At 42.6% G+C, this 118,854-nt stretch overlaps 1 protein-coding gene across 1 annotated transcript; it reads right to left on the minus strand.

The window, feature by feature from the left end:
- Positions 1 to 26,846: 26,846 nt before the first annotated feature.
- Positions 26,847 to 116,093, minus strand: lpp (LIM domain containing preferred translocation partner in lipoma; the record flags this gene model as incomplete). The annotated part of the gene is made up of 9 exons (XM_083647905.1): positions 26,847 to 27,034; positions 30,399 to 30,519; positions 31,819 to 31,997; positions 49,276 to 49,445; positions 62,655 to 62,760; positions 77,607 to 78,203; positions 98,232 to 98,354; positions 101,934 to 102,034; positions 115,898 to 116,093. 9 exons carry the CDS (start codon positions 116,091 to 116,093, stop codon positions 26,906 to 26,908), a joined length of 1,722 nt encoding a protein of 573 aa, XP_083504031.1. The 3' UTR covers positions 26,847 to 26,905.
- Positions 116,094 to 118,854: the final 2,761 nt, after the last annotated feature.

Here is a 118,854-nt window from a genome sequence, read left to right on the forward strand (position 1 = left end):
ACAGCCAACATTAAACAACCTGACAGAAAATATACCATTTTATGATGAATGCAGAAGTTCCCATCAGTCTAGCTTATTCATCTCACCAGTCACGTAAACACTTGCGAATAGAAATCCATCTATGTCGACATGTCTTTCAGAGTTGCTCTCTTTCTTTTTGCCAGCATGATTCTGTCTCAGCTTTCTCCCATCACATCTGACTGTGAAATAGACAAGCCCTCCTGTCAGATGTCATTACCAGTCCAAGCTGCTTGTCTTGGCTGTTTCTCTGTCATACTGTACCATGTCACCCTGGACAGTGACTGGCAGATTTTTTTTTGATACCTGGTCCTAACAGGAGGGTGAAAGCCAATTTGAGGGGGGGAATGAAAGATGGCAAATACTTCATCTGCTCTGTCTACTGCTGTGTAGGTGCCTTTGAGCAAGGCATTTATGATTTGACAAGCTCCTGCAGGCCTGGTTCTATGGGCTCATTTTTTGTAGCAGGCTCATTTTTACAGCTAGAGCAAAACCCACATCAGCCGTCTGTCGGGAAGTTGCCAAAATAACGCTCAAAATTTAGGCAACATTTTGGCAAGGCAAAAACTGGCATGGCCATCTTCAAAGGGGTCCCTTGACCTCTCACCTCAAGATATCTGAATGAGAATGGGTTCTATGGGTACCCACGAGTCTCCCCTATACAGACATGCCCACTTTAGTCTAACATCATGCAGTTTTTGTCAAAAAAAGAAAAACAAACACAACGTATTTTGCATGCAGTATTAAGTCAAGTCAAGTTTATTTGTATAGCACATTTCATACACAGAGGCAATTCAAAGTGCTTCACATACAATGGTTGACAGGAAAATAAAAGAAAAGAAGAGAGTAAAATGGACATTTAAAAGCATCACAACAAAACTTAAAAAAGAAAAAGAAAAAAAAAAGAGTATAATAAGTGCATTAAGCAACTTCATTAAGCACATAAAATGGTTGACAGGAAAATAAACGAAAAGAAGAAATAAAATGGACATTTAAAAGCATCACAACAAAACTTAAAAAAAAAAGAGTATAAAAAGTGCAATAAGCAACAGGCGCAGCAGTTGCAGAAAGAGCTAAAACTTATAGAGGACTCATTGGGTTTGCATAGTAGCTGTCAGCAGTTAAAAGCGATGGTAAACATAAAAGTCTTTAGTCTATTTTTAAAAGTAAGTAAGGTTGGGGCAGATCTGAGGTCTTCAGGCAATTTGTTCCAGCTAGCAGAAGCATAGTGGGTAAATGCAGCCTTCCCGTGATTTGATTTGATCCTAGGGACAGTTAATAAGCTGGACTATTAGGCTAAATGTATTATTTTTGCCTATTCCATTTGTATTATAGTGGGGTCCCTAAACAGTCTTGGAATTGCATAAATTTGGTATAAATGGAAGGCTTAGACTCTTGTGGATTCAATGAGCCCAGCCAATATTACATGGCCCATGCTATACACTCTTTTCACGTTTTCTTTTCCACAAAATATTCTTCATTCTACAGCAACTCCTTTTCTCCGAAGGGTCTTGGGTTTTGCTTTTTACACATTATTAGATGGGAGCTTAACGAAGGTGAGTAATACTGCCAGGTTTTCCTGGAAACACACGTCTCTGTCACTATTATTGGATGGGTGGAGGTATTTTGGCTCATCGGCTGATGTGAGTTTTGCTCATAGACACCCTGCCTCTTTGGTGTGCTGAGAGCAGTGACCTTTTTTCCCTCTCTTGGTACCAGATGGCTTTACATGTTTCCCCCCGGTGTTAAGGTGTCACCTACCTCTGGGAATCTGAATTACATAACAAATTCAGTCACTCCATAACGCCAAGAGCTCTGCTGCAAAACACGCTATACAAACTGTCAACATCGTCTCCAAGCGTCAGCAACCGTTCACCTTAATCGTTGAGTTGGCAGTTAAGGGGTAAAATGAGCCATATACTTTTCTTTATGTTGTTGATGTTTATGATTCTTTTGTCTTTGGTTTGCCTGAGGTGAATCAGCCATTCAGGAATCAAACAATGCTTCACCTCTAGTTACGCAAGTACATGACTGCTGGAAGAAGTTCACATATTGTCATGCAATGCCTGTAGGAATACAGTGCATTTTCTGCTCTGCTGCAAGATGGCTTTCTGCTCCAGTGACATTCCGCTTGCCCGCTTGTTGGGGCAGTGCACAGCCTCGTGTGATTTACTGAGCTTGATTACAAGACGAGCACTAACTCACTGCTTCCCTGCCATCATTAACAGAGTATAATCCTCAAATAGGACTGCCTCATTTGTACTGTTCATTTCCTTGATTCCTTAGCTTTCCCTAATTGTACATTAAAGGAGAACTTCACAGAAAAACCACACTTATCCGAAAACTGTAGACAGTTTTGTAGGCAATGCATGCATGCATGCATTTAGTTTGACCGTTATTGAGAGTTGATTTGAGTTAAACTGTGGACCAGTGATGTCACTCATGCACAAATGCTATCACTGGTCCACAACTTAACTCAAATGAACTCTCAATAATAACTGTCAAACTAAATGAATGCTTGCAAAACTGTTTACAGTTTTCGGATATGTGTGAGATCATGTGCAAAATAAATCAGCATTGTTTTTCGGTGAAGTTTTCCTTTAAATAATGTTTTTTCTCTGCAGCTCACAGGGCCCACTTACATACTATGCTCAAGGCCCGTAGGCGCAGCGCGAGCGTGGCTTCAGCGCAGCGTGGCAGCGGTATGTGTGAACGCTCTCATCTGTTAACAAGGACGCCTAAATTTTAGGCGTTGCTTAGGCGTTGCTTAAAGCGTCGCTCTAGGCGTGTGTGTGAACGTGCAGCTAGACTGCAGGCCTATGCTTAAGGCCCTAGACTGTAGGCCTATGCTTAAGGCCCTAGACCAGGGATGTCAGAGATACGGCCCACGGGCCGGAGGTTTCATCCGGCCCGCGAGATGTTTTGGAATATAAAAAAAAAAAAAATGGAAATTATTATTATTATTAAATTCGCACCCCATTATCATGAACTACGTGTGGCTAATAAGCAAGCTAAGAGTTCATTCATAAGTTAATTAACCTGCACTACAAGGAAGTATGTCAGTAGGTCATCAGGTGTAAACAAAGCCGCCATGATGCCACGCTGGAATTGAATCGCGCATTCGGCTACCTACCAAAAAACAAAGGAATCAACAAGATGCTGTCGAAAAAGAGAAAGGTTGACACGGAATGCAGGCAGTTTCAAGAGAAATGGAAAGAGCAGTATTTCTTTTGTGAAGTAAATGGGTAAATGAGTCGAATTGATTTTAGTAAAAAAAAAAATCCGGCCCCCATGAGGTCTCAGTTGAACAAATCCGGCCCTCTACCTAATATGAGTCTGACACCCCTGCCCTAGACTGTATGCCTATGGTTAAGGCCCTAGACTGCAGTTCTATGCTTAAGGCCCTAGACTGCAGGCCTATGCTTAAGGCCCTAGACTGCAGGCGTATGCTTAAGGCCCTATACTGTAGGCCTATGCTTAAGGCCCTAGACTGTAGGCCTATGCTTAAGGCCCTAGACTGCAGGCCTATGCTTAAGGCCCTAGACTGTAGGCCTATGCTTAAGGCCCTATACTGTAGGCCTATGCTTAAGGCCCTAGACTGTAGGCCTATGCTTAAGGCCCTAGACTGTAGGCCTATGCTTAAGGCCCTAGACTGCAGGCCTATGCTTAAGGCCCTAGACTGTATGCCTATGCTTAAGGCCCTAAGGCCCTAGACTGTAGGCCTATGCTTAAGGCCCTAGACTGTAGGCCTATGCTTAAGGCCCTAGACTGTAGGCCTATGCTTAAGGCCCTATACTGTAGGCCTATGCTTAAGGCCCTAGACTGCAGGCCTAGGCCCTAGACTGTAGGCCTATGCTTAAGGCCCTAGACTGTCAGCCTATGCTTAAGGCCCTAGACTGTAGGCCTATGCTTAAGGCCCTAGACTGTAGGCCTATGCTTAAGGCCCTATACTGTAGGCCTATGCTTAAGGCCCTATACTGTAGGCCTATGCTTAAGGCCCTAGACTGTAGGCCTATGCTTAAGGCCCTAGACTGTAGGCCTATGCTTAAGGCTGTGAGGATGATTTGTGCCGTATGCCTCCGTGTCTCCATCACATCACCGGCCACAGTGGCACCTCTGACGGAGAAGGCAGCAAACACTTCCTTTTCAAGTGTTTTCTTTGGAGCGAAAGACAATATGAGAGAGAAACAGAAAGTGAGAGGAAATTACAACAAGGTAGCCATGCGAGCGCCGGGACTTGCGGATGATGAAACAGAAGTTCACTTGAGAACAGACAGCCAAACAAATCTGACAAGTCCCCAGTTAATCATAGACCATCCATGAGGCAAAGGCCGCTCCCCCTCACTTCAAGCCCTCACGCAGGCTGTCATCCCCACAGGAAGGCCACGTTTAAACCAGATAAATAGTTCACCCCATTTACCAGCAAGTTGAACACCTTGATTACCTGCATATTTGTTCAAGCTGGGTGATGCTTCATCCATAAAGATGGGCTTGGTTCCAGCCTTAAAACTTGTTATATAAGGATTTTTCTAAATGTCTATGGAGAAAATGAATGGGAAACTCTCTTCCGGGGCAAGAGATGTCACGTGACTGTTGCTCTATGGCTAAAAGCAGCATCACCTTAATGTTTTTGTTCAGCTTGTTCTGCTTGCTTCTGTTTGTGGAACAGCTAAAAGAGAAGAACCGGAGGATCTGAGGGGCATTCCTGGTTCATGAACCAAGAGCATTTCTGAGACGTAGTCTGGTACAAGGCCATGGCATGTAGTGCCTTATAAACTAATATAATACAATCATTTAAAAATCAATATGAAAACAGGTAACCAGTGTTTAAAATAGGCATATTGTGTGCTTGTGTTTTGAAGGCTGTGCATTGCTGTGGTTTCTCCATTGCTCTTTATTCATGTTTTGAAAGATCTGGGCTAAAGGCTGGCGCTGCCTGTAAGGAGAGTCTGGGTGAATGTGGCTTGTGTAAGCAGAGTCTCAGTGAGTGTGTTTGTCTGTGGCAAGGAGAAGAACTTGATTTTGTGGCTTTTACCTGGACTGACACATTATGAGCCCAAGCCTCCTAACTGTGCATTTGCCCCTGTCAGCTGATTGGTTCATTAGCAGCCCCGACCCATGAAAGGCCCAAAGAAGTGGAGGGTAGACAGAGTGTACAAGTCCACCCAGAGGTCTGCTCTGCTCTGCTGCCTTTTCATTGGGGGCAATATGGGAGTTTTCGTGGTTGATCTAAACCCTCCCAGGTCGACTGATGATGTACAGTATCAAAAGCAACCAAAAAGGGGACAAACAAAATCTACCCCAAAGGTCACTGTGAAAACTAGTCGGACTGTGATATGTTTCCTTATGTCTTATCATTTTTACAACTTCAAAATTCCATACAGTTGCAGTAGTCCATTTATGCGGTCTTTACCGATCTGCTAAATCCATATTACTGAGAAATCGCAACGAATGAACGGCTTTGCAATAATAAAGAAATCCCGAATTCAACATTTTAATCCAAAGTGAGCTACGAGTCACCTAATAGAAGCCGATGATAAGTGTGAAATCCTGGACAACTCCCCTGACACCTCCGTGTAGATCTGAATGCAGACAGTCGTGCTCTGAAGTGCTGCGCTTTCATGGCAGAAAAAAAGAGGCCTGCTCCTATGGCAACAGAAAATCAGTTAAATGAAGACAAACAGAAGGCCTCTGAACCTCCACCTACGCGTGTACTAAAAAACACAACCTCCTTACACAGATCCATCAACGTGCTAACTTTGTGGATTCGCTGAATGCTAATGGCTGGTGGCACGCACTGCTTAAATAGGTCACGGCTGGGAATAATTGTATTAACCGCTGTAAATATAAATAAACAGGCAAGCCGAAGAAAAGTAATGGTTTGTCAACTATGCAGAAGCTTTCTTAGAAAATGGTGGAGATGTCCTGAGGGAGGCACTCACTGTCACGGTTTACCTTTTTGTAAAAACTGCCGTCTGCTGAGGAAAGGCAATTATGAGTCGAGAGACGATACAGGCATATAGTGATGGCAAAAAATGTATTTCTTTGAGACATTGAAAGAGTTTAAACCTGATAACATTCTTCAGAAAATGAGCAGTGCTCATATGCTCATATCGGACTAACACAGATAACATGTCTCTTTCGTCTTAGCTATTCTACATTCCTTCACAGCTGTGACCCACTGCACACTATGCATAAAATAACCATTGAGTGTCCTTGAATTCAGATCAATAAAGAGTGGGACATTCGGGATATAAGCAGGAGAAATATGAAAGGAAAGGCAAACTGCAGAAAGTTCTTCAGTGTCAGTGGTGCAGGCCTGTTCTTTAGTGCGAGTGGTGCAGACCTGTTCTTCAGTGTGAGTGGTGCAGGCCTGTTCTTCAGTGTCAGTGGTGCTGACCTGTTCTTCAGTGTCAGTGGTGCAGACCTGTTCTTCAGTGCGAGTGGTGGTGCAGACCTGTTCTTCAGTGCGAGTGGTGCAGACCTGTTCTTCAGTGCGAGTGGTGCAGACCTGTCCTTTAGTGCGAGTGGTGCAGACCTGTTCTTCAGTGCGAGTGGTGCAGACCCGTTCACTCTCTCTATGTTTGGCATAGAGAGAGTTCTAGTCTACAGTGTATGAATGTCATGACTGGGTCCAAGACGCAATGCCAAGAACAAGCTGTTCTCGAAGCGGCCCACAAATATGTCTAGCCGAACCTTTTACAATGAAAACAGCAGGAACCTGATCAATTATTCAACAGGCCACAAGTGAATCCAGCTGGTCACATAAACACGTGTGCGCACCAATTACTGTTAAGACATTTTAATCAAATCCAGTGTGTTCTTCCCAAATATCAGATGGGTGCTGAAGCTGCTACTAGCAGCAGAGTAAACAGACTCTTATTTCCTGGTTTCATCTCAAACTAATCCCCTTGCTCTTCTATCTTGGGAGCTCCATTTACTAGACAGCAGTCTGCCGGTCAAGCTGCTCTCCGCTGGCTGGCGTGTGCAAGGTATTCTTTAAATGTTTGAACAGATGGCTCCCAAGAAGTCTGGAGGTAAAAATAAAAACGTGTGCGTGAGGCTTGAGAGTACAAAATGCCATCTATTCTTCATCCCTTATCTCCTCTGGGATCCCTGCCTGGGGGCTGATGGTTTTGGAAGCAACACAGACGTGGCCAAGAACAACAGCCAAATCGTAATATACGGTATAATTTTGAGGTCCTCTCTACAATATGAGAGCATTCCACTGTAAGCACAGTGTTGTTGGTGCAAATTCTGCCGGGAAAATAAATCTGAATTGCATTCTAAAGTTCCATACTCTGAACTGAAAAGAACGAAAAAGACTGAAATATTTATCCGTTACTTAAAACGAGATTGCAGCAGTGTTCACTGAGCATCGGCTATGTTTTATGTCATCTTCTAATTCTAGATGAGAAGACAACCACATGCATAGTAATGGATGATAGTAATGCACACTTAACACTGTAGTGTTTTCAGTGGAGCTCCTCACAGGCCCTCACAGCATCACTACAGGCATGTGAAGACATTACTATCTGTGCTGGAGGACCAGACCCCCCTCCCATAATCCACAATCATCAGGCTGCCGGAAATCTACCCCGGAGAAAGACTTTTGACAGAAAGCAAACAGAGATCTCTCTAGCTTTTTGAATGTCTGCCTGGGGAACATACAAGATGAAGACACAGTGTGAAGGCTGCCATGTATAAAACATGAGGAGAAGAATGTAATGAAAGGTGAGCGCTGAGCACAGCCAGGCTTCAGAGAGCCGTTTAAATAGAAAGTACATGTCTGATTTATGACCTCTTCACCTTTTAACCTGAACATCTTAAGCTGTTATATTTCAAACAAGTCAAAAGAGAATTCAATTGGCCGCTCAGCTCATCTGGATCCTTTCTTTGTTCTCTCTCTCTTTTTTTGCAGTTTTTCTCCCATTTTCTCTCCAATTGTACTTGGCCAATTCCGTGTCCCGGTCATTGCTCCACCCCATCTGCTGAGCTGATCAGTTGTAGACTCGCATATGCTTCTGCTTCCTCCGATCCATGTGTAATCGCCAGCCACTTCTTTTCACCTGACAGCGAGGAGTTTCACCAGCAGGACGTAGCGCGTAGGAGGATCACGCTATCCCCCCCAGTTCCCCTCCCCCCGAACAGTCGCCCTGACCGTCCAGAGGAGGCACTAGTGCAGCGACCAGGACCAGGGGGTCTAGGGGGTGGCCAAATCTGATTGTGCCAGGTGCCACCCCAAAATCCTGAGCTATGGCTGGCTGATGGCCATGTTATAGGCGGGGCCATCAAGCCAGTTCATTTCCTTTCCCAAAAGTACGCTCCTTACAGGGCCACATGTGAAAAATTAAGTGCACATTTCTCAGATTAAAGTCAGAATTCTGAATCGGAATTCAGAATTTTGACCCTACATCCTTCCTAAATCCCGCACACAGTGCCAGCTTTGCTTTAGTCTGTGCCCCACCACGGCCACCCCAGTAAAAATGGCCTAGACGTGCCACTGACCAAGACTCATAGCCCACCGGCTTCCCACCCACAGACCGTCTGACCAAGCCGGAAGGAATTGAACCCGGGTCTCCGTGGTGGTAGGCGAGTGCTTTTAAGTACACTACCCAGACAGCCCTCTTCCTTTCCTCTCTCAACCTCAAACAAGATATTTTAGCTCGGATTCTTTCAACAATGCACCCAAAATGAAACCTACAGTAAGTCTGGCTATTAACCGGTTGATAACATTTCTAGGTGCAAGGAATGCCCAGCAGAGACACCTGCTTCCATTCACTGTCAATGCAGCGGCTGCACAGTCTTTGTTCTGTGTGATTCTAGTTTTAGGATCAAGTTTTCCCATTAACTATTTCTGAGAGCAAGAGCGGGGCGTTGTACTGTACATGCATTGTTGGAATTCCACGTTAAACCCTTTGCCACTCAATGGATATGAGATAAGAGAGCTGACAGTTACATAGGAAAACACATTACTATTTCAGCTGGCAGCGCTGCTTCCGTGCTGTTCTGCAACCATTTCGAGTCATCCCTTATTCTTGCTCTTAATTGTTAATGATTTCTTCAAATGCGAGCTGGTACCGTCGACAGAAGGTGCCACATTCCAAGATGTAAATCTGAGCTTAATCCCCAATTTAGGTTTCCACCAGCAGTCTGCAGGAATATTGTGAGAATGGGAGCGTGCCCAGAGCCTGAGAGTGTGCTGTCTACCATGCAAACCTCAACCACATACTAGATCTTCAAATGACTTTCAGCATGTAGTTCTGAATCATTTAGCAGTGAGATGGGGAGCATGCGAAACACGCATGGCCAGTGAGAGATGAGAAGGCTTATGCCAAAAACACGGAAGCCAAGACAGCCTCCAAAAGGCCTTATTAAAACTTAGACGGAATTCTCATGTTGCTCTAATCAGTGGAAACACACACAGACCTTCTGAACCCCAATAATAATCTTTAACAAGAAAAAAAGTCTGGTAGAACAACAAAGGCCAATAATTATCTTGCCCATGTTTCAGAAACTGAGAGTAGATAGATACAGCGCACAGATTGATATTAACATGTCTATAATTATGTGTGTGTGTGTGTGTGTGTGGGGGGGGGGGGTCCAGAAATCTATGTATATTTAGCAATAGATAAACTGATAGACTGTGATAAATGTGAACTACAAAGAAAACAGTCAGTCCTTGAAAGTTTCATAATCTCTCACACACACACACACACACACACACACACACACACACACACACACACACACACACACACACACACACACACACACACACACACACACACACACACACACACACACACACACACACACACACACACACACTTTTGCAGAACACTAGAATCAGGGCTTTAGTGCTGTCAGCCTACTTGGTCATCTAAAGTTTTTAGATGACCAAGTAGGCTGACAGTGTGCACATTTCTTCAGTTACTCGTGCCACAATAGCAGACGCTTAGAAAAGTCAACAAACTCATGGGACATGCAGGAGTGTTGTGGGAAATTGACAGGGGGAATTTATTGTAACATTGATGCTATTGATTTTCATCACAGTAACACCTGCAGGATGCAAAGAGCAGTGCGGTTCCTAACCTATCAGCTGGTGAGAACACCTTCTTCACTATAATGACCTCCAATAAGGACAGTCAAAGAAGCATGGGTTGCTAAGAGACTGTTGCTGAAGGAGCCCAAGAAAGGCGGGCCTTTAGAGCAGGACAAGGTATGAAAATGAAAATTATGTGGCACATTGTTCATCAGTCATTCATCAGGGTTTTACATACAGTATTGTAACATCACACAATCAAATTGGTTATTTTTCACTGAAAACCATTTATTGTTGACATGTTATGCAGATTCAAGCAAGATTCACATTCAAGTCAGTAGTTTGATGCTAAAAGCTTGATTCCATTGACCAGAAAATGGGTATGAATTTTGACGTGTGAGCCAGGAGCAGCTTATCAGTATGACATAAATGTGCCAGGGTCTGGTGTTTTGGGGAACAAGTAGGCCAAGGTCATTTTTCAGTTTTTTACAGATTATGAAAGTGCAGAGTGTAAGCTTTCAAATGGTGTGTCATATTGAAAACTGAAAATACTTCCTACTAATAGCAACATTCAGAGAAAATCGCCATGAAAGTTGAACAAGCTTGGTTTGCCCTGAACAAGCTTAGCTTGCTGACCAATTGTAAGTATAGTGACCCTAAAACTGTTGTTTGTTATATTGAGTGTGTTCTTCAACATCTAAACCTTTTTATCTCGATTTGTGCAATTTGACAGTTGCCTATAATACTTGTTACTCCTTTGACCAGAACGTCACAAATTTGAATGAGCAAAAACTGTAAGTTTGTGATTGTTTTTCAAGTAGGCTAGACAAGAAAGGCAACCATGCTGAGACATGGTTCTCTTTGAAAAGGCGAGAGAGTTGCCATCATCTTTCATCAGTCTGTTAGCTGCTGGGATCCACAGACGTGTCAGTTGTGCCCTGCAGAGAGTACAGAGTGAGAGTCTGGCCATATCCACGTGAGCATTTTCAAATCAGGTCGCTTACCTGTCTCAGTGACAAATAGGCTACTGATGCGAGAAGCACATGCCTCTGGTCTGGGACTGCTAGTGAGCGAGTGCCACAGTCTTGCCTAGTAGAACTGATGTGTTCATGAGAGAAAGAATTTAGTAAACCTTCCTTCTCACTCTCAGATGGATTTCTTGTTGTATTGAGCCTATAATAAGAATGCAAAGTCTGTCTGTGAGTGGGTGAGCAGAATTGTGTCTGGCCACAGCTGTGTCAGTTTATGTGTGATCGCTCTAAGTCTTTCAGGAAGTGTAAAGAGCACACCTGCGGGTGACCTAACGGAGCCGGATTTTTGAATTAGGTAAGGGCCGACTAAATGGGCAAAAATGGCTAATTAGTGGCCCCAAATTAGTCAATGCAGGTTCAGCACCATGGAGAGCTCCATTTGTTAGCTACTGATGGAGCTCACCTGAGAGCACAGCTGGGCTGAGTTGCAATCAGCCAGGGAAGTGAAAAAGAGAAGTGATTTTGAAAACCAAAATCACACGGTATCAGCCAATGATTGATTCTGTTTAAGTACACTCATCCTGTCACAGAGGATTTTTCTCCAGTGTGTTTTATAAAATTGTATCTAATTTAATCCACTCTGTGCAGTGAATTGACTCAGTCATGACACTACACAACCTGAGCAGTGAATTGACTCAGTCATGACACTACACAACCTGAGCAGTGAATTGACTCAGTCATGACACGACACAACCTGAGCAGTGAATTGACTCAGTCATGACACTACACAACCTGAGCAGTGAATTGACTCAGTCATGACACGACACAACCTGTGCAGTGAATTGACCCAGTCATGACACGACACAACCTGAGCAGTGAATTGACTCAGTCATGACACTACACAACCTGAGCAGTGAATTGACTCAGTCATGACACGACACAACCTGAGCAGTGAATTGACTCAGTCATGACACTACACAACCTGAGCAGTGAATTGACTCAGTCATGACACGACACAACCTGTGCAGTGAATTGACTCAGTCATGACACGACACAACCTGTGCAGTGAATTGACTCAGTCATGACACTACACAACCTGTGCAGTGAATTGACTCAGTCATGACACTACACAACCTGAGCAGTGAATTGACTCAGTCATGACACTACACAACCTGAGCAGTGAATTGACTCAGTCATGACACTACACAACCTGTGCAGTGAATTGACTCAGTCATGACACTACACAACCTGTGCAGTGAATTGACTCAGTCATGACACTACACAACCTGTGACATTCAACTGTTTACACACAAATGTTTGCGTGGTAATCCACAAAATCCTCTCCAATCCCCTTAATCAGCGCTGGTTGATCCTGAACAAAACACAGTTTGTCTAAATGACTCAGAAGCATTGGATATAGCGTGCAGTGCACTGCAGACCTCAGCCTGAGTGAACTGCTGACGAAAAGAAAAGAGAAGAGCTCATTGTTTGAGTTTTATCATTAACCATCAATCATGACTGGACCTTTGGGACCAACTGGCTTGTAGATATAAAACAAGATTAGACTGTAATATGCAGGCTAATGGTTTCACTCTGTTTAATATTGTTATGTAGAGTTTAATCATGTGAACTGCAACAGTGCATTACATTCAGTTACAACATGAGCACATAGGATGATGTTGAGCTGTGCTTAATTATAAATTTCTTATGAAAGATATGCAATTAGGAAAAGTTGTGTTTTATTTATTTATTAAACCTTTATTTAATTTAACCAGATAAAAACAATTGACATAAAATCTCTTTTGTGACCTGGCCAAGAAGGCACCAACGTTAAATGTCGGCTTATATACGTTGCATGTAAGAAACAAAACAATAATACAAACAACCATACAATAAAAAGAGTAAAGCAAAGGCTACACATTAGTGTATATTCCAAAATTGCAATCAAGGCCCTCTGCAAATTCATTTAACATGCATCGAAAGAAAATCCTACATGAATGACCTAATAAACTGAATGAAAATGTGTCAAATGCAGCAATACTAAGGAAATAATCTGTTTAAACCATAGAGTAGTCCTAGAAATATTCGCCCTCTGTCAACAGAACATCTAGAACTTTACATGGATTTAACCATGTCTAAATGGGTTACTGTTCCCTGGGTGCCATGGAGGTTTTGCTGCAGTGTGGCCTGGCTCAGAGCAGAGCACTGTGTTCAATGACAGACACATTTTAACATTAAGGTGACCAGATTTCTTAAATGAAAATCAGGGACATTAAAATATTCAATATTACTATGAAATCAAAAAGGGGGACGATTCCGGTTTGATGTGTTTTGACCATGGTAACTGTTGTATGCTACTGTAATAAACTATGCTGCAAGCCGACTGAGCCCGCTGCAGCCTCTGAAAGACAGTAATGTCGGCCACGGATGAGGACTAGAAAATCGGGGACATTTTCGGGGACAGCTCCAGCCAGGGACAGGTCACCAAAAACGGGACTGTCCCTGGAAATCGGGGATGTATTTAACATGTCAATATAAATCCATTCAGAAAGTGTAACTATAGTAGGCTACTTCAGCAGCTTTGTAAAAGAAGGTGAGAACAGCAGGTGAACTCTGTGGTGGAGCAGAGGTGGAGAAGTTGGGGCATCAGAACTCTCTTAATTCCAGCCAAAAAGGAGGAGTTGGATGAGTTTCGAGTGTCTTTGAGGAAAACAGTGATGGGAGGGAGGGGCGACAAGTTTGAGCTGAATAATTTATCACAGATGTTTCCACTGCCTTTGTTCTCGATCCAAAGGATCCAGGTTTTAAGCTTTAATAGCATTTGTGGCTGGACTTAGTGTGTGTGATCAAATCATTCTCAGTCCTGGGATTAATAAATAAGTATTCTTTCCTCCTTTCTTTTCAGCAATGTAAGTTATTCAGGCCACATGAGTAGGCCTATGCCCCATTTCCTTCTACCCTTCACCGTCTGATTTGAATATTACAAAAATATATAGATGTGTCTCGGGTATTTCAATGACTACAGTACATGCTCAACAAAGTTATTCAATCATTCATTGTTTTCAACATTTACTTTGGTAAAAGTTCACATTATTGAGACTGTAAAATATTACACTTGTTAATTCTTAATCTGTAACCGCCGTCTTGCAAGATTCCTTTGTTGAGCGCAGCATAGTGAGTCTTTCACAGCTATTGGTTGAAACAAGATATCATGCAATATGCCTGCTATCATGAGAGTCACAGGTTCGAGCCCCCGTGTTACCTTCGGCTTGGTCCACACAGGCACAATTGGCCGTGTCTGCGGATGGGAAGCCATATTAGGGATATGTGTCCTGGTTGCACTAGCGCCTCTTGGTTGGGACACTTGGGTCAGAAATAGAAACTCCATATACTGTAAATCCAATATCCACACACACACACACACACACACACACACACACACACACACACACACACACACACACACACACACACACACACACACATATATACACATACATACATACATACACATATATATTATATACATACATATAGAGCAATCTTTATGCATGATGCCAATTAGGCTATATGTTTTTTCCCCCAGCCCATTTACAGTAGATGCAAACTGACAGCAGCTGCAGATGAAGTAGTTGATAACAATCTGAGACTGGATATATAGTTGATATAGCTAATTAAAAGCAAATAAAAATACATTCGCTTGGGATCTGGTATGTGAGATAACTTTGGAAATTAATGTAATCTGTGTTCAAGTGTGGTTATCACATGGGAGATATGTCAAGAGAGCAATTGAGATGCATAAGTGAAGCCGTACCCAAAGTTATCAAGAGCTATTTCATCATCCAGGGATAAGAGTGGGACTCTGTGATGTCTGGACTTTCTAAATCTATTTGAATCTGGGCAGAATTTAGGTCCACCAAGTGCAGATTCATGACCCGCTTATGATCCAACACAAAGAAAGATGCTAGATGGCTTCAATGAAAGGAAAAGTTCTCTGCATTTTACAAAAAATATCAGTTTGCCAGTTTATACTGTCAGTATACGACAAACGGGTGCTAACATTCAGGTTTGTGAAGAAATATTTGAACTACTGCCTTAATTGGCTGAATATCATTTGAAGTATCATTGATGTATTGTGCAATGCTTTTCAGCCATTGTACTTTAACTGTTTATTATACCACTTTCAATACGTATGTGAACCCTAGCAACTGTCAAGGAAACTAGAAGGTTTTCATTTGGCACTCACAGATATATCCTCAGCTGGCTTAATCAGTCGGCTTGCCTTAGTGTGAGAATGGAAGTTCACATTGAAACACAAGGTTTTGCATTAAATCCATTGATGAATCTCTGCCTCTTACCCTTCGGTCAAAAGGTGACAGCTCAAAGAGCGTTTTAAATCATGAGAACTGCTTTACCTTTCAGTGTAGTGGGAGAGACGCACCTACACTAAGTCGCTAAAGTCTGTGGATTTATCTGGATCTGAAAGTTTTCCCTGCATTGCATATAAATCAGCCATCATTTGGTCAGACACAGTGGTTTTGCTGTGAGCTTGACAGTCAGAGTGTGGCAGGCGGGGAGAGGGGTGGGTTGGTTAAGATGTGGAGAGAGAGGTCATCTGATCAGACACGATCCCTATTAACTTCACAATGGATATGACCTGTGAATAAAATGGATAGGTCCAGCCCAAGTCACGTTCAAAACAACTCTCATACCTGTGCTTCAAATGGATGGTTTTGATTTTGGCTTAAACCATTGTTGTGCTGCATACAGTACTGTTCCTTGGCAGAACAATTACATTTGAAGCTATTGAAGCTATTATTGATTATTGGTGGGTTTCTATCATTGCAGCAATTACAATGTGTGAAATTTCAAGATTCAACTTTCAACTCACTCGTCGAAATTTGCCTCCGTGTGTATTTGTAATACTTTGGACAGAAGAGTCACAAATACACTGCTACAAATTTATTTGTATTGTATAAATCACTGATGATCACATCACATCACTGATCAAATCACATCACTGATGATGTCACAATGTGAAGGCATAAAATATCGCTGTAGTGCCCCCGTGGGCGTCCCCCCCCCCCCCCCATCCCCCGCACCAGATTAATTCCAGCCCCCTGAAAAGTGTTTTGTCAAATTTTGGAGGTGATCGGAGCAACGGTGTGCCTTGCAACTCCAAACAGATAAATTGTAGTATTAGGATTACTGTTAATTTATGAATCTCTGCCAGACTGGGCTACGCTTGAAGTCTTTCTATGATAAGCTGTGTCGGTATGTCCAATGTACTTCCACAGTTGCAGTTGCTTCTTACATAAATGATGATCAAATGGCATAATGGCCCAGATTTCAGTTGTACAAGCGAACCTCTTTGTTGAATAACCTATGTGACAGCAGTTACTCAGCCTCTTTACACTCAGGACAGCCGCTCTCATTTGATGAATGACACTCAAGCACGGCTCCAGGATTTTTTCTAAGGGGGGGCAGACTTGGGGAAGTCTAGACCAATATGTGGGGGTGCTAAGAAAATAGTCGATTTTCATGACTTCAGAGTTACTTTATAATGAAGTCCCCCCTCCCCCACACACACAAATAAAACCAGATATGGCACACAGCACATTAGCACATTCAAAATACATGTAGTTTTTAAATGAATTTGGCCAAAGAATATAAAAAATATATAGCTATAATACTACAAGTGACCACAAGGCAATGACGAAAACTTTCACATGCAAAGCTTTAGGCATGAGGAGTGATTGGTTAGGTTTAGGCCTGCAGAGTGATGATTGGTTGGGTTTAGGCATGAGGAGTGATGATTGGTTAGGTTAATATCAGGGTAAGAAAAAGTCCACAATGGAAATAAGCCTTTTGATTGATTGGTTGACTTTATTAATGGAAATAGAGACAATAAAAGATCCAAGGGGTAGCATAAAGTGTAAACACTTATTTCCATGGTCCCTGATGTTTTATTGTGTTCTCTTGTGTTCTCAACCTTGATAATGTTTTAAATGTATGTACGGTATTCCTACTGGGCAGTTATATACGGTACGCATCTTTTTATCAATCATCAAATAAATTCAATCAATCAATCAAGAATGGCTGGTTATTAACTTTACATATTTGTTTATTTAAAAATAAAAAAGATACTAAAATGCTTGAGGGGGCTTAACTGGGGCTTGGCAGATTTGTGAGGGGGCTATAGCCCCCCCTTGCCCCGGTGTAGCGGCGTCCCTGACACTTAAACAGAACATGAGAGGAAGTGTGTTGAAGCCATAGACGGATTATGAGACAAACAGCCCATGACCACATGGTGAGCAATTCAAGGTTTGCAGCATACCAAAAAGTTGAGATATTTGTATCTCAGGTCGCCATGGTTATGGTCACTTGAAAGAAGCTGGAATAGAACTACAAAACAACAGGCTTTGAGTATCAATCTCAGAAGTATTTATAACAATACAGCACTTTCTGGTCAACCAGATGAAATGGGTCTCAGTCAGGGCAGGGACACCTCTTCTCCACCCTGAAATGACGAGCATCACAACTGGATACATTACATGGACCAGTGTTGGGCAGTAAAGTAAAGTAATGCATTACTGTAATTGTATTACTTTCACAGTAATTAGTAATGTAAGGGATTACAATTTCCAAAAAAGTGATTACTGTATATTACTGTACAGTTACTAACTAATCCAAGTAACTTCAAGTTACTGCATTACTTTCTCCAGTGCTGGCACAGCGCTAAAACGAAGTGTGGAGATCGGTCTGGCTATGCGAGACACTACTGCTTGTCAGAACGCAATTCGTTTTTGTCTTCGGTAGGCAAATAAATAAAAAGTATGCAGTTTGGCTGATTGTTGACACTCCGTTCTATAAGGAGCTGGCTAAACAGGTTGTGTAGCTATTCTTTTCTCTTTTTTTGGAAAGTTGGGTAGAGAAAGTAATATAGTAATGTAACAAGAAACTAATCACATTTCATACCAAGCAATAAGTAAAGTAATTGTATTACTTTTTAAAGAAGTACCGTAATACGTAACTAATTACATGTCCTGAGTAACTTGCCCATCACTGCATAGGACACAGCAGAGGAAATTAATGAGAGCACTTTGCCTGTGACCTCGTGCATGACTACGACTGACTGTGTGAGATCATATCATGGAGTGGACAGGAGGACTACAGTGTTCATTTAGTATCTCTTCAAGGGAGTCAAATCTATTGAGTGTAGCATGGGCCGTTAGTGCCAGACAGTTGGGAGACAGCTGGGGAAAAGGCTTTGAAGACACCTAGAAGCTCAGCTGGAACTCCGTCTCAGTCAGACGATCCATCCAGTGTGCGGCCAAGTATCACACTGTTCATGGCTCTTCCTGCATGTTTGATGTGGAGCATGAGCTATGACCTCAGTGCTTGTGTCAGACTCACTTTGCTCCAGGAATATCCTGGAGAGACCAAAGAAAAACAAACCGTTCAAGCCAGTTGTAGCCCTTTGAGTCAAATTCAGAGACATATAAATGCACTTATGAACAAATAATAGGGGCTTGCATATTACTTGCGTAAGACCGGCGTTAATATTGAAAGTGCTGCGTTCCTGCAGTGAATAAGGACTGGGCTGTCAGTATGAAACGGGGCCACGACTGCCAAAGATATTAATGAGAGCGGCTGATAGAAATGAATGGAAAACTTGTCTTTGTCGTTAGCACTCTTCACATGGTTGATTCACAGCCTGACAAAGTTAATAGTTGAGCCAGTTTCTTCGTGTGAGTCATTGGAAGTCTTCCTGGTGTTGTTTTGGATTCCAGGTGATGTGTGGTGCTGGACATAAATACACATTACAGAGGCACAGGCATTGGGAAAAATGTGTTGTCAATTTACAAGCATGTCCACCACAAGTGAAAACGGCACTTTTCTTGGAGACTTTAATTTTGAAATCGGCTACGTGCAATCAAGTTACATAAATGTTACATTCATGGATAATGAGGCTGTTAAAAATGTTGATTGTTCATTCATGTGTCATGAGATGAGATATGCATACTGTTCAGTGTGTAAAGAAATAACCCTTTATAAAGAACAAGTGCAAACCTTTAAGCCCGCGGCGCAATGGTGCGCCCCCCCCCCCCCCTGCTTGCCCCCCTCACCACCACCCATATAGTCCCTCCCCCTACCCACGTCTCACTCCTGACTCCCTACCTTCCTATCCCTAGCTACGGCCACTTTCACCCTCTAAATGCACAAAACGTCCATGGGTGAGTGACTGACTGAGTGTTCTGACTTTTCCATCTTCTGACCCAGGTGGGGCCTGCTGGCCCAGCGCCGTGGGAAAAAAGTCAGCTCCTGAACAGTCTGTCATACAGAGTAAAGTTCGGACAAAGCTCAGTGCAGCAGTTGGTCAAGGTCAGAGGGCGAAGTCACAAACCATAGGCTATACAGTAGTCTCAATATTGTCAGTTCAAAGGCCTATTTTGCGTGCCAGCCCTGTCTCTCTCCCAATTTTACTTTTTCTCTCTACTGTATAGCAGCAACTATGTTAAAAATTCCTCAAAAAGTTTAAATGGAGAGTAAATGACAATTAACACAATCTAGACACCGTGAATCAGAGATGATTGGGAAGCTTGAGCTCGACAGGCGTCTGGGCCGGTCCGGGCTTGCTTATAGTTGTAGAACCAGAAATGCACTAATAATGATGTTGAGCTCTAACGCAGCGTGAGCACTGAGCAGTGTCTGAGAGCGATCCAGTCTGAGTTCTACCGAGGCAACACTGACTCATGATTACATCACTGCCTTTAGCCAACTCAAGGACGCGCAAAAAAAAATCAATGCTCTTGATGCAAATGCACAGCGGGAATTCACTTTAAAGTATTAAGCTCAGAGCAATGCAACGTCGGCCCATATTGTAATGCTATGTAAATCTGACCATATGACAGCTTCATTTAAATTGGAGTGCGCAAGATTATGCATGATAGTGACCTATTTTACTCCCTCGTGCTCGTCTGCTTGCTGGTAAATAATTCAGGCCGTAATTCTGTGTATTAGAACAAGACATTCAAAAATGCCAAAGCAGGCCCCCAGAGACTTTAGGCTGGGATTTTATGCAGAGGAAGAAATTGGAAGGTGCATGATGTTGGCTGGAGGGCCCATCACTCATCAATCTGTTTGTAAACACCAGAGTTATGTGCAGTAAAGCAAGTCCCCGGCTGAACCGCTGGAGGGGTTCTATCTCTCTCTCAGACACACTCATACGCCGATGCAGTCACACACTGTCACACACACACACGCACGCACACATGCACACACAGAGAGAGAGAGAGAGAGAGCATTATCCTCCAGTAGATTTAGAGGAAGAAGAAAATACATTACTAGAAATCTCCACATTGCTGGCATGCCAAAATCTTCAGTTTACTACCAGAGAAAATAGGAGGTAAATATGTGCAAGCGCTGCTCTGCAATTCACAGTTTACGTCAGAGGCTGCACAGCAATAAAGCTACATTAATGTTGATGCTATCTGCTGTTGCATTTAGGCTACTTCACACATCAGGTCAGCTCAGCAGTGCAAATATTTCCCTCGGATTCCAAATTCAAATGACTTGTCAGCGAGTGCAGTGACCGTGAGAGTCTTCTCTTAGTTCTTAGTTTTGTCCACTGGGGATCACTTTGCCCACTTTTACATTTTGGATTGCTGTTTCAATTTAGCAATCTGCAGAGAGGAAATGAAATGCTCAGTAACTTACTGCTGAGTTGCAGCACACAAGTAAAGATGACAAATGGAACGGATTAAATCAAGCGGGTCTTAGAAGGCGACAGTAAAAAAAAAAGACTTTCAGGCGGCCCTTAAATTATTCTAACAACTCCATCAAGCTGATCCCAGCAGTAAGCATACTTCATAGTTGAGTGCATTTGCTGATGGTGTCCACACAAAAAGGGGAGACTGCGCACTGTGCCTCAATGTAATTAGACCGTTGTCCCAGATGTGAGCTCAATAGACTATTGCAAGTGTTGGATTTCTATTAACCAGTTGATTCCAATTTGTCTTAAGGGGCAGTGGGGACTCACAGCATGACACAGGAGGAAATGAATTGGAGCTGCGTAAGCACAGGGTGTCTGCTTGTACTGAGGAGCGTTTAAATCACTCTGGAAGAGATTGAAGTAGCCCTGGGTTAGTTCGTTGTGGGGAGGGGGGAAAAAATCACTTTAATCTGCAGGTACTCGGCTCAGGAGGTCAGTGTGAGGTCACTGCAGAGCACGGGGAGAAGAGACTGAGAAAGAGCTCATTACTTGGGAAATCTGCCAAAGGGCGATGTTAACTGGCAGCAGGGGATGGGGCTGTCCTGCGCTGAGGCGGGGCGGGTGTGAGCTGGGTAAGAAAGAGAGGCGATTGCCCTTTTCTCTCATATCCTAGAATAAAATTGCCTAGGCAGGCGGTGTCTGTCTGTCACTATTTGCATCATGTTTTGTGTCACAAACGTGACATCGTGCCGACCGATACTGATATCGATGCAGATATCAATACTGATATCTATACCTCGGTATCGATACCGATATGGAATCAATATCTGTATCGATACCCGATACTGCGTGGTATCGGTCGGCCGGGGCCTTACACACAGACCTTACACAAAACACAATACCGGGCAGGAGTCCCACCAAACTAGATTTGAAGGATGCGTAGCGGCCTGATAATAGTTACCCTAAAACCACCGACAGCACTGCATAAGACTGAAAGCAGACAAGGCCAAAGAGACTTGATGCTATTGCAAAGCTTTTATTGAAGGAAGGGGAAACCAACACTTGACTAAATGGCCCTTCCAAAGATCAAGAACAGATGAGACGAGGTGGTTGACTTTAGCAGCAGAGGGCCACGCTCTTTAAGGTGAGTTCACACTCAACACCTTTTGAGACACCACGACTGCAAGCTAAAGCACCATACCTGACACAAACATCTCATATTTGGACTTAGGAGTTGGCCTATCAATGGCAACAAAGGAATCCTCTTTGTCTACTTTGGTAAAAACAAGTAAACAAGGCAAAATCATTGAGTGAGGCATGCTGACATATGTTGAAATGGTATAGTGATTCAATACTGGTTAGCCAAAGGCACTTTTACAACGATAGGTAAAACAAAGACAGTAGACAACACAAATACAACTAACATGAACAAATCATGAAAAGATCTTTACTTTATACTTTAAGCCTCAAGCTCAGATTTATGTAAATTAAACAAACAGACATGTGTGAAGCTATTTATTTCCATACATACACTATTTGGGTGGTCTATATGAATACTGTAAGTAGAAGATTTAAAACACAGTTACTGTGGCACATCAATCTGAATCCAACAGTCTACAGCAGAGTTAACTCCATGTTCAAGGACCATATCAAGGGCAAACTTTGTAAAAAACAAACCACGTATTACTAAGCAATTTACAAGATGTGCTATATTATGAAATAGTTAATTTGACATGTTGACAAGACATTCACTAATATTAGTAAATTACTTATAAAACAATTAGTGTTGTCATGTTAACTACATTGGTTGACTCGTATCTCAGCACTCTGCGTTTTGATATATTGCATAACGCAATCAATGTTGAGTTGTTTTTCTATCGTCACGCCCTGTGTAATACAGTAGGATAAGTTGTTTCACAGACATGCGTGTTTTGATCAACTGCATAACATGTTATGTTTCTCTGATGTCCAAAGTTGACGGATTGTAACCCTGACATGCCACATGCATCTCTCTCTCTCACACACACACACACACACACACACACACACACACACACACACACACACACACACACGGTGTCAAAATATGCAGTAAATAACATTTGGAATCTATGGCTATATTATGCCTCACACAAAGGTATTTCATTTTTGATATTTGCTCAACAGCATATTTCTATTTTGGCAGCAATCTCATTATTGATAGTGATCTATGCAGATTCCTGGTTTAGTAGAGTCTCTTATGAAGCTTTTAACAGGTGCCTTTAATAACATCTATAGGACGGCATGGCAAAATAGCCTAGGGCTATAAATGCTGTGATACATGTGATCAGACATTAGCAAATGTTATATGCATCTGTCCCTATACAAATAAATAAATGAAATAAAATGAATGAAGATGGTGGGCTACATTTCTGCAATGCATCTGGACTACAGTATTATGCAGATGTAGAGCTGTTAAAAACACTGTCACTCAAAACATTTCCCCACACTGTCAGTGCTCAGACTCATTTCACTGTGATGTCACTGTGCAGCGGCCATGTGCCTGACAGCACGGTGAAGATTGCTTCTCGCACACTACTGTATATCACAATGACATGTTTTCTCTTCCTGCAGAGTAAGAGCCCAAAGCAGCACTGGAGATGGAGTTGTGAATAATGGATCCCACGCTGACGACAGTCAACTTGGAGACAATTGGCTCTGCAAAGTACCCGCATTAGAATTTTAAATTAGTATTACTGTACTACTGTTGTTCACATACTGTTTTTTTTCCTGACTTCACCCACCGCAGGCTTTAGAAATTGGTTTCCAGCTTCAATTTCAATCAGAACCATGGCCTACTAAGTCACTTTGACAGTTTTTGTGTGTTTTCATCACTGGATGTGAAATTCTAGGTGCACCTTTACCACCACTTTCCAATTACTGTAAGTACTGTAGGTGAGTAGACCCTGTTTGAACATGAGATGGTACCTCAGTCATTATCACTAGCAACACTAGCAGCCTAGCGATGCTACTCAAAATATATAAAATGCTATACATACATGCAGTAAGTTTGATGGTTTTTTTTTAACGTTTCTCATCAACCATTGGAAAAAAGATGACTCACTCTTGATTTCAAGGTATTTTGAGATGTCTGGGATTTATCACTGTTGAGCCATCATGTATGACACACTCAACAGACTGATTATCTATCAGAAATGTTTCTCAAGAAATGCAACTCTTATGATTAAGCAACATTTAATTGTACAACAATTTTGGAACTTGTTTTTCAATGTGTGTCCGTCTGCGAAGAAGGAGCTGATAAACTGTCGACATAGAGCCATGCACAATGATGCTGAGGACCGATTAATCCTAACCCAGGTCCTAAGAATGTGTTCTATAGGCTGTATAACTTCTTAGTCATCCAAATGTATAGCTTGACGCAAGTCAGCGGGTGTAGTTTGGTCCGACGGTACTTTACACTGTAAAAAGAGATGGACGGAGTGTGACATAGCAGGTGTAGGTTTGGTCTGACGGTACTTTACACTGTAAAAAGAGATGGACGCAGTGAGTGTGACGTCACCCAGTGGTTTATGAACTCTCATTTTGAAGCGTGTAGTTTGGTGTTTTGGCTGCTGCCATCGTGGTCCTCGCTCTGTTTGCATGAGACGGCACAAGACCGGCACAGGGCCAGGGAGCGCCTCCTGCTATTGGTCCGATAACTGCCAATCGTCAATCACGCCCAAAACATTGTCTGCTTTTATTGTCTATTTTACTCTAAATGGGTTGCAGCCAGCCTCAAGTGGCCATTCAAGGAACTGTAGTTTTTGATACTTCCACATTGGCCTCAATGCCAACATGCCAGACTGCCCCCTCGGTCTGTACATATGCCTGCCAAAGTGTTCGTACCATAGCGACCAGATAAAACGTATGCAACCAACCAGTGGTCCACCTATTTACCTTCAGCTCAGACACACAGTCAAATGTTCAGACTTTGTACTGTAGTCAGCAACTCTCGATTGACAATTTTTGTTATATTAAATACCCCCCCCCAGCTTGATGAAACAGTTCTCTCCGTTTTCATGTAGAAAAGCTGCCCTAGCAAAGGTCTTGTCAATGTCAAATTACTATTCACTCATAATTCATTAATGGGCTTATTAGCACAGCAAATTATAAAGTATAACTCTGTTCGGAACATTGCCACGGTCAACTTGATAACAAAGACTCTCTGCTGTAATTGGTCTAACATGCAGATAGATTACAATATTTTCTTGCCATTACTCAGTTTCTCTAAACCAAATAGCACTGAAAGACAATATTGCAATCCTTTTCTGCTTTGCATGGAAAGATTTAAGTAAAGAAAAATGCAATGATGCACTGTTTCTCCCTTACTTTGGTTCTATTATGATTTCACATATTATTACCAACAGTTGCAATTATTTGTTCTGTTCATAAGATATCCATCCACACGTAAGAGACTACTATAGCAGGGACGTGCAAAATATTGCATCTTGCATGGTGTGAATACACTGTTCTTGACAACTGCTGTTGCAATATTGCATCAAATTGTAGCCAACATTATGAGGAAAAAAGAAAGAAAGAAAAAAAGGCAAAAAGAATGGTCCATGATTCTTGAATGTACCAAATAATAAAGTAATTTGGGGGAAACTAACGGTCCCTTCTTTGCCTATCAACTCAAGGACATACACCTGAACATACACTGCATAATAAAAATAATAAAAGATGAGTGTCAATGGGTAAAATCAATACTGACATACAGCGTAGTGACATACAAAGTCACTACAGTACCAACAGCATGATACTTTTCTGACTAAAAGGTCATAAGGACACTTGAATCTGTACAGTTAAAATATTTCCTTATTCATAAAAATTCTGTATATCCTTATAAAGTGTCGATGCAATTAATATAAAACAATTGCATAGCCATCTCATATCCATTATCTCTGAGCGAGATTGCTTACAGTACAATCAATGATCTAATCTAATGCAATGGTAAATGGAGGGGGGGGGGTAAGTGATATGAGACCAAATAACAAATCTCAAGCCAATGGGTTCACTTATATGGAGAACATTATATTCACCAGTTCAAATACACTAATAAAAAAATATTTCCTTTGCCACAACAATGAGTGATTATACTCAAGTATGTGTATGGAATGTCATAATTATACTGTGGCCAACAGAGGAAGAAAAGTCCATCAGAGCTAATCCTATTGGAAGACACAGCGGTTGTATCAAAAAGGGAATTGCATTCAACAGCTGCCTATTGAGGATTTTGTCTTTTGACTTGCAGTTTCCGCATTCCCAATTAATAAAAGTATTCTCATATGATTACATATAAAATAACATTGTAAATGGCATTTTATGTTAAATTCTTTGGTGTTCAGTTATGGAGCACTCCGAGACGCTGTATTAATAACTTCACTAGGTGCCTCTCAGCTCTGTTGTGCAAGAATGAGCTTCAGTGTGTGCTTCTGCGTGTTTGCACATACATATATACATTTACATTGACTGACCTTGTGCACTGTATGTGTATATGCATGGAATGAACACTAAAGAATAAAATGAACAGCATTTCCTAAACAATATTACGCTTATAATCTTTCTAAATATCGCTAAAGCTACACTCTTACACATCCATTTTGACTTTGCCTCTTGGCTAGATGCTTCAAACGCATTGGCTGCTTAGATCAAGTCAAATGGCATTTTAGATGACGATAGTCAGTGAGAAGGCCACATCTGGGCCTTGTGTATGTAGATGCCATTAGAACCTTCCCTGGACCATACAGACTGAAGGTGTGATGAGATATCAGGACAGTGACTGATGATGCGCAGTGGCTCTGTTAACTGATGCAAGTGGATTATTAAGTTCACAAGAACACAGTCAAAACACAGACAGCCTCTGAAGCAACTTCTTCTGCTGTGATTGTACCGAGTTCCCCTCTACTGTACGTGCAGACATAATGCTGTCTCTTGTTATTGCAACTAATATACGTATGTATATATTTGTCTATGATGAGGAATGCATGCGTTTGTGTGCATGTTTGAGAGAGAGGGAGAGATAGAGAGAGGTACAGAGAGAGAGAGAGAGGGAGAGAGAGGGAGGGAGTGAGTGAGCGTGGGGTTAACACAGTGGAGGTGACCAGGCGCCGGGGGTGTTCAGAGGTCAGTGGTAGCCTTGGCGGTGAGGTCCTGGATGCGGCTGCTGTTACAGTTTTTGCAAAGGACATGGCCATCGAGAGGGTAGCAGCCCTGGTTGTCCCCCTCAGAGAGCAGAGAGCCACAGTCCTGCAGGACACAGACACTCTGTTAGACTATGTACACAAACACAGTCATTAAGCACGCTCATGGATCATGTGCAATTATATGCTCAGCGTGTTGACTTCCTAAACGAGACATTTACTGCCGTTTACAAACGACCATCCAAATGTCTCAGGGAGCTCTTCACAGAAAAGCCCTATGAGGCCATAGTTGTTTTTGTACTGGCTGAGAAGCCTGGGGGACCTGCCGCCCCGAAACTATTGCTAGGTTAGCTAATGTGACTTTTGATTGTCACACATAAACATACACAGACATACATGCACGCTAGTGATGCGCGGGCCGCAGTTATAACCGCGCTGACCGCGGATATCCCGCCCCGCGGGCGGGCCAGATCATAAAAATAAACATTCTGATTAATAGCGGATGGGTTGCGGGCGGTTGAAACGATGTATCATTAATGAGGAAAAATAATATTAATTACGTTCTCTAGTCTATGAACGTATTTTAAGCTACATTTTTCGTCAGGCACATTCTTAGTCGCCTATTGTAGATCCCCCAAAGGACCCACGGCTGTAAACCAAACAATAGCCATGTGCTAGGTCGCTAGGCTGCACTTTTCGTCCATATATGGTCAATGATGTCACCCTCAAAAAGGAGTCTCCGCTGAAGACGTGTTTGAAGAGAAGACGCGTTCGTATTTTCCCATACAATGAGGCAATCCAGTAAACTAAACTTAAAGCTATAGCGTTAGCCGAGTAAGCTACATGAGGGCAAGTGGTGGACTGGACATAATACAGCATGGAAGTTTATTTGGAGTCTTGGACTGCAGCGATCGCACCAACGGCAGCAGAAACCGTAAGTTCGCTCCTTTGATAGCGTTTATAGCGTTGGGTGCATGGCGGGCGCGGATCTATAAATAGTATGAAATAATTTGCGCGGATTTATGGCAGGCGGGTTCATGCATACACGCGGATTAGGATGGCATAAAAGCTCATCCGCGTATCTCTAATGCACGCACACACACACACACTTCTACATGCACATATACTGTACATGTACACTGACACAATCAGTCCAACACTTCACAATCACTCATATTCTTTCGCATAGTGACATCACGCTCTGTTTGAGGGTAACGAGTGGAAAACAATGCAAACAAGACAGTCGTAATGTACGGAAGCAGCCGAGTGCTCCAGCCAAATAGCGAGCATTTCTTCTTCCTACATCCTCCACATGATGAAACAGTCACGTGTGATTTGGAGGTCCCGTCTTCATTTGTCATGAGATGTGGTTGTTGCAGAGCCCTGCGCTACAGTACACCACTTCACCATGTTTTTTGCGCTAGAACCAAAAAGAGCAATATTTCAGAGTAGAGTACGTCTTGCTTTCTCAATGCAGACATTGCACCTCCAAGAGCCTGGCAGCCCCCAAATGCCTGTATGTGTGTCTCAAAGAATACGTATTGCTATGTCATTTGTTAATTGTGAGTGACATTGTGTTACACTAGAATGACACACACGTGCACGCTAACATTATGACGACATCTACTCATGTCTCCCTAGTGACAATATTCTCCTCTTGTTGAGCCCTGCAGCTGAACTAATCTGCTTTGCTTTCTGTTGACCTTTACGTCTGCACTCACACTGGCACAGCTCCCTGACAGTGTGACACGTTACCTGCTTATCACCTAACGAGCACAGCTCCCTGACAGTGTGACGCGTTACCTGCTTATCACCTAACGAGCACAGCTCCCTGACAGTGTGACACGTTACCTGCTTATCACCTAACGAGCACAGCTCCCTGACAGTGTGACACGTTACCTGCTTATCACCTAACGAGCACAGCTCCCTGACAGTGTGACACGTTACCTGCTTATCACCTAACGAGCACAGCTCCCTGACAGTGTGACGCGTTACCTGCTTATCACCTAAAGAGCACAGCTGCCTGACAGTGTGACACGTTACCTGCTTATCACCTAACGAGCACAGCTCCCTGACAGTGTGACACGTTACCTGTTTATCACCTAACGAGCACAGCTCCCTGACAGTGTGACGCGTTACCTGCTTATCACCTAACGAGCACAGCTCCCTGACAGTGTGACACGTTACCTGCTTATCACCTAACGAGCACAGCTCCCTGACAGTGTGACACGTTACCTGCTTATCACCTAACGAGCACAGCTCCCTGACAGTGTGACACGTTACCTGCTTATCACCTAAAGAGCACAGCTGCCTGACAGTGTGACACGTTACCTGCTTATCACCTAACGAGCACAGCTCCCTGACAGTGTGACACGTTACCTGCTTATCACCTAACGAGCACAGCTCCCTGACAGTGTGACACGTTACCTGTTTATCACCTAAAGAGCACAGCTGCCTGACAGTGTGACACGTTACCTGCTTATCACCTAACGAGCACAGCTCCCTGACAGTGTGACGCGTTACCTGCTTATCACCTAAAGAGCACAGCTCCCTGACAGTGTGACACGTTACCTGCTTATCACCTAAAGAGCACAGCTGCCTGACAGTGTGACATGTTACCTGTTTATCACCTAACGAGCACAGCTCCCTGACAGTGTGACACGTTACCTGCTTATCACCTAAAGAGCACAGCTCCCTGACAGTGTGACACGTTACCTGTTTATCACCTAACGAGCACAGCTCCCTGACAGTGTGACACGTTACCTGCTTATCACCTAACGAGCACAGCTCCCTGACAGTGGGACACGTTACCTGTTTATCACCTAACGAGCACAGCTCCCTGACAGTGTGACACGTTACCTGCTTATCACCTAACGAGCACAGCTCCCTGACAGTGTGACACGTTACCTGCTTATCACCTAACGAGCACAGCTCCCTGACAGTGTGACACGTTACCTGCTTATCACCTAAAGAGCACAGCTGCCTGACAGTGTGACACGTTACCTGCTTATCACCTAACGGGCACCTAACGAGCACAGCTCCCTGACAGTGTGACACGTTACCTGCTTATCACCTAACGAGCACAGCTCCCTGACAGTGTGACGCGTTACCTGCTTATCACCTAACGAGCACAGCTCCCTGACAGTGTGACACGTTACCTGCTTATCACCTAACGAGCACAGCTCCCTGACAGTGTGACACGTTACCTGCTTATCACCTAACGAGCGCCGTCTGACAGAGCGGTTACTATGTATTAGTCCATGAACTTTGCAGAGGAGAGATGCAGAGGTATTTTGAGCAGGTAAAAAGAGAGACAATTCACTCGCATCTCTCTGCAAAGGTGAACAGACAGACGGGCATATATGCCTCATGCCGTGCCATAATGGGCGACACCTTACGTTTCTCAGTGTTGTATCGCTACTTTTAGTTCAGAGCACCTTCCAGAGGAGAGAGGTGCACGGAGAACATACCTCACAGCGGTAGCACTGCACGTGGAAGTCACGGTCCAGGGCCACAATGCGAACGGTCTCCTCCTGGCCTGGTGCTGGCATTATAGGCTCAGAGCACACACAGCAGCGCGGGGCAAACTTCCTGTGAGACAAACAAAAAACAAAAAAATGTCAGAAATTCAAAAAATGTGCTCGGGCAGACGGGCACATACTGTGAAAAGGATGTGCGATCCAAACATCTGTCAATCCTCATTCATTTTGTTGGATTTTGGGAGTCCAGAAACAAGTTGAGAGTATGAGACAGTAAAGAAACAGTAAAGAATAATTGTGACAGCAGAGCAGTTTTTTAGTTGAAAACTCAACCATCAAGGTAGCCCTAAGAGCTACATTTACTCTTGTCTTAAATGTTTCAAATTAAGCAGAAAATATGACGGCTGAAAAATAGCTTGGGGCTCTATTAGTAGGCGTTGACAAAATCTCTCTATGTTCTGTATAGAAACTACCATTACTGGTCCTTAGAGTAATGAATGGAAGCCTGCGGAGCTCCAGTACTGAGCTGAGCTTGTGTTTTGTCATCTCACACACCTCCATCACATCAGCATCATCTCACACACCTCCATCACATCAGCATCATCTCACACACCTCCATCACATCAGAATCATCTCACACACCTCCATCACATCAGAATCATCTCACACACCTCCATCAGCATCATCTCACACGCCTCCACCGCATCAACATCCACCTGTGGGCTCTCTGCTACTTTATGGTTCCCCAGGGAGGGGAACCTGCTCTTGCTTTGGCTGGTTAAAAATATATATGCTCGCAGGGAGAGATTGAAACAGAGCCCGACGCCAAAATAAAATCTGTATTTACATGTATTCTCAATAAAGACTTTCAATATGCGAGTTTGTCTGACAAATGTTTTCCCGCCTTCAAGTCATTTGGGAAAGGCCTCAGAAAGTCTAACAATGGGCTCAATAAGGATATGAGCAGCACACAGAGGTTTCAGGTCCTGTCGGCTGACTGAAGGTGGGGTCGACACTTCTTCTATTGGTTGGCTTAATGAATTGCTGGGAAGCAGGAAGTGAGGGAGTCTCTGGCTTTGGGAAACCACAGGCACAGTACAGAGCAGCCCGGGCCAGACGCAGATGTTCCTCGACACAAAGGCCTGCGTAGTTGAGGTCACACTTGTCATGTGGAATTAAACAACAGCCCAGTGCAACGGCAAGCTGTTTACTTCTGTTTTCCTTCTGGTCACTGAGTGAAGTAACAGTTTGTCATAACAGTCACTGGTGAGATGCCTGTTATGTAACACAGTAAGTTAGTAACAGAATTGACTGTCAAATGCATGTGTACATTTGACAGTATAGCTGGCTTTTTAGCTAGCTGGCTGGTTGGGACGGCTTATAAAAGCTGAGGATAACCTAAACATCTTACTTGTGAAAGTCCTCGATGCAGTGGATGTGGTTGGCAGCATCCACAGTGAAAGGGATGCCATCCAGGCTGCGCTGGCAGACCACACAGGTGAAGCAGTGAGGGTGGTAGGCTTTCCCTGTGGCCCGCAGGATGCGCTCCATGATGGGCTTACTGCAGATGGTGCAAGTCTCAAGAGTGTTCTGTAGACGGGAAACACAAAAAACCCACAGACACCCACACAGTTACAACACGTGACCATGAAAAAACCCACAGACACCAACACAGTTACAACATGTGACTGTGAAAAAACTCACATACACCCACACAGTTACAACACGTGACCATGAAAAAACCCACAGACACCAACACAGTTACAACATGTGACTGTGAAAAAACTCACATACACCCACACAGTTACAACATGTGACCATGAAAAAACCCACAGACACCCACACAGTTACAACATGTGACTGTGAAAAAACCCACAGACACCCACACAGTTACAACATGTGACTGTGAAAAAACCCACAGACACCAACACAGTTACAACATGTGACTGTGAAAAAACCCACAGACACCCACACAGTTACAACATGTGACTGTGAAAAAACCCACAGACACCCACACAGTTACAACATGTGACTGTGAAAAAACCCACAGACACCCACACAGTTACAACATGTGACTGTGAAAAAACCCACAGACACCAACACAGTTACAACATGTGACCGTGAAGAAACCCACAGACACCCACACAGTTACATGTGACCGTGAAAAAACCCACAGACAACCACACAGTTACAACATGTGACTGTGAAAAAACCCACAGACACCCAACACAGTTACAACATGTGACTGTGAAAAAACCCACAGACACCCACACAGTTACAACATGTGACCGTGAAGAAACCCACAGACACCAACACAGTTACAACATGTGACCGTGAAGAAACCCACAGACACCCACACAGTTACAACATGTGACCGTGAAGAAACCCACAGACACGCACACAGTTACAACACGTGACCGTGAAGAAACCCACAGACACGCACACAGTTACAACATGTGACCATGAAAAAACCCACAGACAACCACACAGTTACAACATGTGACCGTGAAGAAACCCACAGACACCCACACAGTTACAACATGTGACTGTGAAAAAACCCACAGACACCCACACAGTTACAACATGTGACCGTGAAGAAACCCACAGACACCCACACAGTTACAACATGTGACTGTGAAAAAACCCACAGACACCCAACACAGTTACAACATGTGACTGTGAAAAAACCCACAGACACCCACACAGTTACAACATGTGACCGTGAAGAAACCCACAGACACCAACACAGTTACAACATGTGACCGTGAAGAAACCCACAGACACCCACACAGTTACAACATGTGACCGTGAAGAAACCCACAGACACGCACACAGTTACAACACGTGACCGTGAAGAAACCCACAGACACGCACACAGTTACAACATGTGACCATGAAAAAACCCACAGACAACCACACAGTTACAACATGTGACCGTGAAGAAACCCACAGACACCCACACAGTTACAACATGTGACTGTGAAAAAACCCACAGACACCCACACAGTTACAACATGTGACCATGAAAAAACCCACAGACACCCACACAGTTACAACATGTGACCGTGAAGAAACCCACAGACACCCACACAGTTACAACATGTGACTGTGAAAAAACCCACAGACACCCACACAGTTACAACATGTGACCGTGAACACAATGATTTTGATGATTCATTTTCAAAAGCCCTTGAAGTGCTTATTTGTGATTACAAACTGTCTAATTTCTAGCGTGTCTCGCACACTTTACGTGCTCGTGTGCTCGCCTGCTCAACTGTGCCTGCCTTATTATAGGTGTGTGAGATACAGATTTTCTGTGTGGTCTTATTTGACCCTGTATGTTCAGAGTTTATAATCTAAAAAAACACACACAAAAAACAAGTTTTTATCATGTTTTTTTCAGTTTTCTCCCCAATTGTACTTGGCCAATTTCCCCTGCTGTCCCGGTCATGGCTCCACCCCCTCTGCCGATCTGGGGAGAGCTGTAGACTAGCGCATGCTTCCTGCTTCGTTTCACTATAAGCTATTTCCCCAAGCCCAGCCCAGCCCCCCAACCGACCAGAGGAGGCGCTAGTGCAGCGACCAGTACACACCCTCATCCGGCTTCCCACCCGCAGACACGGCCAATGGCGCCTGTATAGACGGCACCCGACCAAGCCGGAGGTAACACGGGGGCTCGAACCTGCGACCCTCCTGTTGGTAGGCAGGGAATCTACCGCTGCACTACCCGGATGCACCAGAGTTTATAATGTTTAAAAATTCCTGTTGGCCTATGCGACAAATAAATCGATACTAAGGACCTTTAGCTAGGCTGTCCTGAAATGCCTCTGAAGCTGAAGGAATCTGATTAGCAGTTCTCTCGAAACACAAACATGGCCATTTCTCAACTGCCCTCAGCCACACTCCATCCTCCCATAAGCACGAGTGTGAGCAGTAAATATTTCCACTTTGTGATGACGGCAGGTTTTCTGCAGCCAGGCGACTGGGCAGCCGGCCCGCAGGGGGACGTGGCGGCCGCCTGCCTCTGACTTATCTGTGGCATCCCTCTTCTTAATATCTACTGGGAGACACCATTTGTTATTTCAATATTTCATAAATAACGATCGCCTCTCTAAACAGCAATGCAATTACAGGGGGATGGATATATCATGTGAGGGTGATCAATGTGGCTGTGTGCAAGCTGTTCAGGCATTTCCTGGATCTCTGTGTCTCTCTGCGCTCGGCTGGGCTAAGGAGTGCACGCTTCAGCTGTTGCCATTGGCTCCTGCTGTAGCATCAGTGTTTCCAAACACGGCTCAGGGTGTGTAGCAACACTGTGCCGCGTCAGCGACCGCCTCCCAGACGCGCCGCCGGGCCCTGCCGCTTAAAATGACACTTCAGTGAGCGCTCAGCCGGGGTAAACGCACGATCCACCCCCTGTCCAGCACTATGGCTGGAGAGCAGCACAGGCAGTGACATTTACAGTCTATATGCTAACGAGTGGACTGGCGTTCCGAGCTGGGGTTCGTTGCAGCCGTGGTGTAAACACGGACTGACATAATGCTGCATGTTGTCCGAGTGTCAGACACCACGCTCCTCCTCACCACACTGTCATGTGTCACAGGGCCATGGGGAGAGAGAGGGCAAAGAGATGAGAACAGCTGATCTATGACTTGGGGCAAGCTACTGTTAAAAGTGTTTTCTTTAAATGGCCATTTCTTCAAAGCACTCCTGGAGAGGCATTATTTCATGAAAAGCAATGTGTGCAGACAAGCTCCACTTTCAGATTTTTCCTCCAAGACGGTAATAGAAATACCGTAAACATTATTCCCAGGGCAACGTTTGTGTATAAACAATGTCCATATTGCAATCCTCCTCCATCCAGGAAGTGGAATAAAGCCCTTAATGAGCTTGCTGCACTGAGCCCTTGAGGTTTGCCTCTCTCACACACACACACACACACACACACACACACACACACACACACACACACACACACACACACACGGAGAGAGAGAGGAGAAAATATGTTTGCAACCTGAGAATCCCAACAAGGGACTTGGGCCAAAAGGTACTATAGTAGTACTATACTACTATACTAAAAGTTCTATAGCGCCCTGGACTCTTACTCATCTGTCTGCATTTCGACTTACTCACTCCTTCTCACCTGCCCTTCATATGGGAATACCTTGCCCTTGTTTAGCTTAACTAGAGCATGTGATTTCACAGCACACACTTCCTCCAGGCCGTTGTAATGAGTACAGTACTCAAAAGACAACATTTCGGTGTCTTTCTGATGGTAGAATTCTGTGACCCAATTTGTTCATTTTGACCAGCTTCTGTTATAGCTACATTACTTAAGTGTGAGCTGTTTTGGGCGCAGGTTGTATTTAGTATTCGGTAAAACTGAACATTTATTAGCTGTGTTACGCAAACACGAGTCGGATCTTAAAACAATCACAATTTCTTTAGACTTGTGGTTGGTTAACTTACAACCTCCAAAGATGGTTTAAAGTATTCTGCTTAAATCACTTGCTGTGCCCTCTCTGTGAGAGATCTAGGACCCTTGCAATCTGCCACTAGAGGGCTGTATATGTCTGTCGATGTCCGGGTTTTGCTCCCCCCCTGACTAAATGTGATTTATTCAAGCATATGTATTCCTTTTTTTCTCTCCCTCATACATTTCTCTAAGTGTTTGCCCAGAAGGCTAAACAAATGTCTAGGCAGATGAGCTAAAGTGAATTTAGGTCAGACAGACTTGCTGAACTGGGGTGAGTGGAGTGTGCTAAAAGTCAATTGTGGCCCCTTTTTTCATTGTAGGCTTTTACAATTTCCAAAGTGCTTCTGGTGATTTCTCAACACCAAACACATTGATTCCCGGCCGCGCAGTCCTTCCCGGCTTCCCCACCATTTAGCAACGCTTGACAGCTGTCTGTCAGAGTGAAGAGTGTGGCGGGTTTGACAGCTGTCTGTCAGAGTGAAGCGTGTAACGGCAAACAAAGCACAGAGCGTCCCGCACGCTCTCTGCTCTTTACATGGGACACAGGGCTGATCAACTGTCCGTCTGTGTTTTTGAGCGTGAACCACTGCTCCAAGTTTCGAGTGAAACAATGCTGTAGCGAAGATGTATTTTAGATGTCTGCAGGTTAAACAGTTCACATCCACAGTGGCATATTGCAAACTTTAAAGCTGTTCACTATCTCCTCCCACAGTATCAACACACATTTTACACCCATCTGTTCTTATTTCACACGGCCAAGTAGGACTGACAGGAGGGGGGTTTGAGCTCAGCTCAGTAAATACGTGCGCAATTTAATTGATGTCCTGGCGGCCTGGTGAACTCACCATGCTCACTCACAGTGGGCCAGGTTTGCAGATGATTTGATGCAGTCTGCGTCCAGACTCACACAGAATGTGCTGCTCTGTGCCCACGCCACGCTACGGGATTTAAATCAAGTGCACCCATATAATCAAGGAAGTCCCGTGACATCCAACAAGTGCTTATTCGAAAGATGAGCACTGCAGTTTCTTTTGCAGTGCAACAGTGAATCAGAGAGACTGACCTGGTCATGAACCATAAGTCACATAACTCAATCTCCCACTTCCTGAGGGCTTTTTTTGTTTTTTGACTAAAACGAACGTTGACGAGCAGCTCACAGAATTTATTTGGTCGTTTAATAAGACAATTCCACTTACTTCCACGTATGCCTGATAATAAGACAATTGAGCAGAGCAAATAATAGAAAGCATCTTTAGTTGTTGCCAAGATATCTACAGACTCAACGGTGATTTTGTAACGTTAATGGAGAAGTAATCTGAAATCAGGGAACTAAATAAAGGAGACAAGGGGACTAAATAAGGGTGAGGGAACAAGAGGGTAGTGCTTTTACTATTAGACAAATTCAACAATGCAGCTAATCTTTCTTTCAGTGTGAAAATTCTGTGGCACCTGCTGTCAGCATATCATTAGGCGGGCTTTTTAAGATGCGCTTAGCCCCTTAAACATCATCAGGATTCCTTAAGTGGACCATGAAGGACTTTTTTTTACTCATCCCCAATGTTCATCTATTTCTTTCCAAGGCTGTACTGCACCATTCGAGTTTCAGCTCACTTACAAGTCAGCATAAGAGTATTGAAGGATTCCACGCTGGACTTTGATTTCAAAGGTCAAATGTGAATCTATAAAACACTGACCAGTCTTCAGCTTATGTCTGCATGGGTATTCCATTCTTTCAAACACGTTAGGACGGAGCAGGGTTACACACAGTTACAGCTGACTTGGCATAAGTTTCTGCTCATACATATTTAATAAGCAGATTTGGCAAAACTGTCGCCAGGTCAATGTTTAGGGACATGTATACCCATGTCTAAGTCCATCTTCTCCAAGCAAGTGTTATATGTGAGAGCAACGACATTGTCACATTATGATATATAACTTACAAAGACAAGATGGAGATGTCAGCCTGATAAGCCACTAGATTCAAAGATGATCATTGTTGCCGGGGTTAAAAAAAATTGTTTTCCACGTTCTGAAGCCAAATCATACAGGTCTCGGCCAGAAATCTGCTACTTGTGAGGGAATTTTGGAGCCAATTGAAATCGTCACGCAGTTGCAAAGGAATTGTGGGAGCACCACCCCTCCTTGATCTCTGGTCTGTTCAGTACCATTAGCCTTTTTCACTTCCCACCCAATTCACCCATTTTGTGTCTAAAAGGCAGGAAGTATCACAGGTGCAAGCAGAACATTAATGAGGGTTTCCAACTTCTAATCCATTTAATAAACAAGTAAACATTTGGTGATCCAGCGTCGGGGCCCTCGTTACTGTTCTGCTAATGGAGGCTAGTAAAAGGCTAATGGAGGTGGAGACACATACACACACACACACACACACACACACACACACACACACACACACACACACACACACACACACACACACACACACACACACACACACTCTCACACACACACACACACACACACACACACACACACACACACGTAAAGCAGTGAGTTGTGTTCAGGCTGGTTGGGCTCTCTCCTCATCATCTCTCCTCATCCCGTGAAGGTTAACAAGTGAACAACCCCTTGCCGTTTCCCTAACTCTCGACACCCAGGAGGATCCCGTCCACGGCCGTTGACATTCAACTTTAATTTACATTTAATTTCATATCAGTAATTGCTTTCCAGTGACCACAAATCCCTGGCATTCAGCCTCTGTGCTGTGCGTCTGTCTTTGTAGTTGTTCACATGCTAAGCATTACAGTCGGAGCGTATTAAGAGGGACTTGACATGACTGTCCTTCATAAAACATGTTCTATAAATGAGTGAGACACCCACACAGATGTTCCTCACAGCGTGTGCCTGGGTCAAAACCTTGCTGTCTGGATGGAGATGATTGAGGTGTGTGAGTTGTTGTTTATGTGTGGGTGTCATGCAGGGGAGAGTGACTCTCTTAATGCTTTGGTAACTCCCAGCCTGTTGGATCCAGGGTGCAGTAGCCTTGAGAGCATCAGCTGTATAATTCACAGACTTCACAGAGCATTCGTGACAGTCATGTCATCTCTGTGCAGGCCAGGCAGCCATCAGGATGAGTGTGCAGAGGTCTGGTGTCTCTGACCTGGAACAGAGTGCAAGGTGCTGGTCCCCTGCTCGGCTCAGCTCGGCTGGAGAGTCTGTCTGTCTGTGTAATAAATTCACACCGGGTTATGGATGACCAGCGTGTGCCTGGAATGGGGTGGCATCTTGCCAGAACCTCCTATCTTGATTTGTTTTTTACATTTAGTTTATATCTCTGCCTGGACAGTTTATTACCAAGCTTGCCCCTGACTCAGCCGTAGCCCTGCAATCCTTTTTACCAGCAATGACTGCTAACTGGCCCTGCCTGTGTAGGTTTGTATTCAGCTCAGTTCAGAATCCAACATTTTGATATACTAACAAAATGGCACAAGTGTCAAACGAGAGTGAAATATGCAAACATAATCCTATACTCTGTGCCGCTGCTACATTTGTTCACACAGATGCATTCTATTATTTGAGCCGCATGATAACGTCAGGCTGAAGCCAACATAAAGGGACAAGGCTGGCGATCAGATCATGTCTTGCTCAGGCCGATCTTTGACCAATACAAGGTGGCAGTGAGGCACTGATCTCTCTCCAGCGCAGGCCTGCCTGCCTGCCTGCCTGCCTGCCTGCCTGCCTGCCTGCCTGCCTGTCTGCCTTAAATTCAGCTCCGCAGCAGAATGCGACCCCTCTGGACTTTGGGCAATGTCTCCTCCTCTGGTTACAGAGAGAAACTGACAAAGACCCAGGCAGCAGTACTCTCACACCGTGAGTTAGAGTGACATTGTGGTGGGTCAGCATCGGGTCACAGATATTTTTCTCCTGCCTGCTCCTGGGGGAACTAAAGGAGATGTGCTTAGACAAAAAAGCACAAGGAAGACGGACCTGGATTTATGGAGTCGCCTTCTTGACTCTTATCCAAACAGTGTATTCTAATAACAAGGCTCCATGCTATTCATTTCCATGCTTGTAATGGATAAGGCAGCTGCATATACTGTACTGTGGTGCAGGCCAGTAAGAAGAAATAATGACCTGCTTGAGTGTAGTGGGGTTCACACCCACTGTACAGGACAATTATACACACGCATAATTGTCCTGGCAAGTCTGGAGAAGTACGAAGACGTGAAATCCGATTCACGCAAGTGCTATCTAATTGGCTCACTCCTTTGAGGAATTAGACCGAGTTAATCATGTCTGAATATACAGAACTAAATTAGAACTCTGCAAGCTAATGCAGACAGCCATGAATATTTGATGACGGAGTCAGCAGAAAGCAGAGCCTGTGTGTGTGTGTGCTCATAAGCGCGCTTCAGACAACAAGTCAAACCTGCCAGCGCCACGCACTGTTGCACCGCGCGTGCACGGCCCCCCCCATGAACAGCAGCTACGCAGCGGCTCACAGACGTTTAGTTTATTAGGATCCCCATTAGCTGCAGCAACCGCTGTAGCTGTTCTCACTGACGTCCACAGCCACAACAGCTCGCTACAGCGCCACAACAATGAGCAGAATATAGGAAGGGGCGGGGGTGATCTCATCACTCTGGCTGCAAGCCTCTGGATCTGCCTACCTGGATATCCATCACACCCGACTGACAGGTGTGTGGGTGGTGCATGTAGTCATCTCTAATTATAACCACACCATTGTGAGGGAAGCAACACTATAATCGTTATCTTCCTGTATTCAGTGGCTGGCTGCACAGCGCATTGTTACAGCTGAGGATCTCAGGCTCTCTGGCTGTTATGTATTGTTTCCTAGATCCCCTCTGTCAATGACAGCGGAGGCTCTAGGGACGTTCTCAGGGGTCCCCCGTTCCTAAGTGGGAGAGGACAAGCGTGACAAGTTGTGCTGTCGAGGACATCCATCACCAGGAGCCCCCAATACAGCTGAGTCCCTCCTGTGCCACCATGGGAACATCCCGTCACCTGCTACAGTGTGGGATGATGGGGGTCAACTGACTTGTGAGGACACATTTGCACCAAAGTAAAATTCAGCGCACAGTATTGACACACAAAACAAGAGGACTAGAGAATCATGTTTTTTCCTCCCTAAAGTGAGTTTAGACACAATTTTGTAGGAATATAATTTATTTTACATCGCTTGAATCATAGAATTCAGGGCAAATTGTCATTCTTGGTGACTTCACTGGAACTATGGGAAGGTGATTATTTGTTAATCCACTAATGTGATGCAATGGATTGGAGCACTCGCTGATGCGCTATTATGGTCAACGGCTGGTGCTAAAGTTGGGTCTGCTTCTGAAAATGTATTTCACAAAAGATGGGTAGGCTAAGTCATCAAAGATATAGAGCTATGTGAACGGGTGACCAGCTAGCTAGACTAACATCAGTACTTTCCCAGACAGACAGCCATACTGACGGACAGACAGACAGACAGACAGACAGACAGACAGACTGACTGACTGACTGACTGACTGACTGACTGACTGACAGACAGACAGACAGACAGACAGCCAGACACACACACACAATGGGTAAAGCTCATCAGTCATACTGTCAATCATGATCTTTTCCTGGGGCCTGGCACGTCATGCTTTGCTGTGTGCAGCTCTTCCTTTACAATAGTAGAATGAGAAATCATTCGGAGAGCATAGCCAATGAGACCAAAAGCCATTTATTTTAAATAGCAGAGCTATAGTACAACACCAGATAATGAACATAATTACATTCAAGCAACTTGTCGTCCATGACCTTGGCGATCTGTGAAATTCTGTCAAAAGAGGCACAAGTAGATGAAGGTTTTTGTGTGGGCCAATCCCTATCTCTTTATTACTGCTCTTTCAATATAAAGGTTGTGTGGGCCAATCCCTATCTCTTTATTACGGCTCTTTCAATATAAAGGTTGTGCGTCTGCCATGACCCTGTGTTACTTACTGTTACAACTGTCTTATTAGCGTACACTTAAACTGCCCGCACTTTGGATCATCTCTATATTCAGTGGAAGTGGTTGGATATAGGAAAGTGGACATATGATTGTGGCTTCGACGGGGGAACTGAGCGCTATTTGCAAACCCATTTCGGTCCCATCTAACCAGATTGAAAGGATCTGTTTACCAGTGAATGACCTGAAGCGAAGGGCACCCAAAATGTCCACTTAAAATAAACTGGGCAACAACCTGGCTGTGGAAATGCCCAGAGCTTTGCAAGAAACAAGTAAAGCTAGGGCAGATATGGAGAACATAGAATAAATTCAAGAACGGAAAGCGTGGTACCCTCTGTAAGCAATTAACCCCAATGACACAGAATCCCATTGCCTAACTTCTTCAAAGAGCAGCTGGGCTATCAGCGAGATGAAGGGTCTCTGTTGCTCCCACCACTGTTAACGAGGGGATAATAATACTGTATGCTCTTCTCGTTAGGAGCAGACTTCCCGAAGTGAAAGGAGAGAGAAAATTACTCTTACATTTATATGACTACAAATTCAAATAGATGTGCTGGCTTCTAATTTATAATCTCCCTGATTGGAGGGAAAAAAAATCTATCTTGAACTCGTAAAGGTGGAATCACTGCTACTGCGCACTGTAATGACGTAACGGTTTGCGCCACCTTTTTTTGTTGCAAAGTTGTGAAAATGTATATTCTGTCTCACACATATCTCTACACTGCCTTGTGGCACTGGCAACACATATATCCATCCCTACCTTGAAAAGATGGAAATAAGACATGTGACATGAGAGTTTGCTAATGGAAGCTTGACCAAAGTGCAGAATGAAATAGCTTCTACATGACTTCCAGTCATAAAGAAGCCTGTGGTCCTAAATATTTATGTTGAGTGGGTAACACATGCCTAACTTGATGTTTTGATGGCAGATGCACAGTGGTCAGGAGTTGCAGGGAAGGAACAGTGAATGAACAGTTCATCGTTCATGATACATTATCAAAACATCAAATGCAGAATAATGGGTATTGTCACATTTCAAATATTCCAAAATAGATAAATTATAATAACTCCACACAGAGAGGCTATACTATAGGTAAGCAAACACATAATCAGGGGGGATTTTTCTTTTGGAAATTGTAATCCCTGGCTTACATGAATAGTTACTGGGGAAACTAATACAATTGCAGTAACATTGTTACTGCCCGACACTGCTCACTATAATCACATACTCTTATTATTATCAGTATTATTATTATTAATTACCCCCCCCCCCCCCCCCCTCTGATTTCCCCCCATTTTCTCCCCAATTGTACTTGGCAAATTTACTTGGCAAATTCCCCCCCCTGCCCTGGTCGCTGCTCCACCCTCTGCCGATCTGGGGAGAGCCGAATACTAGAACCATTCTTCCTCCGACACATGCACAGTTGCCAGCCGCTTCACCTGACAGCGGGGAGCTTCACCGGCAGGACGTAGTACGTGGGAGGACCACGCTATTCCCTTCCACCCCAAACAGGCGCCCCGACCGACCAGAGGAGGCGCTAGTGACCAGCGACCAGGACACATACCCTCAATCCGGCTTCCAATCCACAGACGCAGTCAATCGTGCCTGTATGGACGCCCGACCCAAGCCGGAGGTAACACGGGGGCGGGAACCTGCGACCCTTGTGTTGGTAGGCAGCGAATCTACCGCTACACTACCCGGATGCCACTATAATTATCTGAATGTCCTGGACAAATTGTCCCAAGTGAAAATGCAGTTAAAGTTTCAAAAGCGTCCTCTGCTTTAGCCTAAACTACTATATACACACCCAAGAACATTACACTAACCAACTGTAGCAACCAATCATAGCTGGACATCATCATAACACTGGCACACACATGATACTGTCTTTAGCTGGTGGACTGACAGCAGTAGCTGACACATCCCACACTCAGTGTCCTCTCAGCCTTACGAATGAAAGCACTTTGTCTCTAAAGTGGAGCACTCTGCCTGAATGTTTCACATCTCAAAGCGCCTCTCTCAGCACGCTTTGTCTGAGATTGCAATCCTTCTAGAAAGTACAGAAAAAGACGAAGGCGGCCTGAGCATTGAACTTTCTGCACCCTCTTACGTATTTTAAAGTTTAACTTCAAGATGACTGACTCAATTAGCAAAGGATTATGGTAGCAGACCGTATTTATGTTTTGATGCACAATTTTGGCCTAAGCCCAATAACTCAAGTAACCTGGTTTGTAAAGAGCATAACCTGAGATGTAAACACCCGACTCATTTCACCTTTGGTTTTGGCTGTGAACTGCCCTGAATAAGACTGGAGTACGGCCAATAATACTGTTACTCCCTGCATGTAAAAGTAGCTATTGTTGGATGGCTCTACTATCCGGCATTGTGTTATTTGCACATCCCCTGTGATTATTTTGCTCCAGTTAGCTCAAAACTTACAGAGAGCAATACTGTGAATTCAGAGAAAAACTTCTTGGAAACCAGTTGTTAAACACAGTGAGACTGCTGCGTCGCAGTATAAGGATGATGAACAGCTCCCTGGGTGTCGTTTCTATGCACTTTTGCACTCTTCAATCGTATTAGGTGTGTAAGTTAAACACGGAAGGGGGTCTGAGATAGGCTGCGGGACACCTCGGGCTATTGCTTTACATCAGGCAGGGGGGAAAAACGACGGTGGCCCGGCGCTGATGTCATATTAACACGATTACAAACCACTTCATGCAAAACGAGACATTAATTGAGCGACTGTAGAGTTTATCTCCATCACGCTGTATTCAAAGAGGCAGCGATAAGTCCTCTGTGGAGGCAAGCCAGGGAAGTGGAGAGGACAAAGGCTGATTGCTGCCCTGAAATTTGTGGGCCAGTGGTGTGACTGAGGTTGTGCGAGACAGATAGCAAGGTGTAGAATAAGGAAGTAGACTGGTAAAGATAACGTACGTGCGTGTGTGTGTGTGTGTGTGTGTGTGTGTGAGAGAGAGAGAGAGGGTGTGTGTGAGTTCCTGTACATTACTAAAAGGAATTGTAATATCTAGACAAACAGTTTGAATGGTGCAAATCACCCAGAGGAAGAGACGGAACTTGCTAATATAAGTGCCAGTATTGTTCCACAGAATATGTAAAGTCCTTGCCTAGATAAAGGACTTCTGATTACCTACTTTGATATATGCCGTAAACATTACTGGATGGCAATCACTGTGGCATACTAAACGTACTCCTGCAATTCCTGGCCATGGGATTAATATATTTGCATATTATATCATTAGATTTGACATGCAATCAGTTTTTTCGGACAGCTGCTGTACTGTACCTGTAAAACATACAGTGCACAAAAATCTTGCTCATGCCTAGAACCCATGGTGGTATAGATAAACATTACGAAAAGCAAGTCTCCACTAAGTTAATAATACTGATCATTTATTTACTAAATATATTGGCAGTCCATAAAAAATATAAATAAATAAACAAACAAATAAATAATACAATCATAAACTCTGTACAGTAAGTGTAGTTTTTCAAAGTATATCTGACTTAGTTAATATCAGCAAACATAATGTTTTGCATTCGTGTAGCCTACTGTATAATAACATTGAATGAAGGCTATCAATCTAGTAGTAAAAGTAATCAATAGAGAAGGTAAACCTTTCATGTAATCATTAAGGATTAATGTAGCAGTCACCATAAGCTCACTGTTCAATAAAGTTTCAAGTATGGGGTTTTTAATCGTATTTTATGGATGAAATCTGAATTTAGACTCTTGCAAGATGGAAAACAGGTGGCTATGAGTTTCTATCATTCCGTTTTGACTGTATAATAATGTGGCATATTTTGCAGTTAATTGTTACTATAGCAGCCAAATACTGACAAGATCAGAAAGGGAATTTAAAATGAATAAAAATAAACAAATAATACATTGTTGATTTTAATTTGCTCTTAGCGATTCCTAGACTGACTGACTTGGAGCCTAACTTTCACTGGGATGTGACATTTGTCTTCAGAGACTCAAGTCTGGCGTTCATTCTCTAATCGTACAGAGGCGTACGACCCCGAGGATGGGAATAAAAGAAGAAGAAATTACTTTCATTAAGAAATTCAGATTTCCCCCATCCTTTTGATCTTGTGCCAGAAGAACATTTATGCTGATGAAATGCATAAATAAAGTTCTTAAATTATCCCGCTCCTCTTTAGCGCATGTATCAAGAGTTGGAGAACTTCCAGACAAGACAACTACAATCACCGTGAGTGCCTCTGAAAAGAGATGATTTAGATGGCCTGCCACTGATTTAACGTCATGTAGCTCAGCTTTAAGACTTCACAAGAAAAGTGCATACCAAGCCATTTCTTGCAAATAAATGTGAAGGAACACGTGACTGTCCATATGTGTTAATATCTACAATAGGCAAGCCACAAGAATTAATAGTAGCCTACCAAAATTTGCAGTAGTTTGGCCACCTGCAAATTAACCTGAAACCGCCGCACGCATGACGCACCTTCACTAACGGTATCTGTTATTTACTGTTAAATCATTATTTAGTTGACTCAGGTTTTATTTGTTATTTATTTATTTATTGATTTACTATTTATTGATTTACTGTATTGTTAAATTTCTTCATGTATACAAAAAAAAGTCTTTAATGTTGTTGTTTTTTCACTTTAAATGAATAAAGTATCGGTTCAGGCACCGTTTAGGCACTGCTACCATTTCAAAAGTATTGTTTTAGCACCGGCATTGGAAAAATGTGAAACTATCCCCATCCCTAAGTATTGGTCAGTCTTGTAATTAATGTATTCACTTATCATAACAAAATAGTTTAAAATGATCACTTCTCTAAATATTTTTGATGCTCTCCCATCAGCGTCAATGAATCAGGAGTTCATGCAAATACTCAGTTGTGCATCACCTTTTTCATCATGGTCCTCATTCCCCAAGCCACAAAAACAGAAGCTCTAACCTTCTCATTGGGTCATACCTCCAAAGTCAAATCATTCTCTCTTCAAAAGCCCCTTATCTACAATCTGGGAAGTGGAACGTGTGCTAGGTAGGCAAATAACTACCTGACAACATTTGTTTTAGTGTGGCTCCTATCTGTCTCAGGGGGCCTGCAGGAAAACCCTGGTGATTTGCATATCCTGTAGATATGGAGCAAAGATATTAACACAGAGGCTAGGTTGTCACGGTTTGTCTGCTACAGTCAATGCTAAATTGTTAATGTTCTAAGTGACCAGCATGAATAAGTTATACAGCAATCCAAAATGACATCATCTGGATTTTCCAAAGTTCTGGTAAAGGAGTACTAAAAAAAAGGTCCCATGTTTTCGGCATTAAAAAGATCTAAAAAGAAAAAAAAATGCATCATAGTTGCATTCAAGATTCATATTTAGCTCTGTTAAATCTACAGGGCCAGGCATGATTCCCCCTGACACAGTGAAATTAGCACTCCTACTGCTACATTATACACTCTGAATTTAACTTTTCAAGAAGCACTGCCCCTCTTCAATGGAAACAGCTCTTCAATGGAAACAGGCAGTCTAATACAACTTCCCCCAAGACTGATGAACTGAGAGCAATATCTCAAACTGCTCAACTCTCAAAGCTGTGTGGGAACAGACTGCCTGAGAGACATTCGTCCCAAACTTGACCTCGACGTGAACAGACATTGCAAAAGCATTTGACTGGTGTGAACCGCAAAATCAGCAGCACATGGTCTACTTCCCACTTGGAGTGAGACCCAACTGACCCCATGCATCATCAACGAGTAGAGGCCTCCTATAGGCCCTTTCAGGTCTCTCCCCTCCACATCTTGCTTTTGAAGAACTCATTTCTGTATGTTTTAAATAAATAAAGTAATAAATAAATTAAATAAAATCCCCACCAAAAAGTTCAGTACCTGTGTTGTTTTTCTGCCTTTCAGTATCCCACATGGGACAATCATGTCTTCCTTGATTAACAGTGCTCTCATCAACTTCAACAAGCCTTGATCGCCACTATGTGGAGAACATGACTTTCGTCCAGACACTGACACCACAACTCCCTTGCAGCCCGCAACAAACCCTAAACCACATGAGGCAGCACCCCATCCTGCCCACAGATAATGCTCTTGAAAAATGTGACACCATCAAAATCTTAAGAGTGAACATATAAAAGTAACATGGAAAAGGGGACTGTTAAATTGAGAATATGCTCCAGTCAGCCAACAAGAAGCAGTTTATGATGAGACGTCTAAAAGAAAAGATTTGGCCTCGCTGTCAGGTCCAAAACCGCTCTCTATCTACCCCAGTGTAGAAATATGCAGGCCCAGTTTGGCAGCGTTGCCTCACTGGCCCACAGTCTGCACAGCTGGAGCGTATTCAAAAAAGAGCCTGTAGACTTCTCCTAGGCAGAGGGTACCAAGGATATATAAGGCTCTTTCAAGCCTTCAACCTTTGGACAGGAGGCGTACAACGCCATGCCAGAAGTCTTTTCAAATCCCCCTTTAGAGACCCGCTGCCCCCGCTGTGCAGAGACCAGTCAATCACTCAACTAGAAACACAAACTGCCAATCGCAAGATGCCATACCAAGCGCTGTCCTACACAGAAATATATATATTTTTTATATATACTGTATATACTGTACTATATGTATATTTTATTGGTTTGTCTTTTTAAATGTTACAGCACAGTGATACAGTGTTTCAACTGGCAGATGTCATCCGCAAAGCTTTGATGTCGCTGACAAGGCAATGAACTACCGTAGTTAGAATGATGACCAAATCAATGATTTTTCTAATGAAACAGGATGAAAAACAGGATATCCATGTGGTATTGCAAGACGACGTGTCCATCGTTCGTGACAATACTCTGCAAGCAAACATTTTCATATTTCGTAGTGTCGCAATATGGCACCGGGGAAACCGGCCACAGAGTTTTGTAAGAAGAAGCAAAAAGAAGTTCCTGAACTCAAAATAACCTGCACACCTTCCTGCATCTCACGGTCTCATTTCCTGTATTTCGTCAGGTTCTTGATTAAAAGGAATAAAGGAATAGAGAAGCAAATGGCTCATTTGTTATCTGATCCCCAAAGGGAATTAACACTATCTTACATTTTAACATGATTTTGACACTCATTAAATAAGTCAAATGCATTTAAGCTGTGCCTGTCTGCTTATCAGATGTACCCCCAGATAAAGTTATGGATCAGCATTCATCACACTGAATGTTCTGCATGTGAAAACAATGTTCCTCTAATCATCATCTAATTCACAGCAGACTAGGAGCGATATGAAAACCCTCTGTTATAAAAAGGTAGTCAACGCATTCCTGATCCCTTCTTAACGTGCAGTTTTGGAACATTGTCAATAACTCAAAGCTTCAATTTGGACCTTGCCTGAGAGTGTGTGTAGGTGAGGTGGTGACGCGAGAGGATGCAGGAGGGTGCCAGAGATGACTTACAATATAGCAGGGCTCACAGTAGGCCTTCTTCTCCACAGCGTAGAATGGCTTGCCACGCAGCTTGGTGCTGCAGGTCATGCAGACGAAGCAGTCGACATGGAAGACCTGGTCCATGGCGGTGCAGCCGGTGCCTTCACCCACCACATTTTCTCCACAGCTGGAGCAGCGGCCTGGGGAGGGGAGGGGAGGGAGAGGGGAGGGTGAGCCCGGGTTCACAAAATCCACACTTCTTTATGGTCAGACGGCAAAAGAATCTGTGAACTCTAAACCATCACATTCTGCAAGGCTACTGGCTCAAGTTACAGTAAAGACACTCGTCAAAATATCTTTCCAGCCACTAATTTAGTTTGGCTAAAGAGTGCAGGATAGCTGTGAGGTGTGACCGGGTGTGACACCACTTTCAGGCACTGCCAGCTCCTCTGCCGAGGACACTTAACTCCTCACCCTGATGAATGTATCCTTCTAGTGGAGGAAATCTCACTACAGCACTCAACCCATCCAGTTCAAAAGTGATGGGCCTCGCCACACTGATGCACGTTGCTAACTGATTTTTTCCCATCCGATCTGAATGAAAATATTCATCACAAAGAGACAGATCACATCTATAATCAACAATGATGAAATGAACTTGTTTTAGCTATGGCAGAGAAAACAGCCATGAAGAACACTCCAGGCAAAACTAAATCTCCCTATTCAGACTTTCAAGTCTCACTCTTTGGATAAAAAGCGGGTAATTATTTTTTTAATAGTTTTTATTGTCATTAAGAGGTGTGCGACTACTGTATATCTGTCATTAACATTGCTGACTATGATGTGCAATGTGATCACCTTGTGATATCTGAGCCATTTGAAGTTAAACGCTGCTTTTCCAAATGTCAGAGCTGCATGATCCTCATTTATATTTCAAAGACTGGATAAGGATGTATTAAATACTATAATTATGCCACATTAAAGAAACTATATACATCGCAAAAAGTGTGACATGGACGACATCTATTTCAAAAAGTCAGGCTTTTAATGATAAAAAGAAGAAAACTTTAGAAGCACAACTCAGTCTTTGTAATAGGGGCACAAGTGAACTGATATTGCGCCAGAAAGAGCCTGATTGCATTTTGCGGGACATGGCATTTGGATATCTTTAATTGACTTGGAGATATCTTTAATTGAGTTTAAGATGTCCTCAACTCAATGCAAGTTATCTTCAACCCAATTAATAACACTGTCAATTTAATTAGTGGTATCTTACAATAATACGCTTTAAAAAGATATCTGAGAATGCTTTATTTTTTTACACATCTGAGGACAGATGCAATCTGGCAAGGAAAGTATGATATATTTAATTAATTTAAGTTCACTTCTATGGATGATTTTTGTTCTTTTTCATTTTTTGCTTCATCTAAGGCTGATTCTGTGATGATTGACACTCTGTATGTACTGAATGGAGCAGTTCAAGCGTGTTACAGACAGAGGCGAGACACTAACCGGGGGAGATACAGTATCTGATGCTTGCATTTCCACAGTTCCACTTGCTGTTTTCATATCAAAATTCAAACGGGAGTGTAAAGCTGAATCCGTCTCAGGTATCAGCAGAACTTTCGGAAGTTATATGTTGTTGAGATCAAATACGTATCTGCTCGACTGCAAGGCTTGCTAATGGTATTCTAATCTTTGACAACTCCTATTATCTTATCACCAGCCTCATTGTCAACTGAGGAAAAAGTTGCTTTAAGAATGGCTGGATCCACAAATTAGCCGCTTACATTTCTAACTCCTTATTGGGACACTGGCATTTGTGACTTGCTGTAATCATGGGATTCATTGATCAAGGTGGCCAAGGACTGGCGGATTGTTTTTTATTTTGAAACATTCAACTAGTAACTTTGTAGCATTCCTATCATAGCAATACACTGCACATCCATTTAGCAATTGCTGTCATCCAAGGTGACTTATAGTGCAGACAAGTTTATAGAAAAACCTACTATCCGGTTTCATCTGTTCCCACAGCGCTATCCACACCTCAATTATGGCTGTGTTACCTACTGTACAGGGAGGCAGATTAAACAAACTAGTGAAGGCACGTCTCGGGGGACATGTGGGTGTCAGTGGAATCACAAGCAGGGTAATTACTTCAGAGAGCCAGAGGGAGAGGGAGGGGGGAGAGGGAGAGAGAGAGAGAGAGAGAGAGAGAGAGAGAGAGAGAGAGAGAGAGAGCATGCTGAGCCTGTTAGTGGCTTCAGATCACAGGCCATCTTCAGTGAGTGGATGAGAATGCCAAACATGTCCCACAGGGCTCCCACTTTAAATAGCGAGAAGGAAACCTCTCGGAAATCCTTTTTCCTTTTGGCGGTCTGTGATCGCAAGGGCCCTCAGGAGCTATTTGTGCGCCACAGTGTGTGTCGTACACACACACACACACACACACACACAGGCTCTCTTCACACCAGACATGCCACACATATTGACACGTATATACAGTACATACAGACATGTACATGTATGTATCACATATGCACACCCACAGACATGTCATGCCACCAATTGACCCACATGGCAATTCACATGATCATGCAACATCAGTCTAGCATCACTTGTCCTTGCGTGATCCTCCCACGTGCTACATCCTGCCAGTGAAACTCCTCCCACGCGCTACATCCTGCCAGTGAAACTCCTCCCACGCGCTACATCCTGCCAGTGAAACTCCTCCCACGCGCTACATCCTGCCAGTGAAACTCCTCTCACGCGCTACATCCTGCCAGTGAAACTCCTCCCACGCGCTACATCCTGCCAGTGAAACTCCTCCCACGTGCTACATCCTGCCAGTGAAACTCCTCCCACGCGCTACATCCTGCCAGTGAAACTCCTCCCACGCACTACATCCTGCCAGTGAAACTCCTCCCACGCACTACATCCTGCCAGTGAAACTCCTCCCACGCGCTACATCCTGCCAGTGAAACTCCTCCCACGTGCTACATCCTGCCAGTGAAACTCCTCCCATGCGCTACATCCTGCCAGTGAAACTCCTCCCACGCACTACATCCTGCCAGTGAAACTCCTCCCACGCGCTACATCCTGCCAGTGAAACTCCTCCCACGCGCTACATCCTGCCAGTGAAACTCCTCCCACGCGCTACATCCTGCCAGTGAAACTCCTCCCACGTGCTACAACCTGCCAGTGAAACTCCTCCCACGCGCTACATCCTGCCAGTGAAACTCCTCCCACGCGCTACATCCTGCCAGTGAAACTCCTCCCACGCGCTACATCCTGCCAGTGAAACTCCTCCCACGTGCTACAACCTGCCAGTGAAACTCCTCCCACGCGCTACATCCTGCCAGTGAAACTCCTCCCACGCGCTACATCCTGCCAGTGAAACTCCTCCCACGCGCTACATCCTGCCAGTGAAACTCCGCTGATGAATGCACATGTATCGGAGGGAGCATGAGCTAGTGTAACATTATCCCCGGATTGGGGTGGAGCAACGACGGGGACAGCAGAGGGAATTGGCAAAGTTCAACTGGGGAGAAAACTGGAGTCATCAGTGAGGCATTGTGACATCATTATTATTGACCAAAATCATCTTATGCCATCACTGATGATGTCATACTGTAGGCATTCATCAGTGATGCGAAGTTAAACAATTGTGCGCTGCGCATGCCAATAGAGCAAGCCGAGCTGCCGAGCACCCCTGGTCATGTGCTGGGGCTTTCTCTCAGCCAAACATCTTGCTTGGCGGGTGGCATTTAAACCTGCCTACCTGATATGTCTCTTTCTTTGCAGTAACAAGGACACGTCTATGGCTTCCCAAAGGGGATCTTTCAGAATTGTGTTTATTTATCAAGTTCTAACGTATAAATTATTTCCTGCGACGGGGTCAACGCCAAACACTCTTGTTTTATAATACTGTAATAAACATATCTGTCTTCTGTGCGTCACCTTTTGCATCTTCCCTGATTGAACTGTTCCTAAGGAATTAAAGAACACCAGACTCGGAGTACACAAGGTTTCATCCCAGGTCCGGACATTCTCACCCACAATGCATTTCAATCAATGTGCTTCATTGGGGATATGGAGGGCATACAGTACATTAAATAAGCATGGACAAAATGCACTCTACTATATTTCAGAAAATGTTTACAGCTTGCTTACGAATACTTTTCTAATAGATGATTACAAAATGTGTTCCAAAGCATACTTCCGCTATGATGTGGCACAGTGTGGGATATTAACATGACTCCACAAAGGGGGAGCCATGATTGTTTGAGAGGCTGTAACTTTCGTCTTCTTTGTTCCAAAGTCATAATAATATGATCATAGAGGGAAGTGCAGTGCCTTTCACAATGCTTCACATCAATAATTTCATGCAAGTGCTTCGGAAGTCAGGCTTCTGAATGTTGAGACACTACTTCAATTGACGTGTTGAATAATGCAGGACAGCAATTGAAGCAACATCATATTTACCCCTGTGGAAATGATCCCAAATACTTTCTAACTATTTCAGCTGGGCATAAAGGAATCATGAAAGGCCCCGGCGTTCCCCGGCGTTCCCCAGCGTCCCTTTGCGTTGGGAATGGAACCAGAGTCTTAATGTGAGAACTTCAAATAGTTCCTGTATAACCAATGCGATGGTGACAGAGCGGGAGGGGGGCGTTCATTTACACTTTACACACTTTCTTTCCTTTTATTCTTCAACCCTCAGAAGTGTCTCTTCTCCGTTACATCGAAAGTCATAAAAAGGAGGACTGAAGAGAAAATCTTTTTTTTGAAAGAAGCACATTCCCTGTGAGCTACGGAGGCTTAGAATGGTTAGACAATTTAATTGGATAAAAGGAGAAGATTAAAGAGGCCCTGACTCTGTTCCATAAATAATTGATTTCTAATGTATTTGTAGTGGCAGTGAGGCGCTGTTGTTTGGGAATGGGGGGTGCTGAGTGGCAGAACACTTCACATTTCCCTCAGTCTTTGCCTTCTTTGTTTTTCCACGCCGTGATATTGAAGCAGCATGAAAGGCGGAGAGGGAGCACACTCGCGGCTCAATTTGATCTTACATCGTCGCAAATCAAAGATGGTGCATGTAAAGAAGGATCGCAAGGAACTTTTTATCGTGCGAGGCCAAACTTTTCACACTATGTTACTAAAGAATACAACTCTGCTGGTGCAACCCTCGCAAACCCCCAAAAGGCAAATCCGAACAACTGTAGCTCGGATCCAAAAACTAATAAAAGTCAATTTTGGGACTTCAACTAAAGTTTTCTGCTTGGATTAAAATACGTGATAGATATGAATGATGGTCGAAACTCACAACACATTCAAGTAGTGGATATGTTATTTTTCAGTATCAGCTACACAACAATGCAAACATGAAGGAGAAAATACAAGACAAATTTGGCTACAACAAATGATCTTGCTCTCCTTCACAAGTATATTACTAGGCACTATTTGCAAACAAGTATTTTTCACCCTTAACGAAAGACAAAATACAACATTATTTAATTTATTGTGACATGTTTTTAAAGGGGGACCAAATAAAGTTAGAAATGTGTGGTAACTTTGTGGTAACGTTTACACATAGACAAACAATAGGTCACTTAGTGTTTAAGGTTGTTGTAGTCGAGTCCGAGTCCTGGACACATTTTCAGGACTCGTGAATTGTTGTTAATTGATAAACGCTGTTTTTTTGTAACAGGCCGTAATAATTTGCTATAAGATATTGAGAGCTATACTGTGCCGTGACATTAGGCAGGCACAAGTGTTCCACACCTACATGTGGATTCACGCTCATGTTCAGTAACTCCGGACTCAGACTGGAACACTGGGGACTTGGACTTGAGATATAGTGACTTGACTACAACACTGTTAACAGCAGAGAACAAGTCTATCTGAACACATTAGCAGTGTCACTGCCAGCTACTGAATTGCTCGAAGCCACAATTTGTGCACTGTTTCATCTCTTTGCCTTCGAGCTTAATCTACTTTGTTGCTTGAGATTGCCCTGCGTGCAGGCTGACAATGCTCTGGTCTTCAGTTGCCTTTGGATGACAAGAGGAAACTGCTGTCATCGCTGCATTTCAATCCCTGAATTCTTTCCTAACCTCTTCTTTCATCTCATTCCCAATGTCAGCAAACAGCGATGGGCAGAACTGCTGTGGCAAATGGTGGAGGATGGAGGATAGGCAAGCCTGTGCCACTAAGTGTTACTGCCCAGCCTATCAGGGCCCGGGGCAGCAACGTGTCCCAGCCTATCAGGGCCCGGGGCAGCAACGCGAGGGGGACGTAGTGTAGCTTACATGTTTCAGAAGCAGGTTAGCAGGAGCGACATGGATGGATGCCAGGGAGAGAGCAGGGCTAGTGAATGGGGTGGAAGAGAGAGAGAAGGGAAGGAAAGGATGAGTGTGCATGTGTTCAAACACGTATGTGTTCAAAAACGTATGTGTTCAAACACGTATGTGCTCAAACACGTATGTGCTCAAACACGTATGTGCTCAAACACGTATGTGTTCGCTGCTGCGCGTCTTATGTCTGCTTGTGTGCACACACACACACACACACACACACACACACACACACACACGAGTTCTTGTGAGTATGCCTGCTTTTATGTGCATGAATATTGCGGATGCCTACTCATTCCTCAGGTCAAACACAAATGAGATGTAGGGACGTGATTGGCCGGCAGCCTCAGCTGGGCTGGCACGCCAGCTGATCTTGCAAGCCTCAGTGGAGCTGTCTCCACGAGGCGGGACAGCGTGCGCCGAGCCTGGCGGGGGGAGGGAGGGGGGAGGGATCACCTCGCGTGAACCGCTGCCAAAAAGCGGGCCGCCGTCGCCGGGAAGAGAAGTCCCGCTGGCACGCTACATCCAGCTGAGTAACTAGAAAGCAGCATCCTCAGGTCAGCTGCAGTGCCGGGACAAGATCATTAGAAAATAAACTGGGAACGAGGCCCCATATTTACTACGGTGAGAAAAACTGCTTCATGTTGTGGGAAACTAGCCTAGCCTCCATGCCCAAAATAGGAACAAATATAATTAAGTATTGAAAATGGTATTAATGCTGACCCATGTGACCACTTAGAAACAAGTTGATGATATGGCAGAAAAACTGCTATGGTCTCATTCATAAAAATCACAGTTTTATACGTACACAGAATTATAGACAGTGCTTTATGGAGCTATTGAAATTTCACACAGAAAAGCTAGAGGAAAAATTGCTTTTGTAGTGTGTGTGTGTGTGTGCGTGTGTGCATGTGTGAATGTGTGTGAATGTGTGTGTGTGTGTGTGTGTGTGTGTGTGTGTGTGTGTGTGTGTGTGTGTGTGTGTGTGAAAATACTGTATATCCTCTTACAAACCTTCCTCCCCCATAAATGGCTAGGATGGCAGGCAGCTATGATGGACCCTCCATGGCTATGCTATTTTATAATGCAGCCTTTTGGGGTCATATAGTGTAATCCACTGTCGGTAGAATGATACATGGGCTTTAGTTGTCATGTCACCAGACTGCTTTATATGCTGGCCCCCTGCCCCTGGCTGATTGGTGACCTCCTTCCAGCAGCATTACACACAGCACAGGACGGCACAGCATAATAACAAAGAGCCTACACTTAGCTACTGTGATCGGAGGGAAATCCTCAAGTTGCCAGGGAGGAAACAAACTCTGCAAGCTAAAGTGCCTATGAACAGAGACTGCTTAATCCCATTCTGTGTCCGGGAGAGTAACGTTAATCTGAAGTTGGTTAACATTGAAGCGAACTGTGGTCATATGTAGGTAGAGTAAAACACCAAATGCAACTTTTTATTTTGAGGTTATTGTGGAATTTAACATTTACTGGTACACATAACATTATAGTATTGTATCACCATTGTGCCAAAAACAAGCATGGCGATGCAGTTTGCATCTCCTCCCCCTCTCCCTCTCCAAAATCTCTCTCTATCTGTTGACCTCGCTCTCTCTTTCTCTCTCTCGGCGGTCCACTCATCATCAAAGGACAAATATCTCTACTAGTATACTTAGAGAGCCGATTCCAGCGTGGCGCGGCACACAATTAAAGGGGATGAAAGAGGGGAATCTGATTGGTTGTGTGGATCTAATGCCCTAACCACACCTGTGCATAATATACCTACTTAATCCAGCCCATTTCACCCTTGCGTCCGCGCAAATGGGCAGGTGCGCGCTGCGGAGAATAGCACGATCTGGACACGCCCATACTGTAAGTGCACCAACACCCGGCGCTAATTGGCCAATGACACCACTGCGCCGAAATTCACAAAATACGGGCCTAGTAGTGCAAAGTCATAAAGTAGCTGGAACCAGTTCTATGTATTGAGAGAGATGACTGATCATAGGCAGTGGGAGATTGGGTGGGGGTTGTGTGCAGGTGCTGGGAAGGGGGGGGGGGGGGTCTTTCAAGGCAACAGAAAGGTTTTATTCTGACACACATCCCACTTGTTATGACATGTAGAGGCACATATAAAGGCAAACTCCTAAGAGGTTGCCGAGGGCGACCTGAAGAATAGACTGTCTTAGACAATGCACAAAGCTGCCTAAATCAAAACCCTATTAATATGATTGCCTTCAAGTGCAAGCTGTATGAACCTCAACGTTTCTGACCCCATTACCTTGCCTGATCTGTTCCGACTTCTCTGGCCTGTACTGCTACTGGAGCTACACAGCTATTTGTAACCCTTCCAAGATTCTTCATGAACATTTCATGTGAGGTGTCTTATAAATTATGAGGGCTCTTCCAGCTGACGTTATGAGGAAAAATGGCAAAGCCTCCCTTTTCTTCTCTAGCTCTTATAAAACAAAGACTAGCTCAAAACAGGAGGAAAGGCTTTTCCCGACAGCTCGGAGTTCTGCACAAAGTATGCCCCTAAGAATCCCTCCAATCATTTCCAATGACTATCTGTCTACAGTACCATCAGATAACATTACTAAAGGATGCATGCCACTGCTCAAAAATCTCTCTGGAAAATCATTCTGTATAAATGTTGATTGGATATTAAATTTCCATGTCTCAATTCTATACAGTAGAATACTGAATCTCTAGGATGACACGAGGGAATTCTCAACTCATTTTGGTATTAAAGAAAAAGCAGGAAAAAAGAAATATTCTCTGCATCAGAATGCACTATGCTTTGCAAGTATCATAATCACAAATTTTAAATAATGCAAAACATCTCGTCCTTTCAATGATTCAGCTTGATGTCCTGGTTTTGGATGAGAGAAATGTAGCGATGACAAAATGTTGTAAGTTCCTCTGAAGGCATCTGCACTGCAAGCTGAGTAGCTGTGTCTTATTAGATTTCCACAAACACAGTACACCTACGCACAACCTAAGTGGATTAAATATGACGGATGATGACATTTGGAGAAAAGGCTCTTTCAGATTCCTCAAATCTAATCTGGAACTCTAAATCAGGACTAATCAGTTGCTTTTCAAAGAAGCTTCAATCACAGGAAGAATTTCTGGCTTACAAACTGGGTTTCTCAAGAAAAGCCTCTCTTCTCCTCATTCCATGTGCCTATTTCCCCACAGAAAGTCTCATCAAAGACCTGGCCGGTCTAATTGCTGGTGTTTTATAAAATGTCCTGGAATTGTTATAAAAGAACAAAAAAAGTGCTGTAATTTATAGGCTATATGGACGGGGCTGTGTTGCAGTGAAAACTTTTCTTCTGACATCACAGAGCCAGAATGTAACGTTAATTCAATACAATTAACCCCCTCTGGACCAATGAAAACGTACAATAGCTGTTTGAGATGAGAAGCTCATCAAAGACATTAGGGACAAGCAAGAAAACTTTGTTATAGGAATACAATGATCCAGTCCAGTAGCGAGCCAGAGATCGCAGCCCCACTTTGATTCATCTAGTTAATTACTAGCCTTAGGGTTTTGACAAGTGCTAGCCCCCTCGTACCCCACTGAAAAAAGAAGAGGCTTGTATGCCATCAGATTCATTGTAATTACAAAAGTCTCACGCTCTGGGACTTGTTCTCCCATAACCCTGGATATACAGCGTGGAGCGGCTCTGACTAAAGCAATTTCTAACATTACTGTGGCGACTATATGTGCACTATTCAGCGGGGAGACACTGGGACTCTGTGGATTTGCAGTGAAGCTTGCGCCTGGACTTTCGCTTTCTGGTAATGAGTCTCTCCAGTCACCTCAGACTTTTGCTCTTGCCCTTATCCTCTTAGCCGTCTCTCTGCTGTCACCTTGTTTAACCACAAGATGACCCTCTTCTCTTAACCCCCCTCACTCCCATCACAGCCAGCCTGTCAGCTGAGCCACACGTTATGCCTAACTTGTTCTGGCTACCTCAGCTCACATATGACCCATTTATCCCATGTCCTTGTTTTAGCAGCCCTGAGCCAGGCCCTGAGCCATGGAGCCTTCTAGTTGGCAAACGCAATGAAACAACTGCATGTAGCCTATAGATGGTTTTAACTTGACAACAAAAACATTCAAAATTGAACCCCCACTCACTTCCTGTTGCAGTGTTTGCTGCAATGCTATGGACATAAAAGAAAAAAAAACATTCAAGTGCAGGACTGACCATTCCGTGAAAACCGTCTATACTGCTGAGCGGCAAAAACAAAAGTAACGATGTCGAGTGAATATTTCTGCAGTTTGCCGAATGCTGAGAAAAAGGAAGTGCTGTGGGGTTGCGCTCTGGTGAAAACCGTCTATAGCAGGACCCAGAGAGCATGCCGGGTCTTCATCACATACATTCACTCCAAACTGAGGCCAACAACACTCCTCTGGAAAATGACTACAGTATGCACTCTGCTTAAGACAGCAGATCCATTTGACCTACGTCTAATGTGAGCCAATTAAAGTCTTTACATCGGTGCACACCAACGCGAAGCTGACTATCCCTCAATACCAGTTAAATGCATCTCTCTGTAGCTATATTATGGCCTGTATAATACACCTACACATGCTATCGTAGCTTGGTGTGTGATTAAGGCCTGTATAATACACCTACACATGCTATCGTAGCTTGGTGTGTGATTAAGGCCTGTATAATACACCTACACATGCTATCGTGGCTTGGTGTGTGATTATGGCCTGTATAATACACCTACACATGCTATCATGGCTTGGTGTGTGATTATGGCCTGTATAATACACCTACACATGCTATCATGGCTTGGTGTGTGATTATGGCCTGTATAATACACCTACACATGCTATCGTGGCTTGGTGTGTGATTACAACCTGTATAATACACCTACACATGCTATCATGGCTTGGTGTGTGATTATGGCCTGTATAATACACCTACACATGCTATCGTGGCTTGGTGTGTGATTATGGCCTGTATAATACACCTACACATGCTATCGTAGCTTGGTGTGTGATTACGGCCTGTATAATACACCTACACATGCTATCGTGGCTTGGTGTGTGCTTACGACCTGTAAATACACCTACACATGCTATCGTGGCTTGGTGTGTGATTACGGCCTGTATAATACACCTACACATGCTATCGTGGCTTGGTGTGTGCTTACGACCTGTAAATACACCTACACATGCTATCGTAGCTTGGTGTGTGATTACGGCCTGTATAATACACCTACACATGCTATCGTGGCTTGGTGTGTGCTTACGGCCTGTATGGGCTGGGAACTCATTCCAGGGGCAAAGGGGCTTAGAGCGAGGGGTGAAATAAGCAATGAAATGTAAAGGCACAGAATCCTCGTCTTGTGAATCCCATTTTGTAAAATAGATTTAAAATTGTTATATTGTTGAATCCTGGCAACTATAATTCAATTATACTTCAAATCAGCAAAAAAATCTCAGGTCTTTGAAAAATGAGACAAATGTATAAAAAAAAACACTGCCGGACAATCAAACCCGAGATGGAGTGACATGACATGGATGGATCATCATGACATTGTAGTCAGCTCTCACTCTTATTAGACCCTGAGTCATGCCTTTTCCTTTGATCACACTGATATCGTCGTGGGCCGGCATCTCAGGCTGGTAGATGTGCTGCCCTGTCGGCACCGCTTCAACTAACCATGGAAATCATGGCTAAGAAAGAGCAGAAAATCACTAGGTTTCCTGGCATGCCTGTATCATATGCATCCTTATTGCAGTCAGCTAGCCTACAGTGTGCTAAATCTGTGGTTTTCAAATCTATTCTGTGAAAACCCTCTTCCCAAAAGCACTGCTCTTGTGACACAAAACTCATTTTGTGGGTCACTGGGTGGGCTAATCTAGTAAAATGTATGCCATTTCTATGCTATTAACCCACTATCTCACGTTGTTTTATTCAGCCGTCACTACCATGCTGCGCTGTGGCAAGATATTGTAACATAACATATAACCAGTCGCTTTGGATATCAATTTCCCAAGAGTAATTTAGGAATCCATTTGTTTCTTTCAACAACCTACATTTGGGTCCCAACCCCAGTCTCTGAAAATCACTGCTGCACAAAAGGTTGCAGTAAAAAGTGACAAGAGTGAATGCTTCTAATGAGATCAGACTACCAGCGCTAATGTTTACAGAGCTGTGTGTGTGTATGTGTGTGTGTGTGTGTGTGTGTGTGTGTGTGTGTGTGTGTGTGTGTGTGTGTGTGTGTGTGTGTGTGTGTGTGTGTGTGTGTGTGTGTGTGTGGATAGCCTTTCCCAGCATATTTTATACATATGGATCAAACTACTGTATAAGTTCTGGGCTCATTTTAGCTGCTTGGGCTACTCTCACCTATGGATGCTGCGGTGTGAAATGACTGTTGGCCTGTATTAGCTTAAAACAAACATACCTAAAATACAATATCAAGATTCTGTCCTCGTGGATTTATGTCATTTGGTCCTACTGACCAACTTCACAGTCCAATGCATACTCAATGTTTGCTCTGCCTATTTTTCTTTGACTGAACTAGCAAAAGCAGATATTAAGATTTGGACAATTTACACTATGGAAAAAGCTGCCATTCATCTGGTCCATTATTCCAGTTCACTGCTGTAGATCCGTGATTAACTAGCGAAACAATTAGTAGTGGAAATGCTGTAAAGGCTTAACAGATGTCTGCACTTAAAGGCCCACTTTGTTTATTTCATTGTATTAAATAATTATTTCTCGCTGTCATATTGATTTGCTGTATGTGACGGTTGAACAGTTTTTACTGTGTTTTGAAGCTCAAAAATAGTTTGTCTACACACACTTGTTTTAAATATTGGAGCAAAATGAACCTGTATTTTGGCGTACATTGGGATCAGAGAGAGATAATGCAAAGAGACAAGTGCTATGTGTATAGGAACCTGAAGAGAAAACCATATTAGTAAAATGCTCATGGATATCAACTGATATCAACAGTCAGCTGCTGGTGAGGTGCTTGCATCGTCAATCAAGGTGAATGAAAACTTATATTTCTTACCAAAATATTCCTCAGATGGAGGGTTGTCCATATCAAACAGCATCTTTTTGGTCAGGCGCTCCAGCTCGTCTTCAGGATGGGCCACAGGGTTGCTGGGGGCACCGCCCTGGGAAGCAGAACAGGAACGTAGTTGTCATTCACAAAGCCCACCAAGGCAATGAAGAGCAGCTCAGCAGACCCCACATTCATTATCGCCCCACTGATGAAGATCAGCACAGTGCTCGAGTCTTTTCAACATGTCTCCAGACGTGTGCACATCAATACCTGTGGCACAGCTGCTTCTTAAAACAAGCTGAAAACCTCTAGAACGTATTGCTGAACAAAAACGCGCACCTCCAACCTAAACATCCATAAAAAGCTGACATGGGCAAATTAGGGTGAAGCACTGCCTCAAGGTCACACACAATGCTATCTCTTTAATTAACATGCGACTGATGGTCTCTGCCCGGTCTGCGTTTTCCCCGTTGAGGGATCTGACCCTGGCTCTGGCCCCAGTGGCGTGCAACCCAGAAGGCCGGGACGTATGTCCTTCTGTGCAATCCAGCTACAGTCTGGGGAGAGAGCATCGTGACCCTGACTACTCTAATCCTTGGATTTGGAAAATAATAACACACAAGATAGGAAAACATTATAAAGAAAGGTTTCCCAGCTACATCTAAAGTATTTTACGTGTGGGAGTCAGATGGGCCAGGAGATGGTTATTGAGTGATACTATGAGCACAAAACAATGTTGGAGGTGAGCTGTGTTGAGGCCGAATCCCTCAGAGACTTTAGAAGGATGACATCACTCTGAAGATGCTGCTCCCTTCCTTTTCCTTATGAGCCTTTCCTTTCTCTCATCATGCGCTCTCTGTGTCTGTGCTGTGTGTCTGTGTGGGGCTGACGTGTTGTGTCTGTGCTGTGTATATGCGCTGTGTGTGTCTGTGCTGTGTGTCTGTGCTGTGTCTGTGCTGTGTGTCTGTGCTGTGTGGGGCTGATGTGTTGTGTCTGTGCTGTGTGTCTGTGCTATGTGTCTGTGCTGTATGTCTGTGCTGTGTGTCTGTGCTATGTGTCTGTGATGTGTGTCTGTGCTGTGTGGGGCTGATGTGTTGTGTCTGTGCTGTATGTCTGTGCTGTGTGTCTGTGCTGTGTGTCTGTGATGTGTGTCTGTGCTGTGTGGGGCTGATGTGTTGTGTCTGTGCTGTATGTTGCTGTATGCTGTATGATCTCCTTCACCGCCACTCCCCCACTCGCCGCCTCCGCTCTGCCGATGCCAACCTTCTCACCCCCATCACCAAGACCAAGTATCGAACCGTCGGAGACAGAGCCTTTGCCATTGCCGCCCCTACCCTCTGGAACTCCCTGCCCCCCAGCATCCGAAACTCTGACACCCTCTCCTCTTCTAAAAACCAAGTTAAATCCCATAATTATTATTATTATTTATTATTATGTCTGTGCTGTGTGTCTGTGTGGGGCTGACATGTTGTGTCTGTGTGGGACTGACGTGTTGTGTCTGACATTTTCTGCCAATCATTTTGCAGAGCCGGAGAACATGGCGGCTGCCCTCCCCTGAGCCCGGCTCGCAGTGTGATCCCCTCACAGGTGTGTGTCCTTTGCAGACGGCCCGCAGGCCGTGCTGCGTGCTGCACCTCGTTTTCACACTCAGCTGACCTTACCTCGATCTGGGACCGCCTGGATTTGCTACACCAGATTTGATTTTCAATATTGCAACACAGACCACGATCTGAGCTGACCTTTGAGCCGGGCGAGCTGGGAGCTGGTTAGTGACCAGTCTGCTTTTGTACTCATTTATCCATGGCTTACTCTGTCACATGAAGGAATCCCATTTGCCAATAGCACATTGATTGAACAGCTGTGGAGTCGTCAAAATGTTTGCATTATGTAGAGTGAAAGACCCTAATTACACATCCTGTCAAACAACGCCTCTGTTATTATTGACTGCTAGATTTGGATGTAATTAATATCACTCGTGTTAAATGTCAATCAAGGATTCAGCTATAATGGTAATCAAAGTTTCAACCACACTGTGTTTGTTTACATGGGACCAAGTTTGATCTTCTCATTTCAACACCACAGTAAAGACGGTAATGCAAATTTGTTTTGAGTCTGAATAGCATCCTACTAGAACGTGGAATGGTCTGCTGAGTTTATTCCTGGAGACAAGGAGACAGAGGAAATGCTGAGTTGTGCTTAGTGTCCACAGTCTATCAAGGAGCGTCCAGAGCTTTATGATGCATGCCTTTCTGCTGGGCATCTCGGCACGGCCCGGCTCAGGATGCGGCCGGCTGATAATGGAAGCCCAAACAGTAGGCCTCATTAACTGTGAGGGATCGACACATTGAACGTGCAAATCTTTCTGCCGTGCCAGAGCGCTCTCTAGAGAGCAGCTGGGCCCGGCCTCGTGCACCTCCTCAGCTACTCGAGCAGCGGGATCACATCACAGACGATTAGGAGGGAACACTCACTCAGCCGGTTACATGTTGCCCCGTTGTCGCGTCAAATTTATTTATTTATTTATTACACGATGGTCAAAGTATGTGTACCTGGTGAGGGGCTGCATTCTAATACAACGACCAAGGGTTGCACAAAATAATAAATAATAATAAAAAAAAAGTCTTTAAAATATTCAAACACCTGTAAAAATAAATAAAAATAAAAGTCTTTAAAATATTCAAACACCTCAAAGAAATGCTCTCCTTGTCAACATTCTACCCATTATGGCCCTGCCAGTGTTGTTAGTTTGAGAGAGTGAAGAGGTCGATTTAACACTGTTCATCTTAGCTCCACATCAAAAGCACATTGGAGCGGGAACGAAACGCTGCTATTACCAGAAACAGACTTTTGAGTTTAAGCTTCATTTCTACCTTATCCAGTCTTTGACACCCCGCAGCAATGCACTGCCAGAGAGTTTAAAGCACCTTGTTAGGGACTCTTTTGTGACAGCACAGAATAATTTTTCACATGAATAAGAGAGAGAAATTGCTTCCCTGCATGCTTTATGATTGTTTCGCAGTCTCTGTTCAGCTTTTCAGAGGTGACAATGGAACTATACAGCAGCTATACGTGCTGCAGATATGATTTTTCAGTTATGTCGAGCTCAATTCACTCAATTGTTTTCCTGTCCTTGGGGACACTCAGTAGCGGTTTCATTGAAGTCTGAGCTAAATTCAGTGGTGACTGTGCTAACAACTGTACCCATTTCCCACTGCTGTCCCAGTATGCTAAGGCTTATAGTTTCAGGTCATCTGCTTTTCAATGGCAGAAATCCTGTCAGTTGGAATACCCCCGAAAGAGATCTTGATGGGCCATCAAAAGCTATCAGTTTGTCAATTTTTTTTTTTTTAGAGCATTGTTAAATGCCACACTAAATCAAAACAAGAACATCTAGTAAGCACTGTTGTACGCTGCTGGATACAGCATGAGGAACAAAGGTGAACAGACAGTCTGGTATTAGCTGATCACTGCCCCACTGACTCTCTGAATAAAGCTGCAGTGCGCGCACCACCCAGCGTGGGATTGGCATTGTGTCAGAAGTGATGAGGTGAAGAGGAGGGGTGTGGGTGGAGGGGGGCTGGGGAGGAGGAGTGTGGGTGGAGGGGGGCTGGGGGGGGCGCTACGTGCTCTCACCTGGTGCCCTGACGGCACCGCGTGTCCTGCAAACAGCCCCGCCCCAGGCTCTGTCTGTCCTGCTTCAACCGCAGAGACAGAGGGTGAAGGGGAAAGACTGTTCTCAGCGTGTAAGATCTAACCTTTGTTACTGGAACAAAGAGATGCACTGAGAACAGGAAGAAGAACTATTTACATATCGTCCTCAGTGCTGCATCACTGAGCAAAGGGAAACGTACAAGCCAACGGGATCAACTGTGGCATGGAGAAGCACGCATCAATTTTGCTGGACAGAAAATAATAAAGCCTCACCAAAGTTCTATGTTAACACGGAAAGGGCTCAAAGGATTCAGAGATCTACTCCTACTCCAGAAATATTGACAGGCATTTGTCCGATAACTAAAAAATGTTTTCTTTTTTCTTTTATTTCTACACTAATTACCGTGCACATAAACTTCTGAGGAATGATGAATTTCCCCCAAGGGGATGAACAAAGTGATATCTTATCTTATGAGCCGTATCCTCAAGTGTAGGGCAAGAGTTAGTCTCTCATGAACATGTGCTTGTGTTTGACGATGAGGATGAGAGCTGCTGCAGAAACACTAGCAGCCTTTGAGCTGAAGCGTGAAGCAAAAGAAGTGCAGAGAGAAGTGCTGCTAAACAGACTAATCTGTCTCTAAAGCTGCACGCCTCTATCAGCTGTGTCACTTCCTGCACATGCAACATTGCACCTTAAACCAACCAAAGCCATTGTCTCTCTTTTTTTTTTACACAGTAGCTTAACGTTTCCTGCATGATCAGCACAAGCCGAAGAAAGAGATAATCACTCACAGACATATTTATCCAGGGTTTAAATGATGGTGGACTTTAAAATACAAATGCTCTTTACTGTCAATGCTTCAACACAGGCTTTTAAAAGAGGGCTTTACTCACAGTCTGACATGCTCTGGCTTTCTGTCCACCTAAATCACAACGGTCTTATTTCAAAGGGACATAGAGCCGGTTGTGGGAGAAACAGCTTATTAAAATAATGCTAATAACAATAGCAGCAAATGGATCGTTCCGTTTGTTTAGGTTCGTGTGGGATTAAAATTTTATTGGATTTGGATATCTAAAAAAAGGGGCATTTGTTGTCGCAACACTAAACGAGTGATTATAGCAGCTTAGGCCACTCAGTTTTACCAAAACAATGAATGGATTGCTGGGTCCGTCACACAGTCTTTTCAGTGTGTTTGCGTGCGTACGTGCGTGCGAGTGTATCTGTGGGTGGGTGTTTAACATAATTTCAGAATCTTTCCTCCTCTGCCCTGAGAGCACGAGACAACAGATTGTTTCAAAGCGATGAGGTCAAGAGAAAACTTTGAGAGCACGTCAGTAGTACTATGATTCATGAAGATTAACCACAGAGAGTTTAGAGTGACGGTATATCCCCTACAACACCACATGACATTATCAGCAGGTGCCACATTCAAAAGCAAGTGGGTGATCTGGGGAGAAGGAATGTTTAAAAAGTCTTTGTGGGACGTTTCATACGCCGTTTTCCTGCTAGGCTGCACATTAACACTTGTATAAGTCGTCCAGCTCCCTGCTGGTGAACCCAGTGCCTCTTGTTTTCTGTGACTGACCTCTTCACTCATACCGTTCATATCATATGGCTCTTTCTCCAGATGTGTGGAGGAAGTGTTATTCTGCTATTCTTCAAATGTCCTCATTCCACAGCGACTGGACCAACATGTGAAAGCCAGTTTTTTTAGGGGTCTGACAATTGAGTTGACTGTGTATGTATGAAAGATAAAGACATCAAACATAGAACAATGGAAAGACTTGAATAAAGTGCTAGTTGTGTTACACGGCACATATGAGAAGCACAAGGCCACTGGAGAGAAACAGCCCACATACATAGCATGTTTGTGGAGTAAGAGACAATATGTAATGGCATTATAATTATTTCAGTACAAAAAATAAGTATATGAGCCATGAGAGTAATCATTTTACAGACATTTCTGGGGGGGGGGGGTATATATATATATATATTTTCATTCCTGGATTATGTGCATTGAAACAGCGTTATACTCCATATTTTAGATTTTGGAGGCAAATAAATACCAAAGAAACTGAAAGGAATCACCTGTTAATAAATAATCTAGTTGAGTAATTGATTGATTGTGACATTAAACAAGTATTAAGTCATCTGTAATGTATCACACTCTGTGTGAGGAATCATCACAATGCTGTAAATTAAGCTCAAGGCCACCTTGTGAGGAAGCACAGATAAAGTATATATTCTCTACAAACAAAATAGGTCATGCTGTTTCAGCTCCAATTAAATGCTGGGGAAAAATAACAGTCAACTGTAGAGCTGTACAGAGCAGCGGATGATAATTAAAAAATTAAGCAATTCCATAATTGACATTTTCCACAGCCATCCAAATCTTCGGTGTAAATTGAATTCATATAAAGGGATGAATTTCAGAGTGTTCAGAGAAATATAATGTATGGAGACGGGCCTTTCGATGTTTGTAAGATTGTGCATGTGTAAAAACTAGGTCATCCGTTTGGAACTGACACATCCCACTGCAAACGGATATGTGAAAATCTGAGTGTAGAGAGGGGTGCCACAAGCAATCTTTTAAACAAACAAAAACAACAACAACAACAACAACAACAACTACTACAATTGACTCCACAAACTGTTGGGACAGGTTTGAAACTTATTTGGCTTCTCTTTACCATTACAATTATATAAACACCATATTACCGAGGATGTAGGGTTTCCTGGTTTGGGTGAGAGCAGAACGATTTCGCCTGCCGTTTCCTCCTGTGGTAGCAGAGATCTATATTTAAACCCATGCGGTGAACATAATGAAGATTCACACAGGTTATGTCTTCAAATCAATGAATTGGCACCCCGTGCTTCCCTTTTGTAACACACAGTCTTGCCTATCTCCTGTATAATTTCGCCTCCAAAGCAAACCATGATATAACCTTCTCCCTTCCGTCTAAACAACTACATGCAAACAATGGTTCATTTGAATGACACCCTGAAGGTTATCTCTTGACTAAACACTACCACAGGGAAGCTGCTGCTCCCCACAAAACACAAGGCCTGATCCACAGAGGGATACATCCTTGATGGAAGGAAAAAAAAATCTTTCGAAAGTGCACACGTTTCATGCCCTGCGAGCCAGCCAGGGGTGGACTAGAGTTCTTCCGCGGAAAGGAGGATGTTGTTTGGAGGTCACAGAAGAATCCCGTTTGAGCAGCACTACACAGACAGAGGCCAGCAGATTATGTGCAGAACAAGTGGGGCATGAGGAGGTGCTGCAACTGACAGCCGACCATGCCCCGGAACGACCAGCAGGGGCCGCTGTTATGCAGGTGTTCCTGGCTGCCTGGTTTCTGGCTAAACCAAGACTATACCTCCATCAAAATGTTTAGTCTTAGATCAATACCTTAACACTGTCAAATGGCATAACTGAAGTAACCAGCAGTGCTTTTTTCATTAACCAAAGTAAAGTACTTTACTGGATTATTTACATTACTCTAATAGTGTGCCTTGTAAAATGATCACGGCTCTGACTGGGAATTAAGCTTGAAAATATTATCTTTAAAGTCAATTAATCCAAACGTGTTGGCTATATTTCTGAATTGTGATGGTTATAATTAATGTGATTTATGACTTCAGGTGAATTCGGGGCAGGTGATACAAACTATCAGCGGGCAAGCCACAGTAACATAAATAGACCATGCAGACTTAAGAGCTGCCAAGCATCTCAGCACCGCGGGATAAATCTGCATCTTCTCCCAGGCTAGAGGCCAGTAAGGTGAGAGAGGTTGAATGCAAGAAAATAAACAAACTGCTAAGACATTTTAGATTGCCAGAGCTCATTGAACTGCAATGACAGGTATCGACCCAGGAAGTTATTTACTGGCCACGGCGTTCCTCTCAGAGGAGCCCGGGAAGCAGGGGATGGCAGGCCCGTATTATTTATGATGAGAGCTTCTGTGACAAACACTTCTGCTCTCCTGGGAGTTATGACTGACCAATGGAGTCTACAGGAACTTTGGGGGGAAATATTTGGATGACAGCACAGCTCTCTCTTGCTCTGTGAGAACTACAAATGAAAAAAAAAAAAATACAATATCAAAATTTTCACGTAATCGGTATTCTCATACTAATGATTTAATAAATAATAGTAATAATTACTTTTGGCATTTGCTGTCACCAAAGGACTGCTCTGAGCCTGGAAGCGGCCAGGGGAAGGAAGCTTTCTGAAGTGTTTGCAGCATGAAAAAGTGAAACATAAGGGGGGACGATCCACGTTTCCATCGCCGACCTCCAGGTTCAGGTCAGTCATGTGGGCTGACCTTTGACCTTTACTCTGTGAAGCATTCAGTAACCAGATCGTGTGCCACCACCAGGTCCCATTTCATCCAACAGCATGGTTTTAGGCACACCAATAATTACCCAATTCAATCCAGCTGATCGCTGTCACAAGGTGTGACTGCTTCAGTATAATAAATGATGATGATATTATGCACACAAGACAGGAATGTGTGCTAAGTGTTTGCGTGGTATTAAGTAGACAACAACTGATATCTGCAAACAGATTTAATATCTCGAATTGTACAAACGAATCAGGCGACCAGGCTAAGCTCATGTCAAATGTTTCATGTAACCATCATTTTAGAGAACAAATCTTTCCAAGTGCTACCATTTAAATGCAATCCTCCCATGCTAGGGATGGGCATTTTAAGTTATGTCACAGTTACGTAAATATCAACATGGTAGGCTATATATTTTTATTTTATTTTAGTAATTTGAACGGAATCTATTGCCTGTATAGCAGTATTGATCTATAGTGAAAACTGCACAGTAGGTTTAGCTTTACAAGTAGCCCATCAAATTAATTTTAGGCTCCTGCCTTCAATGTGTAATTAACCTTACACCTTAAGCTCAACCTTACAATTACGCTCAGAGGGCAAAAGAGAAGGAGACATTTTCTTGAAGAGGAGAGGAACGTTCTAAACGTAACAATCTGAGGCCTTGCTCACTTCAGTGCAGTGGTCACAGCCTTTATGTCTGACATGCAATCAGCCAATGTCAATTATTATATCCTATTAAAATTTAGCTGCGGGTGCACATTTTCAGTATATAAATTTGGTCATAAAAGAGGGCCTGTGTAAATTCAGTCAATGTACAGTAGGCCTATGTTTCCAAGACACCTTGTTCACACAAATGTAAAGCTATTTTATTTCAATTCTAAATTCACATCCATAGTCATAAGATATCAAATTGAATCCTAATGTGTTTATGAATGTATTTCTTATTTAGACGGAAAATGTTGTGTCTGTGTTTATGTGTACGCTTGTGTTTTTCCCACGGCGCTGTCAGTCAGTCACCACTGCACCGTGGACTTAAAGGTTTGAAGGCTGTCACTCATGTAACATAAAAAAAAAGTACAGTTGTAAGTTGTTAATGAACTCAGTTATCAACTTGATGTTTACATTACTGACATTTACACACAGAAGATACATACTGGAATATATAAGATAGATGTCTTATTTGGTGTTGTACTGCTAAACACAAGTGTTTTAAATTAACGCTGACCAGCTGGTGTCCTATTAAAACAACACTCACTGAACACCTTGCTACTATCAATATTAATATTAATATGAATCTGTCTGTGACAAAATTCAGTCAAGGCGTTCCTGAGATATTGCATTAACAAGCTAGAAAATGGCATTCGTGAGGTCATAGTGACCTTGAACATTAACCTTTGATGACCAAAATCTAATCAGTTCATCCTTGAGTCCAAGTGGATGTTTGAGCCAAATTTGACGAAATTCCGTCAAGGCTTTCCTGAGATATCGTGTTAACAAACATCGGACAGACGGACGTACGTACTGACAACCCGAAACCATAATGGTTGTTTCCCCAGTGTGAAGTTGGGGGGCTATTCACATGACATTTTGGGGGATAGTTTTGAGGACATTTCTCATACTCTTGTTTCATCTCCATGTAGCCAGATTGCTAATCTTGTATAGTTTGCACGGACCAAAACAGATGAAAATATGTGGATGATCTGCCAGTCAATGTAATGGCCTGTTGCTACTCTGAGACAAATGGACTGGGTCAAGAGAGGTCAGAAGTGGATAGTGAGTGTGAACAAGGGTCTCCATTGTATCACGTCAATCACCAGTCCAAAACAAGCTCCTATGTAGAAGACATGTGGTTTTGAGAAACCCTGTGAGGCAATTTTTCAAATAATGGGAAATTTGGGACTACCTATCCGTAGTCCCTTGACAAGATTAGAATCAGTCTATTAAGTATAGAGTGTTGTAAGGGTGGTTCACTTCAACTTGAGTGTATCTGCACACATTAGCAGGCATCCCAAGGCTGCAGGCCACATGTCCCCATAATGTAGAAGAAGTTGCTCTGGGCTCTCACTTTGTACTCTCACTTTGTACTTGTTTAGTTACAATTTGTAACCCTGCACGAGGCAAAGAATCCTCCCTGGGTAATCTATAGCAAGGCTGGTCACCCTGCGCTTAGTCAGCTTGCTCTTTAAAGGACCTCACATAGGTCCTGAGTGTTGGGGCATCCAGGGTCAATCCCCTGAGGAGAAGGCATCATGTACGGTGTCACCTCTAGTGGAAAACACAGTTAGCATTCACATTTCTCGAGGCAGGAATAGAAGTACTGCTCATGCACTTTCAAATAATAACTTTTTTAATGGCATATTCAAATGAGAGTAGTATAAGAAGCAGTTGCTTTGGTTTTCTGAGATAAAAACATCAGCTACTGCCAGGGCAAAATAAACGGGAGTTATAGGTGCCAGCATGACATGCTTCAGTCAACATGTTTCCTTATTTATCTATAAACAAAATGTTATTGTGGATTTAGTTTGATCTGCATAATAATTCTGAAACATGTTTCCACTATGACTCCTTTTCAGTTCGTCACCATTAAATCTTGCATTTCCCTTCTTCTTCAACATCCTGTTGAATATGATGGACATGGACAGTCCGATTGACTTTCAAAGGTGTTTGCACACTTTTGGAGGTGAGATGTTTGCTATAGATCTGCAAGCACAGTCCTGAGTTATGAACAAGGGTCCATGCCAGGTCACAAACATAAAGGGGCTTTTTTTGGCCGCATGCTGATAGCACCATATGCAAATATTCTTGTGCAGGTCAGAAAGCAAAATGGCCAGGACTGGAAGGCAGAGACATGTCACATATTTCAACATGTTTGACAGTTGAAACCATCATTGACCTTCTAACGGGCTTTAACTGGCTGCAGGGATTGAGCAGTTCAAAATAATCCCCACTGTCAAACGTCACTCAAGCTCAGAAATAACAGAAGTCATCATCCAGCTTAGCTTTCCTCCAATTTCCGGAAAGACGGAGAGACTGGTGGAAATTGGTATGTTAACCGCCAGCCATGAAATCTTTTTTTCTGTAGAGATCAAACACTGGTGGATTTGGGTAATTAAGTGTCCTTGAAGCCTGTTGATGTGAAAAGCCCTTCTTACACCTTCACTTTACGTGTGAGTATGGACCCATGGGGAGGGGTGGGTACTGGACGTGTAGACAAACTAATCAGAACCAGTCTAGATCACAGCATTTTGTCTAAGGAGTTCATCTTAGACCTCTAATGACACTGCCCTTCAATGAATACCCCCAATTATGTGAAATGATCTCTATAATAAAGTCCTCAATCAAAGTCACAGACCCCCTACAGAGAAAGTCCCGGGTATTACAGTACATACAATTACGATTAACTCCAAGTCACTGGACATACTTTTTTTAATATCCTGTACGGTAATTATGATAAATATGTAAATAGTTATTTTACGTAATTGACTATGTTTTGGTTTATTTACACAACAGATTAAAAGAGGCACAACCCACTTCTAGTAAGGAGATTTATCATAATTTGTGGAAGGTTATGAAAATGTCATGACATTAGGTCAACCAAGACTGATGGCGATAAAGGCAAAGTTGACAGATTTTGCTTTCACGCTAATCTGGCTTTTATAGTGTCTCTGGTCTATTTTGACATTAAGGCAGGAAGGATCTGCTATACCGGACACACACAATGAATAAGAAACTGATTAGCGCTATAATATAGGAAACTGACAAACAACTGTAGGAGGACTGTGTGCATATGGTGCATCAGAGTTTCCCCCCATATGATTCAAAGTGGTAAAATAAAAGCAACCGGGGAAGGGAGGCACTGAGCCCATTATCATGCTACAGTATATCCTTGGGAAAGAAACATAAATATATAGTGTACATACTATATACACAAAATTAGAGATTTGCTTTTATCTGGAATCAAAGAGATCCTCACAAATCTATTAAACGCCACCTTTTGTTTTTAATAATGCATCATACTGGGACCGAAGCAGGATTTTCAAGCAAAACGTAGACTTTTGTTTTGAACAAATATAATTAGACTTTTTTTTATAAATACTTGCTGCAGTGTTCAAGCTAATTTGTGTTTAGTAAAGCACAGTCCTTGATGAGCTATTCCCAGGGGCTGGGAGGCCCAGTTTGTATTTTGAACCAGCATAAAATCCTTGAATTAAATAAAACTCAAGGGCCTTGCACTTTCCAGAGATTGTCGACGGCTGGATGTATTGAGATTAGAATAGCGGTCTCTATGGCATAGCCTACTCTATTCTGAGGGATGACAGGATTTTCTAATTCTTCACAATCGCCTACTATAAAAAGGTCTGGTACTGGATCCAAGGTTCTGCAATGCTCTTGAAGACTTGGAGCTGGGCTTACCAGCTCAGTGGCCTTGTGGTTTGAGTGTCAGCCCTGAGACTGGGAGGTTGTGAGTTCGATCCCCGGCCGAGTCATACCAGACTATACAAATGAGACCCATTGCCTCCCTGCTTGGCACTCAGCATCAAAGGGTTGGAATTGGGGGGTTAGATCACCAAATGATTCCCGAGCACGCGGCACTGCTGGTGCTCACCGCTCCCCCAGGGGATGGGTCAAATGCGGAGAACAAATTTCACACACTCAGGTGTGACAATCGTTGGGACTTTGACTTTGGACCTATGAAAGTCTTATACCACTCTTGCTGAGATTACAGTATCTGTGTGTGTGTGTGTGTGTGTGTGTGTGTGTGTGTGTGTGTGTGTGTGTGTGTGCGCGTGTGTGTATTATTATTATTATTTTTTTTTTTTAAATCTTAGTAGAATTAAAAAATAATAATTAAGCCGGGTGTAATGTATCCTCTTCCTGTGGATTAAATGATACACAACAACACCCCTGTTCAAGACTTAACAATAAGATCCAAAACCTTGTTTATGTAAAGTAGTCGCTGAAGTATGTCAATCACAAGAGAGAGGAAAAAAAGACCTCAAGAAGGCTAAGCAACTGAAAAGTACAACCTGCCCTTGTCATTTGAAACCAGAACCCACTCAGTCAAGAGTAAGATTTCTTTTGAATGTTTTATATGAAATGAAATAGTTAAGATGTGGAGGGGTCATTGAGGGGTCCTGGACCCTGGATCTGTCTACTGTACATGTGTTTTGTGGATATTAGGGGTGTCACAATATATCGTCCCACGAAATTTCGCGATAGTAAAACGTCACGATATGTATCGTTGAGATGAAATCTCATATCGTGATTTTTTTTTTTTTTTTTTTTTTTTTTTTTTTTTCAAAAGTAGACAAAGAAACGTCTTTGTTGAAGTTCAATGTGTGGAAAGTAGTTCAGTTGAACAAGTCTCTGAAGAGACACATGAGAAGTTATACAGGAGAGAAACCATTCAATTGAGTTTCTGGCAAAACTGTTTACTTGACAGGAAAAACTGAAGATGCATAAAAAATAGACTAAGAAAAGTCTTGTTGTTTGAGTTTGAAGAAAAACTGAAGATGCATAATGAGAATTTATACTGCTGAGAAACCTTTTAGTTCAAAGTAAATCTAAGTGACGGTGTAACTCATTCTATTTCAAGATAAGACTTATCTCCAATCTCATGTTTTTTCTAGTTGTTATTGTAATAACAATTTCCCACAACAGCATGTTTTGTATTTGTGCATTTCAAATAAAATACTACTTTTCCAGTCATATATTGTCATTACGGTATTCAAGTTTAAAAAAATATTGTTAAAATCGTATCGTATTGTATCGTTATCGTGAACCCAGTATCGTGATACGTATCGTATCGTGAACTGAGTGTATCGTGACACCCCTAGTGGATATGGACAAGGCCTATGACTGTGTGGCCCCTGAGGTGCACCGTGGAAAGGGTTGGCAGGGCTTCTGCTGTGAGCCGTTCGGCCCTCTTACACTCAGACTGGATTAACCAGCAGCCAGAGCCGTCCAACACCTTAACATACTGTAGGCTTTCCCAGGAAGGCCGGTCAGTGGTTGGAAGTGCAGTTTTTATATTTCCTAAATGTCTTCACATTCAACATTTAAACACGGATTATACATGTAGAAGATAGCAAACTACCATTTGATGTTTTTTAGAAAGAGCGATGGCCATGAGCCTCTTTAGATGCTTATTTTACAGGTGCTTGTCAGACATGCCAGAGGTCTGTTCTGTACTGAGCACATTTTCTAGTTTGGGTAGAGAACGGATAGAACAAGAGTCCTACCAAAGGAAAACTGGTCCATAGAGGATAAAGGAATGGAAGAATGATACAAAAATCATTCTTAATCTTTACCCTATTACAGAGTCCAGATTCAAAAAATTTAATGAAAACTAAATTGCATTGCATGATTTTATATAAGGTTATGTATAGATACAGAGATAACAAGGAGGTGGATATACAGGTCTCAGCCTTTTATGAGACAAATGAAATCAGATGGTGTAAACCCCCATAGAAAAGACCGGTTAAAAATTCATAAAGGTTAAAACAACTGTTTATTCTGAGCATTTCAATGAAAGACGGTAAGCAGCTCCCAATTGCATTGCCATCTGAAGCTGTTAAAGCACAAACCTATGTACACACACACACACACACACACACACACACACACACACACACACACACACACACACACACACACAAACGTGCACACAAGCAAACAGAGAGTGTGATTGACAAGGAATGCCTCTTAGCCGTCTGAACCCAGATTCACAGTTTTAATGTTTTTTTTTTTATATAAAGGGTTTATGGATATAGAGCGATGGCTATTAGCAGGAAGGAAAATCCTTTTCTACTTGATAAATAAAAAAGAAAACTGCTACTAAAATACTAAATTACTTACTGGTAGTTGTAGGAATTTACAGCTGCAACAACTAAAAATGATGGCAACTGATCAGCTGATCAAGAGTAATGTGGACATCACATGGTGAGAACTGGTTCTTACCTTTGGTGGAACCATGGGTCCAGGACTGTAGGGTGCCAAGCTGGGCGGGGGATCTGTGATGTAGGTCTTCTTGGGGCCTGAAGGCTGGTACCCTTGGGTGGTGGTAGGCTCAGGTCTCCAGGCGCTTGGGCCTCCTCCGTGGGTCATTCCAGGATACTGCTGGTCTTGATAGACACCCTGGCCCATGGGGGAAAAGCCCGGCTGTGGCGGTCCATAAGCAAAGTCAGGACCTTTGGGCTGGGCGGGCATATACTGCACCTGTGCAGGGCTGCGAATAGGCTGCTGAGCAAAATGCTGGCCAGCCGGGGCCTGGTGCTGGGGGCCGGGCTGTGCCGACCTCACCTGGACGTTGAAGGTTGGCTGGCTCGGAGTGGAGGCTGTCGCATAGGAGGCCGCGACGGGCTGAGGAGCCATCTGGCACTGAGGCTTGGCCACTGGGCTGGCAGAGGACGGAGGCATGGACGAGACTGCCCCAGGAGCCTGGGGTTTGGGCGTAGACTTCTTGGTGGCAGTCAGAGGTGGCTGGGTTGGAATGACCATCCGCTTGTAGCCAGTCACTGGAGCGTTGGGACTGGTTATTGGTGGGGCAGCAGAGTTCTGAAAAAGAGCAATAAAATACCATTCTAGTGAAAAACAACAACAAAATGTTTAATTTCCCTACTGTTCATCACCACAACCACAAACACAATGCCTATGGGCATGCAATGACAGAGTTAGTAGTTTTATTCTTGATTAAATTTACAAGTAACAACAATTTTAAAAATCCATTCATTATGAATTATTATACATAACATTCAATGGGGGAATAGGTCGTCATAAAATAGCATTGTGAAATAGGATGAACTGAGTGCCTGGATAAATAAATGAAATCCTTGTGAATGGAACTGATCTTGTATTCAAGAGCTATTTACTGATAGTGTGGTTTACTCTCAAATGATTATCCAGCCTGCCTCCTCAGACTCAATTACAAGGCTACCTCAACAGCAGAGGCTCTGCACTGTCTCGACCACGGCCAACCATAAGCTATGGCTAATAAAGCAGGAAGGGAAGGGATAAATTGTTTGGTAGAGGACGTCATGACAGCAGATTGGCAATGGCACATGACACTTGTGCTGACTCGAGCTGGTTGTACAGGCGAGATGTTAAATCACTGAGATTTGTGTCGCCGGTGTTCCTGGGAAGAGAGGACTGTCGAGCGGCAACACAACCCATTGCTGGGATTCTCACCGTCAAAACAACTGTGCTACTTTATCTAATGTCCAACGGCTATCTTTGATGCATACTGTATCTTTGATGCATACTGTAGGCCAAACTACAACAAACTAGAGCAGCTGATGATAACACAAAGAAAAACAATGTTTTTACCACCATGTCAGTGGCTTCTGCCCTGAGTGTCTCTGATGTAAGTAATAATTGTTTTTCCACTACCATTACATATCGGTGTCAGACTTTCAGCCAGTCTAAAAAGGGTCTATCATTAACTTTGGTTGGTCTTATTAGGTTATTGCCTGAAGCCAAATATCAGAGTCAATTATTAATTTTGCAGCACTAGGGGAACAAAGACGAACACTTGTAGTCTTTAGACGCTTTGCAACTTGCTTTGATGAGATGTCTTCTAAATTGGGGCAGAGCAATAATTCCAATCGATTTGATGATCAAATGATGATAAAAATGATCAAATGATCAAAGCATCTTGCACAGAAATGACACAAATGGCAATGACTTGTAACGTTTAAGAAATGAAAACACAAATGTTGTAATAGTCAGATCATAACGTACTGTTAGATCAATAAAATCCCAAGTGCTGGTAGAAGAGGTGCATGCATCAAATGTGTTTAAATCCCATCTAATCTAAAGGAACCCTAAAACATTACAGAAATATATTATGCTCTAACTCTGATTTCTGTCTCAGTGATTAGTGCTGATGTTTATTTAAAAGAAAATAGAGAAAAAAAGTGCCTGTCTACATATGTCCGGAAGAATCTCAACTGTGCCCTTTAGGAAGTGAAATTACTCAATTTAAATGTTTCATGGTTTTTAAATACTCTAGATTATTAATTTATCTTTAAGGCCTTAAAACCTACAGTAAGATTTACTTAGCAGAGCACTGGAAATGCAAATAGGCCCCTCAAAATAATTACATTGTCATGGTACATTTTCCACCAATTATACAGTATTAAGAGAATGGCTTCAGCCGTTTCTTAAGTGATGAAACTAAACCAGACGATACAATCTGCAAAACCTGCGTGCACATTATCCAAATTATCTTTATAGTTTGTCTAAGTTAGGGTAAGGTCACATGTTTGCCATATTTTAATGATATTTAGGGGGGAAGGGGGGTTGGAGTTAAGAGGTTTGGGCAAAATAGGTTAAATGGTATCTCAGTTAGGGGGGTGGGACACTCCTCTGTTGCAGCCCCATGTTGCAATTTGAGCTGATAAGATGTGAAATCTTGCCTGGTGCAACATGAATAAAAAAGTGTGTGAGTGTGTGATAATCAAGTGCGCTTGAGTAGCTGGTGGGTCAGTCTTCATTATATGGTATTTTTAATAACAGATTGTGCATATTGAGTGAGACGATTTGATGTGTTTGTAACAAGTTTGAGATGTTTATGATTGTTTTGAATAGTAGAGCATTATATAAGCTATTTATTTAGAAAATTGTGATTTTCCTAATATTTTACTTGTATTTTTGTTTTGAAATCTTTCAGGCTTTCATTAAAGCATTAAAAAGAAAAAAAGAAACAAAAATCGCAATAAATCGTAATATCGAATCGCAATAATTGTAGAATCGCAATACTTAAGAATCGCAATATATATCGAATCGGCACCCAAGTATCGTGATAGTATCGAATCTGGAGATAAGTGAATCGGCACAGCCCTAACACAGATGTAATGTATTATTTTGATGTATCAAACATCTGTTTCATCTGTCTGCTCAGGAGAATTCATTGTATGCACTGATTGTATTGTGATGGTTGTCCACACTTTAGTCATTTGTGTAAACAAATTAACTAAAGTGCCACTTGCCATTTAGTTGGTTTTCCTTGATTGCATTGATTTATTTAGTTGAATTACTCAAATACTTTGTTGAATCAGGGCTTTGATACCATAGATATCCTTAATCAAGCGTTACTTTAGGGGGGAGTTATTGGCATTGCTTACTGACAGCGCTTGTAATACAAGGCATAATTTGTTAGTAAAACAATTGACAAAGATATTGTGACAATACCATTGACTGTCAATATGCAGCCTTAATAGATGTTCTACTTCATAGAGTACTTATAATGCTCCATCACCAATTATCTCAGAAAAGTGGCTGGCAAGATTGCTCTGCACCTCTCGGGTTCCAAAGCTGGAAAGCTTACGATCATGGGATTTTCACACATCACAGATTAACAAAGACCGATGAAAATCCTACAGTCTCTTAGTGACATCAGAACATGTGGGGCATAAAAAAAAAGCAAAAGCTCAATAAACATAAGAATGTTCACACAAACAATACTTTGATATTGGCCTAAATCAGAAATTTCCTAAACCAGCATTCACAAACATTAAAGCAGTTATTAGGAACTTTCATTTTGTGTTGATTTTAGCGGCCCCTGTGGACAAAAGCGGTGTTGTCCGAGCCATGGCAGACCAGGCAGGGCTTCTCTGACGGTGCAAACACACCGGACGCTGAAGCAACGCTGAAGTGACGCGGAATCGACGTGAAGCATCTGGAAACGCAAGCAGTTACATTTCCACGCCCTTACGGGCCACAGCGCGGCCGGCTCGCAGCCTGCAGTGATAGTTTCCGCGTCTGGTCGATTTTTTTGCGTCAGCCGCGAGCGATTGTGTGAAGCCAGGCAGGAAGTCAGTACAAGTTGTGACCAGCGTGGCGCAAAACAGACGCACGGCACCGCTTTTGGATCCAGTGTGTTTGCACCATCAGTCAGCGAGCCTCCCCCACTGTTTTATCTACTGCATATGGTTGACGACGTTATTGGTTTATTCGCCAGCCGGAACAAAAAATTACAACCAGTTACACACGGACGTGACACAGGACGGACGTACACCCGTTCAGGGCGCAGGCATTTAGAAAAACAATATAGAAATCGAGGATCTCCTCGCCGATGGTATCATTTTATTATTGCTGATCTAGGTAATATGTGGGGCATTAGAATTACATTTAGACTGTTTCATAACCAGTTACAAGTTCCTTGTAGCAGTGATTTCAAGACTTTGTCAACATATAAAAAGATCTTCTCCTGGGCTTTTGATACTACAGCCTGGTTATGCAGAACTGATATGCAGAAAACATATGACACCAATTATAGGAAGGAACTATATAAATTATAGTAATGAATGCAGGATATAAAGACGTCAACATTTGAAATGATCAATGTGGCATGGAAGGAATGCTCATTTAGAAAGCAGAAATAAGAGCCTGTAGCAGCACCTGAAAACAATTAAAGAAAGAATCAAGATATTCATCTCATCAGCCATTCATTCACTGATATGTGGCATGGCTGTGAGGCCAAGACAGGAGCGAGCAGTGTATGTATGATATACTGTTCATTATACAGAGAACCATGGAGGAACTCTTCAGTGTTACTGTACAAACTACTGGAATCTAAAATATCCCCCTAAAAGCTGTACAATAGCCTTTTTTTAAGGTCATCTTTAGTCATTAATTTGTCTGGCCCATGTGTATCTTGATTGTGTGTGTTCATAAAGGGAAAAAGCTGTCGTTCTTTGCCTCATCTTCTACTGTGCACCTTTTTGACGGCAAGGCAGGGATTTACTCGATGTTGTCTAGTAGTCTGAGCTGCCCTCGTTGGGCATGATTGGAAATGTTGAGGTCTGACCTAGGCTATACATACAGCATTGGTCTCAATACAATGCCCTTTCCCTATGCCCCCCTCCCGCACACACTCAAAATACACACAACACATACACTTTGAAAAAAGTTTTCCCTAACCCCTTTAAAAAAGTTAACCTTCACCCTACACTCTAATTCAGACCGACTTTGCAAACAACTCAAGTTGGAAATTTCACAGAGACTCTCAAGAAAGCCTTTTGACACATTAAAAGAGATTAGGAGAGACTATACAGACCTTGGGGGGGCTGAGTAAAACTGTTAACTTTGCATTTCAAACCACAAGGGTGAGGGATTTCTTTTCTCCCACAAGCTTGGGGAAAACCCCTAAAGAGGGAGAAGTTCTGCATCTTTTCAGATTTGTACTCATCTACAGTAAGTACCTTGGATATTTTTCTCCAAACTTCTTCCTGTTCTTATTAATACAAAGCTGATGATGCTCAGGATTGCTGGCTTTACTGTCTGCAGTATCTGTCCATCTCAGCAGTTATGACCATGGAGAAATCCCCAATCAACACTAAAAGATCCTCCCATCTTCCCACCACTCTGAGTCTCCTTGTCACTAAAGCAACGCACAATCAGCCACAATAGACACATTCAACACAATCCCTTAGCCTCAGTACAGTCATGCAATTGAGTATCAGTTCTCGACTTAAAAATAGTTCCAGATAAGGCACATTAGATAGGATTAAACAATGTCTCTGAAATACAGCAAGACCTCCAGCTGTTTGAACTATCTTTCTTTTGCAGATAAAGTGTGTTCTACACATATCTAGAACTTTTCGCCCACTGTATCTCACAAAGATCTCTTTCTTTTTTTGCTCCTTCAAGTGACAGCTGCATTACGACCCCAGTCATGCAAAGTCTTTAGCAAATTAATATCTCAAATGTTTCATACAAATTACATTAAATCTTTAATGGATGCCCTGGATCTCTTTTGCCCTGAATAACTACCACTACTACTAAAATGCTCGAGTACTCCATGGAGCATGTCCTTGGACAAGCTTATAAGGCATTATGAATGAACTAAATTAATATGCATTCTTTATAATGAAAAACACACTTGTACTACTACTACTATGACTACAAATAATAATAATAATAATAATAATAATAATAATAATAATAATAATAATAATAATAATAATATATTAATAATAATAATAATAATATATTAATAAGTACTGGCCATGATTTGCTGCAGAATTAATGATACTGTAGTCATAGTTCACTTTAGCCAGTACATAAATACAGACCGTTTTACTGTTTGCTTGTAAAAAGGTTTTAACTGTCAACTGTAAATCCTCCTGGATATAAGGGCAGGCAGGAGGCTTTTGTCTAAACAATCCCTCATAAGAATATCTACAGGGCGATTCCCAGTGGTATTCCACTTTATTTGTGAATTACCCATGCACATCTGCAAGAATAGCTCTCCCATCTCCAGCTCTCTTTTTTGGCAGGGCGGGAGAGACATGTGTTGATGTGTGTGACATAGGTAATGAGTCTGACTGTAATCCACTGACTGCCCCCATTTTGATGACTTTTCCCAATATAGAATAATAGCAAACACTACCAGATAAAATGCCACACATTATGTAGACTAGTGCAGTGCCCGTTCACCCTGCTGCTGCACAGAGAGCTGTTCGCCTGTTTATTCAAGGTTTATTAATATTGAACGTGTTACGTGTCCAAATTACACCAAATCCGACAACAACACACCCGTCAAGTGTGATGTCGATCGGAACCTCTTGCCATAATTGCAATCTTTGGTGTCATGATCTCTCCCTCAACCAATACAGTAAAAAGATGATAGCGTTTGGTACACTTCTGGCTAGAAGACTTGTACTCCTTAAAAATCTGATACGCTACAAGGGGTTGTGCTCTCGACTTTTATACCATCTGGCAGCCAGTCCTGGACCAGGTAGAGAAAATGGACGCTTCAAGCATTTCAAATGTATAGATTTACCCCCCCCCCCTCTGATATTTATTTTCATTAATCTGTTTTTGTTGTTGTTGTGTGTGTTTTTTTTTCTTTCTTTCTTTTCATTTTCTTTTGTGTGTCTTTGTGTATTGATATACTGTGATGTATGACATGATGTATGTGGTGTAATAGGCTAGGGGTTCTCGTGGGATGGGTTTTTGTTTAAAAGTGTCAAGTGTATTTAAATCTGTATTTTGTATTTTGTATGATATACAGAAAAGGAATAAAAAAACTTTGAACAAAAAAAAAAAAGTGTGATGTCGATCAGACAAACAATTCTCGAGATATGTGATAAACACACAGGACAGACAGAGATTCCTGGAATTAATAGAGATATTTTTTGGGAGTTTGTGCAAAGTCCAAAAACTATACACATGAGAGTTAGGCTGTAAATGACCAAGGTCGTAACTGCTAGCACTACTATCGGATACATTCAACATGTACATTACTGTAGGTGTAATGGCTCACACTAATATTAAAATACAGTTTCCTGTTCTCCATGTTGTTTCTCTTGACGATCACAGATTACACTATTGGTTCTATGGCTTCTAACACAGTGAGAATTGGTCCCATTGGGAGAATGTTCACAAATACAGCCTGAAAGGGAAATACTGCTATACATGTTATACAGATAGATTTTCAAACAAATGGATAAACAGGAACGTTTTCATTTTTCACGTTTCAAAAGAGACTATGAGTGTACAGTAAAAGGTCTTCTTGCGGTTTGTCTCTAGAGAGAAGGTACTCCTCCATCCTATCCAAGCAATCCATCAGTGACACAGTATACGATGACTACAGACAGCTTCAAATGCAGGGAGCGATGTGAGAGCTCTGCATGAGCGAGGTACTTGTAGCGTACCCATGCAGTGGCACGTACTTGTGTACCCACTGGTACCACCAAGACACCCCCAAGAGGATGGAGTTCATCCAGTCCATGCTTCAACATTCAAACTTATGTAATCCCCCGAAAACTAGGTTTCAGAAGGAAAGTATGGAATATTGCTACTGTAGTATGATGTAATAACATCATACAAAGTAGGGCGCATTACTCACTGATGCAATGAAAAAATCATCTTCTTTCTGGGCTACTGTGTGAAAAAAGAAAGTCCCTGAGAGTCACCAGCAGTGGCACTTCTGCGGGCTATCTTTATAACAGGGGGAAATGTGTACTATCACACAGCAGAAACGGCTTCTTTCATTCACCTCCTGTGGTACTACAGGCCAATCCTGCCACACACCCTGCCCCCCCCCCCCCCCCGACGCAACCCTGCACTTGGCTTTCCGTGCGATCACGACCCCCTCCTGCTCCAGGAGGTCATATTCAGCTGGAAATGTCCTTCGCTTACGTCAATGTCATCAGTCGCAGAGATGGGCAATTTGAACTCTTCTGTCAGAGGCTCTCTCTCTCTCTGTGTCTGTGTGTGTGTGTGTGTGTGTGTGTGTGTGTGTGTGTGTGTGTGTGTGTGTCTGTGTCTGTGTGTGTCTGTGTCTGTGTGTGTGTGTGTGTGTGTGTGTGTGTGTGTGTGTGTGTGTGTGTGAGTGAGTGCGTGCGTGCGTGTGTTTTAGATAATGTGCAATGACAGCAGTTGATAAATCTATCTATCTGATGGTAAGCCTTTTAGCATTGTTACTAGGAGGGCTAGTAGCTTCATGATGGAAAGAGGCAGGTTACATTGACAGTCACAGCCTTCCTGGCTCAAACAAAATGTGCCATTGGATCACCCTGTTAATAAAAGACAAAGGGGTGATACTATGCAGTTTATTAGACTAACAAACATTGACGGAACACATTGAGTGCCTGCGGGCGTGCTGCTCTCTCCACAGTTGGCTGCCCCTGTCAAAACTCAGAACCTGCTGCCAGATTGACCTTAAGGTCAACGGGTGCCACCGGCACTGTGGCAACATGTAGTCTGCTCCATGTAGCAACTCAGCAACACAGCAACATTCTGCTCCATGCAGCAACTCAGCAACACAGCAACATCTAGTCTGCTCCATGCTCAACACAGCAACACAGCAACATCTAGTCTGCTCCATGCAGCAACTCAGCAACACAGCAACATCTAGTCTGCTCCATGCAGCAACACAGCAACACAGCAACATCTAGTCTGCTCCATGCAGCAACACAGCAACACAGCAACATCTAGTCTGCTCCATGCAGCAACACAGCAACACAGCAACATCTAGTCTGCTCCATGCAGCAACACAGCAACATCTAGTCTGCTCCATGCAGCAACACAGCAACACAGCAACATCTAGTCTGCTCCATGCAGCAACACAGCAACACAGCAATCAGGGAGAACAACAACACACAAAACAAACGGAGAGAAAAAGTTCAACACCACAAAGACCTATAATGACCGGGTTGGAGTGTCATCTTGATGCGATTCTCTTCGGCTGCATAAGCACATGGTCACACAGTCATGTCATGACAGTGACCTAAAGAGCAAAATAGCATTGCAAAAAATAGCTGTCTATGGCCATGACCTTTTATCGGGAATCAACGAGGCTGGCTAGCATAGCAGTCCTGTGACATCACATGGGTAGTCCTGTGACATACCAGTCCTGTGACATCACATGGGTAGTCCTGTGACATACCAGTCCTGTGACATCACATGGGTAGGGGGGTTGTAGAGGCCACCAATGACCACTGCTCAGGGTTTGCTGTCATCATAAGAGAAAAACAGAACATGTAAACTCCCGCTCTGGCTTTGAAATTTGTGATAACTGGGTGTTAATTATCCATTTGCATTTGTCTATGACCGCTTTCAAATGTCATTATCACCCACAAGACAGACAAGCATTGATGACTAAAATGTTGAGTGTCACTAGATATCTACTGATCACCTGTGTACCATATCGATTAAACTAATCTTGAATATTGAATATTTATTTATAAGCCGCAAATCCAAATTCAAGAGGCAGTTACAGTTTATTCAACCTAACAAATTAAATTGAGATTAAATACTGTATAAGATTCCTTTTACTACATCAAGTCCTTTATGAACAAAATGTATAAATGAAAATATAAAAAAATAGATGCACCAGGGGCATCTATCAAGCATACATGGCTGCATTTTCCATGCATGCATGTACAGTATGCATACTACATGCATACTGTACATCTCGAACCCTACCCCTTGAAACAAACAGTAGGATCCTCTGACACCTGAGACATCAAACGAATATAACCAGCCAGGCATGTACATTTATGACTGTACCATTAACATGTTTACAGGGCTTTATACGGCTGAACGCCACTTCAAACCAGGTAAACACGGCCTACAAACGACCTGCGAAACTACCCTCAAGGGGATTCTATCATTGGATTGTATCAAATGATGTTGTCTGTCGCAGCAATGAGTGTTAAGAGTGGAAACATACAGTATTATGTATTAGCACTGTTAGAGAATGCAATTTCCACTCTTCATCCGCTAATGTGATAATTATAACAGTCTATCTAAAGCAAATGAATAGAAGCCAGGAGTCCAGGAACTGTATTATAGAAGTATATAAAAACCATACATTCTCTGTCAATCTGTATTGTCAGAGGACTGAATCTCAATGTACACATTCTGATACGTTATACAGAGTCCAAATATTCAGCGGCGATTGACAGTTGACATTGATTACTTATACTCAGGGAGAGGAGGAAAGAGGGGGGAGAGGAATGGGATGATCTCTTGGAAATGTGTGTGCATCTCAGTCTGACAGAGAGGTATCAGTTGTTATGGAACACGACGCACTGACCAAGGTCTCAGCAAAAGGAGAAGTCCTCTGCCATGGGTGAATCTATGTGTGATGTCATGTCATGGTAACTCATAGCATCAATTATGCATATGCAATTATTAGGCAACTATTAGCTTATTGAATAGGAAATGGCATGGAACTTATATTTTCTCCAACAAGCACCTTCTGCCAGCTACATATTCACAGGAGTGTAGAAGATGATCGAAAATATAACAGCATAGAAACAAACAGCAAGATTTAGTGCTCCACTGGTACTGTAACATGAGGATGGTCTACATTGTTAGACTACCCAGCATCTAGATGATATTGAATATACGTACATGCAGTGTCTTCAGAAAGTGTTCAACCCTTAACTTTTTCAGCATTTGGTGGTGTTGCAGCGTGAATTTGATTCAATTGAGAGTATTTGGGAACAACCTACACAAAATGTACTACAATGGCAAAGTGAAAACGTGTTTTAATTTTTTTTTGCAAATCTATTTGAAAATGAAACAGAAATATCTCATCTAAATAAGAATTTGCCCCATGAGTCAGTACTTGGTAGAGCAACTACAACGTTGAGTCATCTTGGATACATCTGTCTCAGTTTGGCAGATCTGGCTTTGGGGAATTTCTCCCATTCTTGCTTACAGTGGGATGAGAAACATCTGCCAACCGCTAACTCCAAGTCATTCCATACATGGAGATCAGATCATTAATAGGATTCAAGTCTGGGCTTTGACTGGGACCCTCAAGGATTTTAACGGTCTTGCTGTGAAGCCAAGAATTGTCAATTTGGCTGTAAGCCTAGTGTCACTGTCCTGTTGGAACAAACAGTAGACTGTCAGCTAAATCTATGGTCTATCACACTCTGGAGCAGCTTCTCATCAAGAATGTCCCTGGATTTGACTCCAACCATTATTCCGACTATCCTTATAATTTCCTCCAACATCTATCTATCTATCTATCTATCCTATACTACAATTCCAGCAGTGTCTGTATGTCTGTATGTCTGTGCACAATTGCGCAACTTTGCTGATGACATCACTGATGACATTTTGACATCATTGTGATGTCATAAGATGATTTTGGTCAATAATGATTTTACTGATGACATCACTGATGATGTCATAGACATTGTGACATAATCAGTGAGACAAAAACAATGTACCCATGGTGAATGTGCGACTATAGACGTTTTCACGGAATGGTCAGTCCTGCACTTGTAAATAAATATAAATGTTTTTTTTTCTTTTATATCCATAGCAAACACTGCAACAGGAAGTGAGCGGGGGTTCAATTTAGAATGTTTTTTTGTTGTCAAGTTAAAACCGTCTTTGCATCACTGATGACATCACTCATTGATGACATAGACATTGTGACATCATCAGTGAGGCAAAAACAATGTACCCATGGGCGGGTGGAGAAAACGTCACGGGGGGAGGGGAGAGAATGTAGAGAAACAGTGGATGGATAAACCAGAATGAGGTGGTAATGCAAAATAAAGGATGCCAACTGCCATAAAACACCACAGAAGAAGAATAAGGGGGGGGGGATTGAATGGGGAAAACAGGAGGCCATTGATGGCGATCAATAACTCTAACACGTGGTTAAGGATTTCCTAGCATTCTCACATTTCAGCACAATTTAGCAGATTGGTTAGACCTGGTATAACATATGTGCATTGTTACTATATAAATCCATGCACAGTTAAATTCACTTCTGCACCCCTCATGAGCATGCAGACATGCAAGACTTTGGGTGTAAGAGTCATGATGGGCTCCTGAGGAAGCGCTGACATGGTGAGGCTCCTGAGGAAGCCTGAGGAAGCACTGACATGGTAAGGCTCCTGAGGAAGCACTGACATGGTGATGCTCCTGAGGAAGCACTGACATGGTGAGGCTCCTGAGGAAGCACTGACATGGTGATGCACCTGAGGAAGCACTGACATGGTAAGGCTCCTGAGGAAGCACTGACATGGTGATGCACCTGAGGAAGCACTGACATGGTGAGGCAGTCCCTGAGGAAGCGCTGACATGGTAAGGCAGTCCCTTGAGAAGCCACCAGAGCAGAAAGGTCACCAGCCCTATCACACTCTCAGGGAGCTTATAGTGCCGGGGTGGTCTAGAGAGTTTGCATGATCATTGGGAGACTTGGGAGCAGGCAGCATGAGCCTATCATGATCATTGGGAGACCTGGGAGCAGGCAGCATGAGCCTATCAGCCTGCTATGTTGTGACAGCACGGCATGGCTTGACTGGCACAGTGTGAAGTGAGGCCTCCTCGGGGGCACTCGTGTGGAAGGATCCATCTCAGCAGCGTTGCCAGCACTCCGCTTCAGCTAAACTGTGTCAGTAGACTTCAATGCCCATCTGCTTTAGAACGGCTTGATATCTTATTACACAAACACAACAAGTACAAATATAAACAAGGAGGCCAACATGTCTGACACCATGGCTTCTCTGCTGACGAGGGAAGTGATAGTCGTGTTTCCTTTCTCTCTGGTACTCTGGTACTGCCAGCGATGTAAACACAAACTCTTATGCTGTAGGGACGTATGAGAAGAAGACAGCTGTGGTGAAGTGGATTAGCAGTAAAACTATTTGATCAATCAATCAATAAAACTATGTGACTGCTGGGTCATTTTAGCAATCTTGGATTTTCTGGGGATCTGGGGTCAATCAATCTAACAAAAAAGAGAAGTCACCAATTAAATTCTGTAGCAGGGTGATATGTCTGTTAGAATTTTGGGATCAGGATTAGACCTTTCAAAGCACGACAAAACAATAAATATTAAACATACTCTACTGGAACTCAACATTAAGCATGAAGTGAAAGAAACTCGTACATTTACAAAAGAATAGAAAAGAGAATGAGGGTGTTGTTAAAGTCGAGCTGAACCCATTCGTCACGTGCGTCTGAGTCCGTTTCAGACTGAAAACATAATTTGTCTGACAAAACAAACGTGATGACAAGGGTCATAGTATTATGTCGATGGTTTTATTTGACAATTCTGGGGACTGGATTGGGCTTTGGCCAATCCTGGCGTGTTCCACCTCCAAATCGAGTGGGATTCAGCATGTTGTGGCACTCCCCTCGGGAAGAGCCTGCTGACTGACGTGAGGTTAGTGGCTGAGTGGAGCTCAGCGAGCCGCAGGCAGCCAGCTGCCTTCGTGTTGCCGAGCGGAGAGTGCAGCACGTCGGCCTGGAATCTCCGAGGGGCGACCCCTGACGACCAGGCTCTGTGAGGCGGCGAGGCGCGCGCCAATATCGCCATTGCATTAAATAATATTCCTGGAATGCGACTTTTAACGAACCAGTTACATTTCTTTGCATTCTTAGACATTACCGTTTGATTTAGTTTGCATAATTGCTAGTTAGTTGTTAGTAGTTAGTTTATGGGCTAGAAATTCTGCCAGATGACAGGCACTAGGCGCCATTTTCCCCTTCATTTGGAATAGAAAATTATCCTGAAATGAAGATTTGATTGACAGCTGCCATGTCATGATATGATTGGTTGAAATGGGGTAGAAATTTGATAGTACTAGGTGACGTCAGCAAACTGTAAATTACTGTTATCAATGAAATCTTAAAAAATGAACTTTTGATGTGAAAAAGACTTCAGCTCGACTTCAGCTCGACTTTAATGGACAGATGCGCTGCTCTTGGTGCTCCTCTCTGGCTCTACCTGGCACCCAGGCATGGACAGGGATGACTAAGGGGAAACTAATTAAATGGATGCATGTAACATTGTGAGGGATCTTAACATACAGTACAGCCTTGTACAGCTACAGTATATACTGTAGGCTTAGTCACCATGATCCTGACCATCCCAAACACACTATCTACAGTAAAGGCTGTATGCATCCACAGCGGCTCATTGAATCCACGATTAAACAACGTACACATCATGTCAAAGTCCATGTACAGGTCACTGCCCCTTTCCTCTGTGAAACAACAGTGCCCAGCAGCCTTTTCCATATCATCTTTCTAGACATTAACAATTGCACATTTCAGTTTCCTGCATGGATCAACACAAACAAGAGATGGCTTCAATGTGCTCTGCTGACTGACTGTTAATTGAGGTGGAACTATGACTCGAAGTGAGTCACAGAAGTTCTGGCACTGCCAGAAGGCAGCCTGGTGACAGCTGAGTTATCCATCTGGAAAGATACCTCTACGGTCTCAGACGGACCGCCCCACATCACCCCCACCATGATATAGCTCATCTGGATAAGTAACAGTAACCACACAGGTACAAGTATGCAGTACGTTATTTTGGGAGCTGAGGCCTTCAATATTTTATTTATTATGCTGCACATTATTATCATGTTAAATCTTATCGCACCAGATTGAACTAGATCAGGAGGACTACTGTAGGTGCAGCCATAAACGGATACCGTACATACGAGTTTCACTGGGCAATAATGTCACTGCTAAATGTGGAGACTTTTTTTTAAATTTGGTTACAAAATGAATTGGTTATAGATAAGCAGCACATCAGCACAATATACATTTTTTTCCCAAGAGCTTGTGGGACATATTCATTGCATGATGATGAAATTACTGCCATTCATTCTAATTCCAGTAATGCAACTGTGAATACCATCATAATATGCTGATAAGACTAAATAAAAAGCCTAATTTGTCTTGAGCCCTGGGGGAAGGGGGGGCATTACTACTAACAACTCTGTTCAATGGGTCTTACTTTTGAGAAATCAGAAGGCCTTATTATTGATCAGGTACTGTATAATAATGACGAAAGCAAAACAGTTACATTTAGCTTGAAGTAGAAAATGAGAGCTGCACAACAGCATGCATTTTTCAAGCACAAATTAGCCAAACATAATCGTTAATTTTCAGCCTGAAGCTTACAGGTGGCCAACATGGAAGAGGAACCAGTTGGATATTGGACGAAACATGATTATGTACAGTATGCACATTTACAGTAAAGTTTAACCCCACTTAAGAACATGTCAGTGAAAGCCACGACATCTGAAAGAGCTTTACTGTATATGGCATGCAACCAAGGAGGGACCGCACACTCAGTTTATGAGGAGGTATAATGGAGGCAACTATAAAGCCATAGAGAGGGAAAGATGGAGAGGAGAGAGAACAGAGAGAGAGAAAGAGAGCAGGGTGGGGTGGGGTGGGGGCTGCTTGTGTTTAAAAAGTATCTCATAAAAAGCGCATGGCCTTTAATGCACAAAGCAAGTGTCTCTGGAATGAAGCAGTACAATCAGCTACTGTAGCATAGCATTATAGAGATTTTGCCTTGGACACGTAATGCAGTGTAACACAGACTGACACACTTGCCTTTGCAGGCAAATCCACTTAACAGTGATTCACTGGCATCATCGGGTTGAGTTGTTACTCATTTGAAGTTGAGTTCGTAGAGGTTAATTCAAAAGCGGGACATCACTATAGAGGTCCCCGTCGACTCTCAAACAAATAGATTGTTGATTGATTCAACAAATTATATCCTAAGATAGCATTTGCGTAGGGTTTAATGCACTAATTCACATGAATATTCTCGAGGTCTGAAGGCAGAGTAAAGCAATTAGTTCAACTGCGAGAAACCACTAATTAGACTTCCTCTATTACAGCATCCAGTGATAGCCCTCCACTCTCACTGCCACACTTAGTTTTCATGTTGTTAATGATGACCTCAAGGCACATACAGTACATACCCTGCATAGAACAAATACAAAAAGATCCTCATATTGAAATGCTATTGACAATGCACACAGTAGCGCCCCCACTGGAGCTTGTTGACTCTCAGTAGGTGGGATCTAGGTTTAATTAGTAGAGAGGCCACGGAGAGGTCAGAGGTCAGTGAGAAATAAGGGCTCATGGCAGTCAACCTTCCCGTAGCCGGCACCAAAGCACTGCCACTGCTCTGGTGCTTGATGAGCGCACTGTTTTGACACTCATCCGGGCCTCCTTGTTAACTCACCACCCCAACAGATCTGATCTGCTTGGACAGGCCTGCACTGACTACACATTAGCGCGGCTAGTTGTCCTCGGATTGCAGCGCTGGCGCACTCACAGCCTTTAGCGTGAAGAAGGCGCTCTCTCTCGTCTCTTCTCCAGCCCCATGCCAGACTGAAGACTGAAGACACAAAAGGTTTCGGAATCTTCAAACGTGGGTCTCAAACCAGCCTCAGCCCAGAGTGCCTGCAGCCTCTCTCGGCCCTCCATGCCACGTGCCCCAGAAGAACTACAGTTTTTCCTCTTTGTTCAGCAGAATGTCAGATTTAGCCCTGAAGTCTAAGCACCAAGATGATACACCCTGTGATGTAAAACTAGTCTGGCAAATTTAGTAAAATATGATGTAATTTCTGTAAAGGAAATATATTTTTATTACCTCAATACATTCAAGTCTGTTACGTCGAGAAGCGATCAGGAAATAAGAGAACTAAAAGAATAACAGTACTATCAGATTTGATTTAATATCTGCTGTTGTGGAATAATGCAAAACATTTGCAACACAAACTTAGTTAACTGTGTCAAATAACAAATGGCATCTAAGATGGAATTGGAGAGAGAAGAAATGGGAATAATTATATAATGACGATCACATTTCATTACCCACTGTTATGCCAGGGAGAATAGCAACTAAAGCAAACTAAATCGTGTTGATGTCTGTGAGCCGTCGGTGCTGGCTGAATGTTTGCAGGAATGCTACTCAGACTTTTATGAATGAGCAACAACGTCCAGTTCAATTTGATCTGCGAGACGAGCACAGCGGAGGTCCCCTCTCGCGCTTCCCAACTTCACATGGGAGGGAAGATTGTGCTCCCAGCAGCTTGAAAGGCAGAGCAGGGTGGCCTATTGATTTGGGGAAGCTGGCTCTGTAATTGCTTTGCACACAGAAAGCTGTAAATCAAGAGCACTCGTTACTCTTTGCTTATACAAGCGGAAGATTACAGTGAGCCCAATGCTGGGCTATGAAACCTGGCCCGTTACACAAGAAACACTAGCGTTATGTTGGAGAAGAAACGCACTGAAAGAGACCCAGCCAGGACTGACAGGAGCAGCTGGAGAGGGGAGAAGGTCAGGCAGAGTTAATCAGCTAGAATCTGCATCAGCTGAGGAGGGAGAGGACTAGTGTGAGCGCGTGTGAGCGCGTGTAAGCGCGTGCGTGTGTGTAGGCTGGTAAAGCAGCAAAAATAAACACACCAATGGAGAGCTAAATCTTTTCCATGTACAAAAAAACCTCGCAGACAGAAGCAAGAGCTAAAAAGACACGCTGATGTTAGATGTTATATATGTTAAGCATAAAATGTCATGATAAATACATTGTAAGGAGAATTGCAGAAGGAACAAATCTAACGATACTTGTGAATAAAAGTATATGGAGTCTCTTGAGAGACAGGTGCTGTGGGTTCTGACCCGTAACACCGACAGTTTGCTACAGGTAAGGATAAAAATAAACATGCGGCGACTCTGACCCCCCCCTATACGTAGGGAGAGAGACCACCGTACATTAGCGGGAGTAAGGCCATCTCCTCTGCAGGCTCGGCTCTCACAGAGCTGCACAGGTGCACATCAATTTTTCAACCCATATTGACAAAAGCTTTCAGACTTCTTCTCGAACATGTACTGCTCACAAGTTTTCCCCACAAAGATCTGCACTTACACTATATTTTATTTAGGAATAAACCTGCGTAACCTGCATTTCAGAAGCTGATAGCTCCAAATCCTAAAAAAAGTATTTGCTTTGTGTGCATGTCTCTGCATGTGTCCGTGTGTGTTCGTGTGTGTGTGTGTGTGTGTGTGTGTGTGTGCGCGTGTGCATGAGTAAGAAAGTGAGACAGAAAGAGAGGAATTGAGAGATTTTTTCAGAGTGGTGTAACTGGTCGTAGTGTAGCTTCTTCCACGTACATCTGCTCTGAATCAAAACAGTGATGCTCCCCCAGAGTGTGAAAATGCAGGACCTTGTAACCCTGACAGCTAGCTGTATGTGTCAGAAATATGAAGTGGGCTACGCGCAGGAATCACAGCCATTTGGTTTCTCCCTTTAGCTTTGTCTGCTGCTCTGGGAAGAGCCTGCAAATCCTGCTGAAAGGAAATCCAATGAGCCAGAGGGTTCAGAGTTCAGACACAATAGACAATAATGCCAAATAATGGTCACGCAGTTTTTCTCCATGGGGCAATATACAGTGCAAGGAAAAGTACTGGTAGCCGGGGCGTCTGGGTAGTTTAGAGGTGAAAGCACTCGCCTGCCACCACGGAGACCCGGGTTCAATTCACGGCAGCGGTACTGCCGGCTCGGTCAGACGCTCCTACAGACACAATTGGCCGTCAATTGGCGTGTCTGTGGGTGGGAAGGGTATGTGTCCTGGTCGCTGCACCAGTGCCTCCTCTGATGGGTCGGGACGCCTGTTCGGCGGGGAGGGGAACTGGGGGGAATAGCATGATCCTCCCATGCGCTACATCCTGCTGGTGAAACTCCTCCTGTCAGGTGAAAAGACGCGGCTGGCGACTGAACATGTATTGGAGGAAGCATGGTGCTAGTCTACGACTCTCCCCAGATCGGCGCAGAGGGGGAGCAGGACAGCAGGGGTAATTGGCCAAGTACAATTGTAGAGAAAATGTGAGAAAAATATGTGAATAATTTTTTAATCAAAAGAGAAAGAGAAAGAAAAGTACGGGCCATGGTAAGCAAGTGGATGCTGTGCTAAGTGACCAGGCAAAGGAGAGCAGCAGAGGCAAAGGGAGTGAAAGTCAGGCCATGTGGGAGGCCTCTCCTGTCTGTCTGACCCTGTGTGCTTCCAGCAGCAAGGACCCCAATACAAGCTGGAGAGCAGGACACTAGCTCAGACAGCTATAGGCCCTTGGAGACTATAGCCTATTATTGTACAACATACTGTCGCAATCTGTCCAAAAGGTGTTTAACCACACTTTTAGGAGCACATAATTTCATGTTATTACGTTGTTCACGTCAGGATCCTTGAGCACATTCACTTGCCACCACACTATGCATACTAGAAATCAGCAAATCTGATTTGACTTATTGCCTTTAACATCTATCATTTCAGAACCACATCCTTTCACTTGTCTTCTCTCTGTATCCGCTATCTTTCCACAGTGCGGTGTGATAATGTTACCTTTGTGTGTTTCCTCCCAGTATGCCCGCCTCATTTGTCTCCCTCTAACCACAGAGCTAGGAGTTACTAAACCATGGGGCGTACGCACTCGTTATTCCCTCTAACCAGAGAGCTAGGAGTCGCAACCAGCAGTCTACGTGTGAAGCACTTTCTTGTCTTCGATACAGATCGACGCCCACGTATCGCTGTATCTACTTATGAGGCTAACTTTGCTAGTTTTCCAAAAGCGGATAAGTATGTGTATTCTACTACAGTAGGCTGAAGAATACACCAACAGATGTGAGGACTGTTCTGAAAGGTGAAATGTTTCAAGGATGCCGACACACAAATCACCATTTAACACAAAAGAACTATGATAACAGATGAGTGGAGGTAAATACATCTCTAGTCCTGGCAAAGAATGCCCTCTTAGGTTACTGCTATATCTAGGAGATATAATCTGCATGTGTCGAAAACCCCTCAGAGCTTTCCTACGTACTCCAAACACAATTGGTTAGGTTTTTTTATCGGCCTGTCCTACATTTATTGTGTGTCAAACAATTTAGTTAACTGCCCAAGGCTTCAACTTTTTGAATTTGCTTTTAATATAATTTAATATCGAATAACTAATGATATAGGTCAAGACTAATTTTGTTATGTGCAACGTTTTCAAAATGTGCAACACGCAACACCGTTTCCTGTAGAAATCTAATTTGCTACATCTTTGGTTTCATATGTCTAAAAAATAATAATAAAACATTGTTTTCACCCAATGGCCGCCTTGATCCACTGTCTTTTTTAACACAGCTTGTAGGTACATCAGTTCTTGTTTCAAAGAAAAGTGCATGATCTTCCTACAAATCATGGTGTCGTTGAATTTGACTGCAAGTGTGCATGCTTGGTGTAGAGTACAGGGTTTAAGGTGTAGTGCAGTAGTTGAAGAGTTTGCAGTGAAGTGGTTTCATACTTGTGTGCTCCGTGGCTTGTAAGGCGAGCTGCTCTCCAGGTCTGCCAAGATACTGGTGAGGGAGTCAATCTCAGCATCCAGACTAGAGCGTCTCTCCTCCAGGGTTTTCTCTGGTCCTTTCATCTGCAAACAGACATCACATGTGCAGTACAGCGAGGGAACTCCTGGAAACATGTAATGCTGTAATGCCACTTACTTAAGTTACTTTCACTAGCTGCAATCAAAATGTTGAGGACAGATATTCCTCCTTCACATAGATGGATCACTCTGACTCTCTGCTGTACTGATACATTCTCCCCCGCTTTACTATTCAATCCTTTTCACACTACTTACAGGTTGGATTACACTTTCTGCGTGCAAGTTTCACCTTGACCTTAGACAATCCTTTTGAAAGCCACACATCAATAGGAGAGACTCCTCTGTGTGAACACTGCAGTGAGGAATACGAAGCAACGCATTGTCTGAGAGACAACTCTCCTAATGCAGTGCACTATTCACCTCTTGCTTTTCAGTGCACTTGGATTTTCAGTATCTAATTCTTCATGCATTATTCATTAAGTTCTCATCCAGCAATATTTCAAACAAAAACATTTTTTTTTACTAAAAATTGTAATTGTTCGATTGTACAATAAATATTAACGATTTCTTTGAAAAAAGCCCCCATTGCACTAATGAATACATACTCTCAGAACAAAAGTAATTTGACCATTACTGACACAAGGTTTTCTACACCCAAAATTCCAGGGAATGTCTCTATTCCTCTATATGACAGATATTTTTAGTCTTCTGAGCTATGCTGCAACTGCAAGAAGACTGCTTGCAATTGCCTGCGGGGGCTTTTGAGTTGGCTGGATCAGTGACTGCTTCTTATTCTAATGTTGTGTGTTTGGATTACCTGTCACAATCTATTACAGGCAGCGGTTGCCTCCATTCGGAGCATAGCTGCTGCTTAAAAACATCTAAGGCAATCATGAGTGGGGTAAACAAAGCAAAACACTAATGGCTGGTCTGAAAATCAAAAGAAAAACAGGCAAACTTGTTTAACAGTGATAACGAGGAGGATGAAAGGGAAAACGGCAAGACTGAATTATTGTGATGTATTGGAATTTGATGTATAGGGCTTCGTAATGTGGACAATAGAAGGGAATGTAGTAGCAAAAGAATACTGAACCCCTGATCTCCTTCAGCTAAACGTTTCGGCATAAGCAGGCCACTGTGCAGACATCGTTTTCATATGAAAAGGGTAATAAAGGACCAAAGTGGGAAAGACTTGAGCCAATAAAATACCATTTATTCATTGATGTATTCATTCAGTACATCATTTCCCTATTGATGCGCAGGAAAGAAGGTACAAAGACATTTCGATCGGATATCAATCCATTTGAGTGAAAGGCGCCTAGAGTTGGAGGGGTCCGCTCTAGCTTCAGGACACACAATTAAGATACAAAGGGCTTATTAAGGACTTAAGTTTCATTCCCAAGGTGATTCTAAAGCCGACACAATAGGAGAGTAAAAAGTTATAGATGAAAACAGTGAAGTAGTCTACATTTCAAAGTAATGAGGCACTTAATTTCTTATGTAAGTCCATGCTCCAAATGTTATTCACTTCTACTGCCTAATACTGTTAAGAAAATAAAGATTTGTCTGAACTGCAAAATTGCAAGTTACAGGTAGATGTGGAGGGAAACCTCTTGCATATCTTTCTTGTTACCATGTTCAATTGCAGGGAATATATAATAGTCAAGCTAATATTTGACTATTCATGTTTGCTTGCACACTCAGACCTCTTCTTCTTATTAGTTCCACATAAATGCAGAAATTATTTAACACCCCATTTTCATTCATGAAAGATGTAGTGAATTAGAATAAGCAGAAATGTCCTACACACTCACTGTAACACTGTTTATTTCCGCTAAAGACTGTCTGGAATTTAACCTTCTGTAACAAGTTTAAATTGGAAATATAGCAAAAGCATCGCTATAACGATCCTACTGCTTAGCCAGTATCATTTGATAGAAAATGAGATGTAACTCCATAAAGTGAACTGTGAGAGAATGTATTTGTAACGCCATGTCCTCCTTTGCACAAGTTTGCAGATCCGTGTGAAATTTGTATAATAGTCGGTTAACACTTGAGGAGTGTAATGGCTATTTGTATAATTAAGCAAAAAAATTAAGCAAAAAGTTTCTTTCCAACTTTTTGCTTAATTTTTTGACACAACGCTGAAGAAGGCCTACTGGCTGAAACATTGGTTGTAACTGGTCTTGATGATGGAATAAAAACCCTGAAAGGACATTCACTGAGTGCTGGCGTTCTTCGTTCTTTGACTATTTGTATAATTTTAACAACTGCTCTAGTGCCCCTTTCTCTATGCACAGTCAACTCTTTGTCAACCCTCATAAGGCTGTGGGGGCGTGTCCCTGTCAACATGCTTGACACCACCCACTTTTTATTGGACATTATGTCTAAAGTGGAAGCTTCCATGGTACAATCAGTTTAAGTAAATTGGGGGGGGATGCCTTCTGTGAAAATCATGTTAAATTCCATGTCAAAAGTACAAGACAAGGATTATCAAATCTCTAACTTTCTGTCTTACTCACTGAACTGCAGACACAGACCAGGTCGCTCGCTTTTGGATCATCTTGTCCACTTAATAGTCTGGTGAAAATGACGAATGATTGTCACAATTATACTTTTGATTTGGTCATTTTAATAAGCCCTTACAACAACAGGACGCTGGAAGAATTGCATGAAATTAGGAAATGTGATTATCTAACCGTGCGAGGGAGCTGAATTCGCACGAGATCACGATCACACGAGAAATCCATCTTGCCACGCTCTAATCTATTGGTTTGAATCTGAACCACGAGCGGTTCGCACCAATCAGCATCCAGAGGCAGCTACGGGCGGGCTTTAGGTGTGACGACAGCGAGAAGAGAGCCGTGGATAGACAGCTGGTTCATCCAATCACCTGCCAGGTAAGTGCCTGCCTGCCCTTTGAAACGGTTTCCCGAGCGACTCGCTCCCAGATGGCTATGTGAAAACAAACCATCTGGCAGCGTCAGGTTAATTATCTGGACCTTTAAAAAACGATGTTATGATTACAAGAGTAGTTTACAGTGAGTTCATGGCAGCACGTGAACAGACACACTAACGCCTTGGGGTCACTGTTTTCCTATCTCCAAACAGCTGTAGGAACAGCACTAAACTTAATAAGTATTATAATATTCTGTCTTCAAAAATACTTTTGGAGCGTTTATGTAGGCTTTAAAACAAGTCAGATCAAAAAAGGGCTGAAGAGAGTTCCTCCCCTCATGTTTGCATCACAAAGGAATGTGAAGCGCCTGGGGGATTTCACAGCAGAGGTCAAGCGCTGAGGGTGTCAGTCAGATTACACACGCCAGATATCCCAGGAGGGCCAAATGCCTGTGGGTATTATGAGCAGCTATCCAGAAGAAAGTGACCAGGGTCCGCCAATAGGTGTCAGCCTTCTATGGCTGCTGCGTAAGGTCTGTCCCCAAATAAAGCAAAGAAAAATGAAGTGGCTGCATAGACAGGACCCTCACTTCATAGTAACTAGAGCATTCAGAGCTGCAAGTCTTTGCAGTTAGGTGGATCATAAATGGACAGACAGCTTTGCAGGACTTGGCACTTGAACTCCATATTAATCACAATCACGACGATATAATATCGAGGTCTCACCTGATACTCGTATGAGTTCATTGGTGGAGGAGGAGGGAAGGAACCTGGGGATGGGAGACCGCTTGGCTCGTCAGCAGGTGGCGGAGGGGGAGGGTAGTCCACTGGGATTTAGACGCACACAAACGCACACGCACACACACGCACACACACACACACACACACACACACAGACACACACACACACAGCAAGAGAAACAAAAAAAGGATATTAAACACTTCCCCTTTTTTATCCTGCATTCAAACTGTCACAATTCCAGAGAAACTATACTATAAATGCACAAGGTTGATAGTGAGTTGATGAGAAATACTCATCAAAATGTCTATTTTAAAGTAATAAGTGTGAACTGGTAAATCAAATCAGACATTCACAAAGAGGTTATCTACAGTATATCAGTGTAAAGAATAAAGACTCATCATCCCACACCAATGGGATTGACGCACATAATTGCAACAATTTGGTTAACTAGGAAGTCCTAATCTGGAGTAAGCATGTGTTTTTTCCTGAGATCGGAAATGTAAATGTGTTACAAATGGGTTAGACTAGCTGTTTGTTCTGCAAGGAGAAGAGGAATAAAGGCAAAGTTCTAAAGTCCACAGTAATCCAAGGATTGCATCCAACCACATGTTTCAGACAGGATAAGAAGTTACGTGCCAAATTAAATTGTGATTTGGCTCCTCTTGGCACAGGAGCTACCATTGAATCATCTGACCGTGTTCTTCTAAACACCACACCACACACGGGCTTTGCAAATTAAAGGCTTTTATGAGACGGAATGGAGATTTGTTCCAATGCTACGACTTTGATGAGTCCTGTTCACAAATTCCATTTGCTTTCCATGGCTTTTATCTGTTTTCATTAGAATCTAATTGATGTCATCAATGTAGTTTATCCAAGTCTGCTGACCAAATTAATTAAGCGTCTTCAGTTGCCTCTGGGTGAGTGAGTGAGTGGGGGGGAAGAAACAGTGTAGCGTGGTTAAAATCGGACATGTCTGCGTCTTGAGCATTACAACATTTCAAAAATGATGAGCATGCATTAAACATCCCCTCTGGGTGCTTGATGTGAATTGTTTATATAATAACCTTGTGACCTCCACTAAAACTCCACAGTCTAACGGCTCCTCTACACCTCTGGGAAAGACAAGAAAACGTCCTTCCCCTACGACGACGCACACTCCTGCACATATCCTTTCATATAAGTCACTTGTAAGTTGTCGCTTACACAAAATTCAAACATGAAGTCGCCTGTACGGTTCTCTCTAACATCAGAGTTGTTTGTTTGATCATTTCAGGAAACATGGGCATTGTAAATGTTTCAGACAACGCATGTTTTATTGAAAAGGTCTGGCAGTAATGTATGTGGGGCAGGGGAGAGCAGGAGCTGGGATTGCATAAGGGTCATTAAGCATCTTTGCTTAAAGGAAGACGTTGCCGATTTTCAACCATTACAATGTGGGTAGTACGTACTGTATATGCAAATGAACAATGTTTAATTTGCTGCACCCAGAGCTCCCCGTTCGTTTGTCGGAAAAAGTTCACCGCGTGACGCAAAACGTGCCATCCGGCAAACTTTTGCCAGCTCGTACGGCTGTTGTTCGAACTACAAAATGGTACTTCTTCATTTTTGTATGCCCGCCTCCATGGACAATCGTATCAAGAGACTGTGCAGCATCAAAGCAAGCGGTCCCAACTTTTGTGAGAGAATAAAGAACCACATATGTTATTAAAAAACACTGTTAAAACAAAACTGATGTGCACGGGATGTTTTAAGATATCTTTAGCACTATGATGATGTCGGCAAATTCATCCTTAATTAGCACCAGAGTAATATGTGCCTGCACCTGTCAGGATGAAGCCTAGAAACCCAGTTTTACCATCTTTCTGCACAACCATACATTATCTGACAATAATACTCTACATTAAAAGTGGAGGACAATGTACAGTACATGCAGTCATGACTCACAGTAACGTACAGTTGGAAGAGACATTTAACCGAAATCTCTCATTGGTCTGACACTTTCTTCCACAGGAAACTGAAAAAATGATTCCCACTTTTAGCATATCCATATGCGTCTTCAATCCAGCTGCACTAAAACCATCAATAATGTACAATTTGCAAAAAATAAAATAAAATAAAATAAAATCTGTAGCTAAAATCCAGGCTGGAACCAGGAGGACTGCTAATCTGGGATCACAATGCTGGCTCTCTGTGAGATAGTGAGTTGATTTTAAAGTCCTTCTGCTGTAACATTATGTTGACTTGCCTCCTTTCTTCACTATTCCTGCACAAAGAGGCCAAGCTTTTAATTGTCGATGCCATTTGTCATGAGTCACAATGTGGAGGGTCCTTCTCATTCAGAGGAATCATCCAAGGCAACAGTCTGCCTGCTCACATAAAGACTCACCCTCACTTGCTGTAGTGTTTCTGCATCTTTGGTTCATTTATCAGATGGTCACATTTGAGATATTTTCATCCTTGGCAAATTGTGCTGAAATTTATTATTTTTTTGCTTGTAAAAATGCACTTTAAACTGAAATAAACCTGGCTTGTGTACGCAGCCTTGGATTTACAGCATAGAGTATTTTATATGTACCACGACTCTCGTCAATCTCAACACTGGTTTGAGCAGTTCAGAGCGTTTTGTTCTAAGGGGCTTTGCACAGGCAGTCCTGTTCCAAACCCGTATGAGCTAAGCTGAGTGAACATGGCTTCTGTGCTGTGAATGATGCTGGCTCCATTTGTGACAATAGGGAGAGGAAGGCTCCAAGTGAGCACTAATGAGAGAAGCAGCAGGAACACCTACTTGATATGACAAATTCCCCTCTCTTTATTGAGCAATTACTTTTAAGTAGGCCTGTTGTTGAACAAGGAATCCTAATCAGTAATTAAGTTATTTGACAGGCCATAAGAGAAAATTGAAAAATAAATTGGTTATCGGGATGATAAAGGAGTGGAGATAGATCCAGCTGAGAAACACGGAGCATGTATCAAGTAAGTGATACATTTATACACACACTCGAAGTACTGTATGTGACTGATGATTATAAATTGCAATATGGTGCAATAGTCGCTTATACTTAAATGTAGGCTACATGCTGTTTGAAACTTACTATTTTGAAATGGCATGATCACACATTCAGCTAACAAAAAGGAGATACGGTACGCATTGATTCCAGGATTCAAAAATGAATTATGGAATTTCGAAACCTTCCCAGATGTGCAGATGTGTGTTCTGTAAGTAGTTCTCCATATCCTGTGTGTGTTTAGGCCCACTGGTGGGCCATGAAGGTATTGCAAGTGGACCGCCAAATCATTTGCATTTTTAAATTATGATTATGATGATGATTATTATCATGTATGAGAATGCATTTATCCAATTTGCTGAATTGTATCCTTATTTAATTTGTAATATGTAATTATTTGTTAATTAGCCTATTGTAGACAGCCCCTCACTTTCAGTCTCTGATTTCTGTGTGGTGCTGATGGACAGCTCCTGTTATCATTAAAATAAAAAGTGCTCTGAGAACACAGTATTTGGCCTCCGTACTGACTCTGATGTGAGTCGGTAAAGGTTGGGAACTGCTAGATAAGTGGTTTCTTTGGAGGAAGAGGATTGTACACTGGAGGTTGAGCATACAGTATGTTTATATATTCACATGTGCATATTATCTGAATTACACGTGTGTGTGTGTGTGTGTGTGTGTGTGTGTGTGTGTGTGTGTGTGTGTGTGTGTGTGTGTGTGTGAGAGCATTGTCCATCTGGCCGTTTAGGACTTGTGACAAAGCTTGGCACAGAATCTTACCACCTTCCACTGCGATGCATCAAACAACTCCGTGAAGGAAGCGTTTTTCAACGCCAGTGCACGAGGGGATGGCACTGAGGAAACCTCAAGCACAGGGAGTCAGTTTAGTCCCGTCACTGAAAATAACCACAGGTTGTTTGCCTGTGTGTTTGGGTGCACACAGCACAGCACACAGATGATCTGCCCTCATCTGAACTTGAGTTATCGCTGAAAGCTTGAGCTGCTCGTGTCCGTTACCATTCACACATTCACTGCAGTAAACAAAAATAAGTGGAGCAGTCCCTCTGACAGTGGGGGTCTACATACAGTATGTCATGTGATGCTGACAGCTCTATTACAGAGCAGCATTGGTGCCCCAGCAGGGTATTGGCATGTTCAGTTAAGTAATAATTTCTGCTGTATACATGTACCTGACTGTACAGTAATACAAAGCTGCACAAATACAAACGTTTCCTCCATTTCCACAAATCTGTAAACTGACAAGAAAATAAGAAGTTGAAAGTGGCCCTTATCTTACAACAAAATCGCGATTTAGAAAGACAGAAACGGCTATACTTCTTATGCAGATTCAGTAGCAAAAACCTATAATCCCTTCAGACAAAATGGACAACGTGTTTTAAGCCCAGGCTGTCATTTTGTATGTTTTATCTCCACACAGCCCGTTCCAGATGCGCTGTGGCAACGAGGTTGAGAGCACATTGTTTTGACATAATTATGGAGTCGTTTTATTCTACCTTCCGCTGGAGAAAAGCAGCTGAGCCCTGCTCTTAATTAGCAGTGATATGTATAGAGGAGTGATTTATGACTCCATTTGGTGGGAGATGCAAGGGATGGATTTGAGGTCTTTGGAGATATGCTTGTTTTAAGTGTAAAGGAGCAGACCAAATTGGCTTCTGCCGTTTAAAGTCGGATTCCCATAAGACGGTAAATTGAGTTTAAAAATAATAGAAGGATTACATTATTGTGTAAAATCAAAGAAACAAATACTGTGAGGAGGTATAGGGTTTTTAAATCCCAGCAAGCCTTTTCATATAAACACGATATTTGAAACAATGTTGAGTAAGGTTTGCCGATGTCTTAAAGGATGATTCATCAAAGCTAAGAGGTAAGAGGAGCTTTGCTGTCATTTCTTATTGACAAATGGGAAAGGCTACGAGAAGCCTCTTCAGCAGAAAGTCTAGACAGTAAAGTGCTGAAGCAAACTTCAGCCACTCCTGCTGTGTAGTGTACATTGAGTGAGGCAGAGTTTCAAACCTCTCCAAGTTACTCTCAGGCATGCTGAGGACCTATGGTAATGTAAGAGCTGGTTATTCTACACCTAAAGTGTCAAAGGTTAGGTGAGGTAGCTGGCCTTAAGTTTATCTGAGGACACAGGAGACCCGCTGGACCTGAACATTTAACTTCCTACTCATGGCCGAATATACTTTTAAAAATGTTCAAGCAGTCAAACGTATGAGTTATATTACTATGTTAACAAGGACAGATCCTGCACAGTCCCACAGTGCATTTATGGTGATGACATGCAGACATCATTCTTTTTATTTAAATGTGATCTCAGCTCTCTGGCTCCTGAGTTCATCAGTTGTCTAAATGTCTTTTATGGAGAGTTTTAACTACTTTAACATTAGGCTTGTTCACGCTAGCAACTGTGCTTATAACATATTACATACACAGATGGAAGTACTGTGAGATTTTATCATGATATGAACGTATGTCTTGTCTTATGATCATAACAAGCACATAATTCATAATAAACTGTGACCAGTTTGTGTTAAATTGACTTACTTGGGATCACTGGCGTGGCAAACATGCTTTGCCAGCAGAGCTCAAGTCAAAGAAACAAACTTGACCTTTTTGGGACCAACCGTCTGACCAACCAGACGACAGACAGAGTGACTTAGAATAGCTGCTGCCGGTCAGGGTTAAAAAGATTTAGGTATATATATATATTTATATATATATATATATATATATATATATATATATATATATATATATATATATATATATATATATATATATACATATATATACACACATATATATATACACACATATATATATACATATATATACACATATATGGGTTAGGGTTAGGGTTACACACACACCCCACCAAACATCACTGTATGGCAGAGCAGTCTGTGCAGACAAATAATTGAAAAGTGGGTAGTGAAAGTTAGCTTTTCCTAATCTTATGGTGCAAACACACCAGACGCTGAAGCACCGTGAATAGCTGCAAAGTGCCGGAAGTGCAGCCAGTTTCCTTTCGGTGCCCTTGTTAGCAGAATAGCCCGTTCAGACCAGCGCTGGTTTCAGAGTCTGGTCGATGTTATGCGCGAGTGATCGTGTCAAGCCAGGCAGGAAGTCGGTGCAAGTTGTGACCGGTGCGGAGCAAAACAAAGTGTGTCTGGTGTGAACGGCCAGGCTCCTGCTCGAACTGAATTTACGCTGGGCAGCACTTTCGGAGCTGGTGTGTTTGCACCATTACTCAGCATCAAAGTCTTCCTTCCTTTGATTATTTAGATGCTGCTCAAAAAGAACAGACATGATTTGCAGATCATGATAGCGCCCAGGAGTCAAGTGCCTCATTTCCTGACCTGACTCAATCTGACTTGTAACTGTTCGATAAAACAACAAAGATGCGATTAAGAACAAAGAAGGCGACATATGAACAAACAAATACAGAGCAGTTTCAGATGTGCATACTTTACACACTGCAGACAAAGTACAAGTAGCTGAGGTCTGTACTCTACTTAGATAAAAGTGGCCTTTGTAAGCGCTCACAGCATAAAGCCTGTGGTTTCTATGGGGACACACTAACACACTCATTGGTGGATTTCCTGTAAATTCTCATGGTGACACCCATGTGGGGACTCTGACATAACAACCGGTAGTCAGTTTGCCTCTGGGCAGTCAAGCAGGGAGGAATAAAAAACAGCTTATGCACATGTTCAACGCTTTTCAATTGCTCTGAGCAAACAATTAGTGGATTTTTGGGGAAGTTACAGTGTGAAAAGTTCTATGGAAAACAGCACTTCTGAGATGTTTCTGACCTTCACGAGGATTATCCTGCTACAGCTACACACACCTATCAAGCAGGATCATCAGCGGCCAGACATCATGAGACGACGAGGGTTATTACTCTCACACAATGAATTCACAATATAAAGCTGTGTGGTCTTGAGGTATTTGGAATAAATCTGATTTGCAGAATATTCAATTATAGATTTAAACTTACTTAGCACTGCAATATTCTGAATAAAACACTTGATGATACCCCTCTTCAGTCTGACTTAAATTTTCTTCTTTACTGAATTGCTTTCCTTATAGTATTGGCACCCTGCCTTGGCCATATGAATGTTTCCATCCCGCATTGAAAAGATTTCTCCCTTTTATAGCTTGATTCCTAACAGACATTTGACGCAGTTGTGTTAAACATACAAGAAAATAACGTGTAAATGGTGTTAATCAAAAAATAAAGCACAGCAACAGCTTCAGAGCTTTCTCAAAATATCGATTAGAAAGTCATGCAAAATGAATTAAATAAAGGGTAACTCAAAAACACAGTTGGCTGGCATCAAAATAAAAACTAGTATTACCAAACTGCTCGATATAGATGGGCAAACAGCGACTGTGCAGTTGCCATTAATTTGTCCTCTCTGAGGTTTATTTCTAGCGCAGGACTGATGGAAATCAAAAAACAGTTTCCTCTAGATTGGAGTCAGCAGTCTAACTGAATCTCCAGTCTGTATGGGGAAGATGACCTGTGTCCTCGACATCATGTTTTACACTCTGTTCTCATACAGAGGCTCACACAGACATGGAGAAGTCTCAGAGAGCACTGAGCACACACTAATTAGCCATTCCATGTGTTGATCTATGTAGACAGCTGCACAGAAATCCAATAAGACGTGCGTGCGAGGAACATTACTATGGATCAATTTCTAGGACTTCCAATAAAGCCAAAAAATATGGCAGGAGAGAAAGTAAGCTACTAGGGATGTGAATCTCTTTCTTAGACTGATTAAGTATGAATCTTAATACTTGGTTAGCAATTCAATACAGGAAATGTATAGTTGAACAGCTCAGCGATAAGAGAAGATAACATTAACTTTTTAATTGATCTGATGTGATACATTACACCTGTACGATGCGATACAACACGATTCAAACCTCAGTGTCAGGGAAGGCCAGCATGTGCCGCAAAAGGCTTTTTAACTTTCTTCTGAGAGAAGAGTGCACATGCATGCGCACACACACACACCTACTGTGTATATATATATATATATATATATATATATATATATATATATATATATATATATATATACGCACATGCTCTATTCCTAGGCTCGCTCGCTGCAGCTCGCATACGCAGCTTGGCCGCTGCGTGGCCTTGCCTGCCCTATTGGCGCGCGCGCATGCGGGAGTGTGTGTGTTGCTCACAAAATGTTATTGCCCTTACGTTTACATGCGCGCGGGTGTGTGTGTGTGTGCCCCTTAAGTTTACATCAGTGCTTATGACATCATCAGTGATGTCATAAGATGTTTTTTCCTCCTATGATATCACTGATGACAGTATGTTATTGTTTGCTATTTCTCTGGAGCTTGATGCAAATTAACAGGCAGTGTCCCCTTCATTTTACATTCTTTCAGCGATGGATCCCCCCCCCCCCCCCCTTTACTGGATGGTTGGCATAGCTGGTCCGATCGATCTCCCTGATTGGAATCAGATCATCATTACACTCATTGTGTGCAGTATCATTCTCATTTTCAAATTCCCTAAAACCTGCATGTTTGGCTTTGCCTTAACCTTTTCATTTTCAGTATTGCAGCATTTATGAAATTGGTGTCTGTGCAATCTTCAGGTTCCGGTAGGTTCCCAACAACTCTTGTGTGAAGTACGATAACAACAAGCTACTTTTTTTCCTGTCTCTGCTTGCATTGCGGGGGGCTACCATGGCCGAACAAACCCACTAACCTCACATAATGCAACACTGTTTGGATGTCACCTGCAATTACCGCTCATCGCCATAGGTGTCGCCAAAGAGAACAAAACTGAAATCTTTGAGATTGCCACTTTTAAGTTTAGAGGTTGCATCAAAGGACTTGCATCAAAGAGCTATGGAGCATTTGGTGCTCGACGTGGCACCTTTCATTTTCATAAAGCAATCTCAACTGACCTTCCTACTTGTACCATTATCAGATCATCTTAAACCCTTGAGAATCTCAAATCTGATCTGATGTGAGGAATTTTGAATGTCGGCCTTGCTCCTGCTGGGGTGTTAATCAGGGCAGGTCCTTGTTAGAGACCTCGGAGCAGACCCCACTAACCGTGCACCACCCCATCTGCACTGGCATCTTTGTCCAACCAGTAAACATGGCCTCAGGCTGCTCGCTCCAAGCCTGATGCAGGCCTCGGACAGACAAGGACCCAGAGGCACTGTGTCAAATTGACTTGTCCCTTATTTCTATGCTAATCCTCAACTTTATATCAGACTGTACCCCATGTTTGATATATATACTTAGGAACCAGAGGTCATCTGTCCATAAAGATGTCATATGTTGATGAGGGGCCAGACTGGAGTTGGCTTTACATGTTCGCCTGTTCAAAATGCCGCGACAACAACCAATCATTATCATCATCAAGTGTTAACCAGCTTATATATCATGATTTTAAATGGAAATCTGTGTACATGGCAGGGAGGCACTGCAGCCAAAAGCTGAGATAAACACTAAGAGATGTGGATTTTGTTTAGCTTTCATTCCACAATTTGGGTTAATGCCCCTTCACTGAATATTTTCGAGGTCATTGTGAGTCACATGATCCTGAAACATCCATATAGCTGAGTGCTTTGATAAACAATATATCAGATAAACATGTATGAATAAGCAATGCTTATTTGGGAGCTGACAGCTTTTAGGGAGTTCGTCCCTGAAAGGAACAAAGGGAAAAGAGATGGCTCATTTTGTATTGGTAGACTACACTATTTGACTGAAAAGGTATGAAGTGCCATTTTCAAAGTTGCTTGTCAATCAGTATGCCAGAGGTTTTTTCGCTGGGGGACTTGACATTGTCCATCTTTTCCCGCCATCATTCTCATCTGCTGTCTGCTGCTTTGGAATGTATGGAATGCATGGAACACAAGGAGGCTAACCAATCAGAGGCAGAGTAGCATGGGTCACTACCGTAAATATCCTAACATGATCCCGCACAACTGCAGATGGCTGTGAAATAGGTCATTTGGCATTTCAACATTTCTACAAAAAAATCTCAATTGCCCACTTATTGCTACTGTGTGCTGCCGTGCCACTGGTTAACCCTTCGCGTGCCAGAGGTGGCACCCATGCCCTAGGTTGCTGACCCCTGGTGTAGAGGTATATTTGACGGAAATTCAAAATGAATGGGAAGCTATGAGCAGCAAATGGTACAACACAGCGTTCCACACCCAACAGCACACTGAGCAGAAATACAGGTGAGTAAGAAGAAATACAATAAACTTCTACAACACCAGTGATTAAATAAACTAAATCTGTTCAACAAAGGGAATCTATTTCCATTTTCCTTGTGTGACAATAAAATAAATTATTTTTAACATCAGGATGTGAAATACATTTTATCAATGATGTTAAGCAAGTGATTATTCACCCATTTATTCAACCATCTACCTCCTAGGTCCTCGCTGTGAAGCTCTGTGACTTTTGATACAATCTAAAATTGCAACTACTGTTCCAGTGTATTAACATGTAATCTACTCTACTGCAATGGAAATGTATGGAAATGTACTGTAAATGACCAATAAAATAGGTTCTACAGTAAACAGAATATAAATACAAAGTATAGAAACAAACAGCCTTTACCTGTCTTCTGTCTTCTTTCCAGAAATGTGCTGTGCCTCATTGAGTGTTAAGGATACAGGTTACAAAACATGTGGTGTTACATTATACTCTGTGCCAGCAGAAAATAAATTAGATTAGCATTTACATGTCATATTGTCTCTTGAGTTTTTCTGGTATATAGCTCATGTGCTAAATAATCCATGGCACCAAATACAGTACATCACCGCTGTCTTTGAAACTAAGGTGACGAGTTTCAGTGGTGAGTTTTCATCCTACAACACATTACTTACCAATTATTGTGTAAAATGCTCAATATACATATTTTAATTGCATTAGATGTGCACACGCTTTCATTGTATGTAGGCCAACTTGAACAAACAATATCAAAAATGATCATTAGCAGCAAAGTTTAACAGCCAATGGCCAATTTACAACTATGACAATTACCAAAGTGGGAGCCACTCCAAACTAATTTTGCTTTGAGCAACTACAAAGTCAAGGGGTGGTGCTACTTTGTGTTATTGGTGAGCAGCGTTCAAGAGGCAGTAGTTTATGAAAAGGTTTGACAAAACCATCTGGAGGGTGAGGCAGGTAAAATTCAGGAAAGATGGTCACAATTCAAACCACAAACCCCTGTGGACGACTGTTTTCAACCTGACAGTGCGCTCTCTACTTGCTGAATTTCATAACCGTTTCCCCTGTTTTGGAAATCGAGGGCTCTCAGGGGGGTTTTGGGGATAGAGGAAGAGATATGGGTAAGCTCAAAATTACAACACATACCAGATACATGCTTGGGGGGGGGGGGGTGGATATGGGTATATGGCATCTTCTCTACATCGTAGTCAAGCTTTACTGTACCATCTCACTGGCTGAAGATTTCAGCTAAATTAACTGTGCTCTCAACAATGATCATAATCATTTGAACAAAAATCAATCAATAAGATAGGCACACATTTGTGTTTGTCTGTGTTAGTTGAAGAATGTTTGATTGGTGTGCTATGGGCTTTGGAGCTGCAATGCCTGGCAGCAATGTAGATATTTGTCTTTACTTTTATTTCTATGGACTCAACATCAACTTCCTGTTTTCTCTTTTCAATTGACTGCATTATTCTCACACTCACACTTAACAGCAGAGGGAATTGGGTTCCCTTAATTTGCATAGATTTGACTAGTATTATCTTCATTTGATTAAAGAAAATGCTTTTGGAGAAGTCCCATTTTAGACATTAAACTGGTTGTGAGGTATGAGCATCTTTTTCAATAGATACCATGGTCATATAGATCACACAATGTTCATATAAGTCAATTAGCTTACTGTGGAGTGTTACATGTTTGTTTCAAATCAAATAGACACAATGTATTCCTCGACTATATACAACATGAAACATTTGTCTGCTCAGCTTATTCCTAGATGAATTCAGTCATCTTTCAATTGAACCAGAACAATAAATGCTTTTATCATACCAGCTTTTCGCCCTATTGCAACAAAGACTAATTCAATAACAAATACATGTACTTATGAACACATGGAAATATAAACCAAAGTATGAAGTGTCTATTTGTCCATGTACTTATTACACAGTAAGTAGGAGCAGTAGCACTATTGCCTTTTTCAAAAGAGCAAACCGATAGTCCCCAAGGGGCCTACACAAAGACGCAGACACCACAAGGCTTCCTGAGCCAACGCATGACGGGAAACTCTGGTAGCAGTGCTGTATGTTTATTAGGAATGACTGAGGCACACACCCTGATAAATCCAACATAAGTGACCTCAACATATAGCCATTCAGTAAGTCAGACTGACTTTCATTATGCTATGTGTGTGGATTATGGTTTAGTTGTCGTTTAGTTAGTTGTACCAAACCAAACCGAGCAGAAGAAATATGCAAAATAGGTAAACTGAGTGAAAGTCACTTCCGATATCTTCACACAAAGATGTAAATTGACTAAACGATTGAGGTTATTTAATAATAATAATAATAATAATAAAAATAATAATAATGTTTGATGGACCCCCGGCCTGCAATACCTTGCAGATCCTCGGGAAGGAAGACTCTGGTTGTGCAAAGTTCAGACATAAAGGCTGCATGTGTCTTTAATAATCTAATGATCTAAAGGGTACCACAGCCTCCCTTGAACAGATGACGACATCAACACTTTGTGACCAACAAAACCAACCAACATATGAGGCAAAGGGGAAATATTAGTGTTAAATATATGATCAGGATTCAGGATCATTGTGGGGTGTCATTGCGAGATAATTGCCAATACCATACCCGACTAACATGCTGTGGTAAAATTAATGATCCTGGAGTCCAAGTGGATGTTTGGGCCAAATGTGACAAAATTTAGTCAAGGTGTTCCTGAGATATCGCTTTATCGAGCTAGAAAATGGGGTTCGTGAGGTCACAGTGACCTTGAACTTTGACCTTTGACCACCAAAATCTAATGAGTTCATCCTTAAGTCCAAGTCGACGTTTGAGCCAAATCAGAAGAAATTCCATCAAGGCGTTCCTGAGATATCGCGTTAACGAGCTTTCATGAGGTCACAGTGACCTTGACCTTTGACCACCAAAATCCTAATCAGTCACATCTCTTATCACTGAGCTTTTTAGGACTGAATAAAACTGCACTGTAACTATGGAAACCAGTATTAAATAGTACTACTATCTGTTAATTGATGAGTGACCAAACTATTACTTCAACACACAGCCTACCTACTGTAATAATTATTGATTTGGAAGAAAATTAACATATATTGAAAGCTGTTGTAGCTGCTCGTTTAAACTGAGACATAGAAAAACTGTTAATTTGGCTGTTTTGTAGCATATAGCAGTAGTACAAGTGTTCACTTCTTCTTGAAGGAGAGATATAGAGGCAGAGCTTATTGTCTAGAAACAAATCATGACCTACTGCAGAGTTGTTTTTTCCAAAGCTAAAGTACACCACACAAACACAAAAATCCATAGCAAGTCATTGTTTAGAGGTGTCAAATAGAATCTGTCCTTTAGGCAGATGCAAATGTACTAAAAATGGACCGTGTGGCGTGTGCCATAAAATGTGTGTGTGATGTTAATAAAGACTATTAACTTCTCACACATTTTAGGTGGTTGTTGCCAGTTTGGACCTAGTCTGGCCAGGTGCTACAGTGGAGATTGAATAGATTATATTTTTTTCTAATTTTCCAGTCTCAATTCACTGCTGGACCATCAGGTAAAACAAGGCCATTTTAAGATTTTCCCATATCTTATTATTAAATAACATGTGGGATGAGGTTTAGTTTGCTTCAAATGAGTGATTTAGATGTGTAGTGTTACCTCCAGTGTCAGAGTGGGTAGGTTCTCCCAGTTGTTTGTAAGGGTTGAACTTGGGCTTGGGTGCGACCACTGGGGCAAATTTCTTGGGTGCCTGCTGCTGGGAGATGGAGATGCTGGCGGTACCCAAAGCTGGAGTAGTCTCCATCCTGGCAGCCACTTGCCCCGTCTGTTCGTTACTGTTTGTCGGGTTCCACATGCTTCTGATAAGGAAAGACAACGGTTATCAAACTATCTCAGAACTGTGACTCTCAAGCGACGACATGTTAAACTACAGGCTTCTTGGGACGTATGTTTCAATGGATTCCAAAGGTTTTAGTCATGATTCAAACCTTTACAGCTATGGCAAAACAGTTTAAAAATGTTCAAGGGATCTCAACAGGAAAGAGGCAATTCAAAATTATTAAGAGGATACAGCTCAAAAGCACAACAACATGAATCTTTCCTCGAATCTTAATGCAGTGCCAACTGCTATGATAAGGAGTCATTAGTGGAATTGATATCTGATCCCTTTCTAGACAAGAGCACTGGAGACTTTGCCAGGAAGCTAAGAGACCTGGACAAAAGCCAGGTAGTTACCGCCTGATGTCTCAGCAGTGAGCTTATTTTAAACAGACTCTGAAACAACCCATCCAAATCCATAGCTACAGTATAGCACACATCCCACTGGTGACCAAGAGAGGGACATGTGAGTATTTACTATTACAAAGCCAGACTGTGTATCGTCTGTGTCATCATGTAAAATCAAGGAGACTACAATATCAAGTCACCTGTGTGTTGGTCAAAGAACAAGGCTCTCCTGAGCTCAACTCAAGCAATTCTTAGTACAGTTTGGTAGATTACGATTAAACGAAGCATTCTTAGAATATGATCAAGATTTGATCACTTTGTCACTTTTTGCCCTACACTCAAAAATCCACAAGCGTAGAAACATTTTACTAGCACATAGATGCACAGTCCCAATTAAAAAGCTGGCTGTATGTCAACAACAAATAAACTTGATGTTGTATTTCCCTATTTTCAGTGCACAGATTTTGATAAAACCATAATAGACATGATTCTTTAAATGTACCTGCTGGGGAAAAAAAGTCCACTACGAACTCAATCTAAGCTAACTTCATTTAGAACTTGGAGCTATTTTTACTATCAATTAGGGCTGGGTATTGGCAAAGACCTCACGATACGATACGTATCACGATACATGGGTCACGATACGATTGTATCACGGTACGTTGCGATACAATACATATTGCAATATATTACAATACTCTACATAATTTTCTGAAAAGTAGATTTGTTGTGTACTGTACCACCCAGGTAGTGTGATAATATATACATCACTTTATATTGATAACTTAGTGGACAAATTGAGTCAAAACTACTGAGTGTTGAGTGTGTTACTGAACACACTGAAATAAAAAGTATTCTTATTGTGTCACTGAACTGGTGTGCAAAAAAAATCGAGATGGCGATATATCACGTTATTTTTCTGAAATATCGATACAGTATTCCGGAAAAAAGTATCACGATATATTGCCGTATCAATTTTATTGCACAGCTCTACAATCGATCCAAATTGCCATGCTACAATGCTTGCTATTTTGCAGTTAACTGTCGAAAGGCTAAATGATACTGTACATACTCTGTAAAATCTCAGAGGAGCACCTTGCATTTGTTACTTTGTTTCCCAATACTTCAGGGGATTTGTGCACACTAGAGAGCATTGTCGCTACATGTGGCACAAGCTGCAGTGATATACATATATATTATATTTAAGCAATATAGCATGAGAGCCAGTGTGTTGTGGCAAATATATCCCGCTGATCAGCTGTTATCCCAGTTATCCCACGAGGCCGCAGGCCGAGTGGGATAACTGCTGAGCAGCGGGATATATGCCACAACACACGCAGCTCGAGTGCTATATTGCTTTTATAAAACGGTTTCCAAGTATGATAATATAATAATAATAATAATACTATAAGTCCGACTGGCATGGCATTCTGGTAGAGTCAGTTGAAACACTACTGTAAGGCGGGACCGAAAGAACGTGCGGGTGATTTGATTGGATCGTTCTGGAGACTGAAGTTGACATTGGCCAATCCTGGCGCTTGCTGAGAAGCTGAGAGCTTTCTGGAAAGCCCGACACGCAGCTCGAGCGCAGCGCTGCATTCTCAGCGCTTGCTGAGAAGCTGAGAGCTTTCTGCAAAGCCCGACACCAACTAACGTTACGGGGTTAAATGCGGGGTTAACAGCCTTTTTTTTGCAAAGAAGACATTAGCCCGCGTCTATTCTTGTACAAAACATAATTTTCTGCGAAGTATTAGTAAAGTTATAAGCGAAGATCGATTCACAAGGATCTGACAGCTGTCTCCGCCATTTGTTTTTTCTACATTGTCATTTGAGGTAACCAAAGCCTTTTAGTAAGAGAGTTGCCATGGCAACTCATAACCCATGGCCATGGGTTATTGGAGTGGGTTACGGGATTTATACAATGGCTGTGAACCAATCAGATTGCTTGATTTGAGAGAGCCGTTTTATATATATATATATATATATATATATATATATTTTTTTTTTAATGACAACCAAGGTATTACACTCCATGTTCTGACATGTATCAGTTGTCAAAATGAATACATCCCATTTCATGAAAGTTACTGTAGGCAGCACAAGGAGAGCACTTTGAACTATCAAGAAGTGTTGTCAATATTGTGATTGCATTGTGTAAAACATGGGTTAGCCAATAACAGCAAATACAATGTAAGCAATATTGGATGTTTTATAACCCCCCCCCAAATTGATTTTTATTTTAAAACACTAATAATACAGTAGATGGAAAATGGAAGAAAAATCCATTCTGAAACAACATACCTGTACCTGTTGCACTTCTCTGTGTAGGACAAGGTCTGGCCGTTCTCAAACTGCTACCTTTTGCAATGCCTAAACAACAACAAAAGCAA

This window comes from Poromitra crassiceps (assembly GCF_964638095.1).
Source record: "Poromitra crassiceps genome assembly, chromosome: 12".
In the NCBI taxonomy this organism is placed as follows: Eukaryota; Metazoa; Chordata; class Actinopteri; order Beryciformes; family Melamphaidae; genus Poromitra; species Poromitra crassiceps.